The sequence below is a fragment of the Chionomys nivalis genome, chromosome 14, assembly GCF_950005125.1.
Source record: "Chionomys nivalis chromosome 14, mChiNiv1.1, whole genome shotgun sequence".
Taxonomy (NCBI): Eukaryota; Metazoa; Chordata; class Mammalia; order Rodentia; family Cricetidae; genus Chionomys; species Chionomys nivalis.
In genome coordinates, this window is record NC_080099.1 from 7,973,757 (window position 1) to 8,117,935 (window position 144,179).

General features: G+C 45.5%; 2 protein-coding genes across 2 annotated transcripts; one reads left to right on the plus strand and one right to left on the minus strand.

Annotated features, from left to right (window-relative positions):
* Positions 1-6,305: 6,305 nt before the first annotated feature.
* On the plus strand, positions 6,306-28,096 carry Adnp2 (ADNP homeobox 2). Its single transcript, XM_057789181.1, has 4 exons — positions 6,306-6,474; positions 14,671-14,791; positions 19,489-19,578; positions 23,516-28,096. The coding sequence occupies exons 1-4, from the start codon at positions 6,314-6,316 to the stop codon at positions 26,786-26,788; spliced, it is 3,645 nt and encodes a 1,214-aa protein (XP_057645164.1). The 5' UTR covers positions 6,306-6,313; the 3' UTR covers positions 26,789-28,096.
* Positions 28,097-35,725: 7,629 nt separating this feature from the next.
* Positions 35,726-98,901, minus strand: Pard6g (par-6 family cell polarity regulator gamma). Its single transcript, XM_057788709.1, has 3 exons — positions 98,670-98,901; positions 70,044-70,266; positions 35,726-38,433 (listed from the first exon to the last, which is right to left on the minus strand). Exons 1-3 carry the CDS (start codon positions 98,739-98,741, stop codon positions 37,577-37,579), a joined length of 1,152 nt encoding a protein of 383 aa, XP_057644692.1. The 5' UTR covers positions 98,742-98,901; the 3' UTR covers positions 35,726-37,576.
* Between the last annotated feature and the right edge of the window lie 45,278 nt (positions 98,902-144,179).

The following is a 144,179-nucleotide window of genomic DNA, read 5'->3' on the forward strand; positions in this document are numbered from 1 at the left end:
GGAAAACTATAACTATCTGTCTTCAATTTCATCAAAGACCCCAGAAGGATATAATATTACTTAAGTAAACATGAAGTGCATTGTAAGCAATTTCCAAAACCCTAGAATTGACAGAGACATTTTGCTGCCTGGACAGTCACTCAAATTCTTCTGTGATATTGGGGCATCTGTCTTCAGCCTTCAATCACACAGTATCTGGCAGACTTTTCCAAGAAGCAGGAAATTCAAAGACTATTTCAACTATATTGGCAGTTTGTCAATCACTTTCTTCTGTGTCCTTCAGAATGTCTGACAGACTCTTTCATGAAGCAGGAACCTGAAGGACTGCTCTCCTTCTTTAGGCCAGTTCAGCAGTCATTTTTCTGTGGGATCTGTATTATTTTATGCATCACAATATCAAGCAGTCCAGGCAAGAGCACTTTCTTGCCAAAATGGTTAGCGTCATCACGTTGAAGGCAAATTCCATGCCATTGAGTTTCTTCAATGCTTATCAACCTCTCTGAAGTAATTGGTGATGCCTGAGCAGACATGTCTCACTGTTAAGAAAAGTCTAAGTTCTTAAAATCTTTTAAATGTCATAATCTGTAGGTCTTTGAAGTTGAAGTGTTTCAAGATTACCTATTTATCTGAATTATATCTCTGTACATCTAGAAAATCTAACATGACTATAAGTTTGACTATTATAGATGACTATTACTTTGTATTTTAACTACAGTATATTTTTAAATGAGATGCATAAACATAATACCTTAAACAAGATTAGAAATATATATCTACAGTATAATAAAATTGACTTTAAATTTGTATCAATAGACCAAAGTCCATACCAATATACAGTATTCACGTCTATATCATGTCCCCTTATTATTAATTTATTTTATAAATTGACTGTGACCATTAACTATTTATAATCAACCCCCTTTAAATTAAAACAATCACTTATAAACAACCATTTTGGGAATTTAGGCAAAGTTTTCTCCAAACTGCTTCCTATTGTTTGTTGGGCAAAGTGGTTTTTGGGTTCAAAGAGACCTTGCCTGGAAGGTCTTGTTCTACCAAATCACATTATCCTGGAAGGAATTCACAGGTTTTCATCTTCTGTGGAAACAAAAGCAGAACCTCTTTTCCAAAGTAACATATCCTTAGACACATTTTTTTTTTAAAAAAAACAAGGTTTCTCTGTAGCTTTTGTGCCTGTCCCAGAACTAGCTCTTGTAGACCAGGCTGGCCTCGAACTTCCAGAGATCCGCCTGCTTCTGTCTCCTGAGTGGTGAGATTAAAGGCATGCACCACCACCGCCCAGCTTTAGACACAAATTTTGAAGTCAAGATATCTTTAAAATATATATGTTGGTTTAGCAGCCCCCAAATCAAATGTTTTTCAGCAGTTAACACATTAACAGTCAAATATCCAAAGAGAACACAATAATATACATAATCCACACTCTCTATGTATATTCCATCTTTTCATGGCTTATTCTTTTACTCTATTACTTTTTATTTTATTTTATTATCCTTACTTCTTTAATCCATAACTGTCTGTACTTTTTCATATTACTTTTACTATCTCTTTAAAGACTTTGTTTTATTTTTTAAAAACTATTTCTTTCTATAACTGCCTATACCCATTTTCTTTTTATTCTTAAGCCTACACACATTGTTTTTTTTTTTTTTTTAATATACACTGTGACCTGTTCAGAGGTTTATTTCTGTCTGAGTCTGTCTTTATTGTGTATCTGTAATCCTTTTTTGATCACTGTTGTAAACTGTTAAGCAGACACAGCTAGGACCAGAGCAGCTGCTTTAGCTGTTGGTTCCACCCTACTCGGCCTTCCAGCATGGCAGAGGTCCATTTACCACCAGCTCTGGGAGCCATGTTTACCCCAACTCTCAGAAGTCATTGGCCTATGCTGCCACCAAGTATAGAGCACCAACACCTCTCAAGTGCTCTATAACAGATCTCCTGAAAGAGCCAGAGATGTTTGTGCTGTGTCCTGTGCAAACCAGGGAGCTGTCTCTTAAAGAAGCGGTGCCTCTGCTTGTGACCATCAACAGAGCCTATCAGAAAAAAATGTGGCTACCAAGAAGTTGCAATTGACTCCCATTCTTGTGGGTCTAGAAGCCCCCTTTTTGTAGTGATGAGGCGAGCAGGCCTGCTTTTCGTCCTGCCTGGTTCCCGCATGGCTAGCTTTACACCCAAAATAACAACACACAAATTGTATTCGTTTAAACACTGCCTGGCCCATTAGTTCCAGCATCTTACTGGCTAACTCTCACATCTTGATTAACTCATTTCTAATAATCTGTGTAGCACCATGAGGTGATGGCTTACTGGGAAAGATTCAGCATGTCTGACCTGGCGGCTGGCTCTATGGCGTCTGACTCACTTCCCTTCTTCCCAGCATTCTGTTCTGTCTACTCTACCCACCTATGTTCTGACCTATCAGGCCAAGCAGTTTCTTTATTAATTAATCAATGAAAACAACACATAGAAAGAAGACCAACCTACATCACCGTTTTAAAGCTTTCTTAGGTTTTATGTGGATGTATGTTACTGAACGGTGGGTGCCATTATGTAAACAGAGACTGCTTTTTAATTTCCTGGCCACCCAGACTCAAATAATCACACAAGAACTATAATAATTACAACATTGTTTGGCCAATGGCTCAGGCATATTCTTAGGTAGCTCTTACATCTTAAATTAACCCATTTCTATTAATTTATGTATTGCCATGAGTCTGTGGCTTACTGGTAATGTTCCCACTTCTTTCTCCTTTGGCAGCTACATGGCATCTCCCTGACTCCACCTTCTTTCTCCCTGCACCGAGTTTAGTTTTCCTGCCTACCTATATTCTACCCTGCCATAGGCCAAAGCAGCTTCTTTATTAACCAATGGTAATAAGACATTACATAGCATATAGAGGGGACTCCCACATCATCTTCCCATCCCAATTTATTCTCCTGCTTCATGAATCATATTGTCTACCTCCCCTCTGGGGGACTGCCCCGAGCTTATTCTTTTTCTCATTTTCTTTTCTTCCTTTTTCTAAAATTTAAGTAATTTACCAGTATTGTACTTACATCACCTTTTCCTTCCTTTTCCTCCTTCTAACTCTTCCTATGTTCTCCCACTTATGGTCTCTTTTTTGTTAATTATTATTGCTACAGGCATATATATATATATATATTATATAAAATGTATAACTACAACCTGCTGAGGCCATTCACTGTTGCTTGTATGTACATATTTTTAAGGCTGACCATTTGGTGTTAGCTAACTAGTTATGAGGCTCATCCCTGGCAAAGAGAAATGCTTCCTCTTGCAGCAGTCATCACTTAGCAGTAGCTCTTCATTTAGGGCTGGTGCCCTGTGACATTCCCCAGTCCACACTGGCATGTCAATTGGTGCTGTCACTGTGCTGCTGTCTAGGTGGCCATATTGCTGAGATCTCATGAGTGCAGATTTCCTGCCATGTAGAAAATACTATCTTGAAGCAGAATTCCTTGTCCCTCTGTAAGCAAGCCTAGAAGGCATTTTCTTAATTAGACATTGATGTCAGAAGGCCTGGCGCATTGTGGGTAGTGCCATACCTGGCAAAGTGATCCTGAGCAAGTCAGTAAGTGGCACTTTTCATTGCCTCTGCCCTAATTTCTGCCTCCAAGTCCTGCCCTGAACTCCCCCTGTTATGAACTTATAAGTTGTAAGGTAAAATAAACCCTTTCTTCTTCAAGTTGCTTTTGGTCATGGTGCTTTATCATAGCAACAAAGCCTTCACTATGACACACTTCTACATGAGCATACTCAGGAATGTGGTTGCCCCTTCTTTTCTATATGAGTAAGTTCAGCCTCCCCAAATGAAATCCCCATGCTGCCTTTGTTTGGGGAGGACAATGCTTTCATCATAGCGCCTGACCTCTCATTACCTGCTGCAGGTAATGTTTTCCTCTCCTCTCTTAGGTCTAGGCTGTGCTGGTTTCGGCTTTCTACTCAAAAGATGCAAACCATCAGTCTGTTACAAGATTATCCTATCTTAAAGGAAACTACAAATTTGTTCCCATGAAGGAGGTTCTCATCTTTCTGCTGTACTCTAAATATTCAAGGCACATTTACTGAATTAACATTACCCGAGTTGATGGGCAACCCCACCAATTTACCTCAAAACACATCTGGCAGAGGCAATCTCAAGTGATGGTTTATAAACACATGCCCAAACCTTTCAGGAAGCTGAGTCGGGAGAACCATAAGCCAAAACCAGCCTGGGCTGTAAAGTCAGCCCTGAAAGGAGAGCGATGCCCTGCCTATGGTGCTGTGGTGCTGTGGTGAGGGATTTTAGGAGTGCAACAGCCCTCCTCATCACTCCTCCTCAGGAGCTGGAGAATTCTCTCTCTCTCTCTCTTTCTCTCTCTCTCCCTCCCTCCCTCCCTCCCTCTCCCTCCCTCCCTCCCTCCCTCCCTCCCTCCCTTCCATTTTTTTTTTGAGAAAAGTTTGGTCTTGATTTGTAATCTCCTACCTCCTCAGTCTCTTTGGTACTGGGGATTATTGGTCTGCTCGATTATTCCTGATAAGATAAGGATTTGAAGTTGAAATAGTGAGGTTTGTAGTTGAGCTTAACAGGGGGAGAATATGCCAAGAAATGAGAGGTATGGATTTCCAGTATCTTGTACACTACCTGCCACAGGAGATAGGCAGCGAATGAATGCGTACTGAATGATGTAGAAAAACAGGCAGTGGCAGTGAACACTGGCATTCACCATGGAGGAAAGACTGGCATTCACCATGGAGGAAAGCATGGGAACAGAGGCTGGGGAAGACTGAATAGAAGATAATTCCCATGGTGGTTTCAAATCAAGACAGGTCCAAGAAGGTGAGGACTAAAGTCTGTCCTTGAATTCAACAACTGGGAAGTCACCAGTGACCAGAAAGTTTCTGCGGTATGGTGGTCCTGAGGAGGAGATGCCCGAGGTTGAGGAATCAAGAGAAGGCAAAGAGAAGGGTCAGTAACTTATTTTGAGAAATGAGATGAGCATTTGTGAGCATCTCAGTTTGCAGGAGGGTAGGCTGGGAGGCTGTAGCTAACCTTTCATGTCACACAGTTTCCTAAGGGAGATGGATAGCGACATCCTACTTACCTGCTTCTGGAATTTCACAATCAAATTAAGTTATAACTTATGAACAATCAGGAGGCGCCAGCTCTACTTCAGTTATGACTTGTCTTCATGTAGGAAATAAAGCAGATTATGGTTCAGTTCCATCAGTCCAACGTTGGACACACTTAAAATTGATGTGATCACTTACTGAGTGCTTACTATTTCTAGTAACTGGACCAAACTGAACAGAAGGCAGCAGTAGAAAATGGCGCAAGTGAGGCAGGAGGATAAAGGTTTCAGATATGGCAGAGCAAACATGGTGTACTCTACCAGCCTGGGTAGAACCCAGTCTTGTGGTGATGGCGGTTGATGGAAACCCAAGTCTTGGTTTGGGATGAGGACACGAGTTGCTGGACTGAGAAATGTCGGGAACCCATAATGGGAGGGAATAGGAGACAGGCTTGTTAAAAGTACTGCCAAGCATTTTAGAAAGTGTTTCTATTAATCTTCAACAAAACTTTGTAATGAGTCTCCTGCTACATCTACAGTGGACGAGAGGCTTGATTTCTCCATGGATGGAGACTCAGAAACCTTTGAAAACTGTTTCTCCATTTACTACCCAATTTAAAAAATATTTTATTATGCAAATACATTCAATTAACCCTCTTCTTACACAATGTGGTATAGATGTAACTTTAACATGAAAATTCTCCAAAGGTGTGACACAATTTTTCTTAAGAAGAATGATGAGTCAGGAGATCCTCTCCCGTTGGCTCACCAAGATATGTCAATCATATGCACACTGGTCCAAGTTCCTAGAGTTTAAGTCCTATCCCCCAATGGCAAGACAGTATTCTCAGAGCTGGCTTCTGATTGGTTTGTAGGTATGGGCGGGGCCACCCACTTGGCTGCTACTGGCTCCACCCATCATATGCAAAAGAACGCAGAGCTCTGATGAGACCATGTGATTGGTCACGTGTCCAACGGCGGACCCCGCCCTTCAATGACGTCACCACCAACCCAAAGTCTCACGAGAGCTTGCCTAGAGGTGGGGAGCGCTGACGGGCAGCCCCCTGGACCCTCTGGGTCTATGGGAGGGGGCTGCTTAGGCCACACCCCCTCCAGAGCCTCGAGGCCCGCGGGGTCCAGGGGCCTGGAGGGGCCCGTGGAAAGTGCCCAGGGGGTCCCCAGTCACACTCTACCCCCATTGGCTGGCCTCGCCGGCATGCAAATGAGGCAACGTCACTTCCTGAGGCAGCTGAGCGCCATCTTCTCTTTCTGGCGCGCGGGAGGAGGGACGGGCGCGGGGAGGGGGTCCCGCCGCGTAGGCGGAGGACGCGGCGGTGTTGCGACGGCAGCGGGACGCGGCGCTCCCGGCGCCCCGCGGTAGGTACGGCCAGCCCGGCCCGCGCCGTCCCCGGCCCTCCCCGCGGCCCACCCGCCGTCCGCTCCCGGGTCCGCCCCGACGTCCCCACTGCTGTCCGCGGCGCTGTCCCCACCGTGGCCCGCCGCGCCGTCGCTCCCTCAGTGTCTTCGGAACCCCGGACATTTTAGTGCGCGGCTCGGGTCCCCTGCGCGCCTTGCTCGCCGGTCACGTGGGAGTGGGGCCGTTCTGGGGAGGGGGAGGGGCAGGGGACGGGGGACGGGGAGGACGCCGGAGAGGACCGAGCGGGGAGCGGGTACCTGCGGAGTCCCGAGACCGGGGATGGATGGGAGGGGGCGGGGCAGGGACGGGACGCCGGGCGTGGCATGAGTGCCGGGTAGGGAAGGGAGGATGCCGGGCAGGGCGCCCCTCTGCGGCCCTCGGGGATCCAGCTGAAGCCCGAGGATTGGCCTGTCGGCGAGGATGGCGGGATGCAGGGCAAGACCGTGGTCACATCTGAAGCGTCGTCTTTTCTCCCGAAGCAGAGGCGGGCTTAACGCACTGCCGAGGGCAAATCGCTGTCTCTTCATCCATGATACTGCCGCATTCGTGACTTGATACGTAGATGCTGAATGTAAAATTTAACTTTGCATCTGCCATTTTAGAGTGATAGAGGTAGATTTTATTCGCACGATTGCTGCAAAGGTTTGGCCTAAGAATATTTTAAAGAAAAAGAAAGTGCAGGTTGAAAGTGCAGTGTAAAGCAGCGCATACTTTTTGTAAGTATGCTTGAGTTTGAACCAAAACTCGATTTGAGTGTGGTACTTAAATACAGATAACCTACATTGTAGTTTGGGACCGATGGAACCTTTTTGCCTGAAGGGTTTTTATCAGTTAGTTGGTCGCTTGGACCGGTCTTGTCTGATGTGGGAATGGGAGACAGCGTATGTAAAAAGTAGTTATGGAAAGTGCGACGTTCAGCTCGGGTTGGAAGTAATGCGTATGCATATTGACTATGGTGGTGGTGGCCACATACCAATGTTTTGGGTAGGTGGAGGCCCTACTTATACTTAGAAAATAGCCTTGACGCAGTGGTTCTTAGGCATAGATCTGTGCTTAGAAAGGATAGGCAGGAAATGAAGTCATTTCAGGCTATTTTGGGCATCTAGGAAAGAGAGGTCTGGATCATTGACTTTAGGGGATAACAACGGTGCCGTTTTAATTTGAAACCAAGTTTCCAAATGTACTGTTGCTGCGTTGGTGGTTTTCTGTACTCGGAAGGTAAAGCTTAGCTTTTCCACACTGTACCCAGAGCCTTTGGCTGTGCTGGCCTGCTATTTAGAGAAAGGATTGATGAAGGTCAGGTGACTAGAAAGGAGTTTCCCTGTGAGTTGAGCCAGACTTTTTGAGTTACAATGTTTGGAATTTGCTGAAAGGAAGCCCTGTGTCCTAATAGTGGGGGCATTTCACTTAGTTTTTCCGTGTATATTACAGTAAACCAAACGACGAGTAATGGTTTACCAGTGTTGTCATGTTGACAGCTGCTCATGAAGTAAATTCCTTGCAGGGTTTCACAGGTGGAGACAGCTGAAGGCCAGAGAGATGAAGTGATTGGCTAAGTTTACCCAGCTATAAAGTGCTCGGGCTGATTTCCCCCAGGAAAAATCTCCAGAACCTGTGCTGGTGACCATTGCTGTGTTCCCACTCAAGATACATCATTTTGAAAATTGGATTTTATAGGAACTGAGCTGTTTTTTGTCTTAAAAGGATTATCATATGACCATTCAAAAATATATTTTTAAATTGTGTGTGTTCCTGTGTGTTGGCATGTGCACATGAGTGTAGGTGCTTGTAGAGAGTAGAGGAGTGTCAGGTTCCCTGTAGACAGTGGTTGTGAGCCAACCAACATGTGTGCTGGGACCCAAACTTGGGTTTTCTGCAAGAGTAGTACATGCACTTACGCATTTAGCCATCTCTCCAGCCCCCTGAATATTTCTTTCTCACTGCCTAAACATGAGCTGAACGAGGACAACCATAAATATAACTTATGTGGAAGGGGAAGTGAGGCCTGTGCATAAAGAACTACAGACTACTAAGGAATGCAGAGAGTGGGAAAGTCTTCCTCAGAGACAAGCACATTGATTGTCAGTCCTGAAAACATACATAAAGTAACATTAGACAGACCGAGCAAGTTGTATTTAGTAATATATATGCATATACATAGATGTATGTAACAACAGTAAAAAATGCAACAGTTTGGAAAAGCAAGGAGTGGAATATGGGAGGGTTTAGAGAGGGGAAAAGGAAGAGAGAAATAATGTAATTATAATACCAAAAAATTAAAAGAACTATCAAGTGCACATTTTTTTAGAATTATCTTTGAATGGGCATGATACAGCAATAAGAGGAAATGTCATGCAGGAGTTGGATATTTTGAGGTTTGCAGTTTCTGAGTTCCTGTGTACAGGTGGGTCAGGAAAGCTCAGTTGGCTGATGAGCTAGCTACTCTTTCCAGTGGTGAAGAGGATATGCAGATGTGAAAACCGCACCATTTCTCCTTAGATAATCCAGTGGGCATTCTGTATGGGGTCTTGTATTTAAGGATGGGTAAATGTGTGGCTAGAAGTCATCTTTGCCTTCCCAGAGTGATTGTTTACAGTAGCTCAGGGATGTTGGAAGGGCTGCTTGCATGTTGCAAAGCTCCTGTAATTGCCTGTTTCATTTCTTGTTTTCCTAAAGCAGATAGTTGTAACACAGGGAAACTCTTTTCTTTTAAAATAAAGTATTAGTGTGCTTAGTTTTCGGAAACCACAATAACAGTGAAGGAATTGGGCCAGGGGTGCATTTTTAGCGGAGAATGAAAAGTTCTGGTTCAAAATGAAAGGAAAAAGCCCTGACAGCTTTTGGCCCCATTCCCAAGCCGTGAGCAAGTATCCACAGAACCTGTTGAAAACTTGCTGGGTCACCTACAGCATCATTCTGTGATCCTGTGCTGAGAGTCTCCTAGTTTCCAAATGCTGTCACTTCTGAAAGTATCCAGGACCTGGATCCCTGCTTGCCAGACCCGGAAAGAAAGAAGAGCATGTCTGCTGTGGTACTTGACACTGTTCTTTGCAAATTGTGAATTTAGCTTTTTTGTTTGAGATGAGTGGATGGGGCAGAACCCAGCCTTTGGAGAATGAAAAGCCCTAGAAGATAATAGTGAAACTTGAAAGGAAGTAGAAGCTCATTTGAGAGAGCAAGTGAACAAATGACCAAGGTGTTTTTTTTTTTTTTTTGTTCTGCCTTGCTCTGGTTGATGTGGTCAATCTGGCCTTCCTAGTGGTGTTTTGAATTGCATTATTGAAGTTTCTGATAGTGCTTTTGAGAGTGTACTTTTGAAAATGCATTTTATTTAGAAATTTTATTTTTATTTCATGTTTTTTAAATGTCCTGTTTTGCACTGCTAATAGTCCCTAAAGCTCTAAGACAGCCTTTCCTAGGTAAAAGATCTGACAAGAAACTGACTTTGAATTGACTCACTCCAAAAGGTCTTCCTTGTTAATCTCTAACAAGTTCCTTCCTGTTGGTCCTCTGCCCCCTCCCCTAGTTTGATTCCTCTACCTTCAGTTTTTAACTTGGTTGTTAAAGGTTGGGGCATTCTTTCTTCTATGTCACTGGTATTTTTGATGTAATCTGTTTGCCTGTGTTGGACCCCAATCTGTATCCAGGCACAGCCCTTTTTTCTTTAAGATAGAAGCCTCTGTGGTAATTTGCATCTGTATGTGGCTCAGACCCTTCTTAAAAATTGTAATTTTTTAAAAAGCATTTGTGATGTATTATGACCTTCCTTGATGAAGTTCAGTTCCAGGGAAACAGCTAGTAGGTGGTTACAGCACAGAGATGGGAGCTAGTGAAGGCGATGTCCCCTGTTGTCCAGCGGAGCACAGGAGAGACAGCCTTACAAAGGCTGTGAGGAGCCGGGTGGTGGTGGCGCACGCCTTTAATCCCAGTACTCGGGAGGCAGAGGCAGGCGGATCTCTGTGAGTTCGAGGCCAGCCTGGTGTACAAGAGCTAGTTCCAGGACAGGCTCCAAAAGCCACAGAGAAACCCTGTCTCGAAAAAAAAAAAAAAAAAAAGAAAAAAACAAAGGCTGTGAGGATTTGACCCAGAAGCTGCTGTTGAGTTTTGGGAGATGGTACCAAATTGCTTTTAAACAAGTAATTCATCAATCCATTATAATTATCAATTTTAAAAATAAGTTAGTAAAAAGTTGACTGTTTTATATGGCCTTTCTTTAGTTGTGAGGCTAATAATGGAAATATTTACTAATTTGACTATTAACTTTTTAAAGCTTTTATAGTTTATACTATACTATTAAAAATAATCTAAAAATTGTTTGTGTGTGTGTGTGTGTTTTGCTTGCACAGTAGAGGTCAGAGGGCAATTTAGAGAAGTCCATTTTCTCTTTAACGTGTAGTTCCTGGATCTGTCTGGCTCGGCAGCAAGCACCTTTACTCACTGAGCCATTTTGCTGGCCCTAAAAATACTTTCTGAAATGGTTATAGATTTACAGAAGAGTCACAAATACAATACAAAGAAGCGCTCCCCGTCATTTGAGATGGAGTGATCAAACAAGATAATCATCCCCAAACTGTTCTTACAAGCAGGAGCATTCTGTATACTTGTAAGAAAGTCATCCCGACCAAGAAAGCCTATATTTTACTTTTTAATCTCTGACTCTTGAAAATTTGTGAGCCACTCTAGTAATGAATGCCATTCGTAGAACATGATTCGGGTTGGAGTTGTGTTGTTATCTTTAGCCCCCTTCATTCTGGAATAGTTCCTTCGTTCATTCCTTTCATGAAACTAAAATCTTTTTAGCTTCAATAATTTTGTGTTTGTATGTGTAGATTTATACAAGTGTGTGAGCTTGTGTGTGTGTGTGTAAGTTAGATGACAGTTTGCAGGAGTTGGTTCTCTTCTACAGGGATTGAACTCAGGTTGCCTTGTTTGATGGCAGGTACCTCACTGACCCTCATGATTTTATATATAAAGGTCAAATAATTAGCTGCTTTATGTTTGAACAGTACACATCATATTTGAACCAAAAGATAGCAACTGCAGTTTTACTCTGAGGTGCAGTCATTAAATGCAGAAGGTGATGACATTTCTCAGGACTCTCTAAGCAGAATAAAGGAGCATACAAGTGGTTGCTTCGGCCATATTGTGTGTCCTGTGCTATCTTCCCACAAGCCCAGGTTTCAACTTCCTCCCCACTGCAAGCCAGCCATAGACTTCTCTCGTGCTCTTGAGTTTCTGGTGGCAATGGTAGACTTACCTCATGATCGATCCATCTCTCTCCCTCCCACCTTTTCTCCCTGCTTTCTTCCCTCCCTCCCCTTTTTCCCTCCCTTCCTCCCTCCCTTTTAACTTTTATTAATTCCTTGTGGATTTCACGTATATTCTGATCCTACTTACCTCCCTATCTCTACATCCACCCTCTGTCCTTGTAACCCCTTCCCCCAATCAAAACCAAATTTAAAAGAAAAAACAAACACAGAAACAGAACAAAAACAGAAACAAGTGAAGAAGAGAAGTATCATCATCTTGTGGAAGCTGCAGTGTGGTACATTGAGTCATACAATTTACCCTTTAGTCCATCCATGTTATCTTGCAAGTGTTTATTGCCAAGAGTCATCGATGTCATTGGTCTGGCTTGAGGCCTCTGGGGTCCATCTCGGATATCCTGTTGTCCTGTGTCATGGTTGATCTGGAAAGTTTGCGTGTGCAGCTATCACCACAGTCTAATACTAGAACATTTCCAGCTCCCTACAAGCCTGTGTGTTTGCTTAGTGACCTCGACCAGCATCTACTGATATGCCGTCACCTCTGGAGACTTGTCCTTCTGGACGTTTCCTGGAATTGGAGTCAGATGACAGAAGGACTCTTCCGTCCTACATGTTTTCACAGAGAATGATGTTTTTGCATCAATTCCGTTTTATTGTCAAGCAGCAATATTTTCTCTAGACACAGCTCAGTTGCTCCCCTTGGTGGACACAGAATTGTGTCCATGTTCCCCAAAGTAGCTGCTACTCTTACTTTCTTCCTCCAACCCCCCCATCCTGGTCTCTGTCTTCATTTGTTTTTGGAGACAGGACCTCACTATATAGTCCAAAGTTGGCCTTGAACTATGATCTTCCTGATTTAGCGTCCTGAGTGGTAGGATTGTACCTGTGCTGTGATGCCATGCTTATTAACAGACTTACTGGGAAGAGGTGTATGTCCCAGTCTTTAACATGTCTTTAGTTTATATCAGTATGGATTTGACTTTATATTCTGTGGGGCTGCATTCTGTTAAAGACCACCCCAAAAGCACTTTGTAAAGCAGAACCTTTTTTTTCTTTTTCTGAGACAGGGTTTCTTCATGTAGCCCTAGCTGTCCTGGAACTAGCTCTTGTAGACTAGGCTGGCCTCGAACTCACAGAGATCTGCCAGCCTCTACATCCCTAGTGCTGGGATTAAAGGTGTGCACCACCACCGCCTGGCGAGTAGAACATTTGAACAGGTTCACTGGTCTGTGAATTAGAAATGTATATGGAATGGGGAGATGGCTCACCCTCTGCTGTGTTAGGAGATTGAGAACCAGTGGTGCCTTGGTAACTGGGACCAAAACTTTGCAGAGGTGTCTTTACTCAGTGTTGAAGGATATGGACTCCCCATGTGGTCTCTTGGGTTTGCGTGTACAAATGTGACTGATTCCACAAGTATTCTTAAGAGTGAAATGTGCTATTTTTACCGTCTAGTCTTGGATTTCATTTGTATGACATTGTTCCTTCCATACTTTATTGGTTTGGCCAGTTGCTGGGATTAAAGGCATACACCATCACTGCCCAGTTTTTCTTCGTTTTTTGAGGCATAATTTTGTTTAGTTTAAATTACCCTCCAACTTGTGATTCTCCTGCCTCAACTTCCCAAGTTTTGTGGTTACACGCATTCAGAGATGATGTTTGGAAGTTGTCATTGTCTCTTCCACCACCAAAACAAAAACAAACGCTCCTTTAACTATCACCTACCAGTTCTTTCTGGCTGAAGGAACTATTGTTATCTCTAGATAGGTCTATTCTGTCCTATTATGTATAAATGGAATCATAATTATGTATATATTTGGTCCTTTGTGTCTGGCTTCTCAACAGTATGTTTCCAAGGTATTTATTGGTCCTTTTCTTTATGGTCTAAAATATGAGTGTACACAGCTGTCTTATGTTTTTCAAGACTGGGTTTCTCTGTAGCTTTGAAGCCTATCCTGGAACTAGCTCTTGTAGACCAGGCTGGCTTTGAACTCATAGAGATCTGCCTGCCTCTGCCTTCTGAGTGCTGGGGTTAAAGGCGTGCGCCACCACTGTCTGGCTGGAGTGTTCTTTTTTTTTTTTTGGTTTTTCGAGACAGGGTTTCTCTGTAGCTTTGGTGCCTGTCCTGGAACTAGCTCTTGTAGACCAGGCTGGCCTCGAACTCCCAGAGATCCGCCTGCCTCTGCCTCCCGAGTGCTGGGATTAAAGGCGTGCGCCACCACTGCCCGGCTGGAGTGTTCTTGCGTAATTCTTTGAATATCCTTGCCTAACTTTATTTAGATCCTTTGCTCATCTTAGATTGATTTTTTTTTGTTGTTGTTTTTATTTTATGTGTGTGAGTGTTTTGTCCTCATGTATGTCTGAGCACCACATATGTGCAGAATAGACAGGTACCATGTCAGTTCAGAGAACTGAACCTGGGTCTGGGTCCTCTGTAAGAGTAACAGATACTCTTAACCACTGAACCATCTCAGCTCTGTTCTGAGTTTTTCATTCTGGATATATCATAAATGTACTATGAAAAATTCCCTTCATTTTAATGTGATTTTTGCTTTTTTGATGGTGCCCCTGGAGATACTAATTTTGTTGAAGTCTGCCAAACATATTTTTTCTTTTGTTGTGGGTGCTTTTTGGTGCTGTATGTGAGACTGTGTGCCAGATCTGAAGCTATCAAAATATATGCCTAAGTTTCTATAAGAGCTGTAGTTTAGTTCGTGTTTTCGTGCTAGGGTTTTGATGCTGTAAGGAAGAGAACATCTGCCATTCTTTTGCCTGGTGGCTGTGTAGATTCCGCAGCATCACTTGCTGCAATCGGTCTGCTAGTGTTTACTAGCCCTGTGAAAATTGTATTTGTGTAGTTACAGTTCTTTCTGTTTCTTTTTTTTTAAGGAAAATATCAAAAATGTTTCAAATTCCTGTGCAGAATCTTGACAGCATCAGGAAGGTGCGGAAGAGGGTGAAAGGCATCTTGGTGGATATTGGACTTGACAGCTGCAAGGAGCTGCTAAAGGTGAGCGTACACAAGTAACAGTGAGGTCAGCAGTGTCAGAGACGACAGGGCTGGCCTTTGGAGGTGAGATGGGAGGACGGAGAATGGATTTTCTGATGCTTCAGATGCCTGCATGAAAGCATCCTAAGAACTAACCTGTCTTCCTAAGTGAGCTCTGTAAGCTCTTCAAACTGTCCTCATGTTGTGGTCATCTCCAACCGTAAAACTATTTCCGATGCTACTTCATTACTGTGATTTTGTTACTGTTATGAATTGTAAATATGTGGGTGGCTTTAGGTGACCACTGTGAAAGAGTCATTCAGCCCCAAAGGGGTTCGGACCCATGGGTTGAGAACGAACCCCTGGCTTTTATATTTCACTGAGTTTGGAGGATATAGTGACTTAATTTCTCTGATGTTTATTCTCTCTTGTCTGTTCTAGAGACTCCAGTTTTCAGATCTCTTTGGGTTTCTGCATTTCTCTCTTATTAAATCAAGGTTCCCAGGCCAAGTTGGGTATGGTGGCTCATGCCTGTAACCCTAACACTTGGACTTAGGAGGCTGAGGCATGGGGGTTGTTTGAGGTCAGCCCAGGATACCTAGTGAGAGCCAGTCTATAAATACATTTCCCAGGCTTTTCTTCTGCAGCTTCAAATCTGTTCTCGATCCCATATAGTTTATTTTCATGCAGTGTGGTCATGATTAAAATGTGTTTCATTTCTTTCCTCTGTTCACGTTCTTGGTGGTCCTGGTATTTGATATCAGGAACTCCTCACACACGTTAGACAAGCACACTGCCAAAGAGCTACAGCCTCAACCCTGGAAGTTCATGGTTTCATTTTGAAATAAAGATGTTTTAAGAATTCTCTGTAACTCCTTATTTTACTTTTTATTTATTAAAAGTTAAAACGATTAGCTGGGCAGAGGTGGTACACACCTTTAATCCTAGCACTTGAGAGGCAGAGGCAGGTGAATCTCTGAGTTTGAGGCTAGCGTGGTCTACAGAATTCCAGGAAGCCAGGACTATACAGAGAGAGAAGCCCTGTCTTGATAAACGAAAAACAAACAAACAAACAAACAAAACAAAGCTAAACCAAAACAATCCTAAAACAAAAATTAAAAAGATCATAGATATAACTATTTATATCTGCGTCACTTCATGTGATGGAGAGTGAGACTGGAGGAGGCCAGTAAGAGTGCTGGGAACTAAACTGGGTCTTTTGGAAGAGCACCAGTGCTGTTAATCAAGGAGTCATTTCTCCAGCCCTGCTTTCTCTTTTCAAATTTGTTTTAATGAGTGCTGGGAATCGAACTTTGGCCCTTTGTAAGAGCAGCACCTGATCTTAAATGCTGAGCCATCTCTTCTGCCTCTTTTTTTTGAATATTTAATTTTATTATATGTGTGTATTTTGCCTCTATATCTGTGTACCATTTGTGTACATGGTGTCCAAGGAGGCCAGAAGAGTGTGTCGGCTTTGCCGTACTGGAGCTACAGGCAGTTGTAAGCTGCTTTGTGTTGAGAACTGAACCCAGGTCCTCTGGAAGAGCAGCAAATATTCTTAACCACTGAACCATCTCTTGCAGGCCCTCTCCTTCTACCTTTACCTGCAGAGCCATCTCTCTGGCACATACATTTGTGTTACCGATCATTGCTTGCACTCCTGGTTTGGGGTAATATTTTGCTGCTGTTTGGATAGCTGAAAGCTTTTGACTAGATACTGAACATGATGAGTTTTATAGTTGCTGGCTGGATTTTGTGGTCTTTTGTGCTGGTTAGTTTTATGCCTACTTGACACAAGCTAGAGTAATTTGTAAGGAGGGAGCCTCGATTGACGAAATGCCTCCATAAGATCCAGCTATAGGGCATTTTCTTAATTAGTGGTTGATGGGGCAGGCCCAGCCCATTGTGGGTGGTGCCATCCCTGGGCTAGTGGTCCTGGGTTCTATAAAGCAGGCTGAGCAAACCATGAGGCAGGGTATTAGCATTGGCGTAGGTGAAGGCAGTTGTATTAATTACCATTGGTCCAATTCAGCTAATTTCCTTGATTATTGAAGGTAATATTTGATAAGTACTATAAATTGTAAATGTTATAAAATACAGCTAATTGTATAGAAAATGAAATTTAAATGCCACATTGAGGGAGGTTGGCTTACAGTAAATACTCGGTTCAGATTCTTGGTTTTGTGTGTATGGGGCTTGTATACAGGGTTTATTGCCCATGTTGTGCTGGCTCTTCGGTTACCTTTGTCTTGTAATGAAGTATGTACTTTACTAACTGGCGCACATTCAGGATTTGGGAGTGTTGCTTATGACAGGCTCCTGTCATTTTCCTACCCAATAGCAGGCGTTCCTTAGTGACCACAGAGGTCCTTTATCCTTCTCAAGTAGCCAGTAACCTTACAAAGTTCCCCAGTAACCTTTCCAGATGGTGAGTCATGACACTCCTTTTCTTCGGTTTTTCTGAGCCCGACTTTGACCTTCCCATTTGTAGTACATTTCTTTTCTCTGTGTTTTGATGCCAAAAGATTACAGGTGGTTCTGTTGCTGGGTCCAGGGGTTCTGTGATGATGGTCTGTCCTTGAACATGTTTCATTCATGCTCTTCATGGGCCCTTGTTCTGGGTTCCATGGGTTGACCCTGAGGGCAGTAAGTACCTTGAAGTTCTACCTGCTTTTTTAAACACTTTAAAACTTTTATGTAAATGAGCTATGTTGCCAAGGTAGAGTGTCTCTGCACACACTTTAGTGCATGCCAGAGGCAAAGAAAGACTAGGTTTTTACCTTCAATTTAGAGATAAAATGTTGTAGAATATTATTTTAAGATGTGTTACATTTGTTTATGTTCTAAAACATTTGTGTAACGATGTAAAATGTGTTGCTTTCATGTTGCATTTGTTTAATTCTTTGAAGCTGTGATTCTTTGCCTGTCTTGAACACCTGATGGTCTAATAAAGATCTGAACGGCCAGTAGCGAGGCAGGAGAAAGGATTGGCAGGACCAGCAGGCAGAGAGGATAAATAGAAGGAGAAAATGAGGAAGAGGAGCACCAGGGGCCAGCCAGCCTCAAATAGTGAAAGTCAGATATGCAGAAGTAAGAAAAGGAAAAAGCCTAGAGGCTAAAGGTAGATGGGATAATTTAAAGTTAAGAAAAACTGGCAAGAAACAAGCCAAGCTAAGGCCAGGCATTTATAAGTAATAGTAAGCCTCCGTGCATGATTTATTTGGGAGCTGGGTGGTGGGTCCCCGCTCCCCTCAAAAAAACCCAAAAGAGTGAAATGATAACAATAAAAGTGTTATGGGGTGTGTGAACTTTAGGAAGGTGTGAAATGCTCTGGCGCATTTCCTGCAGCACCTGCTGTTGATTCTGTGAAACAGTTTCATTCTGCACTGTTATGCACTCCTCTCGGGCCCTGCTCCTCATCCCTTCCTGGCCATGTTGGCTGCATGTCTTCCTGGTGTGCTCAGGCCAGGCTAACAGGATCTGAGCTTTCTGATTTATGCTCCTCTGTCCTGAAAGAGCTTACCATGGCACTTGTCACCAGTGGAAGACAGTGTTTGCTTGTGAAAAGTTTTCCTTTACGTGTCTTTTTGAACTGTGAAACTGAGCGTGGAATCTTTCTTATCCTGATTGGTCCCCAGAGTCTAACAGTGACTATCTGAGGCTGTAATTAGTGTTGGCGGAAGTTCTGTCTGCTTCTCACTCATTTTTACCTTGTCAGTTGCAAATGGATGCATCCTGCTGTTTCCTTGGTATGCTGGATCTGGAGCCATACTTTGCCTGCCCAGGACTGGCTCTTTGTTCTCTTGTCAGACAGCTTCCACTTAGCTCACCGGCTCCACACAGTAAGAGGAATGCTTCCATTACACCACTTTTGAACCTTCTCAGTGGAGCAAGTACTTTTTTTTTTTTTGGGGTGAAAAATAACTTCCAGTTCAGAGCACCAGCTGCTCTTCTAGAGGACCCAGGTTCGATCCCCAGCATCCATAATGGCTTATAATCATCTGTAACTCTAGTTCCAGGGGATCTGATGTTCTCTTCTGGCCTCTGGGCACCAGGTGTGCATGTGGCACACAGATATGCAGGCACAGCACCTAAAACACACATAAAATTAAAATTCAGGAAAAATAAAGAAAAATGACTTCTGTTTTTGAGAAAGAAAGCATTGGGTGTGCTAAAGGGTATGCCCTGTTCCCAGAGTGCATCTGGAAAGTGCTGCTGGAGAAGGGCTGTGAGCGCAGACCGTGGTCTGTGTGTTTACATAGCTCATGAGCTTACGTGTACAAAATATAGGTAACATTTTCTTTTGAGAGATCTGTTTATGTAGTTATAATGTGGATAATTTAAACCTCTTTTTTGACACTCACTTTAAATGTAAAAATTTGTTAATGACCATACTTCCATTTTTCTTTGCCAATAAAGATTTTTTAGGTTCCAGATTACTTGATTTTAGATTTACTTTTGGTAGGAGGGGATTATACTTAGGGTCTCAGACACGTGAGGCAAATGCTCTACCAGTGAACCTTGCAATCTAACCTTTTAATGTTTTTATTTTTGCAGCAAGTTGTTGTTAAGTTGCCCAGGCTAGCTTCGAACTTTGGGATCCTTCTGCTTCAGCCTCCCGAGTGGCTGATCTGGATTATAGGCGTGCACAGATATTTCTGTAACTCACAAATTGTCACATAATGGGTTTTTTTTTCTTTCTTTTTTCTTTTCTTAAGGATCTTAAAGGCTTTGAACCAGGAGAGAAGTACTTTTATAATACATCATGGAGCGATGTCTCCCTTTGGGAACCTTCTGGAAAGAAAGCGGTATGTAATTTTGTAACTCGTTTTCACTAGGGGCAAGTGAACTAAGGCTGAGGTACACCATGGTTCCTAGGGCTGCTGGTTAATTGGGAGGATCTGTTCATGAGGTGGGAGAGATGCAGAGCTCAGAGGTGTGCATTGCAGCACTGTGGTTTTCCACATGCACAGTGTGGTGTCATAGCTGAGCTTTGTGAATAGAACTGACTGGATAAGAACCCTTGATTTAGTAATTCAGAATAAATGCTGTACCATCAAGTGCCTACACATATAACTAAGGACATTCCAGTTAGTGGGAGACTGCATGTACAATGTGATTATTTGATATTATAATGGAACTGAAAGTACCTGTTATCTAGGTCACAGAGATGTATTGCATTTTTGTGGTAATATTAATCTTACAAGCCTGTGTAGCTGAGTATAGAAAAGTGTACTGCAAAGCCGGGCAGTGGTGATGCATACCTTTAATCCCAGACATGGGAGGAAGAGGCAGGCAGATCTCTGTGAGTGCAAGGCCAGCCTGTCTACAGAGTTCCAGGACAGCCAGGACTGTTAATAGAGAGAAACCCTCCCTTGATGGCTCCTGTGTGAACTGCTGAAGCTCCATGCTGCTGCCCCATAGGGACACTGGTGTGCAGCATCCTGCATCCTGCTTCTGTAGGATTGGATGCAGCTGAAAGGCAGATGATGGCTCACTTCAGTTTCCAGCCTGACCAGGAGCCCCAGCAGCATAGGAATACTTAGAAAATGAACCTCTTTCAGTCAGTAACAACTGCCTTGCAGCCAAGGCATTGGCCAGAGATCTCACTGCAGTTACATTTGATGAAGATGTTGGCTTTTGTTGGAGTCTTCTGGTACACTGTTGACTTAGAAGAGAAACATGGAAATGAAATTGTGATTGATACCCCATTATCTGAACAAGGAATTGCTGGTGTGGATGTGGAACTGGAATTGTAGTCACTGGTGTTACTGCTATTGCTGCAATCTAGTTTGCAGATTATATTTTCTCTGCTTCTGAAGTACCGCTATAGCTCTAGGGATCTTTGAGCTGCGGGGTTCTCGTCATCCAGACTCTGGTTCTGTGTTGGCCATGGGGCTCTTTACATTCTAAGTTCTGAGCACCTGCATGGTTGCTCACAGCTGTCTTTAAATCCAGTTCCAGGGGATTTAATGCACCCTTTTGACCTCTGGGCACCAGATGTATTATACACAGTACACATACATGTACACATGAAATAAATCTAAAAAATTAAGAAATGAATTTTAGTAATAACTTGAGCTAGTAGAGATTTTATGTGTTAGCAGATGCTGTGCTCTAGGAAAAGGAGTATCTACCATGTGTAATAATGGCCTGATGTCCCCATGTTGTCTCCTCCTTACTTTCTGGGGAAACAGGAATTAGGAACAGATGACTTGACAACAGGATGTCATACAATCATGCCGGCCAGTATAGCTTATGCTGCACAGGGTTGAGAGATCAGAGGACAGATGAGGCTTTCTTAGGCTGTGAGAGCCATGCCCATTTGAGAGGTTTCAAAGGACAGACCTCAGTCTGGAGACTTGAGGAGCGTACACATTTGATGTGGCTTGGAGCCTCTCTGGCAGGCCTGAGTTGTGAAGTGCCATCACCAGGGTGATGATGCTTCCCAAGTTCTGATGTCTTGTGTGCTTTTTATCAGCTGTTTTGTCCTGCACATGTAGGATTTATGGATTTACACCTTTCTTTTTATGGTATCTGTACCTGGCATTGCCAGGATGTGGAGCAAATCCCCTTTCCTTCCCTGGGAGCCGTCCATTCAGGATGCTGTCCAGTGGGCTCCTCATTTTGTTCCCCTCTAGGAGCATGAGTGCAGTGGAGCGGTGTTGGCCTTTGCTTGACTTTCCATCGTGCTGGCCTTAGAGTCAGAGACTTTTTTTTTTTTTTTATAAACTGGGTGGCCTATTAGCTCAGGCTTCTTATTAACTCTTACATCCTACATTAACCTCAGAGACATTCTTTAATAAACTTTTAAAATCTATTGTCATTTTAAGAAGCCAGGTTTATTTTTGCATTGATATTTGAACATGTTCCTGTGTCTTGGGCATCTGACCTTTTATTATCGGGTGTTTATAGGGATTGCTTAGCTTTTGACATGTCAACTTTAGAACCGGAAGCTTTAGCAGAGTCTTCAAGGCTTTGAAGAGTCTTACTCCCATGGAGTCTGTTCTGTTGTCTTTTCCTTTTGTTGATCATGCTTATGGGCATTTCAGAAGCTCTGCAGTCCTTAAAGATTTATTCAGTATTGGCTCCCTTTGCTCCTTGCCTGACTGCCGGAAGGTGTACCATTTTGTTGAAACTAAAACTTTTATTCCCTTAGTCAGTATTGCCTTCAGTTCTAAAGTAAGCTGAATTTCAGATATGTTAAATATGAAAAGAATGTTTCTTAGAGACATTAGTTGTTTTTACTATCTACTCCGTGCTCCCCATTCCTACTCCTCCCAGACTCTTCCACTGTGTCTCCTGTGCTGGCTTGTTTTATGTCAGTCAGCTTGACATAAGCTAGAGTTACCTGAAGGGAGAAAATGCCTCCATAAATTCTGGCTGTAAAGCATTTTCTTAATTAGTGATTGATGGGGGAGGGTCCAGCCCATTGTGGGTAGTACCTGTCCTGGGTTCTATAAGAAAGCAGACTGAGCAAGCCATGATGAGCCTAGCATTGCCTAGTGGTCTCTGCATCAGTTTCTGCTCTGACTTCCCTCAGTGACAGACTTGTTACCTGGAAGTGTAAGCTGAAATATACCCTTTCCTCTCCAGCTTGCTTTTGGTTGTGGTGTTTTGATTGTAGTAGTTAAGCCTAACCAGGTTAAACTAAGTAACCTAACTTTGTGTCCTCTCTCTTTTTTTTTTTTTTTTTTTTTTTTTTTTTTGCGGGGAGGTAGTTGGCAGGTTTCATCTGTTTGTTAGGTCATACTGAAGATTGAACTGAGGGCTTTGTGCATGTTTAGCAGCCCTCTATTACTGATCTTTATCTCTAGCGTCTGTCTGTCTCTGTCTCTGTCTCTGTCTCTGTCTCTGTCTCTGTCTCTCTCTCTGTGTCATAGACAGGGTTTTACCAAGTTGCCCAGGCTGGCCTTGCACATTCTATCCTCTTGCTTTTTGAGAAGTTAGAATAACAGACCTGCCTTTCTAGTGCATCCATATAGCCCAGCTCTTAACTGTCCTGGGAATGGGGAAATAAAAGCAATTGAGAAGGTCTAACAAGTTGGAAACGAGGTCAATTTTAGTTGAATTCCAAGTTTTATAATTTGGAGTTAAATAAACCTAAGAGGAATGTGACGGGAAGAAGGAAAATAACTACAGAAAGTTAACTGAGTATGTTTCCATTATGTATCTGTTAAAGGACAGTGTAGAGTATAGGACAAGGTGCTGACGCTTGTTGTTTTAGCTGGCAGCTTAGACATCAGCAAATCAGGAGTTTTTGACTAGATCCAGTATTTGTATAGTCCGTAAGTTAATATTAGTTGATAGTTTTCCAAATGTTTAAGAAAAAAGTACCACCGGGAAGTAGTGGGGCATGCCTTTAGTCCCAGCATTCGAAGGCAGAGACAGGAGGATCTCTGTGAGTTTGAGGCCGCCTGGTCTACATAATGAATTTCAGGACAGCCAGAGTTGTTAAACAGAGAAATCCTGTCTTGATAAACCAGAAGCACAAACACAAACAACCCCCCAAAACAAAAAGCAAAACAAAACAAAGTGCCAAAAAGAATGCTGTTTAGGATATGGGAAAATTATGTAACTGAAGTAAGTACATGTAAATGTAGTTTTGTTGGGGGCACAGCTCTGTCTAGAAACTGCTTTTTACTCATGAGCCTTCTGGTGTTAGCAAAGTGCACAGACGAGGGAGAGCGTGGAAGGGAAACCAGCAACTTGTACTCTGCCTAAGCCTCTCTTCTCTCTTGACAGAGATACCGAACGAAGCCGTACTGCTGTACTCTCTGTAGGTACTCAACAAAGGTGCTCGCTTCCCTAAAAAATCACCTGCATCGTTACCATGAAGATGAGGCTGACCAGGAGCTGATGATCCCCTGCCCCAACTGCCCGTTTTCTTCTCAGCCCAGGGTAGTGGGCAAGCACTTCAGGATGTTTCATGCGCCTGCGCGGAAAGTCCAGAACTACACGGTGAACATTCTGGGTGAAGCGAAGACATTAAGGAGTGATGTGATAAGCTTCACATGTTTAAAATGTAACTTTTCCAACACCTTGTACTACAGTATGAAGAAGCATGTGCTGGTGGCCCATTTTCATTACTTAATTAACTCCTACTTTGGTTTGCGAACCGAGGAAACAGAGCAACCAAAAGCAAGTGACCCTGCTTCTGTGGATAAAATCCTGTCATTTGACAAATACTACTGTAAAAAATGCAACGCTATTGCCAGCAGTCAGGATGCCCTGATGTATCACATTTTGACATCAGATGTACACAGGGACTTGGAGAACAAGCTGCGGTCTGTGATTTCAGAACACATCAAGAGGACTGGGTTTCTGAAGCAAATGCATATTGCTCCAAAACCAGTGACCCACTTGGCCTTACCGCCAAGTAGCAGTGCTTCGAGCATTGCAGCCCCTCCGCCTTGCTTCCACCTTACTTTGCCACCGAACAGTCAAAGTCCTGGCACTGTGCAGCCAGTGACTGTGGCCCCAGGCACTTCTGGAAGCCTTACACACTCCCCACCCACCACTGCCCAGTCTCATGTAGCTCTGGTCTCCAGCCCTTTGCCTGTATGCCAGAATAGCCTCACCCTGAAACCGTCAGCTCCCCCTCCTGTCTTTATCTCTCACAGTGTTCCACTTAATCAGCCTGGGAGTACTTCTGTGCTGCCTGTGAATAAGTCTGTTAGAGCAAGCATCCTTCCCATGAATCAAGCTGTACGCCCTGGAGTTTTACCCCTCACTCAGCCCATGGGGTCTATAAGTAGACCCGTGGGACCCATAAACAGACCTGTTGGACCTGGTGTCTTACCTCTGAGTCCCTCTGTCAACTCAGGGGCTCTGCAGTCTGCTTCTCCAGGGGGGATTTCTGTAGGTCGGGCGGTTCCATCAGGAGTCCTTCCTGCTGGCCAGGTGGCCCCTGTTGGAGTGATCCCTGGGCAGACAGCCACTTCTGGTGTCCTTCCCACTGGCCAAGTGGTCCAGTCATCAGTTCTCCCTGTTGGCCAGACAGCTCCATCTCGAGTTCTCCCTCCTGGCCAGACAGTGCCCTTGAGGGTTCTCCCTGCAGGCCAGGTGGTATCACCCGGGCTGCTTTCATCAAACCAGACTGTCCCCTCAGCTGTTGTCCCTGTGAATCAGGGTGTAAGCTCTGGTGTTCTTCAGCTCAGTCAGCCAGTAACACCAGGAGTCCTTCCTGTGGGCCCACCCGTGAGGCCTGGTGTCCTGCAGCTCAGTCCGTCTGTCAGCACTAACATCTTGCCTGTGAGCCAGCCAGTGAGAGCTGGAACCTCACAAAACACTACTTTCCTCACTTCAGGCTCTATTCTCAGACAGCTCATTCCAACTGGGAAGCAGGTGAATGGAATTCCCACCTACACACTGGCCCCAGTGTCTGTCACTCTGCCTATGTCCTCCGGTGGAGGCCTTGCAACTGTCGCACCACCACCCCAGGTGCCAATGCAGTTCTTGCCCTCAAGCTCGGGCACACAGATGGCTAGCTCCCTGCCCAGCCTGCCCTCCCCACAGGTGCTAGTGAGCCCTGCCCCTAGTGTGTTTGTTCAGGCTACCTCACCTGTAGCAGATGCAAATCAGGCACTCAGACAGGCCAAGCAGTGGAAAACATGCCCGGTTTGCAATGAACTTTTCCCTTCCAATGTCTACCAGGTTCACATGGAAGTGGCTCACAAGCAGAGTGAGTCTCAGCTCTGCCGGGTTTGCAATGAGCTGTTTCCTGCTAATGTCTACCAGGTGCACATGGAAATGGCTCACAATCAGAGTGAGTCCAAGTCTGGTGAGAAACTTGAACCTGAAAAGCTTGCTGCATGTGCCCCGTTTCTGAAGTGGATGAGAGAGAAGACGGTGCGCTGCCTCTCCTGTAAGTGCCTGGTCTCGCAGGAGGAGCTGATGCACCATTTGCTCATGCATGGCTTGGGATGCCTGTTTTGTCCGTGCACTTTCCATGATGTCCGGGGCCTTGTGGAGCACAGCAGGACTAAGCACCTGGGCAAGAAGAGACTGTCTTTGGATTATAGTAACAGAGGTTTCCAGCTGGACCTGGATGCCAATGGGAACTTGCTCTTCCCCCATCTTGATTTTATCACCATACTGCCACGAGAAAAGCTTGGAGAGCGAGAGGTGTACCTGGCTATTCTTGCTGGAATACACTCCAAGTCACTGGTACCTGTGTATGTTAAGGTGAGGCCTCAGCCCGAGGTTTCACCAAAGTTGCCTAGCAAACAGAAGCTGACCTGCCCCTTTTGTTTTGGCACATTTGTGACTGCTGATGCCTATGAGCTCCATCTGAAGGAGAGGCACCATGTCATGCCCACAGTCCATACAATGCTCAGGTCTCCAGCCTTTAAGTGCATCCACTGCTGTGGGGTCTACACTGGAAATATGACCTTAGGAGCCATTGCTGTCCATTTGCTCCGTTGTAGAAGTGCTCCCAAGGACAGCAGCTCAGACCTGCAGGGCCAGCCAGGTTTTATTGAGAGCAGTGAACTGCTGTTGGTTAATGGGGAAGTGATCCCTGACTCCACCTTTGCTGTAAAGAGAAAGCTGCCAGAAGGGCACCTGGGGGCGGAAGACCAGAGGGCTGGGGACAAGCCCCAGCTCACTCTAGACACCGATGAGGTCCCAGGTCCAGAGAGAGGACTGAGTGCTGTGCCTTTGAAGAGACAGAAGAATGAGAGCAGGACAGAGGGGTCAGGGGCCAGTGATGACTCTCTGCAGGTGTTAGCATTGGATCCTAACAAGTATGGAGGCCGCTCCTATGAGGACAAAAAACAGTTTCTTAGAGATTATTTCCACAAGAGGCCATATCCGAGTAGAAAAGAAGTGGAATTATTGTCTTCACTCTTATGGGTGTGGAAAATCGACGTGGCTTCGTTTTTTGGGAAAAGAAGGTATATTTGCATGAAAGCAATAAAAACTCATAAGCCCTCTGTGCTTCTAGGTTTTGATATGTCTGAACTAAAAAATGTCAAACATAGTCTGAACTTCGAGTGTGAATCACAGGCTCTGTAGAAGACTAGGTCTGAAGTTTGGCTGACTTTGGATGCCCCCCCCCCCCCAGCTTTATTCTCAGTGTCTGAGGCTCTTCAAGGGGTTCCAGGTGCTCAGAAAGCCCAAGAAGGAAGCACACCCTTCCGCAGTAGGACTGCTCCCTGCAGTTTTGTTTGCAACTGTTTTAGTTTCTCCCGGTCATGTATATGTAAATTAAATATTTGGTATTCCATGCACGCCTTGTTTTCCCAGGAGTGTCAGTGTCAACAGTAACAGCCTGGAATCTACAAATACTTATTTTTTTCATTTTAGGAAATTTCTGCTTGTTTGAGAATACTTGATTAATAGAAATAAAAGCATTGCCCAGCCTCAATCTACAGACAGCAGCTAACGTCCATGTTGAGAGGAGTGAGTGCTCTGGTGTCTATGGTCCTAAGGACATGCTTTTAAGCATTAACTTCTGCTGATTCTGTGAATGCTGTTTGCTTAAGAGTACAAATTGAACTACAACTTTTTAGGTTTTCCCTGACAGGTATTTTTTTTTAAATACCATAATTCATAAAACAAATGTTTCCATTTATTAAAAATATCCTGAGCCTGAGGTCTGGTGTGTAGTGAATCATCAAGTGTTGCTTTATAAATAAAGTTTCTGTAGGAACAGAAATGCTATACGGTGCAAATTGTCCTTTGCTATGGCAAGTCATTGCTCCATTCAAAGGTATGACGAGTCTTTAGTGCCTTAGGATAACTGAAAACGCTGAGAGTGCAGCCTTCCTAGGGACTGCTGGTTAGCTGGTAGGAAGGAAGGACCACTGACACATGGGATTCCTGCTCTTGCATTTAGACACAACTTGGGGTGGAGTACAGGTTTCAGGCATAAGTGACAGGCAGACCAGGAGTTCTGTCTTCAGTTAGAATAGGTCGGGGTAGGAGTGTTAGAGATGGAGAAACAGGCTTTCCTCTGGCCCATGTGTTCAGATGGATGGGGTGGTGGACTGATGAACCTCCACAGTCCTGTGGATGCCAAATTTTGTTTCTCACATGATATGAAATAATGTAAAGCACGAGAAGTGGTAATGAGGACCAGCCAGCTCTGGTCAGAATCATCCCTCTGATGCCCAGCAAACAGGGATGATGGCCTCTGGGAAGCACTGCAGTGTTGCTATGTAGAGTTTTAAAAATAGAATACTTGCATGTAATTGCTCTATTGTGCATTTCAAGGCAGTTGTCTTTGATTATTTGTGTACTCTGTTGTAAATTCAGAGCTTGTTGAACTTTATTTTTTTTTATTATTTCCAGAGTGTCTATTTTTAATTAAAATTTGTTAAACCACGGAAAATAGAACGGTTTAATTTTTGTAACATTAAACATTACTCTGTCAGGCAGGCAGGGTGGTGCGTTTTTGTGGTCCCAGCTCCTCCAGCAGGGAGCATTTTGTGACTGCTGTGTTGCTGCACTGCGTGTGTCGCCCGGTAACCTTATCCTTTGATGTAGGTGTTACTGTGCAGCTTTGTCTGATAGAGGCACGTAAGGCTCATGTAGCTACCGGGGTCCAGTCTGCTTGGGATGTGAGGTACTTTCCTGGATTTGTGCTAAAACTAGAACATCAAATGGGACAAGTTTGTCATTCTCTTAAACTTGAGTTTACTTGCCCATGCTTGGACATGATGCCATTCAGTCTCTAGGTTCCTGTATAGCTCTTTAAACATCAAGATGTTCTACACATCTTGATGTGAGACATCTTTCTGGGGCTATAAACCATCTGGAGATGGTTCTGGAGTACTTACTGTGTGCCAGGCATTAAATCTGGGTACCCATAATTAGTGAAGAATGAAAGGAAGGCCTGGTTAAGTTAGGTTAGCAAGACAGAAAAGGCTTTGCTGTACATATGACGCCAATCATTAACTCACGCAGTCCCAGCTGAACATTAAAGCGAAAGGTTCCCAGTGAAATGCTGCTAGAAGGTCCCTCCCACGGTTCCCAGTTCAATTCCATTTTATCCTTTTATTACTGGTCTTCCTACTTGCCGTTTTCCTGAGGACATCACTGTTGGCCCATGCTACTGAAGGACCAGTTACATCATGACCCACCTTCAGCCTCAGCTTCTCAGGTACAAGACAGAAGCTCTGGCTTCTGGACTACCTAACTCTCCATACCTGGCCTGATGATGATTATTTTTTGAGATGGTTTCTCTGTATCGTTGGCTGTGTTGGAACTCATTCTGTAGACCAGGCTGGCCTTGAACTCAGAGATCTGCCAGCCTCTGCCTCCTGAGTGCTGGGATTAAAGGAGTGTGCCACCATGCCCGGCTAACTGTCCTGATTATTATTCAGTCTTTAATATTACCTATTTTAACTACAAGCTTAAACATCCCCAATATTAAAGTATCTAGTTTGAAAGTGAAGTTTTATTTTTATTTATTTTTTTTAATTATTTTTTTTTTAAAAAAAAACAAACAAAAAAATCAAGGCCTTATTGAGTAGCCCAGGTTAGCCTTAAACTCATGGAGATCCTGGCCCTGCAACTTGACTGTTGGAATTGTGACTTGTGCCACCTCAACAGCTTATAAAAGAACATTTTTAAAAGAAGGCTTTTTACCCTGAAGGTAATTTTTACTTATTTTTAAAAGCGAAGTTTGTTTAGTTGTTATATGTGCTTTCAAATGACTGGAGTAAATGCATTTGTCATATGACCCATACATGACCGGAACAGATGCCCAGGCCTTTGAAGTGCACTTAGGAAACATTAGGTCAGCCACTGCTGATGTCCTTACTCTTGGATCAAGAGTTGAATAAACGAGACAGTGAAAGTAGATAATGTTGCTACTAAAACTTTGGCACAATTTCAGCTTGGGTGTAAAAAATGGGCAGATGACTTTGAGGTCTGTTGTGTTACAAAGCTGGATGGATGTCTAGGGAGGTTCCTCTGTAAAGTCTTCAATGAGTTCTAGTACAAGATTCTTTCATGTATTTTTTTTAGAGCTGACCAACAATTTAAATAGAGGGTTTTCATGTCTGGTATAGGAGGGTTTTTTTTTCTTTTCTTTTTTTAAAAGATAGTTTCTCTGTGTAACAGCCCTAGCTATCCTGGAACTTGCTCTGTAGACCAGGCTGGCCTCGAACTCAAAGAGATCCACCTGCCTCTGCCTCCCTTGTGCTAGGATTAAAGGTATGCTCCACAGCCACCCAGCGGTACTGGAGTTTTTACTAGATAGTCTAAGGCTCTTGTGGAGAGCATTGTCAGCCCAAGTTGCATATCTTCATTTAAGGTATTCATATCTGCATATACGTAGTACACACAGTGTGTGTGTGTGTGTGTATGTATGTATGTATGTATGTATATATAGTTTATAATTTTAGGTAAATGTAAAATGATTTCTTGAAGCTTTACCAAACAACCTTGGTGCTATTTGCGTCTCCTCCCACCTTCTGTATTGACCTCTCCCCAGTTAAAGCCCCCTCCCCATTTTTCCATTCACATCACTGGTATCTTGCTGTTCTCTCAAGCACCCCCTCCCCCACCACAGTCCCTTTATGTTTTTCTGTTTTCTTCAGCTACTTCATTAATAACTTATATCTGGAGACTTGGGGGTCAGAATTGCAGATAAGAGAGGACACATGGTGTTTGTCTTTTTGGGCTTGGGTCACCTTAATATAATCTTCTCTAGATCTATCCATTTACTGTATTTTTAGAATTTTATTTTTCTTAATGAATAGTATTCCATTTGTATATTATCACATTCTCATTATCTAGTAATCTGTTGAAAAACATTTAGCTTGTTTCCATTTTCTGGCTATTGCCATTCGGGCAGCAATGAACGTAGCAGAGCAAGTATCTGGAGTATGTTGAGTGCTTTGTTCATATGCTGAGAAGAGGTAGAACGGGGGTCAGATGGTTGACTTATGTTTAGGTTTTTGAGGATTCTCCATCCTGATTTGCAGAGAGGCTTCCAGTTTGCTCTTCTACCAACAGTAAATGTGGCTTTCCTTCTCTCTACATCCTTTCCAGCGTTTGTTGGTGGTTTGTTACCTCAGCCACTGACTGGAGTGAGTTGTCAGAGTTGTTGTAGTTTGCATTTCTGCAATGCTAAGGATGGCGTGGTATGAAAGAAAGTCACCAAAGGGCGTGGCACTGTTAGGTGGTATGGGCTTGGAGGAAGGGTGTCACTGTGGAGCTACTGCCCAGTGTATCAGACCACTTCCGGTTGCCTGTGAGTCAAGGTGTGGGAACTCTCAGCTCTTGTCTAGCACCATATCTGCCTGCATGCTACCTTGCTTTCTGTCAGAATAATGGACTAAACTTCTGAACTATAAGCCACCACAGTTAAACGTTTTCCTTTATAAGCATTAGCGTGGTCATGGTGTGTCTTCACAGCAATAGAGGCCTAACACAAGTGGCCAACACATTTTGAGGTATTTGGTAGCCATTTTAATTTCTTCTTAATAAAACTCTATTCAGATTCATAGCCCATTTTTTAAACTGAGTCATTTGTTTTATTGACTTTGTTTTTTGAGTTCTTTGTATATTCTGGATATTAGTCATCTAGCAGAGGTATAGCTGTCAAAATTAATTATTTCCTTTGTTCTACAGAAACGAACTTGGCAGTTGGTGACCTTAATTCCTGGACATAATAGAGTCCTATTCAAAAATCCTTTTCTACACCTTCTGTAGGGTACCACCTGTGTTTTCTTCTAACAGTTTTAGCATTTCAGGTTTAAAATTGAAGTCTTTGATCCACTTGGAGTTAATTTTTGTGCAGGATGCTAGATAGGGATCAAATTACATTTCTTTGCATGTGAACATCCAGCTTCCTCAGTACTATTTGCTGTTGTCTTTTCTCCAGTGTATGTTTGTTACTGCCAAGTATCAATCAGATGGCTATAGTCACATGTACTCATGTTTGGGCCTTCTGTTTTAACCCACTGGTGTATATGTTTGTTTTTGTGCCATTACGATACTGTTTTTAGTGATATATAATATGCCTTCAAGTCTGGAATGGTAGTCACTACAGTATTACTGTTTTTTTTTGTTTGTTTGTTTGCTTAGGATTGCTTTTGCTATTTAGGGTCTTTTTTTCTGGTTCCATAAGTATTTTAGGATTCTTTTCCTATTTCTGTGAAGAATGTTGTGTGTATGTATTTTGACTGGAATTGCATTGGACCTGTAAATCTAACATAGACCATGAAACAAACCTTATCAAGTTCAGAAAGACTGAAATAATTTCATGCATCCTATGACTGTTGTGAAATAAAACTTAAAATTGACAGTAGAACATCTCTAGTAAGTACATAAACTCATGGAGATTAAATAATTCATTACTGAATGATGAATGAGTCAAAGAAGAAATCAAGAAAGAAATAAGAGTATCTCTGGTACTAAATGAAAATGGAAACACAGAACAAAAACCTTTAAGGCATATTCAAAGTAGATCTAATAAGAAAAGTTGTAGCTTAAAGTGCCTAGGTTAAAAGACCAGAAAGAGCACAAATAGCTTAATGTTGCAATTAAAACGGGGTGTGATGCTGCATGTCTCTGATCCCAGCACTGGAGAGGAGAAGCAGGTGAATCTGTTAGAGACCAGCTGTTCTACATAGAGTTTCAGGAGAGCCAGCCAGCCAGAATAGGTAAAAAGAACAAACCAAACTCAAATCAACTACATGGCAAGAAATGTAAGTCAAAGCAGAAATTAATGAAATAGAAGTAAAGAAAAAAATCTGGAATGCAAGAGCTGGTTCTGTGAGAAGATTGACAGACTCTTGGCCCAACTAACCAAATGGAGACAGGATCCAAATGGACTGAATCAGAAACAACAAGGAAACATTACAGCACCTTCAAAGACATTCAGAATATTGTAAGATCATACTTTTTAAAAAGCCTCTACTCCATTACATTGGAAAAGCTAAAGGAAATGAAAGAATTTCTTGATTCAAACTAAGAAAGTTAAGCCAGGAAAAGATCAAACACCTAAGCAGCTATAATAAATGAGGAGATTGAAAGATAATAAAAAAGCTTCTCCCCCTGTCCCCCAAAAGCTCAGGACTAGATGATTTGCAGCAGGATTCTTCTAGACTTTCAGAGATCTCTAGCCAATTCTTAGATCATTAAAAAGAAAGGCAAACACTCACAAACTCACTCTATAAATCCAGGAATACTTTAATATCAAAACCAGATAAAACATAACAAAAGAATAAAAACTACAGACTGATGTCCTCGATGAATACAGATGTGAAAATCTCAATAAAATAATAGTATATGAAAACAGGCATATATCAAGATCATCCACTGTGATCAAGTTGGTTTTATTATTCCCCAAAATGCAGGGATAGTTCAACATACTTAAGTCAATAAATATAATAAATTATATAAATGGATTTCAAGATCAGAATTACATGATTATTTCAATAGGTGAAGAAAAACCTTGGACAAAATCCAACAGTTTTATGATAAAAGACCTAGAAAGAGTAGGACTGGAGGGAATGTATCTCAAAGTAATAAAAGTTATAGAAGTCAAACACAGTCAACATTATCCTAAATAGAGAAAATCTTGAAGCAGTCCCATTCAGGTCAGAAATAAGATGAGCTGTCCACTATTCCCAGTCCTTTTCAAAATAGTGCTCAAGAAACTAGCTTAAGCAATAAGGCAAATGGATACAAATAGGAAAAGAAGTCATATTATTATGAATTGAAGATGTTTTGTTATACATAAGAGATCTTAAAATTTCTACCAGAAAACTAGAAATGATTTCAGCAAAGTGGTAAGATACAAAATCAACTCAGAAAAATTAATAGCCTTTCTGTATACCAACAACAAACACAGATCTTGGGCACTCCCGTTTAAATAACCTTCAAACACAATAAAACATCTTGGATTAAAACTAAAGAGGGGGGAAAGAACTCTACAATGAAAAGTTTAAATTTCTGAAGAGATTGAGAACTACTAAAAATTGGAAGACATCCCATGTTCATGGAAGAGTAGAATTAATATTGTGAAAATGATCATCCTACCAAATAATTTTTTTTCCTTTGAGACAGGGTTTCTCTGTGTAACTTTGGAGCCTGTCCTGGAACTTGCTCTGTATATCAGGCTGGTGTGGAACTCAGAGATACATACCACTGTCTCTGCCTCCCAAGTGTTGGATTTAAAGGTGTGTGCCAGTATCACCCAGCCCACCAAATATATGTTAAAAAAGACACACTACTAGTGATATCTCTTAATGGATAAGGTCAGGTAAGTGGTCAGGATTATAATAATAATCTTCACAAAACAGGTAGGTACCAGTGATAGAATGTCTACCCGTTTTGAAACTGCAGGCATCAGATGAATATTACCAGCAACTCTTCGTTCCTCATCTGTGTAGATGCTCTAGGATTGTTTCTTGTAAAACCAAAAATGCTAAATAACCTCCTTGACTTCATTGGCTGGGAGGTCAGCTCCCAGGCAGCCTCTGTCTATGCCCTGAAGTTGTGACATGGATTCTGTGGTGGTTTGAATGAAAATGGCCCATTACCTTCTATGTTTGAATGCTTAGTCCCCAGTTAGTGGGACTGTTTGGGAAGGGCTTGGAGGTGTGGCCTTGTTGAAGTAGTGTCACTGGGAGTGAGTTTGAGATTTCAGAAGCCTATGGCAGTCTCTCTCTGCTTGCCATCTGGAGATCAGGATATGCTGCTCCAGTGCCATGCCTGCCTGCTTCCTGCCAGTGACCTAAAGCTGTCAGCAAGCTCCCAATTAAATGCTTTTTTTTTTTTTTTTTTTTTTTTTTTTTGGTTTTTCGAGACAGGGTTTCTCTGTGGTTTTGGAGCCTGTCCTGGAACTAGCTCTTGTAGACCAGGCTGGTCTCGAACTCACAGAGATCCGCCTGCCTCTGCCTCCCGAGTGCTGGGATTAAAGGCGTGCGCCACCACCGCCCGGCTTAAATGCTTTCTTTTGCCTAGATTCTGGTGCCTCTTCACGGCAATAGAACAGTACCTTCAGATGCTCAGATCAGGATGTGCCTTGGTTCCCCACCCAAGTACCTGTCCTTCACACTGCACCATGAGAGTGGTTGTGAAACTCAGCAGTTTCAGAGTGTGTCGGACTGTAAGGTCGGCCGTGCAGGGACTCGAGGTTTCTCAGCTCTGAACTGGAGAGGTTGTAGTCTGGGATCACAATGAAGGCAATCACTGAAACCAATGGCGCCATTCCTGCCAGGGCGTATGTGTGCTCCCTTGGGGTTACTGGTGCGTGGGGCCAATGGTGCTTGAGACTTGAATGAACCCTGAGGATGGCATTATAGTTTTAATGTCCGAATGATAATGTTAGTGAAAACTCTACAAACGACATAAGGGAAGCTGTATAACGACTCAAGAAACTTTCCCCAAAAGACTTAAAAGGAATATTCTGAATTACCTATCAGTCTGAGTGTGGGTCCATTTTCCTCTTCTTTAAATAGTAAGAGCAGCACTTAGAAAATGTGCAAGGGTTAAGTGAGAAAAATGATGGCACACGATAGACTCTGAGAAATGCCAGTCAGTCCTTTCTGTGTGGTCAGGCCATCTCGCCACTGGCACCCAAACTCTCTCCCCTTATTCCAAACACAAAGTATATGTGGCGGTTTGAGTGAGCATGACCTCCATAGAATCATATATTCGAATGCGTGGTCTCAGTTGGTGGGAAGGTTTGGGAAGGATTAGGAGGTGTGGCCTCCTAATATCACTAGGAGTGGGCTTTCCAAAGCCTGCACCATTCCCGGTTAGCTCTCTGCCTGTCTTGTGCTTGTGAATCAGGTGTGAGTTCTCAACTGTGCTGCAGTGCCACGCCCGCTCACCTGCCTGCCTGCTCCTTGCCATGATGGCCATGAACTCACGCTCTGAAACGGTAAGCAAGTCCCCAGTTAAATGGTTTTATAATTTACTTTGGTCATATCATCTCTTTATAGCAACAGACAGTAACGGAGAGGTATACCAGTAACACACTTTAACTCAAAAGCAAAAAAGTTTTTATTTTCTGATATATAAAACCAAAAAAATTTAATATATAATGACATAGATTTTTTTTTTTCCAAAGAAGAGATAAAATGTGGGAGTAGAGTTCCGTTTAGATAAACACTCAGGCCTCCACTAAACATGTAGTTCCTCATATACACCAGCTTGCAAAGGTCAGATGGACCCTGTCCTGTTGTTTTTAGTTCCCTTGAATAAACTGGTTGACATCTGCCAAACAACTTAAGCATGGTGAGAAACAACTTTCCATCTTGGTAGCAAACCCAGTGTACTCAACACAAGATATCAAGCAATAGCTTAGCCGAGAACAACTCTTGCAGTAGCTGATCGCCAGTGTTTTGGTTCTGTAATACTTGTGATAACACACATTGCAAACTACTGCAGCAACACACAAGACACTTTTTGCACAGAGACTCAGGGAGCATCTTACCCTTGTGCTCAGAAACAAATGGTGGACGATCCTTGGCACATGACTGAGAAACAGACATGGAGTGAGGAGACAATTCTTCAGCAAAAGCTACTTCTGTCCAAGAAACAGTTCTCCAAGGGAAAAGAATTAAGTTCTTCACTTAAATTCCAGACAAAGCACAACACCGGGATGCAGTTTCCTTCTGCCACTCATGAAGTCAGGGCAGTTCTGCCTCTGACCAGCAGGTGGAGCTCTCAACCTGGAAGGCTGGGAAGACACTTTAAAACCAGTATTTACATGAAAGATTCACTTGGTCAGTTTGTTCTCAGTTAATAAATGCGCCATTCTCTCCCCGACACTGTATCCAGACAGAAAACACAATTTATATAAAATTTAATTGGGTCAGCAATAATAAGCCTCTAAGAAGGTCTAAAAAAGAGTATCTGTGAAAACTACTAAGATTCACGTGATTTGTTCTCATTAAAGAAGCGCGTTCCTGCCCCTGACCACCATTCTAGGAGCGCGCACTGACACGCTCCAAGTCTTCTCTTATAAAAACAGGCAGCTGTGTTAAAAAGCAAAGTTAACACGTACATCCACCCCACCGCTGTGGGGCTTTGGGGGTGTGGTGTTTGTCCCTCATTTCTGCTGAAGACATCTTAAACCTGCGCTGGTTAGTCAACCCAAAGAAAACACTGCTGTAAACATTGGCTTTTACTCCTACGTGGCCTCGTTGGGCCTCGCTGTCCAGCCAGCAGAGTGGCTGGCTTCTTAAACTCCCTGTCAGAGGCGGATGGCAGTGGCAGTCGACCTGAGGCTGGGGCAGATCTGCAGATGTGGCCACTGTAACCGCAGGGGCTCCGGGGTATAGGCCAGTGGGCCTCCTGAGCTGGCTGCGAGGAAAGCCATCCTCAGACAGTTCCCGTTTTCCTGTCACAGCCACGCTGGGTCAGTAGAGCGCTCAAGATCACAAGATCGTTTCACATGAGCTAGTTAAAAACATGAATTTTACTATTTTAAAAAAATCTGTAGAGCTTCATTTTAAAAACCAGAATTTTAAAAAATACTCTCTGTACTTTAGTATCCTGCTTCACTCTGCAAAGGTTCTGGCCACGCACTGAGCCCAGAATATGTGCAGGTGTGTGTATTTTTAAGTTCCATGGAAAAAATCCTATAAAAATAGACAGTTTTCTTGTCCAAAAGCTTAAATAAAGAATAGGACTTAGGAATGATGATGAAAAAAGGAAAAAAAAGTACATAATTATTTTTCTTATTTTAAAATTGACATAAAAATGTAAAGTATTTCCCTCTGGAGTCACTATTCATCTAAGAGCACTACACGCTACTCGGCACTCGCCACCCGTGGTTCCTGCTGCCACACAGTCTGTATGGGACCTCAGCCTGGCCAAGTGGCTCAAGTCCTAGAGAGTGATGGCTGGCCCGTGCTCCTCCACACCTCCTTGAGGGAGGACCAGGCTGTGTCGCGGGTCTGGTTTCAGGGAGCTGAGAAATCTGTGGATACTGCCGTTGCTCTCCCGCCCAGAGCTATGCAGGACCATGTCCCTGTGCAGCCTGTGGGCAAGGCTGGTACCATTGGCCCTCGAGAGGCTGCCCAGAGGGACGGCCTGTGTCTTGGGGATGTGCTGAGGTTCCAGAGCCCCCTCAATGACGATGTCGGCTTCCTCGTCGCTCTCCATTTCCTCAGGGTGGAAATTCTGCACGACATGCGGGGCCGGCAGGCTGTGGTGACTGGTGGTGCTGTCCGTGGACTGGGCAGAGCTACCGGATGTGCGGCTGCTGCGGACCACGTTGTTCCTTTGGTTGGCAGGCTTGACAGTGACAATGAGGTTGTGGCTGTTGGCAATCATCATGTCTGTGACTTGATCCAATGTCTTTCCAGCTACCTCAATCCCATTCACCTCCAAGACTTCGTCATTCACCGCCAGTAGCCCAGTGCTCTCTGCAAGGCCCCCAGGCACCATCCGGGAAATGAAGATAGCCGGGACTTTCTCTAGCCCGTGGGGGGTCACACGCATGCTGGTGCCATCTCGAATGTAGAAGCCCAGCGGCTTTTCGCAGCCATGTCTGTAGAGCCTCACTCGGCGGTGCGTCTCAGGGAGGATGTCCACATCAATGATGGAGGACACTGGGCGGAAGTCATGCGGCATGCTGATGTTGAGGTGTGTCCGCCGGCGCAGGCCTTCATCCCTCAGGGTCACCAGCACCTTTTTCTTCCTCGATAGAGTACCTGTTCCGAAGCTGTAGTGGTCTGCCTCTTCTGAAACAGTCCAGAGAGAGGAAGAAAGTGAGTAGTGTCTCCCATGCGGGCAGAAAAGAGTATGAGTATTGCAGCATCGGGAGCCTGTGTCCACTGTTCTCATGCAGCCCAGGTCTTTCTGCTACCTGCCTTGCAACTGTCTCCCTGAGTCTGAATCCCGGAAGTACTCTCTCTGGGGCTTGATGTGCAGAAACACTGGGTGACGGGGAATTACCTCCCTTCCCAGTGTTTACCTCCAAACTGGCTCCAGGTCATAAAGCTGAAGTACTTAGAGGGTAAGAGGTGGAAAGAAGAGCCCACAATGAAGAGAATTAGCAGAAGAAAGAAGGGTTAAACATCTGGAAGGCTGGCAAAATAAAAAAACAGGTCAATCCACAGCAGGGCCTTGGCTGCAAGAAACTTCTGCAAAGGAGGGTTAAACCACAGCAGGGCCTGGTGGCAGGAAACACCGCAGATATACGGTTGGACTGGGGGGCTTAAAAATACCCACCAAGTCTACAGATGATCCCTGTTGTTTCGCCTTCCAGCGGCTGGGGCAGAGAACACGGTCTGTCTTAGGTCAGCCCCTCTGCTCTCTGTGAGCACCCTGGTGCCAGCAGCACGCAGGCCCTGGCAGAAGGCATTTCCTAGGGAATTGTTCTAGACTGTTTTGGATCAGTGGCTGACGAGGTGTGACAGCACCTTTCACCAGCAGGGTGACAGACCACGGCGAGCTCAAACACGTTTGCATGAATGAACTGGCCTGGGATATGCTGAGGGAGTAGCCTAGTCTAAAGCAGAGTTTTTAAAAGATGAAAGGCAGTAGCCCGGTGTTTGGGAATGCTGAAGAGAACATTTGCTCAGGTTAGAAAAACACAGCACATTTATTTTTCTATTAAGACTTTTCTATTTGACACGCGAGGCCATACGAGAAAGCACATTGGGACTCAGATCAAAGGCCTCTGCAGTCCCCATGGCTCGCCTCCCTGGATACACAAGTGTCCATTTTATACACTGCTCCCGTGGAGTCTGTGCCTCATGGTGGCCTCCTCTGCATGGACTTGGGATCGTGTGGTGCCTGTCTTTGCCAATAAAAACCTGGCTAGGAAACTGTTTCTCTTCCCAACACCCCCGTCTTCAAAGCCTGACCATTTCCCAGACCAATGACCTTACAGCAAGACACTGAGAGGTGGCCTGCTCATGCCCTGTGCCCCAGCAGTCTTTCTAATACTGGCTTTCTCGCTGGTGTGTCTGTAAAAGACAGAAGATTGATGGAACAAAAAGAACAGGGCCACAGGCAGGGAAGACTGGATAAGAGGAAAGAAAAGGAGAACCGAGTAGGAGCAGCCTAGAAGTTAGCAAGACGAACCCAACACCTAGGGGAACTTCTTGTCATTCATCCTGAAAGAAGACTAGTGGGGAAGTCTGGAAACGACATGGAGAGGCAACCTGAATCCAGGAGGGCCAGTGCCAAAGAGGACAACATCTAGGTTACAAAGCCCCACTGCAGCCGAGACCCTTCTCGGGCAGAGATCCTCATCTGGTAGTGTGCTGAAGGCTGTGCGCAAGAGGAAGCACCGGTCTACTTAGGTCAGGCTGGAAGAAAAGCTCCCGCTATAGTCACATAGCAGTTGGTAAGAACGGTGACACCTTCGTGGCTAAGCATCAAGAACTGCCATTACTACCTGTTGAAGGTACTGCCCGAAGCAAGGCTAGCCCTGGAGTAGACAGGTGGGCTCACTGTGAGCCTGCTGCTCCAGGGAGAGCCTCACAGTCACTGAGCCAGAGCTTGGAGCGGGTTTCTGGAAGCCGTCAAGCAATGGTTTGTGGTGTGTGACTCAACTCCTTCCCTCAGCTGAGATCCTCTGCACAGGACACCCCAGAAGCTTATCACTGACACCCCACAAGCACCAGCATCTGTGTTGTGAAGAGCCCTGGACACCACACCGACGCAGCAGCTATGGAAATCCAGGAAGGCGAGACCAGAGACCTGGAGAAGGAGGTGTGAACGTGCTGCACAGTGCGGGGTGAGCGGAGGGCTTTGGGGCAAATTCCCCAGACCTGAAGCCGGTCCTCAGCCCCAAAGCTTCACGGGGCCAGGTATTGCTCTAACACATGGACACGAACTTGTGCTCCAAATTTCTCACCAAGAACCTAATTAAATGGATGCATGCTATCTGTCTCTTCTCCTTGAAGGTGGGACTTTTGCCTCTCCTGTAAAGTGGGGCCTGGGGCACTAAGACATTGGGCCTCTTATGTTGGAGACCCAGAAATTAAAAGCAGTAAGACTCAACAAACCAGGTTCCCTAACTGTTGGCTTCTTAGGTGTTGGCTAGAACCTAGTGTCTGGCCCTTGCGTCTCTGGCCCTGATCCCGTCCGTATTTCTAGCTCCCACGTTCATTTAACTATGAACCAGGCAGCTTCAGTAGCTCTAAAGGTTCTGATAAGGCAGCTGTTCCCTTAGGCCCATCACGCTGACCATCTGAGCGTTCTCACTTTTCGGCATAAGATGCTGCTTCACAGACACAGAGGGAACAAGTAGGAATTTATGGGACTGTGCTCTGCTGCAGTTACCCTACCGCCATTCCCAGGATGGTGATGCCATGTGTGAGATGCATGTGCCGGATGCATACAAAGGGCTGGGACGGCACAGCTCTGAATGTAGCATGCAATGAGGTTAGGTACAGCCAGAGGGGTATCAGGGCAGCAAGCCTGGAGCTGGTGCTCCTGGCATCGGCAGAGTGGGCAGAAGCTGGGTGGAGCCCCATGACAGGGCAGAACGGCGTACTACTGAGGCTGATATCCAGGAGCCCTTGGAAGGGGCCCCCCCAAGTGGAGCAGGTGCCACTAGTGCTTCCTGGCTTCTCCTCACCGACTTCCTCCAGGCTGGTTCTGGAAACAAGTCCCACCGTGGGTGGGGGCTTGTCTGAGACGCTCTCATGCCTGTGGGGGATGTGACGACCCTGCTCACGGGGCAGGACTTGTGCTCTCCCTGTGTAGTGTGCTGTGCTGGCTGACTATGCTCGTACATCAGCTAAGCAGCTCCAGAGTGCTAGCCAGGGTCTAGGACCTATGCAGTGAGGAGGGAGGGCTACGCTCCAGGTTATAGCTCCACGCTACAGTTATATCTGAGAACCATGAGCTGGAATGTCGGAGGCCATGCCTACCCCTGGCAAAAGGCTGTGTGAGGAAAGGGCACGTTGGCTTCGGGACAGGAAGCAAGCGAGTGAAGTGTTCTGGGGACGCAGACAGACTCCTCGGGATGCGAAGCAGTGTGTAGGTGAGTGGCCTTTCTGAACTCTGGGGAAATGGTCCACTCTCCACAGACCTCGCCTGTCTCCCCAGCAGCCGTGTGCGGAGCATCAGCGAAGGAGGGAGGGGAGCTGCAACCACAGTCTGGCATGCAGGGTTTTCAGACAGCAATGGGTTTCTATCTCTTTTTAATATAAACCACCACACATGGACTTTATTTGTAAAAAATCCCAAACTCTTTAAAAATAAAAATGTTCTAGAGAATGCCCCATTCCTCAAATTCCAGCCTTGGTTTCTGAAGTAAATACCTTTAAAAAGAGCGAGACTGTCATAGCTTCTTCACCAAGCAATATGCTAAGCCTTCTATTTTCTACAAGCAAACAATTAAAAGAATTTCAACTTTTTGAGCTGAATATATCTTGTTTTCTCTTCTTTCTTTTTTTTTTTAAAACTTGTTTCAAGATGTCTTCAATAAAAGGACATGAATGGAAAAGGAAGTTTGATTCTGGAAAAACTCTGGTGGATATAGGTCCTCAAGAAGCTTTTAAAGAGAGATTTTCTCACAGAAACTCCTTATACATGTCTTTGGCGTAGTTAAACTCCCTAATGCTGAGGCAAGCCTTTTCTTGGTGAGGAGAAACTTGCCTCTTTCAGGACTCTGGGGCCGTTCTCCTGGACAGCGCCCATTTACTGGACTTCACAAAGGGCAAGAACAGGAAGATCCCCCTCCTCATGTGCTGGTCTCCTCCAGGGAATGCAGTTGTTTGCTTCTGGGTCTGGGGAAGCCTACAGCTTGGCATCGAGCTGGTCCTGCCGAGCTCTCATAAAGACCCCCTTTCATTATCCACTCGTCATGTTGGATGAGGATCAGAATGGGCGTCAAAGTCTACTTCAGACTGCTGTTGTGTATCATGGCCGTAGACAGAAAACCCAAGAGAGGCTGACTCACTGATGCGTCTAACAATGGATGGTGGTGAGGTCCCAGTGCTGGCAATGAGCCACCCACAACCTGCACCGTGAAACCCCGTTGGGCAGCCCTTGGCAGCTTGGCAGCCCCAGGCAGCGTTCTCTGCACGCAGCTGCCGAGAATTACACTGCCTCTTGGCTCCTAAGGAGACTCACCTGACCGCGTCAGCCTCCACTGCCCTGGGACTCCTGGCTACACCAGACAGATACGTCTGGAATCGCCAATCATCCTGGTCTAGGCCCTGGGGCACCTGCATGTTTGCACAGGCTGTTTCTAAGCAGCAGGGAGCTTCAGGTCAGGGCGCAGGCTCTGGAGCCGCTGCACTGGTCTCTCCACGGGTGAAGCAGGACCATCTGCTCCATGACCTCTGCTCCCAGCATCATGAGGTCATGTACTTCTGGGATGTTTTCCAATGCTTCCTTGCTGTGAACAGTTGTATCCCTGGTATTTCCATTCCCAGAAAAAGCAGAGACACAAGAAAACAGCGTCTCATCATCCATTGGGAGCAACAGGCAGGTCAGGAAGGTACGCGGTGATCTCTCCACTCATCCTGGGGACCTTCCCCCTGAACGGTGGATGACATCAGTTCTGCTCTTTGTTTATTCTGCTAAGTCTCCCAGAGGGCGGCAGCCTGAACGTGTGTCTGCATGTCCCCTAGACTGGGAATACAACAATCCACACTGAAGAACAAGCAAGGAAGGGGCTTTGTGTCCCGATATGAACACCGAGCCCAGCTATTTATTTGTTCAAGATGATCCTGCAGGTGGAGCAGAGCTATAGCTACGACACGGCCTGTCATGAGGCGTATCTGGGAGCAGCCTGGTGGCCACACGCTGGCACAGCACACAACTGTCACACTGTCACTTCAGCCACGAGGCACCAAGGAGCAGATGTGGGGACATCTTGGGGAAAGGCGGAAGGGAATGTGCCTCACCTGTCCTGCCGCATGCTCCTGGCCACGCTCCTGGGCCCAGCAGGTGTTCAGAACAGCCCTGCCTTAGAAGGCTATGTATTTTCCCACAACTGTTTTAGATGACATAACTAATTTTATTTATGTTAAAAACTTTTGAGACAGGGTCTCAACTGTGTAGCACTGGCTGGCCTTGAACTCACAGAGATTTATCCATCTCTGCCTCTAAGTGCTAAGGTTAAAGGTGTGTGCCACCAAGCATGCTCACCACACTTTTGTAAGTGATGTACCCACAGGGTCACATGACCTAGTCCCTCACAATCTGGGATAAAGCACTGATCTAGGTTGGCGTTTCTGTGTGAGTGGCTCACACAGTATGACGCTTTTCCATTAATGCTTAGCTTGGGGATACTGTTCAGTAAATATCCCATGCTGAAATACTTTAATGGCTAGATAAGATCCCAGTATATGGGATTTCCTGAATTCTTTAACTCAGCCTGCTGTCAGACATTTAGTTAAATTTCAGCATCATCTGACAGTGATGATGACGCAGGCGGCTTGAACTGTGTACGTCACTGTATGTATCCTGAAGGTGAGTCTTGAAGGTAAGTCCCTATCACAAGCCCCTCTGGGAACAGTAGACAATAAAATATCTTAGCTACTTGAAGTTATGCTGGGTCCTGTATGTCCTGATTCAACCACAGAAACAAATTCAAGAAAACGCCATTAATGCCAGCATCTCTCTGTAATAATGGATCAACCATGGCAAGTGGCCTCAACACGGCAGTGGCCGTAGCTATCCCTGCGCATGAGCAAGAGGCTGCTAGCTGGAAAGGGAATGCTTTTGAAAAACAAGAAAAAAGGAAGGCAGAAGTGAGGAGACATAAAGAACATGCTTCTTGTTCTCTTAAGAATATCAGAATGATGGACCATTTGCAAGACTTGAGTTGCTTGGCCAGCATGCCCACACAAGTGCATCCCCCAGCCTCAACTTGTCTGTGGGCAGCCCGAGACCAGACAGCGTCTCTCCCCACATAACTCAAATGTAGACATATGGGAAACATCTTGAAGAGCCACACCACTGCACACAAAACAAGCTGGAGCAAGATCCTATTTCTAACAACAAAAGACACATCAATATTTTTAAAGCCTGTCAGAGAAGTTGAAAAGCCATGAGTTAAAAAGGAACCCCAGATTCTCTGGCAGTTCTGTCTCCCACAGCTTTGTCTCGAAGGCTCAAGACTTATTCCCTTTCTCTGCTTTCCTTTCAACCTCTAGCCTCTAGGGCACCCCCAAGTGATACCAGTGCAGAAAAGCGCATTACGGAATTCCCTTGTGTGAGCAGCTGGAACACCAGCCGTGGGGAAGGGCTCGTGAGCATATGAGCACATAGACCCTGCAATCTCAGAGCTGCATGCAGCGTCATGCTCAGGCCAAGGGACGTTTGAATCTGTGCTCTCCCGCATGAAGGCAAAGCAGCAGCACAGGCTTATGGATTTCTACTACGTTTACTACGACAGAGAGCCACCTCAGCTCTGCCGGACTCTGCTGTCAAGACTATGACAGACAGCCACCTCAGCTCTGCCAGACTCTGCCTTCAAGACTATGACAGACAGCCACTTCAGCTCTGCCGGACTCTGCTGTCAACTCAGGGCTTCTGGGAAGAATGTCGTATGAGCCCTCTACCGCTGTGGCTGCCTTTTCAGGGCTGTTTCTAGTCAGACAGCAAGGTTCTGAAGGGGCAGCCTGCTGAGTACAGTGTTGTCCACCTGTAATCCGGGCCACTGTGAGGCTGAGACAGAGGATGGAGAATGTGAGGCCAGCACGAGCTACACAGAGGAACCCTGTCTTTAAAATGAAAACAGAACAGCCCAGACCCCCCCAAAAAATGGGGCTCACAGCCAGAGCAGAACAGGAGGTGATGGTGGCTCCCAGTACTTTCTGGTAGAATGCTGGTGACTGAAGGAGCTGGCCTGGCTGACCCTTAGGTGCCTGCTCATCCTGAGAACCGCTCATTTGAAAAGCCTGTCTCTCTAGGAGTCTATCATGCTCATTAGGCCTTGAGCTGCTGGGCTTCCCTGAAGCTGGCTGGTACCCAGCACTTCTTGCAGCTTCTATCTCCCACACACTCTGTGGGAAAGGCCAGTATGGCGAACATCTCTATTCTTTATAGAAAGTTTCCATGATCAAAATCAAGAAGGGACAGAAGAGCATCCATGGGGCTGGTGAAGCACTGAGACCCTTGACCCCTTGACCTGCTGCCTGGGTACTAGCTCCCATTTGCTCTCCATCCATTTGGTTTAGCTTTATTGACTGACTGACTGACTGACTGACTGATTGATTGACTGATTGATTTAGAACCACTTTTAGAGTATACAATTCAGTGATTGCTAGTATGCGGAACCATTGCCACTACCCAGTCACAGGCTGTTTCTATTACCACACAAGAAGCCTGTTCTACTTATGTCCTTGCCTTCCTGCCCTGATAACCTCTTGACCTCTCAGTAGTTTCGGGTTTCACCTGCTTGGGGCATTTTGTATGAACACAACCAGAGAACACAGTTCTTTGTGTCCGGTTTCTTTTGTGCCATGTAGTGTTCCCACTTCCCAGTGCTTCCTTAAGTTTCTACCATTTGTACAAGGTAATCTCCTTTTATGGCTGAATTCTGTTCCCTTTCTGCAGATGCCTGACATTCGTGTATTCATTCAACCAACCCTATTGGTTATTTCTACTGTTGCCTAATGTGAACAGTGCTGCTGCAAACACCTATGCCTATAAGCTTTACAGTTATTAGTAATCGTGGTGTGTGTGTGTGTGTGTGTGTGTGTGTGGTGATGGGGACCAAACCTAGGGTCTTCCTTGCACATTAAACATGTACTCTGCCTCTGAGATGTAGGTTAATGTGTTAAGGACCTGGTCGACTGTTCCCCACAGTGGCTGTAACATTTTCATTCTGGAAATGGAGGGTTTGTGGTTGCTTCCCTATCTTCTTGATAGTATTGGGTTTTGTCCGCTTGCTGACGTCATGGTGGGTGTGGAGTGGTTCTGATTTGCATTTCCTCATGGCCAGGGGTGCTGAACAACCTGTTAGGAGCTTGTGGCAGTTTGTTTGTTCTTCAGACACCTATTCAGATCTTTTGTTCGCTTCCCATTGTTCTTTCTTTTTCATCACTGACCTGAATGTTCTTTATATATCTTAGATACAAGTCCCTTAGAAGGCAGAGGATTTGCATATATTTTCTTCCATTTTCTAAGATGTCTTTTCACTTTCTCAATAGTGTCCGTTGGGATAAACCAGAGGTAAAACCATAGTTTAACATTTTGATGTTCAATTTATATTTCTTTTGCTTGTATTGCATGTGTATGTTGTATGGTTGTGTGTGTGTGCTCTATTAAAGAACTAATCTCCAGTGAACCAGGACTCTTCTTTCTGCTCCCTGCCTGGGGACAAAACATGACGGACCATCTCATGCCCCTGCTACCACAGAGCAACTGCTGCCACCATGCCTTTTCTCAAACCAAATGAGCCCAAATTAAATCCTCCCTTAAACAAGAATCATCTCCAGCTCCAAAGCTATGTCCTCATATGTCACTAGCACCAAACACAGTAACCGTGGCCCCGGTTTATGAAAGCAGATCTGCAAGCATCACTCTTTGCTTCTCCCCACCTGAGAGAACTGGTTCCACTCTGCCAAAGGCCAAGAGAAGGGGCACGATGTAAAAATGAATGGATTGGTTTTAGAGAACAAGTGCTACCATGCAGAGCCACCAGTGCCTCCAGTGCCACACGGACATACGGCACATCAGGAACGGTGCTGCCTCGGGCCACTGAAGAACATCTACCAGGCAGGTAGAAAGACAGAAATCTGTGGAACTTACTGGGAAAGGGAGTAGGTTATGGCTGGCACCGAAACAACCTGTATGGAACAGGCCACAGCCATAGGGAAGGGCAGTTATAACCCAAAGATGTTGACTTGCAGAAAGCAAAAATTGGTGACCATCCCCCAAATAAGTTTCTTCAAACAGTTTTTTCTTGAAAGTTGAGCAGTAAAAAGAAAACCAAATGCCGACAACTCCTTTGTGGCTGACATCTACTGGCTGACGGGAAACGGAGGATGGCGGCTGCAGTGTGCCTGCAGGACCAAGCCTCTCTGGTTCTCACGTGGGCTGAGGCAATGGCAAATAGACTAGATAAAGTAACAAAACAGGAAAGGTCCAGCTATCCTACCGCTTATCGAAAGTCCGGCCCTAACCTTTTCCATGACAGGCTTCAGAGCTGGGCTCTACCCTTGCAGCTCACTTAGCCTTTAGTGATTCCGCAGAGCCCATGGCTGGCTGGGCTTCAGCATATGGACTGGAGGCGCACACGGGAGCTAAGAGCACACATGTACTTGTAACTGCTCTTCCACATTTTGTCTTCATGACTCTCTTGAGTGTAGAGCTCACTCTGTACTGCTTCAGGGATGTACAACTGCCTCGCTCCTCAGTCTTTGGGTGGGCACTGGGTGCCCTAAAAATATTTGTCACAGTGGCTGTAGAGAACATCCACCATCACCCAGTCCATCCGTGCCTCTGGGTGACTTCATGAAAGCATGATTGCTGCATGCTAACCAATCTGGGCTGTGGGTCTCCCACACCTGTTCAGTGTGGAGCGTCTCTCAACCCACCAATCCCAATGGGGCATCAGCCATAGCATCATGGGCATGAATACCCTGATGTCATCTGGCCAAAGATCCTTTGGAAGGGAAGACGCTCACTCAGTGGCTCTACACTGAGGATCTGCGGTTGGAAACAACCCACAGTGTGGAAGAGGAAAGAGACCCAGGGTCAATGGGATGGACAGACGGCACTTCACAGACAGGGAATACCAATAAGAGAGGCAGGCCCAAGAGGGTAGCACAGCCACTAAAGGACAGGGGTCAGGAACCAGAAGCTACCTTCTCTGTTCAGAGCACAAGAATACTGTCTGTCATTCAGGCTTTCCCTGAAGGAGATGCTTGGTGTTTTGTTTAAACTGAGAACACAATTGTACTTGGCCATCGTAACTCTCAAGTGAGCAACAACCTATAATGTATCCTTCCTATTCTTTTTAAAACCAAAATTGAAAAGCTCCAGATATCCAGGTAAGCAAGCACCAGACCGTGACTCTTGTCCCACCTGGTCTTGGCCTCCGTGGGGAGCGCAGGGACAGCTAACATGGCCAAAAGTAAGAGCATAGGGATATCTGTAGGGTTGGAAAGAGTACCTCTTAGGCGGGTTCCCCAAGGGGCTTCTCCCACTGTCTACCCAGGCTCCTGTTCTCACACAAGCAAAGAATGAGTACTGAAGGAGGTGGGGCCTCACCAGGGGACCTCACCCAGCTGTGCTTGGCCCACATGAGGACAGACCATGGGTCATAAGCAAAACGTATTCACTTACATAACCCCTCACTAGTCCTGGGGCACACCCATACAAACATGTGTAGGCACACACAGGATAAGCAGCTGTTCATAGGGAAAAGTGAATTTTGTTTGTTCAGTTTGACTGGACCGTTATGATTTGTCTAAAAAAAAAAAAACAAAAAAAATCAACCAATGGCAAATGAGTGAGTCCTGTCATTCTCGGAGACAGGGCCCCTCTGCTCCGTGGTAATTTGGTTTGGGTTTGCAAACCTGGTGGTGCCTTTTACCGACTCACGTGACGCTGATCATGTGCTCATGTGTCACTGCTACTGAGAGGAGCCCCCCCAACTCCTGGCTGCTCTTGCTCAGTGCTTGCTTCCTCTGCTATACAGGATTGGCTGAAGGACAACAACATGGGTTCCTCTGAAGAAAGGAAAAATTCCCCACCGCGTTCTGTCCTTCGAAATACTGAAATTCCGCAAGGAAGGCGTGAGAGGTGTGTCTGGGGGAGCTGCAGCTGCAGTCGTCCCTCCCCTCCGCCCCCCCCCCCCTCCGCCCATCCTGACGGTTGTCCTAGCGGGCAGTTTGTTAAGATGTCTCCTATAGCCCCGGGCCATTGCCTGTTGAGTCAGCACCTGGCCTGTGGTCCTTACAGGGTTGGGAGGGTGGAGCCTCCCAGAGAGAGGCAGACCTGTCCTTCAGGGCAATGCAAACCTCTGAGTGTCTTCCCACGTGATTGACACATCGGGATTGACACATCGGGAGAACACTGCGGTTGGTCAGCAGGACTGGGAGTGGAGACAGTGTCAACGCCCAACAGGTGAGGAGAGGATGAAGGCAGACTGGGCGTGGGAAGGAAGTAGCTTGGGGTCCACTTCAGCATCCTCAAATGTTCCTGCTCCTGTGCTTGTCGCCCCTCACCCCTTCAGGGCTGGGCCAGAGGGCCATTGCTCACTATCCCCAGGAAGGAGGAGAGTGGGTAGTAGAAAAGCTACCTGAGAAGCAGCATCTATGAAGTTAGTGCAAAGATGTATGTCAGGGGTCAGAGGATGAGGAGAAACGGCAAGGATGAGGGAGAGCTGGTCACAAAGCACCATGGGAACTTGTTCTTTCTAAATCCTTCAGGAGGGCCAGGTGCAGAGCACAGCCAGGCTCAGGTGGTTCGCAACACCCTTAAAGGAAGGGCCTGAGGCAGCTATGACCAGTAGGGGCACTACTGGCACCCACCTGGAGAGGCCAGGAGTACAGATAGGCTGCTAAAATGCACAAACAAAAAAGGTTTTTAAAAAATCTTTGCTAGTTAATGCTTGATAGCAAAGAGCCATCTAGTTAGCATACCACAGAGAGGGAGAGCCGTGGCTCACACCCACACCTCCAGCCGAGGTTCTTCAAATGCCTGAGACCTTATAGGTTTAGTCTGTGTAACAGGAAATAGCTGAGCATTAGCTTAGCAGGTAGGAAGGGAAGGCAGACAGCGCAGAGGCTCAATCCTCAGCCAGGATTCTGCCGGGGACACTGTTCACACAGGGCTCCACGTGCTCCAGTGGCCAAACTCCTCCTGTGTTCCCTCCTGCCGGAAGGCCTGAAGGCCCTGCGAGGGGCCTGCTTGAGCACCCCTGTTTTCACAGCTGGGGAAAGTACACGGGCGGCATCCCTATGAGGTCCATCTGTCGCGCAGGCTGGAAGGGCTGCCCACAGACCTGCATTTCTGCTGGGCCCACTTCATGCTGCCTCATAGCCCCTCCCTGCAGCTCCCTGTTAGGTACAAAACCAAGGTTGCAATAACCGGGCTCCAAGGCCTGAGAGGGCTGAGCACGTGTCCCTGGCTGTCGGCTGTTCCCAGGCCCCTCACTGCACAGAACCACCTGCCTTTGCCCCATGTCCCTATCTGTGATAAGCACTTAACTTGCCTGTTGGTTCTCAGGGCCCCCTTCCTTGTTCACCGACAATAGTCTCAATCCATACGTACAGGGAGTAGCAGGTACCCGAATCCTGGAATCATATTTGGAAGTGGGTGACTCTTATAAGCAAATTTTTTTTTTTTTTTTTTTTTTTAAAGTTTTTGCTAGTTAATGCCCGAGGAGCCAACCTTCCCATGTTCTGACACGGGCTGAACACCAAAGTCACTGCTGATAAGAGCTGAAGATGTACACTAAAAGTCTCTTCATGTCTTAGGGGAAGGTTACACGAAACAGCTTTCTCTGCTACATAGGATGCTAATTCAATACTTTTGATTTTCTAGAGGTCATAGGAGCTGAGAAGAGCCCCTCACCTCAGTTCCCAGGAAGCACATTCACAGGGCCTCTAGACTTCTGACTGACTGGAAACAGACAACCTAGTCTTTGAACCAATGTTTCTGCAGGCCTTTTTAGTGGATACTTCTGTTTTATTTTTCAGTTCTGGGCACAGGGCTCCCATCTGACCGAAGCTGCAGATGCTTTAAAAAGCTGTGAGCAGCAGCCCAGCTGGTCAGAAACCATTCCCTCATTCCCTCAGCCTTCCCCCTCAAGCCCACTGCCCACAGGGAAGGAGCTGGCTCGGGTCTCACACTGGGCCTGTTGGCAGGCAGACTGTTCTCCACCACAGTATACCTGAACCGCGAACCTGCTTCTGAAGGAAAATTAAAGGGGGAAGGAGGGGCTCAGCAGAGTGAGAGATGGTGAAGCCCAAGAGTCAGGGTTGCAAATAGGTGAGCATGGGGCAGGGAACAGCACACGTGGGGCGGGCAGGCAGAGCAGGAGCTGTGTCTGTCTTCCCAGCTGCTCTGAAATGGAACATCAGTGTCTGGAGCCAGACAGTGCCCACTGGCAGGGGAGGGAGGGAACAGTGCACACAAATCCCAGCTCAGTGGAACCCGCAGCCAGCCGCAGCCTCCCCCAGGGCCAAGCAGGCTGGGAGTTGCTTTGTCTTTTGTCAGGGTCGCTGCAGGGGAGAGGCTGTCATTGCTCCTGCAGAGGCATTCCTTTGGCTGCAGCGCTCACTGCCTTCCAGACCACAATCGTCTAAATTCAGCAAAACCAGTCACAAGGACCCCTCTGTTTCAAAGTGGCGGTAACGGTTTTATAAAACTTTAATTAGTAAAGAAGGGAAAATAAAGTAAGTGACACCTGCAAGGACAGCTGAAAAGTCTTCCAGTTAGCTAGTAAACGTGGACACCCAAAGAGCAGGCACATAGGGCCAAGTGTGCACGTGTGGGTGTCGCTGAAGCAAGGACTTCAGTGTCCACGTGTGGGTACTGCTGAAGCCAGGACTTCAGTGTGCACGTGTGGATGCTGCTGAAGCCAGGACTTCAGTGTCCATGCGTGGTTGCAGGGCAGCACTTAAAAGTTTCTAATTTGTGTTTCTTGTGACTTTCTTTATAAATATATTAGTGGTTAAGTGATGTCATTTTCCTCGGCTTTTCCTGTTCTCTTAACAAAATGATGTCAGTCTACCTGAGGGAATTCCTCCTGACATGGAGGAGGGATGCTAGGCCTCTAGCGAGAGATGGGCATTCCCAGAACCCATGAGGTCAGAAACAGCATGAGAGCATCTCTCCTTACTCTTCTAGCCTTAGCAAGCGAGCAAGAAAAGGAAAGAAAGCGGACCCAGGTGAGCAGTACAACTCTCTCCGGGAATGGGACTGCTGGGTTACACTGGGACCAGTTATCACCAAGCTCACCTGAGCGCACAAGGCCACGCGATCACCAAGCTCACCTGAGCGCACAAGGCCACACGAACATTTGTCATGAATGCCTACAATCACAACAGCTGAAAGGTGTGCACAGACCAACTGCCTGCCGACTGAAAAGGGTGAACAAAGCAGACAGTGCTGCACACGCACAACGATGGCATTCCATCACAAGAAATGAGGAGACACAGGCCGGGCAGTGGTGGCGCACGCCTTTAATCCCAGCCCTCGGGAGGTAGAGGCAGGCGGATCTCTGTGAGTTCGAGACCAGCCTGGTCTACAGAGCTAGTTCCAGGACAGGCTCCAAAGCTACAGAGAAACCCTGTCTCGAAAAAAACCAAAAAAAAAAAAAAAAAAAAAAAAAAAAGAAATGAGGAGACACCATGGCGCTCTAACATGGATATGCTAAGTGAAGGACTTAGCATGGACTGTTGGGTTTTGTTTATGCAAATTGTCTACAATGGGAAACCTATAGTCTGACGGTAGATTGGTGGTTTTCAGGGCATGCAAAGTATTAGGGTGACTGCTAATGGGACAGTCCTTTTGGGGGGAAGGTGATGAAAATGTTTTAAAGGTTACCATGGCAGTGGCTGTACGGCTTTGAGGAGGCACTGACAACCGACAAGGGGGTGCTCTGGACAGGCTGGTGACATGGTGTATAGGAACTGTCCTCACAGCTCCTGCTGCGATGTCAGGGAGCCCAAGCTTTGCTTTCAGTTCACGCTCCTTCCTTTAAACACTAACAATGTAAACCACTCTTCTACCTGGAGCATAGTGCACACACGCCCCTTATCCTAGAACAGCCTGCCCCCCAGCTCTAAGCAGGTCCTGCCTGTTATCTCCCAAGATAAGGGAGTAGCGCCAATGGCTTGAGGGCTGGCCTGACTCCCACCCACAGGGTCTGGCTGCAGCCACGGTGAGTCTGTGAGTTCTAGCCAAACTGACAATGGCTGTACCTTCCTGCCCAGGGTTCTTTATTCTGTCAACTCTCAATCGCTTCTATTTTGGTTACAATGCCTTTTAGCAATTTGAGACTGCTGGGCCCAGCTGTACACAGTGAGGCACAGTTACGAGGGTTAACCCCAGGCCCTTGCCTGCCTGTTCAGTCAGAGCACGTGACGAAGAGAAACAGAAGTGGCTGCTAACCTTTGTCATTTCGATGACAAGGCGTGCACAGAGCTTGCTTCTCTGCTGCTCTCAGGAATCTGTTAACACTGTTTCATTACCAGCGCCAATCACACCCTCGTCAGACAACGGTCAATATAATCATCTCCTTTTTGTACAAGACAAATTAGGTACACTAAGGCAACATAGGAAGAGTTGGAATTCAAATATACATTCAACATGGAAGAGATCATTTCTTCACTAACTCTGAACCAACATTTTAGTGAAGTCCTGCCTGCCACCTTGGAAATCTCTCAAGGGGGGAAGATGAGTCATGGGGCCCCAAGGGTGATGTTCACTCACCCTGCTGCCTACAAGATCCCCCACCACAGGGTCCTGCACATGGCTCCCTCTCTCCCACGTCGGAGATGACTGTGAGACCACGACACTGCCGCAGAGGCTCTTAGCCCCCAGTCAGTGTTATGTGTAGATCTAACCAGGTGACGGAGCACAGAGGGGCTCAGGCTAATGGGGTGAATTCTGACAGCTAGAAAGCTAAACCCAGATGTCTGCTAGGCACGATTCCTCAGCCCGTTGCTCAGGCTGTCGGTCTGGAAGTGGAAGCCAGACAGACAGCAAGAACAGGCCAGATTAGCCTTGTACACAGGCATCTGTGTGCAAAGTTCACACCCGCCTTCAGCTTCCTGCTCCAAGTGTGAGGTTCACACACGCGTGCATTCTTTCTAGCACACTATTAGAAGGGTTGAGTTTGTAGCTCACCAGGGCACTGCAGTGCTTAGGTTCACGGGGGGGGGGGGGGGATGTTCAGCTAAACGCTGAATGTTGCACGCTCACTAGTGAGAACTGGGGGAGGCTGTGCGAGGTGAACCCATGAGCTCCAGGTGTGGCCTTGCTCTTAAAAGATTCACTCTCAACAGCCAACTGGATCCTCAGAAAATAACATCCCAGGGTACAGAGACAAGCATGTGCACACATCCTCACATGTCCTCACAATTTGCATGTGCACACAAACCTTTACATACGTGTGTAAATAGGCGCATATATATTCTTGCAGTAAACATGTATGAACCCACACCCTTGCATACTTGGTGCATGCATGCAAACTAACTCTTGTTACGACTCTTAGCCTGTCACCAGGCAAGTGCTGAGAGGGTCCTGGCTAGCTCTAGCTTCTATTCCTCCTATTATTTAAAAAGTAACACACAACAGGGAGGAGTGGTGGCTCATGACTGTAAGCCCAGCACTCAGAAAGTGGAGGCAGGAGGATTGCTAAGTGGAGGCCAGCCTGCACTGCACAGTGAGACCCTGTCTCAGAACAACAGAAGTAACACATAAAAACGTACTCTTGATCCTGAGCCTCCTCAGCCAGCGTCTTTGCCTTTCCTGGTTGTGCTGGTTGCTTTTGTGACAGTGTGGTTATTTTGGGTCTAAACTAGCTGGGCAGCCGGGAACAAACAAGCGCCAGCTACCCCAACACTGAGTGAATCCTCCCAGACCTGAAGCTAGCAACCCAGGAAACTGAGGCACAAGGCAGCTGAACTGACCTGTTCAGGGCTTTGTGGCTATTGAGTCCTGAATCGGGACTTGCAGTTCATCACCAGGCTTCATGCCTGCTGGGACCTTTGTGGTTCTGAGGGTGTGAGTCTCGGAAACTCAAGCCTTAGTGCTGCTCCAGACAGTGTGCTTAACTAAAAACACACAGCAGCGAGGTTCCTCCCAGTCTCCAGTGCAATCTCACTCAGTGTCCTATTAGATGACAGGACTCTGTGGCACCGTGGAGGGCAAGACACAGACTCTTGTGCCCCGGCCCTGCTGCTTGGCACCCAAGGGTCCTTACCGAGTACTCAGATCTGCATATTGCACCCATGTGGGTGTCTGGGGAACAGGGATTTGGAATCCAGAGTTTGTGCTTCTTCCAACCAGAGCTCCCCGCTTCATCTTCCTTTGTAACTCATAACTGAGATGTTAGCAGAAGCAGTTTTCTCAGAGACAGGTAACTCCTCATGCCAGCCTGCCCCACCCCAAATTCCTGTCCTGGGCTTTGAGCTACATCAGCCCAGCTTCGAATTTGCCTTTTCCATGCATGGGCACCACCAGAGAGACCCTCAGCCTCTTCTGACTCTACTTTGCCCAACTATGGTTACTCCACACTGTTCTTTGAATGTTCCCCAATTAGGAAAAAACAAAACAAAACAAAAAACAAAACAAAACATGGGTGTCTCATTTCTTGTAGAGATCCAAGTCAGAGGCAGGCAGGGCCTTGTCTGCTGGGCAAAACACAGCAGGTAATAGCCCCAGGAGGGTCAAAGTGGAATATACCCTTGCAATCAGGATAGGTAGGTTCATCATGGCCCCTTCAACTTCAGGTGAGAACAGGAAATGCACAAGAAATAACGCCCTGGCTAGGACATGGCTGCTGGGGACCACCTGGCCCTGGCCTGCTCAGTGGGCTGCCTGACCTCACTCTCCCAGGCTGTGGGCAGAAGACCGTCTCCAGGCCATCCACATTGTCTCCACCCCAGGGTTGGCCCCACAGCTCGGCTGTGATTCAGTCTGTATTTATGAGATACTGCAGTGGTTACCACAGAGCACAACCATAATCGAAAAAACTGAAAATAACCATTGGCAGAAAAGCCCATATTTAAGGCAAACCTCTTTCGGTAATTCCCAGGGCTTTGTGAAGTCACCAGTCCAGACAGATTACAGAAGTCCCACAAAGGAATGAGGAGTGCCACCAAGGTCTCAGAGGACAGACTACCAGGCCCCGCCCATCCTCAGCTGTGGGCCTGGATCTCCTCTGATAAGGTGACAGAAAGACAAACAGCAGACTATCCAGGCCCTGACACACAGGGGACACCAGCAGATGTCCAGGCCCTGCCACACGGGGACACCAGCAGACTGTCCATGGTTCTTTATGAAACCAGAAGGATGTGCTGGAGGAGAGAATGCCCCTTTTCTTTCTCTCCTTCAAGAGAGTTGCTCACTTTGAAGGCCTTCAAATTAGTCCCCCAATGCCACATCAGAAGCTCACTATGGGGGAATTCAGGCCACTCCTGGCTCTACAGCTTTCAAGGTGGAACTTGTAACTCCTCCCTGCTGGCTCACAGACACCCCTATCCCGTGAGAGATAAGTATGTCTTCTCGAGGGCCCTTCACCCCCAGGCTCCTCTCTCATAACTCATAGACCAGACCTCTCCTAGGATAGAGACAGTAAAGGAAACCTCAGTGGCCGAAAACTCAGAAATCCTGCTGACAAAAGCATCTGGAACTCGCTCGATTGTGATATCATATAGTTAGAGTGCATGATTTGTCTACCAACTTCACTTGTTTAAGTCATACAGTTCTGCGGCTTTCGGCAATCCAGAGCTGCACAGTTACCACCGCAGTGTAATTACAGAGTGTTTTCATCACCCCCAAAAGAAACCCAGAACTAAGGGCACCCCTCCCTGTCCTCAGCTAGCCACCCCAGGCTGGGATTTTTTCTGGTTGATGGGCTGTCTCGGTGTTTGTTTACTCAAGTAAGAGCCAGTGTGGATGCGGACCCAGGCTCCTCCTCCTGTTATCAGGGTAGTGTACCTTGGGTGTCCCACTATCTGAGTAAGCTGTCTTCCTGCTGTTCAAGGACGTCTTTGGTATAAGGTGACAATTCATATCCAAATGTACAAATCCATGGGGAGAAGGGTCTTAAGAGGCAGTCTCCAGGGATGGGCGGAGTTCTGTGTCTGTCTCTTGTGCAGACTGTCACCAAAGGGCGTTGTACAACCCATGGACAATCGATCCAGTAAAATTCTAGCCACCAGGCCTCATTTGCACGGGTCTAGTGCCCTACAGTTTCTAAGTCCAGCACGGAGAGGATGTGGAGGGAATGGAGACCTTGGAGGCAGGCTCAGCACCACCCTGACTCATCACTTGATGCTGTGTGGCTCTGGGAAGCCTCGTGCCTTCCCTGGGACTCAGTTCTGTCCTTTGTGAAAGGAACAATTCCACCTCTTAGGAAGACTGTAAGTAGGGAAACTGTACTCAGGAGAACGAAGGTGGGCGCTGGCATTGTGAGGAGAGTGTTGGCAGCCTGCAGGGAAGGGCTCATGCCACCTCTGAGGCAAGGAGCCCTTGGTACTCTCCTAGGCCCTGGCTGTACAACAAAACTCATCCATGTATGAAAGGAAGAGTTCATTACCACCCCCTACTCCCTTGTGCCTAAAACAAGGGTCAGCGAGTGCATCCCATGTCCATGAAGTAGAACTTCTGAAACACCTAAGGGCCTCCCATGTGTCCTGAGGATTTTACCCCTCCTGTCTTATGCTGCAAAATACCCACACAGTGTGGGGGGGTGAGAAGTGGGCGTGAAGCATTGCCTGTATAGACACCAACAAAGCAGAGTAAAGCACGTGCGGTTTTAACATGTGACATGCCTTGCTGCAGGAAAGGTCTGGGATAGTTTATTCCAAGGGTTTCTTCTGCAAACCCAAAGGATCCACATGGAAGCTGCTGGTCACATGACTGGCTGGGGCCTGTCAAAGGAAAGAGTGACCTCATGGAGGAGGTGGGAATCAGCGCAGGCCAAGCCTCCTTCTACGCCACTGGCCTGGATGACAGAACAGCTCTCTCGCCCAGTGCCAGTGCTGCGCACACCTCTGCAGCACGGGACTAAGGACTAATGGTGTGGGAGGTCCTTCTGCCTATGGGTTGCTTTTATTGGTTAATGAATAAAGAAACTGGTTGGCCTGATAGGGTGGAACAGAGTTAGGAGGGGAGAACTAAACTGAATGCTGGGAGGAAGAAGGCAGAGACAGAGAGACACCATGGAGCCACTGCTGGAGATAGATGTGCTAAAACTTTGCTGGTAGGCAATGACCTCATGGTGATACACAGATTAATAGAGATGGGTTAAATTAAGATGTAAGAGTTAGCCAATAAGAAGCTAGAACTAATGGGCCAAGCGGTGATTTAATTAATACAGTTTCTGTGTGATTATTTTGGTTCTGGGTGGCCTGGGTGAACAAGCAGCTCCCTCCTCCAACAGACTAAGACCCCTGTCCATGCCATGCCTCTTTTCTTGCGTTGGCATAGCTATGGCATAGGTATGGTGGCCTGGCCGAGCACCATAGACCTGAGCTTCCTTTCCAGGGTGGTGCTTCTGTCTGTTTTCCCTCCCTTCGAGTTTCACTGACAGGAAACCCTTGTCCAGTCAAGAAGAGATGAGAACAAACCTCTACTTCAAACACCCAATTCCATTCTACGGTTCATGGACAGCAGCCTCCACGAGTTCGTGAGGTAATGGGAACGTGACTTCTGCCACAGCGTGAGAATGCCGGGAGCTCAGGCACAAGAGTCGTAGTGGTTCTTTGGTCTGGGCTCAAGTAATATGCTTAAAGAAGCATTTAGACTTTGGTCTAGGAGAAAGCCAAGTCTACAAACGCCAGTATACAGCTAAACACATCTGCACAGCCTCACTAGGTCTCGGCTTCCTCCTGGAAACAAGAAAGCTGGCTTGGATAACCCTCAACCTCTTGGAAATCTCAGAGTTTTATGATTCTGACTAGCAAGAGGCTCAGTGCTATGCAAAGTCTTAAGCAAGCATAGGTGTGCATAGGAACAGACACTAGACATGAAGGGTCGAAGAGCCGCTTGCTGTGGAAGCTCACACCAGGAAGACTCGCTTCAAGTTTAGGTTTGTTTTCCAGCCTGTACGTCCCAGCCGTCTAAGCCTTGAGTCTGAATGCTGTCATCTGTGTCTAAATGCGCGCCAGTGGTTATCCTGAACACCAGAAACATGCGCCTTCACATCTTTTTATGCAAAGTAAGTGTAACCACACGAATGTTTCCATTTGATCCTGAAGGGATCATTAACAATCCTGACAGCTGCGGATTTGGCTCAGCGGTGGGTGGAGCACTCCCTTGCATGCACAAGTGGAGTTCAATCTCTAGGCCTGGGGAAAAAAATCCTGGCAGATGTAGAGGTCACAACACTTGATGCCTTTTACAGAGGGGCCACGTAACACCAGGGGATCCTCTATCCATTCCCACAACTGAGGGTAGTGTCTGAGCCCGCCTTCCCCACCCAGGTCACCTGGTAGGGCCCCAGCTCAGCTACCTGAACCCGCAAGCCTGTACACAGGAGCCAGCCTGAACACTTGACCTGTGGGCTGGCTGCGGTCTTCCCACACTCCATCTGGGAGGGAGGAGAATGACGTCGAGGGATAGGTTCTATAGATCATTCTGGAGCAGGAATGACAGGGCTGTCAGCTCCGGGCCCTGCTCCTAGCAAACTGAGTGTGGAAAACTGGACTCTCCAGCACTCATTTCCTAACAGAGAGGATGTTTTTCCGGTTCAGAAAGGCCCAGGGAGATGATGGGTACACTGTGTGTCCTATGTACTCACTAACATGAGCTGGGAAGCGCCCTCCTGTACACTGTGTACACTGTGAACCCTGGTCAAGTCACAGAGGTGTGGGCTCCGCAGTTCCTATGCCTTTCCCACAGTGTCTGGGCACAGGAGCTGGGGATGAGATACAGTGGGTAAGATGGTCACAGTCAGTGGGCAAGGGCCCGGGGTCTTTGAGTGACATTTTGGCATGAGACAATTATTTCTCAAGTGATTTGCGTTTTGGAAAAATGCAACTCCTTGCCTTTGATCTAGAAGATCGGACAAGGCCGCAGACAATTATAAAAGGGCTCCACTGACTCTTTATAGGGATCTGCACCTTGAGGTAGCAAAGACTAAAGCATTCTGAAGTGGGTGGTGGTAGGCTCACCTAACAATGTGCACAAGCTGAATGCCACTGAAACACGTATCTAAACATGGCTAAGATGATAAATTTAAAATACATATTTTATAAAAGGCAAATCAATATGTGCTAGTATTATCACTATCCTTCATAATTTCATAAAGCCTACTAACTTAGACCCCCACAGCCAGCTCCACGTGGCTGAAATGTGTCTGGACACAGCCAGGGTAGGCACACCCCAGATCACGGCTGCACAAAACAACACTGGAGTAAACAGTCCTGAGTTTCCCCTCTGCATGTGTCTGTTAGCGGCAATAGCACGGCTGGAGGGTGAGCAGGGCGCACAGGTGGTGACCCCTGTGCCGAGCCATTTTCCCACAGGGGAGGTGCGACATTCAGAGATAAGGGCAAAACAGGAAGAGAAAAGTGCCGTGCAAGAGGAAATCCAACTCTCCCTTACGTTTCTGGAAAAAAAGAGTTCATAGTGGAAAATTTTATATCTCTGGACTCTAAACCAGACTCTGGGCTGCGAACCAGACGCAAACCATGTCTACAGTGAACTTGTGAACATAATGCACAGAAATAAGGGTTCCTATGCTTTCAGGTGACAGTTTAGAGTTCCCAATGTGCTGAGCCAGGGAGAAGTGGGGCCATAGGCTATGTCCCAAGGTTCCTGGGGCTGAGAGCTGGGGTGAACCCAGACTACATAAAGCCACACATGGGGAATGAGGTCTGAGGGCTCCTGAAGTCAGAATTCATACACAGGAGGATGCGCTGGAGTGACATGGATGGGGGAGAAACTGAGAGGAGGACTGGGAGACCCTGTGGAGACTCAGAATGGCACTGTAATGGGATGTGCTCAGTGACTTCTCTTGGGGGAGGCCACCAAGGCCGTGATACTACTACAGGGTATCAGCTGTGAGACAGCAGGACACAGAAGTGACAGTGAGACCAGTCCAGCTTAGCTGGGGCCAGAACTATCCTGGGGAATAGAGGAGCGAAGCCAGGCAGAGCGTGGGAGTTGTCCACACGCTGGAAGACAGGCTGGTCTCTAGCAAGAAAAGTGGGGAAAGGCAAGCGGATACCTGGGTGCTTCAAGCCCCGCATCGGAATGGGGAAAGGTACCGCTCAGGTGGTTAAAGCAGGGATCTGGAAACCGTGATCTGAGGCAGCGTTGCCCTGCTACCCATGGCTTCCTATGGTCTCCGTCTTCTCTATTGAGTCCTGAAAGGACAGACTGCAGGATGAGCTGTGCATGGGCCTGGCTGTGCCTCCCAGGACTTGCAGCTCCATGGCTATCACCTGACGGAGGTTATCTTTGACTTCATTAGCCCTTTGAGTACAGTGGGATTCAATATGGGGAGAGAGTCCAGTACCTACCCAATTCTCCCCAGCAGTTTTGGCACTGGATTCAGAATTACATTCAACTTGGTATATAAACGGCTCCTGATTTGGCAGCCCAACAGTCAGACACAGGAGTTTTTCCCCAGGGGCTCCTAACCCATGTACCAGCTCCTCAGTGAGCGCCTACTGTTTGGAGGCCTTAGTGAGCGCCTACTGTTTGGAGGCACTCATGGAGACCGCAGCTCCCAGCATTCCTACCATGTCTTCCCAAGTCCACACTTCTGCTGCCACCTCGGAGCTGACATTCACCGTATTCCCCTCCTTGACATCCTACACGACTTTGTGCCTGTCCCAGCTGTCTCTGTTCTCATTCCACAGTCCAGTCTCCAGTGACACCAGCACTGCCTCCTCACACAGCCTTCTGAGCTGGTCCGATGCTGTAGCCTTCTTTCCCATCCCTCCTACCCAGCATGCCCTGCTCATCCCGAGGACAAAGTGCACTCCTGGGGCAGCAGGACACTTAAGGGCAGAAGCCTCGACCTTGTATCCCTAGGAGGCAGCAGAGTTCCAAGCACACAGCAGGCGCCTAATAAGAGAGGAAGCCCTGTAGCCGAGTATCTACCTGGACCACTCCTCCAAGTTCTGGGTATTAGTGGGAGTGCATGACAAGCCGTCAGTGCTGCTGGAGGTGGGTAACCACAAGGGGAAGAAGGGCCAGCTCTGTGTGGTGATAATAACGGCCTATACACTGGGATTCTTGTGGACGGCTCTAGATTTTGTGGGATAAAGTTCAAGCTGGCTGGCCTAGCAGCCATCCAGGCCAAAGGGGACAAAACAAAACTTTGATTTCTGAGCAATCATGTTTCCAAAACCTCTGTGCTGAAACGAATGACCCCAGGCAACACCTGTGGTCAGTGACCCAGCTGGAACCGAGAAATTTCAGTTGCCCTGCTGAGGGTGGAAGGAGGCATGCTGGATCTTCACTTGTTCCAGCTAACAGGAGACGTTTCTGCCAAACCTCACCAGCTGGAGTTCATGCCCTGACCTGGATGTGAGTGGGGTTCATGGCAGGTCTACCCTGTGGTTAGCTCTGGAGACCCACCGCAAACCTCTGGACAGCACAGTCTGCATGCCTTGTCGGGAGGTCCCCCACCAGCTTCCAGGCCTGCTCCCGCCTCTGCTGGCCTCTCATGAGGTCAAGCACCCACTCTGCAAGTGGTCCCCGGAGATGCACGACAATATTCCTCATTTTCTCCCCCACAATTACCGAAATCACACCACTCAGTTTTCATCTAACGCACGGCCCCCACCAGCAGAGTCGGGTGCCGAGAGAGCCAATGCCATACTTGATCAGCTCACCGCAGTACCCAGGAGAGGCCACCAAGCTTTGGGGGAAATGGACAAACATTCCAGTTTGCACATCTAGACAGTTCCACCATCAGACAAGACCCCTTTGGGAGTGTTCCAGTCCCTGAGCAGTATCCGCTTGGTGCAGGCGGGGTACGGGCTTACCCAGCAGTCACTGTTGCTGGCTGAAGAATTCCTCACCTCTAAAACAGCCAGTAGCACACACGACAAGACCCTTACTTACTCTTAAATTATCTAGTACATTATTTTTAGTCAACAAATATTTATTTCGAAGACATCTTGTCTGAAAACCAATCACTCTGGCTCCAGGTTATCAAAGTCTAAGTTTATATATAAACCTATGTACTATCACCCAGTGAGTGACTCTCACTGGATGTCACAGAGAAGAAACAAGATGACAGTTTTGAGCCTTCTAAAACATTGGTCAAAGTGACAGCAACTTAATTACCCCATCATGTGAACTGCTCCCATGAGATGTATCCACACTGCCAGGTGACATGTGACAAAACGTCAGCCTCTAGACAAAGGTGAGGTCGACAGGAACATCAGTGAACAGCAGCTGCCAGCGGAGGCGGGACCCGAGGGTTGGGAGAGGCCCACCATGTGTGTATTCCAGTCGTTCTGGCAGGCGGGCTGGCCTTTGTCACTGTGTCCAAGAAGAGAAATTTAAAGGCTACAAGTGTCCACAGGACATGGCCATGTTCAAAGATGCTTCGGATATTACACTGAGATCCTACCGAGGGTAGGAACACTGGCCTTGTACACCTTTGCTCAAAACCTACCATCTAATCTGACAAGAAACTGACTGCTCAGTAAGACTGCTCAGCACAGCTTAGAAGCTGGGAACTCAGCTACAGAGGTACTGGTGGCGCTTATGTTCAGCATGACAGGGTGATGCTCATCCACACAGAGCTGCAGAAGGACAGAAGGACATTGCCAGATCAAGACAGTCTCCATGGCCTGACCACACTGGCCTATGTATGTGATACTGTAACTAAGGTCTGGAACAGTTTTGCCAAATGCTAAATGTTGTCTTGGGGCAGGGGATTATTTCCTTGTCGCCTGAATTTCTTTACACAAATATGTCACAAACAGTGAAGTCTTAAAAAACAGTTCATAAAGCATTTCTCAATCAGGTCTATTTATAACACATGACACTTAGAAAGCAAGAACCCAAATTACAAACACTAGGCTCACTGTGGAAAAGCAGCTATAACAAGAAGGGGAAAAGCGTCAGCTCATTGGGTGCGAAACCTCAGCATCTGCACATCAGGTCCCTGCTGGGGGCCGCAAGGGACTATGCTAATCACAGACGAGCTGGATGAGAGGGACACAGGCAGACAGCGAGCCGAGGCTTAGGGGTGGCTGTGAGTGGGTTCCCAGGCAGCGACGTTCCTCCGGGTGGTAGGTACCTCTGGCGTGTGGCTTTCTACCAGCTGCCTCAGCACATTCTCCCCACGCCTACTCTGAGACAGGGCAGCAGGCCTGTTGTTTTCTCCATGTTCCCACGCCGTTGTAGTCAGAGGCCCCTTTGGCCTTTTTAAAAAGCAAAATAAAACAAAACAAAAACAAATAGAAAGATAGAGAGAGGAAATTTCCCAAACACGAGAACTTCTGGGAATCCGTGGCAGGCCCGAAGCTCTTATGTCTCCACCAGAGAGGTGCGAGCTAGCTCCATGCCCGTCCCTGCAAACCAGGGACATAATGATAGAGTAGGGTCGATGCAGCAAGGTTAGTACCTAGCACTCGTATCTAGTACCTTAGAGCAGTACTAGGCAGCTTCGGAGGAAAGAGTAACTTGGGGAGTTCCGACCGCCCACTGATGTTTCCTGCTAAGTAACCCTCCTACCAAGAGCCAACACACAGGAATCCAAGAAAAACAGTGAGCCGAGTTCTTGAGCCTGACACTTTAAAACTCTGTCAGGGTCTGTAACCAAAGTCACAACTGTTCTACTTACTTTGAAGAACAATTACTTACTATTTTTCCATGGCAACTTAATTAAATGAAATACAAGCAAAATGCAACCTCACACAATTTCTGAGAAGTCTAAGCATTTGCAAATGTGTTTTGCTTCTTCTAAAAACTCCAAAAGACCAGAATAGCTAAGAGTCACACTCGCAGGTGCAACATGTATGTTATGTTTATTTTAGGAACCCTCACCCCACCACTGCCCTAGCCCACCTTGCCCTGGGCAGGACCTGGAGGTAGACAAGATCATGGGAAAGGTAGGCAAGTAGAAAAATGAGTCACTGAGATTCACTAGGGCTGCAGCGGGGGCATGCAAACTCATGCATCCCGAGCCCTTTGTTCTGCGCCTGCTGTAGTCTTTACTCACATGCAAGAGCAGACTGGAAGCTGTTGTTCACCAAAGAGAAAGGCCCAGGATTTTTAAGAGTTGCCCTGGAAAGATGATTGGCAGAAGCCAACAAATGTAAAGGAAAGGAGTTTGACAGAAGCTGGTAGGACTGACACCAAAGGCCTGCCATCCACCCTTCCCAAACCTCCATGGACAGACAGGCTATGCAGCAGCCTTCACGGAAACATCCCCTGACCAGGACCCAGAAGGACAAGAGGCAGGTTGTCCCTGGCTGTTTGTCTGGGCCCCAAATGAAGCATTTTCTATAAGCAGGGACCTCAGACTTGTATGTACCATAAGCCCTGCCAGAAGAATGCTTGAGAATACTTGATCAGAATAATATCAAATATTCTACCTGGACGAGGCTCACACTTGGGACCCATTCCTAGCAGGACCAGCAGGACCCAGACCACAGCATAGTACAGCTGATACTGGGGTATGACATATACCTGAAGCATGGTCATACCCAGGCACAGCTCGGATCTGGGCATGGGCCACAGCTGGGTTCAGCAGACATTGGGGTATGGCTCATATCTGGGCCTGGCTCACACACGAGGGTTAGAAGAAACACCCAGGAAGTTTCTGACTATCAGGGAAAGAGAGGATTTTAAAAAACTTTCGAACAAATGTGTTAATTAAAAACTCAAAATATTCAGGACAGAATGGACCACGTTTATAGACTAGAGTTTCTGATGTCTCCATGATTCTATCCCTTGAGTGGGGGAGAACTCAAAGTAGTTATACATAGTAAGGATGGCTGAATTCTGGAAGTAAAGGCTGGAGAAAAACCTGAGATCGTGCTAAAGACCGTATCTCAGACCAGAAGAGCACTGTGACCGCTGTCAGCAGCTAACCCTGGTACCCAGCTCTGCTGTGATCCAGTGCATGAAACTGACTTATTAAAGTACACAATTTCATATTCACAGAGCTCTCTAGTCCTGAAACACTTCTGTCACCTGTGATGTGCGTGTGGTTACGTAGCTATCAGCAGGTGCCTGTGCACGTTTATGCTCAGGTCAGAGGCTGGCCACTGCACATCTCTCCTTGGTCACTCTCTACCTTTATTTTCTGAGAAAAAGTCTCTCGCTGAACTCAAAGTGCATCAGCTCAGTTAGGCTGGCTGCCCTTCAGAGACCCACCTTGCGCTAGCTGTGGTTTGTTTTGTTTCTGTTTTCTTCAAATTGTCATATGGGAGTCATCTGGGAAGAGGAAGCCTCAGTGAGAGCAGCCCATGCCAGACTAGCCTGTAGACAAACCTGTGGTGCATTTTCTTAACTAATGGTTGATGTGGAGTGTTTCACTGTCCTTCTCAGCCAGGACCACTTCTCCACTCTGTGGGCATGTTCTCCAGTGACCAGAAAACCACTGTTAGTATTGATCTGGGGTTACAAGTAAATACTAGAAGCAGGTAAGTTTTCAACTACAGATCCCTTGACTAACGAGCTAACGACAGGCAGTCCTGGGTGCTGGCTTCGCTCCCTCAGCACACTGTGTGACCGTCACTGCCAGAAGTAGTGCTTAGTTCTCTCCTGTGGCAGGGAAACATCCGCTTGCACAGATCCGTCCACTCAGGCATCTGCTCTCTGGCAGGTGGACTCCTGGGCTTTGTTAGTTCTTAGGCTTCTGTGCCTGGGACAGCGTGCAAGTCTCTGTGTGCACATGGACCCACACGCTTGGGTTCTGCTGGGAATTTTAGCTCACCTGTCACTGTCCTTTGTGGCTTGAGGAAAGAAATTATTGTAAGAGGCAGATTAAATGGTTTAAGCATAGTTGAGGATTTATATCAGTATGTATGAAGAATGCTTACTTTTCATTGGTAATTAGAGTTTCTTCTTGAAAAATCTGTGTCAGTCAGAGCTGGGAAGTTGGTTCCCATTTAAAAGCATGTACTGCCTTTGTAGAGGATTTGATTCCCAGCCCCCACATCAGGCTGCTCACAACCACGTGTAACTCCAACTCCAGGGGACCTGACACTTTCTTCAGGCCTCCATGGCACTGCACTCCTATGAACCAACCACAAGTGTGTGTGCACGCGTGCGCACCACACACACACACACACACACACACACACTTAAAAAAGTCAGTGTCAATACGGGAAGCTACCTGGGACTCAGAGGATTCACTGGCCTTTCCAGACCAGTGCCATGGAAGACAGTAGACTATGACTCTTGACATCTGGTGGCCTCAGGACTCCAACCACAGGGACACTGGATTTTCATGGCTATGAACCAGGAAGTCTACCCTGCAGACAAAGGTGTCCAGCTGTGTGCAGATGCACAGATGCCTGGACTCTTGCCCAAGCACAGTTACTCCAGTCAGAACCCCATGAGGGTGAAGAGAAGGTTCTGAGCTATCCAGAGGTATGAAGAGGGGCCAGGATGGTGCACACGGGCCCAGCCAAGAGTTCGTAGATATGAGAAGCCAACACAAATCCAGGAATTTTCCCAGCTCAGAAAGGACAGAGGGGGTCATGAGAAGGATCTGAGTTTATATACTCTGAAAAGCCTGCCACCAGCTACTCAGGGCAGAGGAAGAATAATAAGAAGAAAAAGCACACAATACTGAAAGGGTGCCATGCCTCAGCCTACACGTGGAAGGAGGGAAAGCCACCTGAACTGTGGGGAGGCTGATTCAGTCCCCCCTGCAGCATGCAGGCCTGAGCTGGCAGTCCTACTCCAGGTTTAGCAGCTCCAGACTGAGGGGTACACTTCACCCAAGCCAGCCTCTGCTGGGACTTCACTGGCCTCGCCCCACAGCCAGGAAGGATAAAAACATTAGCTTCCTTCATGATGGGTAACAAGGTCTGTGTGTGTGTATGCCAACTCCACAGAGCCTTTACCCCTTTACCTGCCCCTTGGGACTGAGGCCATGATCTGGGGTCACGGTGGCACAGCCAAGAACCAGCCCAGGGACCTTGTGGTCTGGTGGGGAGGAATCACGAACCACTCTAAGAACCTGTAACAGGTAACAGCCAGAGAAAAGAAGAGGACAGGCAGGCAGAGGAAAACGTGAGCTAATTAGAGCAGCCTGGGCTGGCTGCTGAGAAGGCAGAGCGTCCAGAGCAGGGTGATGGGCTGAGTTCCAGGACAGGGTAGTGGGATGCAGATGTACTTCAGGACCAGCTGTGGCTACCACAGACGACAGAGAAGGGACAAGAGGGATGCTGCAGGCTACAAGGAGCTGCAGGGACCATGAGAGTCCTGATTCCCGATCATCAGTAACACGCAGGTTCTACTGTAACACAGATGCCAATATGTTCTTTGTGCTAGAGAACTGGACTAAAGTAAGGGCAGGGGTCTCCTGCCGTCCCCCATTAGCACAAGGAAGAGTAAAAATCTCAATATTTATGGGCCACCCTCGGTTGGCATGCCACGTATTCTTAGGGACAAGTGGTGTCACCGCCACTCCTGTTCTGCAAACAACGACACTACGGTGCCTGACACAGAAGCCTGGCTAAGAATTATGAGGCCCACAGCCAGCCAGCTTCACGCCGTGGCTTTTCCGTTTCGTCACTCAGCACGCTACAGCTCTGGTTCTTTCCACGAGCTCAGAAAGGGTGGTGGAGCCCACAAGAAGGATTTGAGCTCACGCCTTTGGAAATGCCAGGCTGCTACCCAGGGAAGAGGAAGAAGGAACCGTAAATGATACCCAAAGGATGCTGGGAAAAGACACCTAAGGTGCCGCTCTTAGCAGCAGACATGGTTTGCGGCTGCACTACACAGCTCCTCAGTCTGGGGCACGCTGGATACAGAGGTCCACTCCAGGAAAGAAAGGTGCCCTTCTCCCAGTCAGTGCTTGCAATGTTCAAAGTAGGTCTGCCCCAGGAAGAAGGGTAATAACTAATAAACTGATTATAAAAATGTCCTTTTTCTACTTCTAAGCTTCCTCTGCAGTGGGCTCTTTCCTTTAACATCATATTCTTAAGCGACAAGGCTCTGCCAAGCCCAGATGTGAGAAAACGAACCCTGCAATGCACTCTGGGAGGCAAGCAGGGTGAGTGCACAGCTGCTACGCCCATCACCACCCTGCTCATGTCAGTAACTTATTTCAGCGCACAGTAGCGTCGGTTACATCAGCACTAGGGTTTTAGAGGTTAGAGGCAACCGAAGTTACAATTTAAAGCTAATATTTCCCCTAGTCTTACAGAGACATGAAAATACCTCAGTATGGTCCTCAAGTTTAATTCCTAAGATTCTGACAAATGCCTTTGTTACTGAATTCACTTGCTCCTAGTTAAAATGCTAAAATATCAGCATTATTTATTCTTCATAGAAGACTGAAATAATTTGTATTATTTTTCTTACATCTATAAAAGGCAGAGGTCAATATTATTTAAGGTGGAAAAGGAAGTTTAGCTGCTTTTAAGACCTTCAAACAAATTAGTATCGATCTAAAAAGTAATCTTGAAGCCTGCTGACTAGAGGCCAGAAATGGAATGTTAGCATCCTACACTAGTGGAGTGAGTTAACGCTCTATTTCCTTCCTAAGCGACTGCAGGGTGAGCAGGGCGCTGCAGCCTCCTCATACCTCGCTTCTGGATGAAGACCCTAAGCAAGGGGTTCGCACTTGAGACCGCCTTGCAGAAGTTGTCGTCATTGTTGATGGGCAGCAGGTCCCCGTGCACGTCAGCATAGCCGATGGTCACGTCCGTGTGAGGGATGTGGTGCGTGTGCACGACCAGCTGGTAGAAATCTTCAAACTTCCCGGGCTTGTGGCGGTCCAAGGAGAACCTTCGGAATTCGGCCCCAAACTACAAGGCAAGAGAGGTGGTAAGTGAATCGCAGGAAGAGTCCCGAGAAGAAGGCTCTGTGTCACGGAACAATGTGGTCACTAGCTCCCCTGGAGGCCATGAAGAGCCCCGTGCTATGGTCTTGTGACTGAGCAAGTCAAATTCTGTTTAAAATATAGAGAGTATATTTTTAATTTCGGTTTGAAGTAGCAGGTTTTCAGATAGTCTACTTTTAAAGGCTTTGATTTCAATTAGTCCTCTCCATGTTCCTCCCCCTCTCTGTCTAACCCTTTCCGCTCACAGAATCGACTTTCAAATTACCCATGCTCTACCACCGTCTTTCCTTCAAGTCTCCCCACCCACAATGGCCTCTTATTAGTTTCCCGGTTTCTACGGTAACTCCAAGTAAACACAACGCATTGGAGATCCGAAGGTAGGATCCACACACAAGGGACCACATGACAATGCTACGCAAACGGGGAAAGGCATCTACAGAGACTCTCAGGAGCTGCCACGCCTGCCCGGTAAAACGTGGTTGCTTGTGCAATGGTGGCACTACCGTTAGGGCTAACCAACCGCTTTCTGATTAGACTGAATGCCCACACCACGGGAGGGAATCCACGCTGGGCACTTACACCTGGTGAAAACCTATGGCAGGGAAAACAAAGGCCATATGGGGAACTGAACACTGCTGCTTAGCCAAACCGACAATGCCCTGAACTGCCCGCTAAATGCTGATGTTTATACCCACAAATACTACCGCAAGCCTTCACCAGAGAAGGCTCCTCCTAGTGAACAGTGACTGTAAGAAGGCGCTGAGGATAAGTGACCTGTGAGTGAGTTTACACCGCCCTCTAAAGCTCAGAGAGCATTGTGGGAGGGGACAGAAGGGACGAAAGAGCTGGAAGGCAGACAGAGGGGCTGTGACACGTGGTTTCTGGGCAAGACACAGCCATGCAGTCATGAACTCATAGTGGATCTGGACAGGAATGGGCCCTCTAACAGTCAGTCAAAGATGAAGGAGGAGCTTAAGGGGGCCTTACCCCTTGCTGATTAACTCTTTGCTACTGATAGATTCAGGGAGAGGGTAGTCATAGCCTTCAGTATACCCAATGGTGACACCACCAGGCTTCAGTAGACAGCTCTAATCCAATGGTCACACTGATGGTCCTGTTTTAAAATAAACGGGTCCCAAGACAAACCTGAAAGTTATCAGTCTCGGAACGGGGCTGTCAGGGAGGAAGGGGAGGCTCAAAAGGGATGGGAGAGAGAAGAGAGGTGTGAGTGAAGGAATAATCTGAATGCATTATATACATGTATGAAATCGTAGAAACAACAAAAACTATTTTTAAAAGTTAAAAAGGAAGGAAGAAAGAATGGGAAGAAGAAAGAACCGGCGTCCTTTCAAAAGAGCATCAACCCTCCACCTCTGGACAATCACTAGAGGAGCCAGACGCAAAAAGACCAGGGCCAACTTCTTCTCTGCAGACCCTGGCCCTGACCTAGTTGCCCACTGAGCCGCACACAGAACTTATGCCCACAGCATACGGGTCACCTCTTGAAGGATACAAGGAAATCACTATATGAGTCAGTCTGGCTTGAGGGTCTTGGCTCAGAATCGTCTTCAGTATAATCAAGAGGTAAATGAATGGGTTGTACTGTACACAGAGATGAAATGTTCGGTGTTACACATGAATAGCCACCAAATTATCTGGGCATCAAACTGGGCAAATCATCTCAAGACACTGAGGTTTGTGTCAAAAATCTACAATGCCCTCAGATTTGGGAATGTAGACAATTGTGTTTTTTGATAAGTTCTCAGAAGTAACTAATGCTAGTGTCTGGGGCTCACATACAGAGAACCAGTGGCCTAAGGGAATCGACTTCCAGAGCTCTGTGTGAAGACTGACCTGTTTGGGAAGCACTTGCTGTCCCCACGTCTTGCAGGCCACCCAAAGCAAAGCCAATCTCTTACCTACCTACGCTGCCCAGGATATCCAACAAAGGAACAATTTAGAATGCTGGCTTGGGAAAAGCTACATTCAGTGACTAGTCAGAAGTCTACTGTCTCCTCCTCCACACACAGTAAGAGGAGAAGTATGGCCCTCCCACACACTCAGAAGGGGAAGGAGGATGGCCCCAGACTTACTGTTTGGCTAGTCAAATTTATGAACGGCTGATGTCCTAGAAAGAGCAGAGGAAAGGGCTCTGTTCTATCCCCACCATTGTCAGAGGTACAGATTAAACATCCCCAGGCTCCCGTTACTCAGACAAACATGTCATCTCTTCTCAACACTTTACAACGGGTACCCCAGCAATAGGAGGCCTGGGTACAGCATGCTGGTCTTCACCCATGGGGGTGGAAAAGCTGTAAGATACAGTTTGAAAGAGATAAAGCCTACAACCCATGTTCTGTATGGTTTTTCCCTGATTTAGTTACCCAATCAAATCACAGCATATTTATTTGGGCAGTCGTCACGTTTCCCATCTGTGCGGCTACCTTCTGGTAAGTCTATGAGCACGCCCCTTTCTTCCCAATGAAGACATCAGGGACTGTAGCGATGAGTAATACAGCCCAGGAGCGGCTCTCTCACGTCCAGTCCTTGCCTGGGTGTCCTCAGCAGGATGCATGACTGTACACTCACCTGAGGAACGCCCTTCTCTGTGCTCAGCACTCCTCACCGCAGAGTCAGCACCCACAGTATGTGTGGACAGAGATCACACACTAAATTCCCAAGTTCCCTGACAGTGTTTCCAGCCCACTTCCACTTGGCAAGGAATCTACAGGCAGCTCACAGTGTTTTTCATGATTTTTAAACAATATTCCTAAAATGCGTACCTTCCTACAGTAATTTGGAAAGACGAAAGAATACAGACTTTTCTTGAGGTGAAAAAAGCCTGGTTTGTATCTGACCGTGTGACTGGCTTGTATCTGACCATGTGACTGGTTTGTATCTGACTGTGTGGCTGGTTTGCCACGTAATCAGATAGACTGTTATGTGTGTTTAATGAGGTCCAGCATTCTGACAGACATGTGAAAAGGTGATGTAATAAATCCATTTTATCTAAAAATTAATAATCTTTATTTTCCACTCAACATCAGATTTTAAAAAAAGGCCTCCATGCTGTGGGATAATGCTTTAGTACACTGTAAAGATCTGTCACTTGTATTGGTTTAATAAAATGTTGATTGGCCAGTAGCCAGGCAGAAAGTATATGTGGGGCAACCAGTTGAGAAGAATTCTGGAAAGAGGAAGACAGAAAGTCAGTTACCAGCCAGATGCAGAGGAAGCAGGATGAAAATGCTGCACTGAGTAAGGTACCAAGCCACGTGACTAAACATAGACGAGAATAATGGGCTAATTTAAGTTGTAAGAGATAGTTAATAATAAGCCTGAGCTAACAAGCCAAATAGTTTGTAATTAAGATAAGCCTCTGTGTGTGATTTTTTTTTGGGACTGAACAGCTGTGGGACCAGGCAGGACAAAAACTTCCATCTACACCTCTAAAAGAAGGAATTAGTAGGTGCATCTCAATGTCATGGAATTCTTGGTAAAGCCAAGAACTTTTCTACCTTCCAGAAATTGAGAGGATGCATGACTCTGTTGATCAGATGATAAGTCTTGCACATCAAGTGTCTTCTTCCTATCTGCTTTCATTAAACCCAGAAATGGTTCATATTGAATTCCCAGCAAATAAGTTATCTGAATGATGCTGGTAGTTGGTTGATTTGCTCTTGGCAGGTGACCCAGGGAGAGCCCTCATCTGCTCACCTGCTCACCTACGAGTCTTGGCGTCGACAACTATGGCAGTAAAGTACAGACAAAAAGACGCTTTCCATGGCCACTGAGCAATAATACCTTTCACTAAATGCAGGGTAAACACTGTAATACCTCAATCTAGAATTAGCCATTTTGGTTTTTTATTTAAAACTTTTCATTCTTTTGTAATTGTTCTTCAGACGGGGTCTTGCTATGTGGTCCACTATAGACTCAATTCTTGATTTTCCTGCCTCAGCCTGGCGAGGCAGAGTACGGCACCATGACTGCTTCATTTAGTCATTTATACAATCGCGGGTGATAATTACAGTGCATCTAAAATATGCCTATATCCCCCCCCCCCACAATGGTTTATGTGAGGCGTGTGCGTCTGTGTGCACGTGTGTGTTGCCTAAGCTGGTCTTGAACTCATGGACTTAAAATTTTCCCACCTCAGCCTCCTGAGTGATGGAATAACAAGTGTGACCCAGTGTTCCTATCTTGGAGCTCTTCCCACTTTGCAAACTAAAAATGCCATTGAACACCAATTTAGAAGTAATTTTCACAAAGATTTATAGCCATATGAAAATATTTCAACTTTAACTTAACTTCTTATTGCATAGAAGCACAACAGATAATCAAGCATAAATTAGTAGGAGAGAATAATAGAAGAAAAAAATCTCATCAGATAGTAATAGATAAAAGAAATCAAAGAGACAAGGAAGTATGTAAATTTTCTGATCATTAAAAAAGATTGTTTATTCTATTTTAAAATGTCTACTGGAGATATCAAACCGCCCCATTCAGATTTAACTGACTGGATTGAGAAGTTCAGCTGGGCGTGGTGATAAGCACACAGGCAGGCACACACTTACACTCCTCCCAAAGCAGCCTTGCTGGGCCTGGCTAGGTCAGCAGGCAAGTTAGTTTACAGCATATCAAAGCTCCCCCTTCCCACCAGCACTCAACTTAGGCAGCGCCCCCCCCCTCCCCGAGGAATTAATCTTAGAAGTGGGAAGATGTGTACTGGGGAAGGTCGCTGTCCAGAGCAGACTCAGCAAAGAAAGGACAAGTAGGCGGAGTCGTCTCCCAGAGCCGCAGGTTATCTGTGTCTTGAGTCATCAACACCTGATTGCTGGGGCCTCTTCCACGTGTGCAAACCCACGCTCACTGTGACACAAACTGCTGCCTTCTGGAGAGGGCTAGGGAGTCTGTTTATTGTTGAGGAAGCTGGCAAAGAGCAAGGGTCAAGGACTCTTTAAGGGAAGAATACTCATTGCTGGGAACTTCACAGGTGTGTGGCTCCTTAGCCTGTACAACTTTCGGCAAAATAAAACTGTCCTTCCGTTATTTCGACAGTACTAACACACTTTGTAGATGATCTCAAGTTTTTATTTCTATGACAGGATAGCAAACACCAAGGGAAGGGAACAGCTTTACCTTTTATAATAAATTTTTGCTTTTGTGTTTTTGAGACTGTGTAATTGTCCTGGCTGTCCTGGAACTAGCTCTTGTAGACCAGGCTGGCCTTGAACTCACAGAGATCTGCCTGCCTCTGCCTCAAGTGCTGAGATCAAAGACGTGTGCCACCACCACCCAACCTTTTAAAGCTCAAAAAGAAATTAATCTCAATATAAAATTCTTAGATCAGTAAGAAAAAGTACATTATCCTCAGCTGGGCATGGTGGCTCATGCTTCTGATCCTAGTACACAGGAGACTGAGGCAGGAGGATCACCACAAGTTCCAGGACACTCTGTGCTATACAATAAGACCCTGTCTTAAAAAAAAAGGGTATTTACCTAAAAGTGAAATTCACTTTGATTCCCTTTAACATATAGATAATAAGAACAACAGATTTATGATCATATAGTTAGAAAAAAGATCTATATTAGTTGAGATGATATATGTATATTACACATACATAATATATCATCTCAACCAATAATCATCTGTCTTTTATGTCTCCCATCTTATCTCTCCTCCCTTCCCCCATTTCTTAAAATGGAGAGATTCCAGTTCCATGAGAGATTCTGTCTCAAGTTGATAAGCCAGTGAGTGATACAGAAAGACGGTCTCCGGCCCCAGCCTCCAGATGTGTGCTCCCCTCAGCCATGAGTACAGACTAACATACCACACATATACAGAGAGAAAAAATTACAAGAGAGATTCAAACACACATAGAAATTAATGAAAATATATCATACCAAAATACATAGACTCTAGCTAAAGCTACAAACACAGGGAAATTTATGGGTATAAAATCCTAAAAGGAAACTGATTAACTAGAAACTAAGAAAAGTACAAACCTAATCTAAACAAGCAGAAAGGACTGGAGATTAGAAAAAAAAATAGGGAAAGAAACAAAGCAAAAGGCTGAGTCTTTGAAAAGACTAACAAAATCAGCACATCTTTAGGTAAAGAGAAAAAGAAACAAATTTAAATCTTTCAAACCAGGAATGAAAGGGAGGCTACTGCTGCTGATGGTTAGGAAGGAGGGATTGAGTATCCCCATAGCAATGGGCACTGTGATGAGGAGCCTGGATCCCTGAAAGCGCTATCTGATTCTGGGACATGGCTCAGGAAACATGGAGATGAGCCTGGCCATTTCATAAGAGCAGAAAGCCAGGAAGCAAAACAAACCCCACAAACATGGAGCATGCTGAAGGAGACAGGAACCAACCGGGAAGTGTGCCAGTGGCCAAAGCTGGAACAATCTGAGCAACAAAATAAAATAGCACAAAATAAACATCCACGAGTCCACACAGATACAAACAAACGCCAGAATAAATAACTGGGCAGACATAGCTTCCATGTAGAAGAATACTAAATAATTTATCTGGATGCATCACCCTCCGGGAAGGGCAGCACAAGTCTCCACCTTTTAGAGACAGGCTATGCGTAAGGACTGTGCTCCCAGAGTACAGTGTGAAAGGGAGAAGAGGGACTTCACAGTGGGGGGGTCTGGACATACTTCTCTGCTTGGGGATCATCGACAAGGGCAAGTCACTGTGGCCAGAGTGGATGCTTGGCATGACAGATGGAAGTGGTACTTTGCCACTGTGGTTTTCTCTTTCAGAGTCACGATCCCAGTCTACTGATGAAAAGCACAACACACAACAAATGGCCACCAAAGGACTGTCTGTAAAACACTGACCAGCAGTCTTCAAACATAAAATGGTCACCACAGACAAGGGCAATCAAAAGGACTGCAAGGAGACGCCACGACTAAGTGGGATGGGCTTTCCTGGGTGAGGTCTTGGAACACTAGGTTAGAAAGAACACTCGGGAAAAGCCAGATCTGAATAAAATATAGGGCTCAGTTAATTATGATTTTTCAGCACTGGCTTGTTCATTACAAAAATGTACCATGGTAATAACATTTGATGTCCCGAATTGAGAAAACAAGCAAGGTGCATATGAGAATCTTCTGTATTCTCACTGCAATTTTTCTGTAAAATTAAAAATGCCCTAAAATGATTTAAAACATTTTATATTATTCTACAAGTTACAGGTCTCCTTGTGGTATTTTCCTCTCTATGTTGTTTTGGTTAATCCTCTCATGTTCTTCACACCCATGTCCCCTCCCCGACTAGTACCCTTCCGTTCCGAGTGCCCTTCTCATTTTCATGCTATATGTGTTCTGTTACTCCCCCTACATCCCTCCTTATACCTCACCCCCCCCCATCTTGTTCCAGGCTTCCTTTTCTAAGGCTGGAACTTACGGATGGAACTAAAATATTATATTAAGTAACTCTGGCTCAGAAGGAAAAAATCCCACATCTTTTCTCTCACTTCCAGATCTTAGCTTCTCATTTTTATATGTGTACAATTATGTGGGTGTGAATGTAGCACAGTTCATCAATCTAAAATAAAATTTTAAGAAAAGATTATATGCGAATCCCATGAGGGACCATATGCTGACTACTGGATACCCTATGGTATAGACAGATTCCAAGGACGATACAAACTATAAGGACTTATTTAAAAAGAAAAACTCTAAGGAACTTATAACTAAGGTATTGAACTAATTCCAAAAATGGCCATTGAGATGATTCCAGGTCCAGGATGCCTTCACTCATGAATTCTACCAAACATTCACAAAATTTATAGCAACCTTTCACAAACTCTACAAAACTGTTCGAGGGAACACATCTCACCTTTCCCCATAAGGCCAATTTTGCCCTAATACCAATACCAAAAAAGGCATAGAATAAAGCTACAGATCAAAATCCAACAAGACAGGGACAAAAATCCATTAAAAATGCCAGCAATCTATAATCATTAACATATAAAAGAAACTCCAAAACCAGAGCCAGCAAAGTGAACTACAGACATTCACATTTGAAACTAATTTGTTGTAATAAACAACATTAAAGGCCAAAAGCGACACAATCATCACAACATGAAGAATGAGTAAAATCAGACTCAAAACTAGGACAACCCAGATAACATTGTGCTCAATGGCTTAAGACAGATTAGTTTGCCCTGGATCAGGAAGAAATCAAGAATGTTCACTTTCACATCTGAGAACTGGCAAGTCAGCTGAGAAGAAGGATGCTCTAACACTTTCATTCATGGGCAGAATTTATCTAAAATTCCCTAGAGCTGATGAATGTGTTAGGTACAGTTTAAGGACACAGTATCACTATACAAAACAAAATTCATTTTTACACCACAGCAATACACAATCAGCCTGGAAATAAAGTTAAAAAAATTTACAAATAAAATATTGAAGGGATACAATGTTTAGAAATAAAGTAAACAAAAGATGGGGGGGGGGACTACAGAATATTATTGAAAAATTAAAGACGACACAAACGGATGAAAGCATTCCACACTCACAGGTCACAGAACTCGATGTCCTTAAATGCTCTGGTCTACAGATTCAAAGCAGCTCCTATCAAAATCACTGCCTGTGGGATGGTAACTGCCAAGTTGGTCCTAAAAGTATTTGGAAAGGTGAAAGACACAAAATATCCAAAAAGAATCAATCTTGAAAAGAAGAGCTGGAGGACTCACACTCCCTAATTGCAAAACTCTTACTGTGGTATCGATACACTGTGACAAAGAATCGTGTGGATTGTACTGGATTGAGAAGTACCTAAAGTACTCTTCTGGGTGTTCTGGGTGCATCCAGAGACACATAACTAGGGGCGGGAGGGGGAGGGGGAAGAGCTGCCTCGTGTAAGTGGTACTATCCTATGAGCTGGGGCTCAGACACAGAACAGGCATGTGCTCTCTCTGGTCTCTGGCCACCATGATGTGAACTGCCCTGCCCTGCCATGTTCTCTGTACCCATGATGGACTGAAGAGGTGAAGAAGTAAATTCTCCCCTCCTTTAGCTGTTCATACATGTGTTTTGTCTCAGCGGCCCAAAGTCCGACTAGTACATATATGATCAAGGCAAATCCATGATATAACTCACCTGACCTGTGACCAATGGATTTCTGTTAGGAACGTCGAGAAACCTATGCAAGGAGAAATAATCTTTCCAACAGTGTTGGAACAACTGAATGTCCACGTGAGAACACTGGAGCTGGCCTCCTAGATTACACCGCACACAAAAATTGATTCAGACTGGATTGTCAATTGGATCACACGATAACTAAGTATTTTAAAAACTCTTAGAATACATAGGATTGAATTTTTATTACTTGGGCTAGGCAATTATTACTTAGATATGACACCCATGACATAAACAACAAAAGGAAAAATAGATCAAGTGGATTTCATTAAAATTGAAAATGTCTGTGTGTCAGAAGATACTATCAAGAAAGTGGAAAGGTTATCTATAGAATGGGAAAAATATGTGCGAATTAGACACCTGGTTAGGAAACTGTATCAAGATTATATAAAGAACTTTAAAATCTCAACAGCAGGCTCCAGGCGTGTTGGCACATGCACACGGTGGGGCAGTGCATGGCAGATAGACCTCTGTGACTTTGAAGCCAGCCTGGTCTACATAGAGAGCTCCAGGCAAGGGCTACAATAAGACCCTATCTCAAACAAAACAAGACAACATAACAACAGAAAGACGATTCACCCTAGCAAAAGATGGTCAACAAACTGGAATAGGAGTTTCTTCAAAGAAGATCTACAGATGGCCAATTACCACATGACCAGATGGTGCTCAGCATTGCTAGTCACCAGGGAAATGTGGATCAAAAGCACGGGGCATCTATCTCAAACCCAAGAGTCCTCTGGAGTGCATGCTACTGTCCTATCGTCAACACCCTCTTAATGGCCTGCACTTACTGACACTTTATTAATAAGCTCCAATCTTGAAAAAGAGTATAATGAGTCACACCTACAGGTTACATGGGTGTCCTCCAAACGTCTACATGAACTTGCAAGGAGGTGGAGTCTGGTGAGAGATCCTTCACTGGAGGCATCCCCTCAGGAGAGACTGTAGGACTCCAGATGTTTATTTTGCCTTTCTGGCTCATGAGGTAAGTGGTTCACTCTGCCATCTGCTCCTTCTGTTATCTGCTGCCTCAATACAAGCTCAGAACATGATCTGGATCAGAACTTCCAGAATAACCCTTTCTCTTTATAAGTGGTTTGCCTCAGATAGCTTATGGTGGTAATGGAATCTAACTAATAAGTTATCATTTCAAAACCATTTCGATGACTACAGTACTAAAAGGGTAAAGCATACTAGTATGGACGTGGGGGAATATGAAGCCTCGCGCATTTTTGCTAGTATTTCAATGGTCGGCAGTTTGGCAGTTCCGTAAAGGGTTAAACAGAGCTGCCCCTTGAATGACCATTTCCTCCTAGGTCTATACTCAAAGAGACGAGTACATATGCCCGTGCAAAAAGTTGTAAATAAATGTTTACAACAGCACTGCTTTGAAAATGAAAACAACACAAGAGTCCATGAAGCGACTGACAGGGCATACAGCGTAGAATATATGCTCTGGAGGGTCCTGAAAATATTATCCTAAATATGGAAAAAAAGACACGAAAGGTCACTTATTGTATATTCTGCTTACATATTATAACCAGAATAGGCAAATCAGTAGGGACAGAAAGTGTAGTATGGAAATGATTCTACGGGCTGAAGGGAAGAAAGAACCAAGAGTGGTGTTAGTAGGTACGGTCACAGGGGTTCTGTCTGGATGAAGTCAATGTTCTAAAATTAGATAGTGGTAATGACTGTACAACTCTGAGACTATTAAAAACCACTGAATTTTTACAATTTATAGGTGTGAACTTCATATTAATTACAGTGTCTACAGCTGTTATTTAAAAGAGCTCACCTTAAAGATTATGTTTGTAAGACAGCTTATTGGAAAGGCTCATAGGCGGCTGTGATTAGAAACGCGGAACTCTGCAGGGAGGCACTGGACGGGTGCTACTCAAGGAGGCTCTGGTTCCGTCCAGGAAACGGGAAGCCCCATAAAACTGGGGTGTCAGTGCACAATTAGGAGAATACGTACAGTTAGGAGATCAGGGAAGGACAGGCCCTGTGACTTCTGGGCCTTTGGAAGGAGGTATGGCTGTGAGGCCTGGGCCAGCAGAGCTGGCAAGGCCAGCTTTTCCAGTCTGAATGGGTCCTAGGGTGTTGAATAGAAAGGAGGTCGGAGGACAGGTGCTGGGAACAGGGTGGAACTTGCCTTCCCCTCACACTGTCTCCACCCTGACCCCGAACTGCACAACCTCCTCTGCTCTTCTCTACTTAGACTAACGCGCAGAAATGGGGTTCCTGGGGTCACAGGGCTCTGGTCGTTCACAACTATTTTCACTACTTAACATATATCCCGGGGGTAAGTCAGCATCATCGCCATGTACATATAGGTGTCTTAGGGTAAGCAGGGTTGGATCCAAGTCTGCTCAGCTGTCTTTACGGCCTGAATTAAACTGTAAGTTGCTTACTTCTCAGAAGGCTACCTTGCAAGCCCTTCCACCTATGGCTCAGAGGAGAGACTGGGCCCAAGGCCACAAAGTGATTGATTCCAGGCTGACTGGAAATGGGATCCTTAATTCTTGACTCTTATTTTTGTTCTTTCTCAAGCATAAACTGTGGTCACTGGTAGCCAACAGCCCACACATTTCTCTTATTACAGAAAACACAGGTTTAGAAAGCAATCTAAAAATAGCCCCTTAAGGTTCAGGAGTTGAAGACTTGGCTGCCAATTGGTGGGACTGGGATATAACCAATCACGGCGCCTGATTAAGGGAAACAGACCGTCAGGAGCATCCTCTGTAGGTTTATCTGTCCTGCTGTCCCCTCTTTCTGTGGCTCTGCTTCCTAGCTGCCACAAAGTGAGCAACTCTGCCCTGTTCCATCCTTCTGCCGAAACACTCTGCCCTACCACAGGTTCAGGGCTAGCCAAGCATGGACTGAATCCTCTCAAACCAGGAGCCAAAACACACGGCTTCTTTTTGAAAAAAAAAAAAAAAAAGTTTTTTTCAAGTATTTTAACACCGTGATATAAAGCGGCTAAGACAGACTTCATATCAAATTCATGTGGATACTATTTTCACTGAAAAACATCTTGCTGAGGGGGCTGGAGAGATGGCTCAGAGCCTAAGAGCATGTACTGTTCTTCCAGAGGACCTTAGTTCATCTGGCAGCCTGTAGCCATCTGTAACTCCAGGGGGACCCAATGCCGCTGGCCTCTGCAGGCACCTGTATGGACATGCACACGTTTAAAAAGAATAATAATAATAATAAACAAACAAACAAAAAACAAAAGAGCAAAAAAAAACAAAAACACTTCTTACTGAATCAAGTGCACCTTTGGCTGGATAGCATTCTTGGTGATTTGCATGCCTGTTTTGGCACCAATGGTAAACTGGCCGGCTACCGCCCTCAAGCTGAGCCCTGACTGTGCCTTCCTTGCCGTGTTCAGAGGAGTGAGAACTGGCAACAGCGCTGTCCTCACATACTGCTGTCCTCGATAGATGGAGGCGGCTTGGATCTGAACCATTGGGTCCTGAAGAATCCCAGGAGGAAGAATTTCTACCAAGTCTGCCATTTGCTTGTCCTGTTCTGAACAGTTGTTCAGGGATAGGACGCATACACAGCCCCTCTGCACTCTGGCTACCACGGGGAGATGTTTCCACTCCTTTAGAGAGGCACACAACGAAAACTCAAGCAGTGGAAGGACTCTTGCTTGGTCCCCCGCTCTCTGCCGGAATCTGGATTGTCTAGGAGGTCACCTCCCTTTTCAAGTTGGTTTTCACAAAAAGGCAGAATAAAAGTAAAAAAGGCACAAATTTCTGACTGGCTTTCTGTCATCTTTTGTCATTCATTTACTCAAAATATTTGGCGTCTGAAAAATGTTCTTTCCCTTTCTATACTCGTTAAGTCCCTGCTTGTCTCTGAGTTGGCCGGAGAAGTGGACCACACGTGTGACAAGCACAGGAATTTTGGGCAAACCAGTTTTATTCAGGATACCTCCTGAAGGACATTCTAATGTCTGCTTCACCCAAGCATGTCCTGGAAGTCATGTGAGTCATATGTGTCTGAGCCTAGGCTGTCCCTGCTGGCTCTCAAGGGTCCCACAGAGATATATAACCTGATGGAGATATCACCAGCCATACGGAAATGCCCAGCGGGTATGCCCAAAATGTCTCTCCCAGGTGTGTCTAACAAGCACGCTTCTTTAAAATGAAGATCACAAAGTTTGTGGTTTGCGTTTCTTTATGGTTTAAGTAGGGAGACAATCATATAATTCTAAACCCAAAAGGGATTCAGGACTCCCTGCCTGTATGTCTTCTTCCCCAAACAACCAATAATTTCAGCTTCAATGTGGTTGTCAAAAGATTTTACGCAAGGAAGGATAAACGCGTGGACTTTATGTCCTCCCTTTCTTCTCCCTCCCTTCGACAGGGTCTTGCCACGCAGCCCTGGCTGATCTTGAATTTGTGATCTTCTTGCCCCCACCTCTGGAATCCTGGCCTTAAGGCAGGTGCTATCTCACCAAGACGTCTTTTCTAAACACTAGTAGCAAACTACCTGCCCACAAGGTTCTACTCCACACTCCTCTCACTCCAGTGCTCTATGGTGAAAATGCTTCTTTGCCTGGTGTTCCCACAGGACAGGGCATCATCTCTGCCACACTGACTGGTGAAGGCTTGGTAAAGTCCAGGTATCAGTGAACAGTCTATACCAGCCAGAACTGGTTCAGAAACCAGTTCACCTCCCAAACCCATGCAGGCACAAATGTTAAAAAGGTAATCTCCATTAGAAAGTAGCACGAGTTCCCCAACTCTCCAGCGACGAGAAGCACAGAGCAGATGCACATTAGTTTAGTGAATCAAGTCTGCTAACGAGCTTGAAGCCAGAGTCTATAAGCCTGGAAGCTGCCGTTGGCCCAGGAGGTCATACAGCAAGATGGGAAGAGAAGGTTGTGAAACAGGCCCACGTTTCTCACAGGCAGTGGGTTCCGCTAGCCCTGCCGGGTGCACATATATTCCCAAATCCTCTACCCTTCTGAAGCCACATGCCAGCCAAAATGCTGGAAAAAAAGGAGGCAACATTTCAAAGGATAACTGAAAATTCAAGAATGGGAAACAGAGCCAAGTGCCTACAGCTGTGCCTCTGAGCCGCCTGGAGGGACCGGGTTCTTACCTGAAAAAAAATCCTTTGTTTCCAAAAATTACCCAAGAAGGAAACAGAGTGAATCACTGTGGCATTCTCATGTGCTTTTGGCTAACCTGAGTGGTGGCCCCAGGTTACCACTGGGCTGCATCATACGCATGCTGCAGGCAGGACTCTCCTGGGAACCCTGAGGCTTCCTTCCACCACAGCCCCAACTTCCTGACCAGACAGGAGGCAGAGAGCACCTGAGGATGCTTCATCAGAGGGCAGAGCGAGAACCACCCAGCCATCGGGGCTGAGGGAGGGCCAGGGCCCTGTCACAGGATGTCCTTCGGTGGACACACCTTTCTTTATTTGAACTCCTTCAAACTTTAAGCAGGAGCTTATTCACTGGACCAGTTTCTTTTTGTGTTATGCTTCAGGGTCCTAAAGGAAAAATATGGTCTCCATTTTAACCACTATGGGACTTAGTAGACAGTAGCAGCCAAAAACATTTACCGACTGAGCAAACAAGGAAGGTTGCATGGCATAGCCCTACTTTCATTCACCCAGTGAATACTCTCAGGGTACCTTTGTGCCCAGATGCCATCCCACACACTTAGAACATGAAAGGACCCAGAGAGGAAATGACAGCCCTCAGGAAACCCTACAGAAGGTGGGCAGCATGAAGAAAAAAATAGCCAACTCTGTGTGAGTCAGGAGCCAGTAAGGATCATGGGAAAAATAGAAGTGGGGGAACTCTACAATCTTGGAGGCCACAAGTGATGGCCATAGTGTCCTTCAGCCCCCTAAAGCTGCTTCTGCTAGGGATAGCTCAGGTTTCTAGTCCTTCAGAGCTGCTTCTCTAGGAAGGAATCCATACTCCCCAACCCGTGGCCTTTTCTTCAGCCCTGCTTTTCCAGTAGCCTCGTCTTTGGCCTCCGCAGACTGTACCTGTGAACCATGGCTCCATCTATGTCTCCTACCTGGGACAGGGTGTTGCTCACAATGTCCAGATTGCCCAACATATCTGAAGTACTACCTGCTTGTAGACGCCCTCTCTGGGTCCCTGTAGCCTGAAGTGCTGCTTTCTCCACCCGCCCTCCCACCTCAGACCTCTGAGGGTCCTAGGTAGGTCCTCTCTGACTGAAATCATTCTCCTTGTATCTGTTCCCAGCATGGGCAGGAGGGACATCAACTTAGCTGGAATGGACCTGTATCCCCAACAAAGCACCAGAGGAACTAGAGAGCAGATGTGGGGTAGTCAAGGAGGGCAGTACAGCAGGCAAGTGTTGGGATGTGTATCTGTGACACAGGCCTGGCAGCATTCAGTACCCAGAACCTAAACTCTATCTAGATCCAACCTCCTAGATCCAAGGACTTCAAGCAGCCCACAGAGGACCTCCCAGAGGACCAGGACCTCTCAGAGGCACAGAGTAATTGAGAGAGGAGAGAGGGGAGAGGGCCTGGAGGGGCCACTAGACCCCGGGGTAAGCACCAGGCCTCAGGGAGACATTTGCCATCAGACTCCATCCGACCTAGAGGGTCCATGTGGTTCTCACTCTGATCCCAGCCAAGGCCAGAGGAGAGGCCTAACTCACTATCGTGAACCATAAGGTTTACTGTGAATGAAAAGCTCCCCCATCCTTCTAAACAAGAAAAACCCTATAAACTAAACAACACTGGGAGCTGTTCCTGTCCCAACCGTACAAGGCCTGGCCCTGCAAGGACCCACCCTGTAAGGCTGAGCTGGGCAAGGCCCTCCCTGCTCTACAACCCTCTTTCCTTCAGGCCAATCTTGGCGAGACCCACCCTTGTAGGCCCCGCCTGGCACAGGTACTCTCCTATAGGCTCTGCAAACAAGGACAATCTCATGTAACCAGGAGCATCTCAAAATCCTCACAAATAACTCACCAAAATATTTACAGCAATGAAAAATGGAACCAGTAGATGAGCCAACTTACAAGAGACCAAAGCAGCCATATCCACAGACAGAAATGCCAGATGAAACCAAATGCAAGGGATATTTTTAAAGGGTTTAAGAATTCAGGGACGTCGTTACAATATGTGAGAAAAAGAGAACTCGGTGCTGAATGGACCCTGAGACTCTGATTAGGTAAAAGGTAATTTGGACACAAAACAACGAAGGATCAAAGCCTGACCTAAGTGGCCTAAGTATCTCTGAGAGAAATCCAGCAGACCAGGGCAGCTGGCCTGCTGGTCCCAGGCATGGTTTTAGGATGCACTGACCTCTGCTCCTGGGGGCAATGCTGAGCAAGCAGCATCAGCACCCATACCCATGGGAACAATGCAGCTGTGGAAGAGTCAAAACTAAGGCACGTTTTCCTTTTCCATCCTTTATTTCTGAGACAGGATGTCACGTATCCCAGGCTGGCCTTGGATTTGCTATGTAGCCAATGATGACTTTGAGTATTTAATCCTCCTGCCTCCGCTTCCCAATGCTGGGACTGTAGGCCTGGTCCGGGTGGTGCTGAGAGTCAAACCCAAATTGTGCATGCCAGCTACACCCCTGGCTCTTGGCTGATCTTTCAAGCCTGACAACCAGGGCCGTCAATAGCCAGCCACAGTTAGAGTCCATGCCCCAGTGTTTGTTCATTCAAGGAAATTTCATATAATGCCTACTACGCCTGGCCCTGGGCTGGGGCGAGTCTATGGTGCCGAGCATACCTGCCTTCATGTGGCTGAAGGTTTGCTGACCTGCAGGATGTCAATCAGCAATCACACGTGCACCTCATAATTACACACCGAGAAGCGCCGGGGAAGTGACTGGAAGCCCAGGCCTTCATTTAAACTGGGTGTGTAAAGCAAGTAAATCATCAGGTAAGGAGACCAGGGAACGGGCAGTGCGAGCCAGACACAGAAGACCCTGCCCTGTGCTAGGTGCTGTAGGGAAAGGACAGGAAGACAGCATCAGCACAAGCCAAGGCCCCTCCGGAGGTCTCTGATGTTCCCACTGTTTATGGAGATGGGTCCCAGCATCACAACAACCTCACTCCAGAGGACGGAGTCAGGCAGAGCCAGCGATGGCTCAGAGACTTGCCTTGGACTGGCAGAGACATGGATGGAACAGGATTTGTTAAGGAGAAAGAACCCAGATCATATATCCCAACTGAAGAGGGATGTGATGAGACAGACGGATGGGTGGATGGAGAGACAGACAGACGGCAGACACTAGGGAGATAATAGATGATGTTCTGGAAGACATACTGGGACGTACCTTAAAATTGGGCCATATGTCTGTGAGTCAGGCAGGGTGGTGCTTGGTCCTTTCCTGTATCCTGCCCTCCCTCTGCCATCCAGGGCGATGATGGCACAACTGTCACACCTGCATTACTGCCTGGACCAGCACCACAGGGTCCTCGAGACTGCCCAGGGTGACTTCGGGGCCAAGAACCCTCACTGGCTTGGACTCCATCTGGGAGGTCATGCACCTCTGAGGGAAGGGCCTATACCCTGGTTCACACAGGTACTCTCCACTGGGGCTAATGCAGGCAGGACTGGGACCAGAGGCCAGAGACAAGCAAGCATGACAGAGACGACAAAGTCACTGCCAGGCAGTCTCTGTGTACTCCTCAATCCTCAGAGCAAGCCTACTCAGAGAGGTATTGCTGCCCCATTTTACAGGCCAGGAGAGCAAGAGCTACAGCAGTGGCTCCCAACCTGTGGGTCACAGGGGTCGCATATCAGATATTTACATTATGATTCATAACAGTAGCAGAATCACAGTTATGAAATAGCAACAAAGTAATTTTATGGTTGGGGGCCATTACAACATGAAGAACGGTACTATAGGGTCCCAGCATTAGGAAGGCTGAGAATCACTCATCTAGAGGGATTCGCTGACCTGCTCAGTCACAAGGCTAGTAATGAAGGAGCTGAGACCAAATTACAGGAGGGGTTGAGATAATTCTAATGGGATAGCCAGAGCCAAGGAAGAGTAGAGGAGGGAGGTCTGAAGCAATAGACGGGCATGGGCAAGAGGGGCTTGCGAGAAGTAGGTTGCTTAGGGCCTGGGCAAACACAGCCTCTAGGTAGGTGGAGTGTGAATATCTCCACCTCTACGGGACTTTCCTGACCTGTAAACCCACGGTGAGAACCCTGGCTATGGGGGAAACAGTCTGACCTGTGTTTGAGAAATGTGGAAGAGTCAGGCAGTTTGCAGGCTGGGAGCTGCACAAGCGATGCGGGCTGGCCCTGGTGACTCATGACACAGGTTCAGACAATAGAGTCAAGTTGGAAAGTACCAGACTCAAGAACACAGCAGCTCCCGGCTCTCTATCCTGTACTGGCTTCCTAACCCTGGGAAGTCTCCTGCATGACTCCCTGCTAAGCAGGAATGGAGCGCTGCTCTTGAGGGGCTCAGTGAGAATCTGAGAAGACTCGTTCTGTGCTCACAGTGTGGGAGGAGAGCAAGGCTCCTGGAGCGGTGTAAACTCTGTAGGCCTGAGAAGGTGTACAGCATCTCAAGGCTCTCATGGGCTGTCACTCAGCCTGCCTCATGAGCCAACCTGCAGACTTCGGCAGCATTTAGGACAGAGCATTTGGGGATGCTCTTCATCAGCTTAGCTGGGCACTGCTCTTCATCAACTTAGCTGCATCGCCCACCTTCTGAGGGGGAGTCTGGCTTATTAGGCCCATTCCTTCCACGGCTCTAAAGTGGTTATTCTTCAGGGCTATCTTTCAAAAACAAACAACTTTTTTTTTTTGTTTTGTTTTTGGATAATACCATGAGAGACCAGAGTTTGAAGCTTTGGGTAGGTGCTGGCCTTTCCACCTAGCTATGTCATTCAATGGGCCTCTGCTAAGTCAGGGTCTGGAGGGCCCTGTAATAGTCCCAATAATACTGCTGCAGAGAGCCTGCCGTGGTACCGCTGAAGGAAATGGGTGAGCTCCAAGTCTGTGCTCCTGCATCCGCCAGGCACACTGCACACAGGGCTGAAGCGCCCATGCTGTGCTGCTAACAGGCAGGATCAAAGGTTCAGGCTGCTGAGGAGAGGGGACCTCACAGGATACAGGAGGCCATTTAGGAAGCAGCCCAGCCCTGAACACATGTCCGGGAGGCAGCAGGGAGGGAGGTGGGTGGATACTGACCTCAACAGGCAGGTGTTGTGTGTTTCCCAGGAAGTGGAATCATGGACCATGGAACTGGATGGTTCAGGATGATGTTGCAACTCAAATTCTGGACTTGAACACACATGGCTTAATGGTTTTGTCATGAGTTCATGTCCTTGCTGAGCCTAGGGGTCCTCATTGCCACAGTGGAAAAAGAGTAGTCTGTAAGGTGTTTTAAGTACCACCAGAACCCTGCATGCCAAGTGCCCAGAATGAGGCCTTGCACAGATGGTACCCAAGGCTATAACCACCAGACTCATTCAAGCTGGAGTAGCTGACACCATACCTAGACTTTGCACATGTATGTGTCTATGTGACAGCTTCTCCCACAGACTTGACTGTGTGCCTTGAGCAGATTGAGATATCCACTAAGCACTGGGCATTAATCTTGGACCAGACTGTTACTTCTGCCTTGGCTGAGAAAGACACCTCTAAGTCCTTTGCAGCTCCATCTCTCCCATGACCAACAGGGTACAACCCTAGGGAACAGTGGTAGGTCAGGCAACTGCCCGCTAAGACTCAGTAGAGTTACCTTCCAGCAAATATTCCCATCTCCAACAAAAGAAGGACATGTGTATCATTTTTAGATCAAACTAAGCATATGAGGTGATTCCATACAGGATCCAACACTCAGTATCAACCTCAGGGAGAAACCATGTGGTCTCCCTCCTTTCTCGTCTCTGTCAGTAATGGTGCCTACCAGCCTATGGTGTCATGAGCAGGTGGACCTCCTCTTCCTTGCAAGGGACCGACCATGCTGCAGGCAGATAGGTTTATTTCTCCCATAGCAACACCCTGCTATTTCAAAGCACTGAGTGAGGTCACACTGGCCATCTGGGGGTGGGGACAGCTAGCGGCTTAGGCCCTTGAGCCATGGAGAACAGGATATTAATATTACTTTCATTTCTGAATTCCTCTACAACAGCTGACCACCTAAAAACAATAGCACACGTGGCCCTCAAATTTCTCTTTCAGAATAGCCTTTCAGAGGGTCTTTCTATAGCATCACATATTCCCCTCAAAAAGCCACCTGAGGGGAGGTTTCTGGGCCTGGGCACCTCTGTCTCATCTATTTTGTCTGAGAAGCAGAGGAAGAGAGGGAGAGCTGAGATTATGGAATGTCAAATCTAGTTTTGACAAGCATAGTAATAGGAGAAATTGAAACAAAACAAATATGTATTTACTCAGCAGCCAGGACTCTGAGAGGAGCAGAGGCATCCCATGGTGCGCTGATGTACTCCCAAGACATGGGACCTCATCACCCTCAAGGGAGTATGGATGATGTGCAGGAGACCTAGGCTCACCCCTGTAGTTAGGGTGGAGTACAGGGTATTGGCTCTACAGGTCCCATGGTCTAGCAAGCACGAGGCTGCCACAGTGTCTTCATCCCACACAAGCTACTTCCTTTTTCAAAGGGCATTGGTCCAATCAATCTTACCTATACACAAGGAATCAATACCTCAGAGATGACCTATGACCTGTTGTATGTGGCCCAGGCTAATTCTCATTCATCCCATGCCATATTCAGCCATAGCACCCAGTCAGCCACAGGGATCTCTGAATGACCCTACGGCTGTAAACTAATGGGAAGCCAAGACATCCAGGGGCAGAAGTAACCATTCAGCCACAATGAGGCTTAACAGGAGCCTCTTGGCTCACATATCAGCAGCGGGCATCCAAAACTCTGTAAAAAATACAAACTTTTCTTGATTTATTTTGACTAGTCAACAAACACCTAGTGAGATGTAGTTCAGTTCCCCGGAACTTCAGAACTGTGGCGTGTCAGACAAACACCTGAAAAGTGTAAAATCAGTGTGGCACACACAGCACCACCGTTTTATACATCTGGGGTGGTGGGGGGCAGGGGGCTAGCCCTAACCCATGTCACACTGCGTGGTATGGTCGTGGTTTGTTGGAAGGTCAGGGTGGCAGACAAGCCACAAACTGGATGCAGGTGGTCCACACGGGAGGACCTGCACCCAGGGTGAGATGCTGTGTAGTGGGTACTTTCAAACGCTATAGATTACATAAAGCAAGCGTTTCCCCTCAGCCTAGGACATCACGATATCCCACCCTACCAGTAGCACAGATGCTGACTTTGGGGTGTGGGAGGGACCCAACATAACTTTCAGAGACAAAGGCCTCATAAAAAAAATCAGAAGGAAGTAGCCACAAGTGACTGCTAGCACACCCACTGCAGGAAGAAGCAAGGCTCCTCTCATCCCCAAGGGGTGGGCCTGGCATACTGGGTGGATCTGTTATGGGCAAGTGCATCAGGCTGAATTGGAGACCCAGTTCTACACAAATGGAAACCTGAAGGTATCAACAGCAAGAAAAGCAAAATGGATTTTTAATTTCCCAAGTTTCTCTGCTTTGCTTAGTATCTCTTCTGTCCATCATACCAGTACTATCTTCCCATGGGGGGAGGCAGAGGAGGGGCTGCTTCTAGCAGAAGGCTCGATGTGAATCATGCATTTGCCACCTCCAGAAAGTGGATGGGCCATTTCTGAAGCCATAGCTGTAAGGAAAACCCCTTTACTTCACATCTGAATCAGTAAGCATTGATTGGATGTGTATAATACGCAGAACTTCACAAGATACTGCTGAATTACAACAAAGCTGGAATATGCCAGTCACTTTCTGGGCTGGTCTTCTAAAATGCTCACTTTGATCTGCGTGTGACGGGAGGGGGAAAGAACTCCAGAGAAGAAGACTAGAGGCCAGCATCCCAAGAGCTCCGAACTCAGGAGCTGGTGCAGAGAGCCTCCACGGATGTGAAGAACAGATGAGGGCATTCCCGGAGGCCAGGCATGGCGACAAGACAGCTGGGCTGCTGACCCTGGCTTCACATAAATGTGAGGTTGGGGACTGGTGACACCCTAAATAATAGGATGAAGGACGCCCGCTCCCCACATGCCACCTCACCCAAATCTGCCCTTAGCCGCTAATCATGGACATGGTGTCTGCTCTCTTGCCTTTGTATCCCAGCATGGTCTCCATACCTGATGCACAGCAGCTGCCCGGTAAAGGAGCAAACCCCCTCCCAATCGAATGGATTGGGTGGCGGCAGGATCAGCATTTTATAGCTAGCTACTGTGTAGAGGTTTCCCTTGAGGACATGAACCTTCTTCCACAGCGCAAGGAAAAGAAAACATCTTAAGATCAAAAGGCTCCTATTCCCAGCTGCTTCCATGAACTCTAGACCTGGAGACCAGGGGCCTCTGGTCCCATGTGGGAAATTAGAACACTGTGCCAGTACCCTGAGAGCTGTGCTAAATGGGGACCCTGGAATGTGGTGTCTGCCTTCTGGTCTGGATTTCATGACTTTACAATCCCTAAGAAGAGCCATGAGCCTTCCCCACTAGTGGTCATAAACTGTTACGGCATTGATTGGGTTTCAGAGCCTCTGTTAGACCCTAGGCAGGGCAAAGAAGCTCTCAGGGGTTCAAGGTCCCCTTGGGCATAGAGAGAGTGATAGGAGAACGCCCCATTTTATGCATCATGATGGGGACTAATGAATTATTTCTTGCAACTTCAATGTACTTGGAACCATGCTGCACATATTTCACATGTGTTGGATATGTTAGATAAATGTTAAATGCCTCTGAATGGGCCCTTTGCACAGAGAGCAGTACCTCATGTGTGCCATGGTTTTTATCCCCAGTGTGTCCAGTATGGCCTTAGAGCAGGGCTTAGAAGTATGCTGGGAAGAAGTTGGGGGGCTACAAAGGAATATAACACTGTCACCCTGGGTCCCAGATTTATGGCCCAAAAGAAGTAGGGAGCCAGTAAGCATGTGCCTTTGTCATATAAACATTCAGCTGGACACATCTGTCTGTGTATTCTGCTGTTATCACTTCATGCTCCCTTAATGTTGCCCATGAGGTACCAGGAGACCCTTTTAAGTAAGGATGCACCTCCCCTATTCCAATCTAGACACACTTCATGGATGCTAGAGCTTCCAAGACACTGGAAGGTTCCATCTCCCAATTTCTGACACCCTTCCCTTCTCTAAACTCGGAAGAACCCCAGCCGGGTACCTGGACTGCCTCAGGTCCCGGGCAATGACATCACTCCTTAGGAAGATAAAGTAGCCCCCGGCCACGCACCCAGAAGAGGTGGGGAACCTGGGCACAGTGACACCATCCATGCTCCTCAAACTAACATCCCACTTGGGTCCCTGTCAAGAGCCTCTTCTGAATGCAACTTCTCAATCCAAGCCCCAGAACCTGTTGAAACACATACGTGCAAATACAACAAACCAGAATCTCAAAAGGGTGTAGCTGACATACAGGTGAGTCAAACCGTGTCCAGGCAGTTCTCAACTGGCCCACAGGAGGCAAGTCCTCAGCCATCCAACACGGAGGCCTGGCCCAGGTTCCATCCCACCTGCTGTCTCATGCCAGATGGAAGGGTGGGTCCCTGCAGGGCCATGGCAGCCAACACGCTCAGCCATAGATAAGATCTTGGGGATCAGAGGAGACATGCTGACAGAAAACACTGTGTGCCCAGCTGTCCACAGCAGAACTTAGCCAGCCAGTACATGACCATCCAGGCCATCAGGGTGCTACTCACACACACGCCCTCTCAGGGGCCCAGGTTAATGTCTGAGCTAGGCTTATACTAGGGAAAGGACACCAGCTCCACTCAGAACTTCAGGATCAGTCTCATCTGCGCTGGTGCGACCCTCTATGGACAAGCAGCTCCCAAAAGTCAACACTTTTTTTTTCCCAAAGAAAGTGGGAAGAGGATACAGGATAAAATTGGTTGGCTAAAGCAAGATGGACAGAGAACACACTAGTGGATGTGAGTTTCCAGCTCACTGATATCTCAAGAAATATACAAATTAAAACAATAGGGCACTTACACACCTCACTTACACAATCAAGAAGGGAGGAGAGAGTGCGCAGAGCTTCAAGGAGGGAGGAAGAAAAGGAAAGGGGGAGAATGAATTGATGTCAAACAGCATATAGAAAACAGCTGAACATTTACTTTTAAAAAGTTATTGCCTGTGCATGACACGTATGTGTGAGAGTGCGTGTGGTGTGCGTGCCATGGTGTGTGTGTGGGGGTCAGAGAACAACTCTGTGGAGTCGGTCCTCTGTTTCTGCCTTTACGTGGATTCTGAGGATTGAACTCGGGAGGTCAGGCTTGCTCGGCAATCTCATCTGCCTAAACATTTACTAATTATGTATTCAAAGCTGTAAAAATAAACTCATCTTTTTCTCAAGTAGTTCTGACTACGCAGAGTTCTGTGCTAATTTAATACATTCAACAACTTTCATTTGCCTGATATTATATATTCTATATAAGCTTTATAGAAATACTTCAATATGGTTCATAGCACAGTTCAGTTTGGGAAAAACAGGAAGATGCTCAGACAAGATATGGGTTAAATTAATTATAGTTTAGACATGAGATGTAATAATACTATGTAGTCATTTTTTTAAAAAAGTCTTCTAAAAACAATAACGACATGAAGAAACATTTATAGCATACTGGAAGTAGACTGCATAACATGTCCTTGTGATCCTGACTCTAGAAGCCATAACATGATGTGTGCACGCACGTGCCATCAGAAGGCCGGGAGATAACGTTTAAGGGAAGTTCGTTTGCGGAGAGAATTGTCAGCGGCATTCATCCCTCTCCCAGCGTCAACTCTCTTTAGGGAGGCACGCACAAGACGGAAACCTTCAGTCCCAAGCAAAATACAGAGCGGGCATCGTGACTGAGGCCTTAAAACGAGTAGAGAAGGGTCAGAGCGAGCCTAGTTTGGTGTGGGAGGGAACCTTTAGAATGGCTCTGCAGAAGGGAAACCACAGACTCTTACTTAGGGGCACAGGATAAACCGGGTGTGAACTGACACTGTACAGTGTAGAAAAGAGCCTGGAAGAATAAGGCGTTTAATTCTGGAGTTGAGACGCTGCTGGGGTGCGAGGGCCTGTTAGTCCTTTCAGGCTTTTCAAGTGGATGATACCAAGGAGACAAGGGCTTTACTGAGGACATGATGATGAAAACTGTATCCTCTAGCCCCCCCCCCCCCCCGACGGCAGTGGCCTCCTTGCTATCCTTCACAGCAGCCTAGGCCTTCACCCTTCCTTCTTCGATCTGAAACACCTTTTCCTACGCATCTTCAGCCTCTCCCTTCTGGCTGCAGTCTCCTGAGAGGAGAGGTAAAAGTGGAGAGAGAAGGGCAGGCAGAAGCAGGAAGCCGGAAGCGCACAGGCTCGGGAGAGTAAGAGATGAGGTGCTAGAATAAAAGTTTTAGAGACGCGTAAGGGGACAGAAAATAGGGGACAACAACCAGGCCCGTAACCTGTGCCCTCTGCATACAGGGCTGGTCAGCCCAGGAACCGGCTAGCTGAGGCAGATGGCAGAGGATGTGTGGCAATTTTCAGGCCAGGCATCTGACAGCGCTACAACGCCTTGACCTATGGTGCTGGATGCTTACGACTGTGGGTAGTGCTGTGGTTTCCAACATGCCCCTCACGGTCCCTGCTTCGTTTCATCTCGGAAGTGGCGCGGATATAACACCCATGCTCCAGAGGAAATGACTGAGACAGGGAAACTAAATGACTTGCCCCAAACCCCCAAAAGGTAGAGAGGTGGCAAAACTTGGGTGCACTCAGCTCCTCGGGGGCCTGCCATTTCACCAAACAGAACCATGGCACCGTAGTTACTACATTCGAGTTGAGTGAAGTCCGAGGTGACATGAGGTCGTGCCTCCAGCATGGTGACAAAAGTCCTTCTCTGCAGACAGATGCCACAGTATCATATCAACTACAAAGTGGGAGAAGCGTGGGGAAGTATGGAAGGAAGAGCCATATGGAACATTCTGGACAAGCAATGAGTATATGGAGTTGTGGGGTGGGGAGTGTGCAACACCATCCCAGGGCTGTCTAGAGCAGCATGGGCCCTCCAAACTCTCCCAAGTTCAAACAAGCTGCAGCTTTTCCCTTTATTCCTCTCAGGGCAACGTCTGAGCTCGAAGCCACGGGGGCATGGAGCGGCATTTCTCTACTACGCAGAGCTGGAGGAGGTGGCTGGGCTAACATTCCAGGAAATAAAGGCAGGTGGCCTCTCCTCCCCTAACAGCCTGCATGGACCACAGCCCAGAACTGCAGGATAAGGCCTGGTAGGGCATTTCCTCCAGATCTGTCCCACGGCCTCCTTTGGAGTTGGACAGTGTGCTGTGCCATGCACAGCTGCTGAGGGCAGCAGCACCAGAACCGAGTACTTAGCACTAATCAGTTCACACTCACTGGTCAGGAAGAATCCTGTCATGGGTGGATCTGAACCTTCACTGTGCTGGCGGGCACACAAGTGCACATGCCCGTATGCACACACAAGTGAGCCCACAAAACCCTGGCAAGATCCCTTCTACTTACACAAGAGGTCAACATCACAGTAGGCTCGGCAAAGCGACCTTAGGTTTCGGTATTCTCCCGCTGGCATCCGCTTGTGAATGTACGATCATCTCAAAAAAGTTTAAGGAAATGAAGTGGCTGCCATATTGCAGTGCTGAAGAAATGGGCAATCATTTCAACCTCCCACTGAACTGAGGACCCTAACTTCCCAGCTCTATGAATTTGGGAGTTTGGGAACATTCCTGGGCAATAGAAGGGATGGGGTGTGGGGCAAGGGTCATGGAACTAGCATTTGGAAACAGGGTAGAGTCTCGTTATAATAAGTAAGAGTCCCCAAATGAGGAGACCCTGCAATTCATTACAATAGGTCTGCGATGATGCCTGATACCCTGCTGTTGTTGAGGGACTGCCCCTTCCCCGCGCCTCTACTGGTACCCTGACAACCTCACACTAAAGGACTCCTTGGGACTGATCAGTAGTCTAATGTGGCACCACCTCCCTGGAGACCAGGCGAATGGACCACAGGCCGTAGGCCCATAGGAAGCATTGGCTGAAAACTCACCCTTGGTGACCTGGACCATTTCAGCAGCTCCGCCTTCTTCACACAGAGAACCACAGCAACTAGGCTACTTATCTCCGAGAGTCAATAAAAGGCTCAAGGGACTTCTCTCACCCGACCCGGAGCAACAGCAGCTCCTTCTCCATCCCGCAGGGTCCACGCTGCAGACCCTCCCAGACTCAGGCGTCTGCAGTGAAGGAGCCGCCCCCGCAGAGGGGAGAAGCGCCAGATCCTATCAGCCAATTATCCAGACACAGGGCAACCCGCAAGTTCGGGCACGCTCTGCCTAGGCACAAGCAGCGGGAGGGGCCGGGCGCACCCAGGGGGTCTGAGTCTGTGCTGGGGTCGCGCCCCAGAGGATTGCAGTCTGGTCTGGGGGTTCGCCCTGATGGGAATTTCTGAGTCTCGGTACTCTAGGGAACTGGGGGAATCTAAGCCGGGGGAGCGTCTGGTAAAGATATCTGGTTAGGAAGAGTGCTCAGGGCTTGGTCGAGGAAGATTGGACCTGGGCCAGGTGTATGATCAAGGGGTCTCGGCCTGGGGGTAGAGGGCGCCTGGGGCTCCGGGTCTGGTACCCAGCGCTAAACTGGGGGCTGGGCCAGGGCCCTGATTTGGGAGCCGATCGCAAGTCTGCTCCTCACAGCCCAACAGGCGGTGCAGTCAGGGCCCCCTTCCTGATTCTGGCCCCCAAAGACCCTTCCACGACCCGAAACCCAGCAGCCCCAGCTCCTAGATCGCCCCGGAAACACAGCCCTCCCCTCCAACGTGTGGCGCGCCGGGGTCATCTCTAGTTCGTGGAACAAAAGAGCAGCTCTCGTGGAGCGGGTTCAGAGCCTGCACTGACTGTCCCATGGCCCTCGGCCGCCGGGCTTTGTGTTCGCACAGGGAGCAGGGAGGACCGCCGGGGTCCCGGAGCACATCCCACGGACCCTGCGCAGAGGCATGCAGCGCCCAAGCTCCAAAGTTGTCGACGCCGGTCGCCTCCCACACCGCTCCAGTTTCCCTCCGCGGGGTGCCCCATTCATTTGCCAGGGGAACGGGTGCAGACTGCCACGGTGGGCCTCGGGCACTTTACCTTGCTCTTGACTTCCACTGCGCTGCAGTCGTAGAAGCGTAGGGTCTGAGACTTGTGAAAACTCCGGTTCATGATTTCGGTCCCACTCAGCCTCGCCTTCGCCCTCGCCCCTCAGGGGCCACAGAGAGAGTCTCGGCGGAGACGCCCCCGGCCGTCTGCCCGGGCCCGGCGCCGGGCCCGCGCTCGCTAGGGCGCCCTGCTGCACCGTGTGAGGCGGGCCGGAGCTGGGCTGGCCGCGCGCCTCGGGGACTCCAGGGGCCGCGCGCGGGAGGAGCTATGGGACGCCTCCCCCCCCGAGTCCCGCCCCTAGCGCCCCGCCTCCGGAGCCCCGCCCCCAGCGCCCCGCCTCCGAAGCCCCCCAGGGCCCCGCCTCCTATCAGGACCCTCCCACGCCACGCCCCCACCTGGTGCCCTTCCAAAGGAAGCTCTCGGCCATCCACTGGGCTCGCGGTTTTGCCTTCCCCACAGCGGTCGGCCCCGGAAAGGGATTTTTGGTTGATTCCTTATAAGCACGCCAATGAGAAGCACCCCGGGCCTGATCCGATTGGGCTCCACCTGCCTGCCTTAGTGGCCAGGTTTGTGGGTGGTCCCGCCCTTGAGTGGTGAACTCTTCATACACAGTCCAGCACAGGCAGGACGAGAAACGGCAGGATAGTAAACCAGTCCCAAATTGTGGTGGAGTTGACGTTAAATCTGCTATGTGGTACTGACGACGAGAACTAAAACTGTTTCTGAGGCGCAGCGAGGGTTTTTCTATGGCAGTTGGTAGGAAATAGGATAGGTTCGGATGGAGACTTACACCGTGGAAGACTTCTTCAGAGAGAGCACTGGGAAAGAGGGGAGAAGAAGCCCAAGACGCAACCTGTTCCCTAAAGAGATTGTAAAGAAGTTAGGACGAGACACACAGACTTTAAAAACTACCTTCTCTGTGAGCTCGAGGTTAGCCTGGTCTACAAGAGCTAGTTCCAGGACAGGCTCCAAAGCTACAGCAAAACCCTGACTAGAAAAATAAACAACAAACAAACAAACAAACAAACAAACAAAAATACCTTAAAATGTCTCACGAATTTTTGTAATTTGCAAGTTAAAGAATTAAAACTTTATTATAAAATCACTGCACGGAAGTGGAAAATACAAGTGGAATTACCCACGGAGGGGCCACTTAACAATCACCTCTACTAACCTTTGGGTATATGTTATTTCTGTTTACTTTTTGTGTTAACTGAATATTTTATTGTAATTATTGTAATGTACTTTATAGAATTGTGACTGCTTTGCAACATGTTTGTGTCACTACCTGGGCTACAATGGATGTTTTCATCAGTTGTTTTTAGAAAATGTTCTTAAAGATGCTTATGAGAATAAAGATATAGCTTATAATGGTTCTATTTTATTGGCTATGTTTGCATTTTGTACATGTTAATATTACAAGTGCTGAATTCCAGGTTTCACTTATTTTTGAGGCTCTAAAAATATTGACTCCTAAAATGGAATTTTTAGGTCATAGAATACATGTATCTTTAAAGTTTTAAATAACAAATTGCCAAACTGTATTCCTCAAAATGTAAGTTTTATTTAATTTTGCTGTGTATTTATTGTTATAGGCCTGTGGTCACAGTGGTTTAGGGTTAAAATTTTCCCTTGGAACAAACTTCAGATTGTTCAGAGGGGCAGATACATAGAACCCTGGAGAGACACATGTGAGGCAAGACAGCAAAGCACCAGGAGATGCACACGGGGCATCGTGGACACCGGGAGGTGCACACTGGACACCAGGAGATGCACATGGACACCGGGAGATGCACACTAAACACCAGGGGATGCACACTGGACACCGGGAGATGCACACTGGAAAATAAGAGGGACAATGTGCTGGCTCCTCTCTTTCTTCTACTTTCCCAACCTGCCCCCTCTCAGAGTCCTTTCTTTCCCCTCCTATTGTTCCCTCTTTATCTCCTTTACAGACCTTCTCATAATCTCAGCCAGCTTCAAAGTTACTACGTAACTGAAGATGACCTCAAACTTCTCATCCTCCTGCCTCCTCCTCCCCAATGCTGGGATCACATACATGTGTGTGTACTTCCACACCATTTCATGCAGAGCTAGGTATGGGACCCAGGAGTTCATGATAGCTTTATTTGAAGGAAAGATGCCTATCAATGCAGTCCTTCGGGCTTGTGGAAAGTCACAGTTCTGCTGCCTACTATTCCCTCCGGGTGGACTGTCCTGAGGGTGGGAGAGACTCAGGAGCACCATGAGGACTGAGTGCCCTGCCCTGATGGCTACTCCTGCTTGTCAGCTTGACTCCATCCGGAATCAATTAAAACACAAGCCTCCAGGCACTCCTGTGAGGGGGGATATTACAAATGGTGAACTCATTACTACATCTTAAATCCCCTAATTTCTGAGGCTTTTTTAAAAAAATATTGATTCTTGTTCAGATTACGTGAAACAGAAAGACCCGCCCTAACTGTGGACGCAGCTTCTGGTGGAAGCTCGGCTAAAGGACAAGGAAAAAACAAACTGCTCTTTGCCAGCTTGCTCTCACTCTCGTGGGCATGCCCATCTGTCCTGTTGCTGTGCATGCTTTGCCAATTCTAGAGCCAGTTTCTTTGGGCTTCCAACATAGACTGAAGACCAGCATCTCTCTAAGGATCCTCAGGCCTTCAAAAGAAAGTAGAGATACAGACCTAATCTTCCTCAAGGCAAGGCTTCAAAGAATCCATCTTAACTGGTAACCCTAACTGAGTGTGATGGCCATGCCTTGTAGTCCCAGCTACCCAGGGCCAATCTAGGAGGATTGAGAGTTCAAAGCCACTCTGAGCAATCTAGTGAGATTGTCTCAAAAACAACCAACAACTTATCCACTCCCAGTAAATGAATATAGATCCTAATATAGCCACTAGGTCAGTGGTTCTCAACCTGTGGGTCATGACCCTTAGGGGGCTTGAACCATCCTTTCTCAGTGTCACCTGGGGACATCAGAAAACACAGATATTTGCATTATGATTCATAACAGTAGCAAAATTGCAGTTATGATGTAGCAACTAAAATAATGTTGTGGTTGGGGTTTACCACAACATGAAGAACTGTATTAAAGGGTCACAGCACTAAGAAGGTTGAGAACCCTTGCTTTAGGTTGTCAGTCCTTGAAAGGGAAAAAAAGCACAGATCTTCAAAATCTCGGATTTCTAGGTAAGTGGCAGCTGAGAGCCTTTTATCAGAAAGAAAGGAGATTGGCACTGGTGTCCTTGACTGCTTTTTCAGCTCTTAAAATAACAAAACACCCCTAAAGGAGATGTTTCTAGGATGCTAAAGAAAAAGCAGTATTGAGATTTACTAGATTATCCGGGCGGTGGAGCTCACGCTGCTGTCTGCACTGAAGACATCTGTACCAGCTAGAGCAGCCCGGACAAGAGATAAGTAAGCCCCTCACACCCCCGGAGCAGCCCACCGGAGAGCTCAGGGGTGGCAATGCCTGGTGGTTCTTAAGCAAATCACCTTGCCCTCCCCTCCCCTACCCCATGGGAAACTTGGCAGCGTCTAGAAGCATCCACTCTGAGGAAGGCCGGGTGTGCTACTGAGTGCTGAGGCCAGTGAGGCTAAGAGGGGCAGCTCCTACTATAAAACGGGGATACAACCCAGCCGAACGTCCGCTGTGCCAAGGGCTACCGTTTCCCACCTTCGTCTCCTCACCGCTCATTCTTCATCTTTACCGCTGGTCCCTGTAGGAACCTTAGTGTGCAGAACTCTGCACATTTTGAAGTGTGGAGACCTGTGTTGTTCTCGTTTCTTGTCCCTGAGTCTGGTGATGAAGACTGGGAGAAGTTAGCCTGCTGTGAAACCAATCAAAATAAATATCAAGCCCTGCTCTGCGCTGGGCTCCCCAGCACTTCAAAGAAAAGCAAACGATGCAAGTCCCGTCTGGGTACAAAAGATGAAACGCTGAAAATCTCATCATGGAACCTCTCCTTTCAAAGGGTACTTTGGTGTAAAAGCTCGCAAGAAAATGTGTTGAAATAATAAAATTCTAAATGCGAAGCATCCCCCTAGTGGGTCAAAGTCCGTTTCCTCTTAAGGCAGAGGACCCGGAGCGAGTGTTCCATTTAGACTCCTGCTGTGGCTCATCAGGCACCAGTGTGTGTAGGAGGGACTCTGGGGGTCACAGTTCAGAGGATACTGGACATCCTGCGTGCTCTGAGGACAAGGCCTGAGATCAGTTAGAACCCTGGGGGTGGCGGATGGCACCCGGGTGAATGCCAAGTATGCCCTGCCCACAGTTTTGCCCAGAGCCCATTTCAGTGTTATTGCAGGGAGAATGTCAAACGGGAGTGGCCTGGACCAGAGGGTGCTGCCGAGCATCATCCGGTCACTGTCCATCCTCTGGCTGTTCTCTGAGCTCATCTCCTGCCTCAAGTGTTTCCTGTCCCCCACCCTAGTCTTGATTGTCTATCTTCCTCTTTGTCTGTTGTATTTCTGTGTCTATTTCTTTTTACTTCATAGATTAAAGTTTTCAAAGAGATAATCCCTTACTTCTTTCTTTTTTAAAAAGAAAGCACCAGGGACGGCGTTTTGGAGACCTGCCCCCCCCCCCACCGCCTTTGCTTTATCTCCAGTGTTTTCCTGGCATCTCTAATGTCCCATCACAACTTCTGTCTCTCTGTATTCATTTCCTATGTCTGCTGTGCTTCAATAGACTGACATCCTCAGGATGGCCCAATGGACCGGCCAATAACTAAACAGGTTCTGGTCCTGTAGAACAGCAGGCTCGGGATTCTCTGGTACCATGAATAGTCCTCAGTGAAGTGCAGGTGACAAAGGGGATCTAGGACTTGGGGGGTCCTTCCTGATGGAGGGTGTTCTGTGCAAGTGGGTACCATCTGATCTCACCACCTAACAGGTAATGTGACCTAGGCACCAGAGTAAGTGGTTGATTTCCAGTGGAGATTCATTTTTTTTTCCAGCCACTAACAAGTTCTAACGGAGGTTGTATAATGTTAAGGCCAAAGAAGATGTAGCAGGGTCGCCCCCAAAGAAGTGGTTCAGCACACACCTACAGATTCTAGCTTTGAAGGCCCTCAACAGAAGGAGGCGGCGGAGAGAAGCAGTGGAGACCCACACTGAGGAGATTTCTCTCCAGCTCCTGCCGCAGGCCCCGGGGTGAGAAGACAGCCTTCGAAGCCACTAGAGAACGCATCTAGGTGCACACCCCAGATCTCTGATCTTTCCCCCAAACGTGAAGGTTGTGTAGGGTGGCTGTATTTTAAGCATTATTATTGGTTAATAGCCACAGCTCTAGGGTCTATTGTCATCAACAACCAACAAAGGGAGGTGCTTTTTTTGTTCAGGTTGTTGAGATATGATTTCCCAGGAAAATGTTCTCTAAGGTATGGTTTTTAATGCTCAGAAGGCATTCCATGATGCTTGAATCGTGTACTGCTGCATGCCAGGCAGGGTGTATGTTCCTCGGGTAATATAAAAGGTAGCTATTAGAGTGGAAATAAGCAAGAGTCATGGTGAGGCTTGCTCTCGCTTTGATCCTCATCTAAAGGTGCACAAGTGCCCAGATTTTGCTCTCTACCTGCTCCCCGAGGATGTCTCTGCCTTTTTGGCGAAGATGATCTGGCCTGTGTGCGTGATCTACAGCAAGGACCCAGTAGCAGCTCCTCCTGCAGACAGCACTCTCAGTCACAAAAGAATAAATTCCGCACATTCCAGAGCCATGTGGAAATTGTTGTTCACATCTGTTCACATGCTCCAAAGTGGCTCTGCTGGAAGCCCCTGAACCACTGAGTGCCCCCACCTCAGGCTGGAGCTTACTTACTGGTCCACAGGAGGCTGTGAGCGTGAGTCAAAAGGGAAAGGCAGGGAGGGTCAGTCTGCTTGCTGCGGCTCTGCCCTAAATTCTGAAGCAAGTGTTTAAAACGCAAACAAAAGTACCTAGGGCATGAAATGAAGTTCTCATGCCAAGGACCACACTAGTCCTGGGTCAGAATCTCAAGTGTGTGTGTGTGTGTGTGTGTGTGTGTGTAGGGAGGGGTGGTGGTTCATGAAGCCTTATTCTGCTGAGTTGGCATATCCCACTGAGTGTGGTACCCTGGCAGAGAGATGTGGCCCGCTCAGTGGTGGAGCTTCTGTTTAGTATTACAGTTATCCCCGTGCACTCCTGCCAGGTACCTGGGAGGTTTGAACTCCTTGCAGGCTTTATAGGAGGAAAAGATGGGGTGCTTGCTTCCTTGTCTACTTCAACACAGCTTTGGGGTGGGTCAGCTTTTGGCACTCTCCATGACAATGTTTCATTTGTCAGGTTTTGCCATGGTCCTGTCTGCTGGTTACACAAACACCATGGAATCCTCCATGCCCTCTGGCTGTGGGCTGAATAATAACCCTGTAGCCAGGCATGCAGAGTTCATTCGTTCTAGCACCAACATGTCAGCTCTTCACTTTCAGATTGGGTGAAATCTCTTGGATGTTACCAAATCACTTGGCTGTATGTCTAATATCCCTCACCCAGAAGATATGAACAAGAAAATTCATGAAGCCATTTCTGCTTCTCGGTGTAGCCCCAGATGAGTAGACCAGGCAGGGTTTGAACTCAGGGATCCATCTTCCTGCTTCTGCCTCCCTAACCCCAACCTTAACCCTGAGTGCCGAGATTGAAGATGTGTGCCGGCAGGTCTGGCATTCTGTAGCCATTCTTAATCCGAGGGAAGAGAATTAATAACTAGCTTTCAATCCAGTCCTCTAGCCAGGAGGCTCTTCTGTCCTCAGTGTACATGCATCAGAATCTATGTACACAGAATCCATTTGCTTATCTGCCATGCCACTGGGCAGTGCTGGGGATATCAGTCTAGCATGAAGTAAAACAGACATAGGGAATAGACATAATATGACAGGCATTGTGACAGGGGACAAGGAAAGGCAAGAGAAGCACAGCAAAGCCAACAGGACAATGAGGAGTTGGTCTTAAAGATCCCACTGTGAACCCTGATGTCCAGTCCCGGGACAAATTGAGAAACTCTCCACACCCCAACACATTTTCCTGATATGATTTCTGTCTCTTGGTTCCCTTTCCAATCTCCACATTTTGCATCCTCTTCTGGTGTCTTTCAATTATTTAACTGCAGAGAGTAAATGCAAAATCAAGGGTTAAGAAAGGCCCAGAAACTCAGTCTCCTGTCTTTTCTGCTTATACATATGTAACAGATCCTACGTTATCTTCTTAGGTAGTCTTTCTGGACACTCATCAGCTGAGGCTGTTAATAGGGGATGACCTCAATATTCTGCCCGTGTTGCTGTTTCCCAATAGGTCGTTAATGTCAGCCACCTTGGACCCTCTCCACGCGGAGGCTGGCCTCTCACCTGCCCCATCTAGACACAAGTTCCCCCAGCACACATTAGACCCATGCTCCTCTGTGGTCTGCAGAACCCAGCGCTGTCGGTTCCCTGGGAAGCTGCCTCCTTCTTCTCAGTGCTACTGGTACCTTTCCCTACTGCTACTCTGAAAGGCTCTGCTGATTCAAGCAGCCTCTGGGAGCTCTTGTTTCCACCCCCCGCCCAATCTGCTCTCCTTCCTACATGTTCAAGCAGCTTTTTTCCAGGCTCTCAACCTTATTTCCACTCTACAGAGAATAAGGTTTCCTTCAGCCAAGACATGGAGGAACCCAGACCACTGCTCCCTAACGTGACTTGCACAGATTCTACCTAAAATTTTAAGTACCTGAGTTTAGAAATGATTTTTTAAAATGAAAATTCTTGTTTTTAATTTTAATTTTTCTTTATTTGTAGAAGGAGCTGCGGGCTGCTTCATGCCACTCAGCTCCCGGCCACTGGCTAGATTTACCCAAAATAATTACACAGAGACTGTATTCTTTTAAACACTGCCTGGCCCATTAGTTCTAGCCTCTTATTGGCTAACTCTCACATCTTGATTAACTCATTTCTATTAATGTGTGTAGCACCATGAGGTGGTGGCTTACTGGAAAGGATCTTAACCTGCATCCATCTTGGAGAGGAGAGCTATAGCGTCTGTCTGACTCAGCTTTCTTTCTCCCAGAATTCTGTTATGTCCCCCTACCTATGTTCTGACCTATCAGGCCAAGCAGTTTTCTTTATTAATTAACCAATGAAACAACAGATAGATAGAAGACCCACCTACATCATTTATTTTTTGAAAATTTCATTCAAGTATACAATGTGTCTCAGTCATATCCACTTCTTACTGCCCAACTCCCTGAGGACCCAATATCCCATCTCCTCCCAACTTCAGGTCTTATTTATTAATTTTTAGTGACAAGTATATGAAAGGCTAAATTCTACTCATAAACTTTTTATGCTATAATTAATGTTGCCCACTATTGAAAAATAAAAAGTACTGTAAACAAAAAGAGACATTAGAGACCACTCATCCTTTAGAAACTTGGAGCCAACAGAATCATTGTTCTGATGTGTCTGGTGTGTCTTCAACACACACACATGCATGCACACATGCAAAACAACCCACTGAGTCTATTTATTGCTGCTCACACATGCATGTGTTCTGGGCTGAGCACAAGGGATCGGGCAACCAATGTGGAAGCTCATCCCTGGAAAAAAAATATTTCTCCCACTTTCAGTCACCATTGACCACCTGTAGTTCTTCATCAAGGTGTAAGACTTTGTTGGATTGACCCCATCCACATTAGTTTGTCAACCAATATTGAGATTATATTTATTTTATTCAGGCAAACTATTGCCGAGAGTTCCTATGATTCTTTTTCCTTGGCATGCCTGGGTACAGTACAATCTTTCTACCTCCACCTCTGTGATGTTCCCTGAGCTTTAGTGTAGAAATTGCATTACAGATGTATCAGTTGGTGATGACATGGACACTTGCTATCTATATTTTGACCAGTTGTGAATCTCTGTAATAGACTATATCTATTGCAAAAGAATGTTCATGTCTGCCTGCATGCTACCATGTCCTTCCGTGATGATAATGGATTAAACCTCTGAAACTGTAAGCCACCCAATTAAATGTTTTTCTTTATGAGAGTTGTTGTGGTTGTGGTGTTCTTCACAATAATAGAAATCCTAAAACAGAAGTTGGTACGAGGGACTACGGTACTGCTGTTATAGGGCTGACTATACTTTTGTTTGGAGGAATTTGAAATTTGGTACTTTGGGTTAGGGAAACAGCGGAATGCTTTAAGCAACCACTTAATGGCCACACTAGTAGAAACATGGAAGACAGTGGTGCTGAGAATTGTTGTAATAAGAGCTGCGGGGCTACGTTCCTGGCACCCGGCCGCCCACACAGCTAGCTTTATCCGAAATAATTACACGAAAACTGTATTCTTTTGAACACTGCCTGGCCCATTAGTTCCAGCCTCTTATTGGCTAGCTCTTACATATTGATCTAACCCATTTTTAATATTCTGTGTAGCACCACAAGCTGGCTTACCAGGAAAGATCTTAACCTGCGTCTGTCTGGAGTGGGAGAATATTGGCAACTCACTGACTCGGCTTCTTTCTCCCAGCATTCTGTTCTGTCTATTTCGCCTACCTAATTTTCTGTCCTATTAAAGGGCTAAGGCACTTTCTTTATTTAACCAATGAAATTAACTCCTCCATCAGAGAATGATTTGAACTGTGGGGGTATGGCTCAAGAGGCTTCAGAGGAGAAGAATTTCAGTATGTTACCTAGAGATCTTTTTGTGATATTTTGGTGAAGAAAATGGCTGCCTTTTACCCTTGTCTGAAGAGTCTGCCTGAGGCTAAAGTGAAGAGATTTGGATTAATTCTGTTAGTAGAGGAAATCTTAGAACTGTCTAGTATAGACTGTCATGTGGTTATTAGTGTTAACTCTAATGAAGATTTATAATAGAAGGGAGAAAGTTGAGAACCATTGACCTAGAGCCAAGGAAGGCAACTGGAGAACACAGAGCCTCCCAGTCCTTCACTTAGCCTTGTGTTGTGAGTTCATTTAAACTCCTTCCATCTCTGACCATCTGTACATCTTGCTTTTAGTTCCCAAATACTTCAGCTTACTCTTCAAAAACAGATACATTATTTAAAGGATCTAAGAAACTGCTTTTAGTAAGTCTAGTAAGGTCAGTTGTTCAACAGTCAAAGCTGAAACACTCAAGACACAGCAAATCAAAGTAAACGCGACAGACATGCACTTCAGAAGAGCATCTGACATTATGTCACCAATATGCCCCGGAGTAATTACAGCTAGACCTTCTGCTCTTGAGAGCTGCATATGTGTGCAATGGGCCAAAACCACTCACTTCTATTTCTGAATTCTCAAATGCTAGAGATTTGCAACTGTGCTCCTGAGTCACATATCACAAATTGTTAAACAAAATTCCCTCCATAGGCAAATACTATCTTCTTTGCTTTGTTCTCTCTGGCAACACTTCTGTATGAGTCAGGGTCCTCTACAGAAACAGAACTGATAGAACATATCCCAGATAAATATATGTATGTAAATGTGTGTGTATGTGTGTGTGTGCATGTATGTGTGTGTGCATGTGTGTGTGCGTGTGTGCATGTGTATGTGTGTGTGTATGGGATTATCAGAGTGACTCACAGGTTGTAGTCCAGCTAGTTCAACAATGGCTGTCTACCAATGAACAGCCCAAGAATCCAGTAGTTGTTCAGCTGATGAGGCTGGGTATCTCAGCTGGTCTTCTGTAGACAACAGATTCCTGAAGAAGTTGGCCCTGATGCCAGTGAAAGAATGAACTTGCTAGTGAGAGCGAGGGCAGCCAGGCAAAGACAAAGAGAGCCAGCTTCCTCCTCCCATGCCCTTTACATAGGCTGCCACCAGAAGGTGTGACCCAGAACAAAGGTGGATCTTCCCAGTTTGAAAGATCTGGATTAAACGTGGATCTTCCCAACTCAAAAGATTTAATTATGAAAAAAAAAATCTCACAGGTGTACCCAGCCACTCAGGTTTTAGCTAATTCCAGGTGAAGTCAAGTTGACAGGAAGACCGGCATTGCGTTCCAAAGCTTTAACTATACGCTAAAACATTTGTCCTCAAACCTGGAGAGGAAGAAATCAAGAAGTAGCCTTCTGGGAACTGAGGGTATTACTATACCCGGGACTTACTTAACATTGCATATGTTTTATTTTGTTCTAAGTTTTATCATTCAAATATTTTACCAGTTTAATTAAAGTACTCAAACACAAAAATATTAATTTGGATATACACTCAAAAAGCATGAACAGTAAGTTCTCTACACAAGGGTAAGGCCAAGAACGGCAATGTTGAGTTAACATGCATGAGGAATTTTTTCTTTTTTAAAGTTTTTACTTATTTTTATTTCGTGTGCTTTGATGTTTTGCCTCTGTGTGTGAGTGTGGGGGGGGCGTTGGATCCTCTGGAACTGGAGTTGCAAACAATTGTGAGCTGCTATGTGGGTGCTCGGTATTGAACCCAGGATCTCTGGAAAAGCAGTCAGTGCTCTTACCTGCTGAGCCAACTCTCCAGCCCAGGAACTTCTTGTTTGAGACTTTTCAAAAATGTTCTTCATTCATTAACTTGGATGAGAAGACTCAATGATGCAGCAACTTCCTGGTTATCTTGTTCTTACAAACTTCCTGCCTCTTCTTCAGTGATCTTTAAGGGCTGTGCTGTAGATGTATCAATGGGGCCTGGGCATCACACGGCTGCTTATTCTCCACATTTTGACTAGCTGTGTCTTTATCAAATGGTCCATTTGTTGCGAAAAGAAGTCCCTTTGATAACGGGTGAGAGTTTCACTTCTTTGTGGGTATAAGGATAAGATTTAGAATGTAATTAGGAGTTAGGCTGATTTAAGAAACTAGCATTAGTAGATTCTCCTTTGAGATCAATGACATCACTAACTACTTCCTAGGTTTCCGTGATATCTGAACATGGGTTTCAATCTGGACAGAACTAATTTCAACTAGATTGAAGATTTTCATATAATAAGAACCTGAGAGTGACAGCACACACCTGCAATCCCAGCGTTCATGAGACTGAGGCAGGAGTACAGTGAACTCAAGCCTAGCCTGAGATCAGAATCCAGATTCTGTCTCAAATATATAAACAGAACAGAAAAAAATCAAAACAAATTAATTTGCATTTCTCCAAAGAACCCCAGAGACTATCAGGCTAAGAAAGCATTTTGACTTCTACAGAGCTACTCGTGTGACTGTAGCTATGATTGAAATGAACACACAGGCCTACTAAAACCTTAGCTGACAACAGAGCACTATAAAGGGCACCTCGATTAATATAAACTGTGCTTAATTAGTAGAAATTAGTTTATAACCTCGAGAGATAGGAGGAGCAAAAACATTGGCTGTTAGAACAAAACAAACAGGTGTGACTGGTTGTGTCTCTGGCACTGCTGTAGTCTGACCATCCTCCAATTCTGCTGCCCAAGCTAGATTAGATTCCTTAAAAACAATATCGTTCATGAGAGTTTTATAATTTATTTATAATGTTGTGAGAGTACCATTTATTGATTTCCATAAGTCTGAAGTAGACATCACCAGCTTACACCCATCACTCTTGCCTTCTGAATGGGTCTCTAGCTAGCTCATTTGTCTAAAACTTTCAGGACTGTCTGGGCTAAATTTACCTCGAGTTAAAACTGTACATGCAAACTCTAAAATCAAATTCGAGACTGGCGAGATGGCTCAGCAGGGGAAAGTGCTTGCTGCTTGAGCCTGAGGACCTGAGCTCAGTTCCTAGAACTCATGGAAAGATGGAAGGAGAGAAATGACTCTCCAAAGATTTCTTCTGCTTTTCGCACACATTTTCACGGCATATGCCTTCTCACATTAACACACACACATCATATACACACTCACATACACACACACACTAAAAACCACATATACCCACACACAATAATAATATTAAAAAATAAACTAGTCTCTAAGCCACCACGGTGTGCCCATAGACCAACTGGTATACTTTCTTGTAATTGTTACAACTACAGCATTGTTCTGTATAGCTGAAACCAAGTTCAGGCAGTAAGCAGACTAAGAACCACCCATAGTAAAACATGGAGACTCAATTCTTTTTTCTTTATGATCCCACTGAAATTAGGAACAAGGCAAGGTTGTCCACTCTATCCATATCTATTCGATATCTTAGCTAGAGGAGATCAAGAGGATACAAATTAGAAATTTGTATTTGCTATGATGTTATAGTTTATATAAGTGACCCCAAAAACTCTACCAGGGAACTCCTACTGCTGATAAACACCTTCATTAATGTACCAGGATACAATATTAACTAAAAAAAAAAAAAAGTAGCCCTTTTTTACACAGATGATAAATGGGCTGAGAAAGAAATCAAAGAAACATCTCCCTTCACAATAGCCACAAATAATATAAAATATCTTGGGGTATCTCTAACTAAACAAATGAAAAGACCTATATGACAAGAATTTTAAATCTTTAAAGAAAGAAATTGAAGAAGACACCAGAAAATGGAAAGATTTACCATGCTCTTAGGTAGGTAGAATTAACATAGTAAAAATGGCAATCTTACCAAAAGAAATCTAGAGATTCAATACAATGTCCATCAAAATCCTAGCAAAATTCTTCACAGACTTCAAAAGAATAATACTCAATTTCATATGAAAAAACAAAGAAATCCAGGATAGCCAAAACAATTCTACATAATAAAGGAATTTCTGGAGGCATCAAAATCCCTGACTTTAAACTCTACTATAGAGCTACAGTAATGAAAACAGCTTGGCATTGGCATAAAAACAGACAGGAGGGCCAATGGAATTGAATCAAAGACCCAAATATGAACCCACACACCTACGAACACCTGATTTTTGACAAAAAAGCTAATAATATAAAATGGAAAAAAGAAAGCATATTCAACAAATGTGCTGGAATAACTGGATATCAACATGTAGAAGAATGCAAATAGATTCATCTCTATCGTCATACACAAAACTCAAGTCCAAATGGATCAAATACCTCAACATAAAACCAACCACACTGAACCTCATAGAAGAGAAAGTGGGAAGTACACTTGAATGCATTGGCACAGGAGATCACTTCCTAAATACAACTGCAGCTCAATTCTTAATGGGGGATATGGGGCCTGAACCAGCCATCTTCTGGAACCAGATAAGGCTTCCAGTGCTAGGATTGGGACACCAACCCAGCCACAAAACCTTTGACCTACAATTTGTCCTTCCTGCAAGGTGTGCTGGGGTACAGGTGGTGCAGAATTTGTGGGAGTGGCCTCAAATGATTGGTCTAACTTGAGACCCATGGCATGAGAATAAGCCCATGCCTGAAACTGTCAGGCAGGGCCGGGAACCAGAGGCTGGAGAGCCCAAAGACCTAGGATAGAACCAAACACAACTGGCAAGAAGAAGAGAAAACAGTCAACGAAATAGTAGGAATTCAATGTTAGTCTGGCCCAGTTCCCATGTCAGCATTATGGGTAAGCTGGTTATAAAGCTGACTTTCTACAAATCTCCATCGCCACACTGTTATGAAACCGCCCAAGACTGGACCTTGGCAGGCCAAGGGGACACGCGGTGGGTGAGAGACAGACGTATGGTGCAGACAGAGTTTACATGGAGCGTTATATTAAAGGAGGGGAAGGGAGTAGGGGAAAGGAAGGGAGAGAGGAAGGGAGCTCAGAGCGGCCCCTTGGGGGGGGGGGGGGAGATAGAGAGGCAGAGAGGTGTAGAGAGAAAAAGAGGAAGTAGGTGGAGTTCTGCCTTTTAAAGGGACAGGATCTGGTGAGGCCCTTTGTCAGGTTCCCGGGGTGTGGGGCCAGATGTGCCTGGATGCTAACACAGGTCTCTGTAGTGCTCTTTGCCATGATCCCAGTGAGGAGGCGATGATTCTATACTTGAGTAAATAATGTTTTGACCTGTTTTTTAGATGGTGCAGATACACGACGTGCACCAGCCTGCCTGGTCATTAGAGCACGGAACAGGTAATAAGACGCGAAGATGTAAAGATAACCTCACACGAACCGTTTATCTCCTGATGCTCATGCTTTTGTGTTGGCTCCTCCTAAAATGAGAAGTTGGTCCCTGGACCCTTCAACCTAGAGTATACAGTAGAAATGAATAGTCCTTACAAAGCCCGGTAGCCTCGGCGGTCTTGATCACGTGACCCTTGTATTTCCCCCCCCCTACAGTGAGCCTAGCTAAACTGCTTGAGAGACATGGAGAGAAGTAAGACGGAGAGGCTGTGGAGAGATATGCCTTGAGACTTCATGTGGTAACACTGGCACAGCCAACCCAGCCTCTCCCGTCTGAGCCTGGTCGTCTCTTAAGTCTCCAAAGCACCGAGCCTCCAGGGAAACTCCCTGGATTTTCCTACTACAGCTACCTAGGTACTTCAGCACCCTGACAGGCGGCAGACAAGCAGGAAAAGAGGCCATCATCAAGCGGGACGGCATACTTCCGGCTTCTTAATTTCACCCAAAACAAAGTCTCGGACTTCACTTCTCTCCAGGTGGCCCCCTTCCAGCTGACCTGCCTGGACCATCCTAAGCAGGTTCTGGATATGAGCTGGGACTCAATCTGCCCACTCTTCTGCGTCTAAACTGAGCAATCCAAAAGGAGGGAGAATTTATTCCAGGCCATTAAATCCACTAAAAAATCCAGCATTCCGGGGGGAAATGGATTTAAAGTTCCAAATCTCCTCCCCACTTGCGGAGAGTCTGTCTGTTTCGTTGTGTGTGTGTGTGTGTGTGTGTGTGTATGCGTGTGCGCTTTCTGTGCTTCTGAGAAAACTTGTTCTCTTGCTGTGACTGCAGTTTTTCTCCTGTCTTCTCGCTCTTTAATCAGCAGAGAAAACTAACCCAACCCAAGAGGACCCCTAGGTAGTGGCACTCTTAGGGGCGTGCCTTCTAGGATTTCCTCCGAGGATCACTGGCCCGTTAAGATCAGTATACACCAAATCAAGCAGTGAAAGGGCAGGGAGAAAGTCGTCATTGATTGACCAGGGCTTCTCCTTTAATCTAAAATTGGAAAATTCTCCTTGCCAAGATGAGTGTGGCGGAACTCCCTGGCTGGCAATTTTGTTTCACCCTTTTCTCTGATAGGGAGGATCCCTTTGGAAGATTTTAGCTGTATTGCTTTGTATCACAGACCAAGAGATTTTTTTTCCCTCTCCAGATAGTTTTGGCCAAATTGCCATGCTGGCAACCATCCCTTGAAATGAAGTCGAAGACCTCTTATCTGACTCCAGGGAGACTCCACGAACTTTGCTCCTGATTCAAATCTTCATCTTTATCCTGCTAATTATAGTCTTCTTTAACTAGCAGCGGGAGTCTGTCAGTATCTTATCGTCCCTCTGTCTGTGTTTATCTCCCTTCAGTAAAACAGAACGGGGCCATTAGCAAAGCAGTTAAAAATACACAAGAGGTATTTAAGCAGATTAAGTTTTTTGGTAGTGCCAATGCCAGTGCTACTCCTACTAGAGGCTGGTGAATAGACATTAACTACCTCCCCCTACTGGCCTGAATTTGGCACGACTCGAAAAGAACGCTGGGCAACGCCGCCTTGTGGGACCTAAGGGGCTGATCCAGAGAAAATCATCTGAAGGAGGGCCTCTGTGGTGTCCTCTGCTGGATTTCACAACAAGGAAGATTCTTCTGGGGAAAAAAACCCGAGCACGTGTCTTTATTGCCTGTGGCAGAAGTGGGCAACTTTCTTTAGCGATACGTGGACAGATAGCATGAGCTTGGAAGCAGTTGGGAGCATTAGTTTCTCTTTGTTCCTGTATTCTGCTTTCCCTCCCTCCTGTAACCTCTTGTGACCCCGTGAGAAACTGGGCACGGAAGCAGGGAGGTTCATGGTTAGAGAAGTTTCTCCCCGTTTTGTTTCTCCGTGGACATCACACACCTTCCCTATTTCCCTTGGCCAGCTGGGAACTTTCAGAACCGGCCTGGGGGCCATTGCCTTATTTTTGGTTAATTATATGTTATTGTTTTAGATGCACCTGGCCCCCTCCCCCAGTTCCCATCCTGCACGAGGCAGAGATAACTTTGATATATATCACCCCTCAAGAGGACGTTAAGCAGTTCTACAACCTCCTGGAAAAAAAAGAAAACTCTCAGATGACAGAATCTTCTCAGGTTGGTTTGCTCGTTTATGGATGTAGTTAGGAGAGAACCGATGTGTTTTCAGGAGTTGAGGTGTCAGGAATCTCTAGAGTACATGGAAAAACAACAGGGACCAGGACCACAGGCATGGGCACGTTGAAATTGTTCCCACTCTGGGACCTGGTCCCAGGGGCTATGTAGGGGGTCATGGCAATTGCCCCATCACAGGTCAGAGCTGCTTCTATGAACTTAGGGCTGAGAGATCGAGGAAGGACAGGTGACCCTCTGTTGTTGTCTACCATTTTACAGATGGGGACAGAGGCCTCCAAGATTCCTCCAAGCTCTCTCCTGGCTTGCCTACTGGGCAGCTGAAGCAAGTTGAACTGCCAAGTGGTTAGGAAGAAAGCCTCCCTTCTTTTCTTCTATACAATCCAACTACCCTCCAGGGTACGGGTTTGTGACCCCAGGGGGTCAAACCACCCTTTCACAGAGGTCATCTAAACCGTCAGAAAACACAGATATTTACACTATGATTCATACCAGTAGCAAAATTACAGTTATGAAGTAGCAACAAAAATAATTTTATGGTTGGGGTCACCACAACATGAGCAACTGTAATAAAGGGTCGCAGATCAGGAAGGTTGAGAATGGCTGGTCTAGAGGATGATGAAAATGGCCCTTGGAAGAAACTTTCAACTATAATGCCATCTTCAAATTATACTTCTTTTGTTGGAAGGAAGTCCTCCAAAATCCCCCCTGTACAACTTTTCTGTTACCTGTGAGATTGTCTGGAGCTTGCCAAAGAGTGCAGGATGGACCCCCAGACATTAACTGTCGTATTCTCCAACCCAGGAAAGAAGGACATGAAAGGGGACAAAGACTCTCACCCAGGAAAATCTTGAGAGTAAATGAAAAGCCTCCAGGATCCTATCCTGACTTCTGGAGACCCAAGGTTCAAAGATAAAGCATATATTTGCTCCCCTTTCCTTTTAAGAAGATCTCAGAAGGAGAAAACAGAGTCATAAATGTCCATACCTCCTTTTCCCTAGCAGAACTGAGTAACATTGGAAGAGAAACTGGGAAGTTACACTGAGGATCTAGACCAGTGGTTCTCAATCTTCCTTATGCTGCTACCCTTCAATACAGTTCCTCATGTTGGGGTGACCTCCAACCATAAATTTATTTTTGATGCTACTTTGTAACTCTAATTTTGCTATTCTTATGAATCATAATGTAAATATCTGGTTTTCCATTGCTCTTAGGCAACCACTGTGAAAGAGTAGTTTGACTCCAAAGGGGTCAAGACCCACAGGTTGAGAACAGCTGATCTTGATCAACATGTTCAATCATTTGAACTACTAGCTAGCCACTCACATGAATTAACTTGGAGAGAAGTAATTCTATTATCAGAACAAAAATCCCTTTAACAAAGAGGAGAGTACTGAATCACACTATCTGAGGGTAAATGACTTCCTCACTTCTCAGAGAGCAAAGACTTCTCCATGAGGATGAGGCTAAACCCTCCCAAAATTCCTCTGGGACCCAAACAATGAAAATGAGAATGGAAGAAAGAGAATTTCTTTTCCTGACATTATAGTCTCAGCAAGCCTAAGGCAAAACTCTTTACATACTCCCAGTTATCCCATGTACTCCAGAAAGAGAAAGAGGAGCTCATACTTTTCCTCAAATGAATGCAAGAGGCCATGAGGTGATACACCGGCCTAGGATCAGGACCACAGGGGCAGGTACTTCTGAAAGACAAACTCCTAACCCTGTCAGAGCCAGACATCCTCAAAGCTGACCCATACAAAACATTGGATGGTTCTGTCCTTGCTGAATTGTTCCTTTTATAACCCGGACCAGGAAAAAGAAATGAAAAAGGACAAGTATAATGAATAATTAATGGCCACAGAGGGCCAACCTGATAAGGGTTTTTCTCCAAGGAATATGGCCTAGGTTTTGGAGCTGATTGCTCTGTGGATAGGAATTTCTTCCATTCACATAATTTCAACCGGGATTGCCCTCAGAAAACAGCACCTCCTTTGGGACCCTGTATATGTTCAAGCAAAACCATTAGAAGAATTGATTACTCCAGAACCAATCAGGTCGCAGGTCATCATCCTCTCCACAATGATAAGTCCTGGACCTCCTATATTGGCCCCCGTTATTCCCATCAATCTAGAGCATCCCTGGGCAATTTTGACTGTAGAGGGTTGCCTTGATTAGGGTTTGTATTGCTGTGAAGAGACACCATGATTACAGGCACTCTTATAAAGAAAAACATTTAATTGGTGGCTGATTTACAATTTCAGAGGTTTAGTTCATTATCATGGCATGAAGCAAGGCAGCACGAGGAGAACATGGTGTTGGAGAAGTATCTGAGAGTTCTATACCTTGATTTGCAGGCAACAGAAAGTAAGCTGTTCTATAGTGGGTGTAGCTTGAGCATAGGAGACCTCAAGGCCCACCCCCACAGTAACACACTTCCTCCAAGGTCCAACAAGACCACATCTCCTAATAGTGCTGCTCCCTATTGGCCAAACATTCAAACACATGAGTCTATGGGGGCCGTACATATTTAAGCCACCACAAGGACTATAAGGTGACGTTTATGATTGATTTGAGGACATGGTTCCTGGCATTGTCTACTCCCCCTGATCTCAGATCCCCCAAAAACTTAGCCATTCAGGGATTTTGGGCAGGCCTTAAAATGTTACTTTACTCACTTTTAAAATGTCACTTGCTTGTTCCTGGGAGAACTTCCACTATTATTATTTTTAAATAGTTCCCAGGCCCCTCTGTTGAGAAAAGACCTCTTATCAAAGCTCAAAGTCAAAATGCTTCTCCCTTTGGGGAGCACTATTGCTTTCTCTAATAAATAACAATGTCAAGGCCTCAATATGGACACATGGCAACATAATAGGGAGGCCTAAACCAGCTATTCCTGTGGTCATACATCTTAAAGAACCCATTCATTCCCCACATCAAAAACAATACCCCCTTTGGGCTAAGTCAGTCAGGGACTAATTCCCCATAATTCAAGGACTGAAGAAAACAAGAATTATTGATTGGCTGTTCTAGTCCATACAACAGTTTCATTCTGGGTGTTGGCAATGGTCCCAACAAATGGAGGTTAGTCTAAGACCTCAGTCTGATTAATAGCATGTTGATCCCACTCCATCCAGTAATCCCCAATCTGTATACTCTCCCCACTCAAATTCCTGCAATACTATCTTAAAGATGCTTCTTTTGTATTCTGTTCCACCCAAACACACGCTTGCTTTTTAGGACCCCTCCTGTAGTAGAGTAGACAAGACACCTGGACTGTCCTCCCACCATGGTTTAGAAACATTCCCATTTATTTGAAAGAGCTCTTCCTCAATATTTGATGGCATGGACTCTCACCCAGTGATCATCTCTATTCAATATGAAGGTGGACCTCTGTGGACCAACAGAAGAAATTATTTCCCAAGGAGGCACAAAATTCCTCCTTAGTTTCTTGGCTGGCAGGGACTGCAGGGTGTCTTAGTAAAAAATCCAAATATGCAAAACCTAAGCTATCTACTTGGGCCTTGTCTTGTCAAATTAACCAGAGCTTTAGGGCTGGAAGAGTCCCCTTCATCTTGACCTTCTGGTTCCCCAAACCCTTCAATGGATGAGGGCATGTCTGGGAGTTCCGGGTTGTTGTATAATTGGGTCTCTGATTAGACAGTTTGCTACACCTATGTGTCAAGTGTTTAAGGAGCTTCAGGCTTAGGAACTCACCAAGGCTAAGAAGACTCGAGTCCAAACAAGTCTTTCCAAAGCTTAAAAGGTGGTGAGCCTCCTGCCTTGGGCCTGCCCACCCCGTCTAAGTTCCACATGTATGTATATAACTGAAAAATAGGGCATTGAGTAATGACACAATCCACAGGCGTCTTCTTACAGCCTGTAGGACACCTAAGGAAGGAATTAGGCTAGGTAGAGAAGAGATGGCTTGGATGTTGCTGCTTCTGGGCTGCGATCCCCGAGGCTCAAAAGTTTATGCTTGGGCGCCCTCTCATGGTTCACACATTCCATGGCATAGAGGACAGACATCCTAAATTCAAAGGAAAATCTGTGGTTGACTGACGGCAGGACCTGAATCCAGTTATCCATCAGAGGAAGGGAAGGAAGGTTCCCCACCCTTCTGGAGAGGTCTTCATGAAAAGCCCACATCCCATTCTGATCTCTCAGATCGGCCTTGAGAAAACCCAGATCTGGTTCTTTGTATGGATGGAGATTCTCTGCGAAAGAAGACATCCGATATGCGGGATATGTAAGAGTCACCAACTCTGATGTTTCCGCCTCAGGACCAATATCTGAAAACCCCAGTGCCTGGCTAGCAGAGCTGATGGCTCCCACGTAAGTCCTGGAACTGTCCCAAGAAACAAGAGCCAGTGTCTTTATGATCCCTTCTATCCCCACTCCAAACCTGGTCCTCCACACACATGTGGCCATAGGGAAGGAAAGGACCACCTACTGCAGCTTGGACTTCACAAAGCACTTCCAAGACATCCCGAGGCTCCCATATGTAGTAGTTTTGCTCACTCAGATGCCTGGGACCTACTGTCCTGGACACCAGAGGGAATGACTCCGTAACAAAGGAAAGAAACGGTAGCTAACTTTGAAGCCAAGAGGGCTTCCCTGGAGTGCACAGAGTGCCTCATCCCCTAAGGAATCTTTGCTGCCTCTCAAGAGACCCAAACGTTCTTTAGAGGAAATGGCCTTTGCCTCTAAGAACAGATAGAACTGATCCCCTGAGGATGGTAGCTAAGGACTAATGACCAATTGTCATTACCAAAGGCCCTACAATGGAAAGACTTAAACTTCCCCTATCAGATGTATTGCTTGGATGAAGAGAACATCCTCACCCTGGCAAAAGGGTGTCCACAGGGAAGAGTTTAAAAGAAACTGTCCAACCAGTGTTGCAGGAATGTAGTAGAAAATCACCCCCTTTAAACAGATTTTTTTTTTGTTTTTTTTTTGTTTTTGTTTTTGTTTTTCAAGACAGGGTTTCTCTGTAGCTTTGGTGCCCGCCTGCCTCTGCCTCCCGGGGAATTAGTGCCAGTCAAGGCACCAGATCCCAGCAAAAGCCTTGCCTATCCAGAAGATGAGACATGTTGTCAGGGCACACACAGATGTGAACCCCTTCCACCTTGCCTGAAAGTTAGAGTGTTTGAGTTTATTTTGCTCTCTCAAAGCTGTTACCAACAGGTGTGGTTACAAATAACAGACCCTGGCCAGGGGGGTTAGTAAGTATTTTGAGAGTTGAAGTAGATCTACTCCACCTGGACCAAAGGGCAGAGCATTCTAGTCTATTCCTTGTGTCAGCTAACGAAGTCTGTTGCCTCCCCCTCCCGCTTTGGAGTGAAGTATATAGTGTGTGGAAAATGAATGAAGGGAATTCAGTATTCACTGAATGTTCCTCCTGATACTGACTTGTGTTTCTCTCTCTTATTTCTCCTATGTCTCTGCTCCTTTTTCCTAATAACTCTAATCCTCACGCTCCTACCCTGGAATGTATGAGTCAAAGCTGTCAGAGCTGGTTTTCGACAGCGTGTGGTTTCACCACGTGTGTCAACCCGTGTCCTGCTACCTGATGCTCAGAGGTTACAGCAGCCTTCTGACAAACCAATTTTTTCTAGTGGATGTCCAAACTTAACCTAAAGAAACCACAGACTGTGAGTCCCAACAATTGTGGCCCATCCTCACCATAGAAGGGACCTACCTTGGGGAATTGGCCTATAGATTATAGGACTCAGAATGGATAACTGTGGAGGGAATATACTCACTAGAAAAGGTGTCTCCATCTATCATGGGAGATAAGGTTGGCTTCTTATTCTAAAAGCGAGGGAGGGGCTCAATATCCTGCCTAATGGAAACTCGAGATTAAATGAATGGTTAGGGCCCACAGAGGGTGTCTTCCAAGGATAAGCCTCTATATAACCCGGAAAGGAGCAGGTATTCAGGCTCAACATGGTATGCTCAGCATCCTAATTCAAATAGGATCTGAACTGGCCCACCTTCCTAAAAGCTGAAGCAAGATTTTCACCACCATGATGCATCTAATTTCTGGAAAATGGCCTTACATAACTGCAACAAGACATCCTTATGTCCTGATGACCAATGTTCTATGACTGGGTATGGCAATCACCAAACTCACAGGGTGTCGTAGTTAGGGTTCTATTGCTGTGAAGAGACACCATGACCACGGCAACTCTTATAAAGAAAACAATTAATTAAGGGAGTGGCTCACAGTTTCAGAGGTCCAGCCCATAATTTTCATGGCAGGGAGTGTGGCAGCATGCAGGCAGACATGGTGCTGGCTACAACTTGATCAGAAGGCAACAGGGAGTCAATTAAGACTCTGGGAAGTACTGTGAGCACAGAAAACCTCAAAACCCGCCCTCGGAGTGACACACTTCCTCCAACAAGGCCACACCCACTCCAACAAAGAATACCTCCTGAGAGTGGCAACTCCCTATGAGATTATGGGGGCCAGTTACATTCAGATTACCACGCAGGGTTAGGAAAAATTATTCAGTGTACCTATATTGTGTCCATGGGACATTGCTGGCTGATCATACAGAACATAAACCCAGACTGTCAATTAGAAATGATATGTGTCTCTGCCCTAAAACAAATGGAGCTCAGATTTTACACAGACCTTGGTGTCCCACCAAGAATTATGTTTGACATGTGGGAAGCGGCATATATTATTATATATATGCTGTCTAATGATACTGTTGCTCTCACTGACTTGTCATGGGAGGTTTCTCAACATTCCCTCTCCTCTGAAAGACTCTGGTGCACAGTTCAAGCAGTTAGTGAATTACACTTCACCCTATTAAACAGGACGTACATCAACCATATTGTTGAAGAACTTTCCTTATTAGCCTTATCTCTTTATGTTCCTGTAAGGTTGTGACCGAAGAGATCCATCAGACCAGCTGATGAGCGACTCTTCCAGCCCGTGGCAAACCAATGGCACGACTTGTAGTGGACAGTGGTGGCAAAGATATTAAACCTCACTGATTCTTGTAACAAACATGAAAAGGGTTCTTTGGGTGGTTTTATTGCTTGTTCTCTTCCTCTAATAAAGGAAAAACTGCTCCAACTGTTTCTTTTCCTCATACTGTGTTTTAGTAGTAGTAACAGATTACAACAGTAGTTATAAGCTCACTCTCTCTGTGTTACAGGTGCTATCTCACCGGTGTGGTATACACCAAGGGGACACAATGTCAGATGGCTGTCCTTCACTCTGGAGCTCTGTCATCTACCAAGTTCGACCTTGGCTTCTTATGTAACCGTCCTCTGAGGCACTATGACTGCTGTCTGTCTCCATGCTGCTCATCTTGTCAGCAGGAAACATTCAGAGACACTGCTGTGACAGTCCCTAAATAGCACTTAAAGTGACCTGGGTGTGGTGTGTGTGGGAAAATGGAGGAGTCAGATAACACTTGAAGTTGTTGGGGTAGAAATAAGAAGCCATAAATAAACCACATAATGGCATGGCATTTCTAAAATTTCTAAGTGTTGTTCCAATCTCTCCTGTCACTCAAATCTATACACCTATGTGTGTATGTGTGTGTGTGTGTGTGTATAAATCTTTACTTGGACATCTAACATATATGTGAAAATAAATGTGTGTAAAATCACATCCCTAATGTTACTGACCTTGAATTTACTTTTTTGTTTTCTTTCTCATTGTAGTAATTGGAAACTTCACCTTGTAATTACTTGAGTTGACACCCCCATGCTGTACTCATTCTTCTTAAACTGTTATCCTTCACCTAGCCATCTGCAAACCTTGTTGACTTTATCAAACAATTTCCAACTTTATTAACTTGATTCTAGGCGCCTTAACTCTCATTTTTATAATTACCCCTCCTCACTTTCCATCCTCTCAGTGGTGAATGGGAATCCTTTAGAATATGTTAGGTAACATCCATAGTTTCCCCTAAGATTCTGAAGTCTTCTGAACTCAACTCAGTTAATCCAAAATCTGTCCTCTTTAACTCAGTCCCCACATAAACTCACATGTGACGTGTCCCTGACTTCACCTGCTGCTTTGCTGACCTTCATCCTTTTTATCTGTCACGTGGCCCCTTCTTTTCCTTATCCATCTCTGCTCTAGCTATTGGTTTTTAATTCTGCTGTTGGTGAGGCCTGGAAGACTCTTTTCCTGATGTAACATTCCATGTTCCATCCAGCCTTAGATTCTCTAAGAAAAGAGAAACCCCCTGTGGCCATCATATAGAAGACAGCCACCCACTGTTCTGTTGGAAGCTGTGAACCCCCAGATCCTGAATTTCTTGTAAACGACTTGTTATGCTTGCAGCTGCTCTGAGCACGAGACCCTCAGGAGTTCCTGATGGCAGGGGAGTGGTTTCTGGTGGGTTTGGCTGGGGCGTGGCTATCAGTTAAGGATCCCTATATAAGCTGCCCCTATATAAGCTGCCCCTGGACACAATAAAGGGGGCATTTGTGTTTCAAGCATGACCCGTGTCTCTGTTTGTGTGTCTTTTTTTTTTTTTTTTTTTTTTTTTTGGTTTTTTCGAGACAGGGTTTCTCTGTGGTTTTGGAGCCTGTCCTGGAACTAGCTCTTGTAGACCAGGCTGGTCTCGAACTCACAAAGATCCGCCTGCCTCTGCCTCCCGAGTGCTGGGATTAAAGGCGTGCGCCACCACCGCCCGGCTTGTTTGTGTGTCTTTGTGTGTTTAAATCTCCAGGCCCTTGCCCAGCTCGCGAATGGTCCTGTAGTGCAGGTGCCTCAATACATGAGTAGTACTGTACTGTCACGCAGTACAGTGAGGTTGTTTAACTTTTCTGATCTTCAGGCAAATTTTATTTATTAAAATACAAGTGAAATGCCACTATACTACACTCAAAAGAATGCAAAGAAAGCATAATATCTTGCTTAGTTTGTTTTCTACTGCAGTGATGAAATAGCATGACCAAAAGTAACTTGGGGAGGAGAGGGTTTATTTCATCTTACAGCTTTTTAGTTCATCATCCAGGGAAGATAGGGTAGGAACTCAGGCAGGGCAGGAACCTGGAGACAGGAACGGATGCAGAGGCCATGGGGGAACACTGCCTTGCTTCTTATAGCTTGCTCAGCCTGCCATCTTATTCCACCCAGGACCATCTGCACAGCGGTGGCGCCACTCTGTGAGTGAGCTGATCCTTCCTGTATCAACCAATCAGTCAGGAAAATGTACCACAGGCTTGCTCACAGAGCAGTCTGGTGGGTATTTTCTCAACTGAGCTTTCCTCTTTCCCAAATGACTCCAGCTTGTGTTGAGTTGGCGTAAAATTAGCCAGCACAGTACCAGCTGGCAGTGAAAGAGGAGACAATAGCTCAAGTCATATAATTATATTTGAATCTTGCTCCAGATGTGGCATAAATGATACGCAGAACAGCCAATCTTAAAACCAGTGAATGGAGTCAGTAAACGCAATCATGAAACTTGCTTTGTTCAGAAAGACTCAGGCTGAACTTTTAAGACACAAAGCACTAAATTTTATGTGTGGCGAGTCCCTGCTGGCTTTAAGCATCACAGAGCAAAGCAAGCCCAGAGTTAGGAAAAGCTTACTGTGTCCTGTTTGTGAACCACTTTTACATTGGGCTTTTTGCCAAAGCCATGAATTTGACTTAAAAATGGTTTCATTATTAAACCCATTACTTTGGAGCTTTGGCAAAATCAGGGAGTTTCTGTGGTATCTGACTATCTAGGTCACCGTTGGAAAAGTGAGTTGTAGATAGGAAGCAGATCATCCCAGGAATACGCATCCTGTTTATGTACTTGCTTTTAGTTACACATGGGTCAGAGAGGAAGAAGGTCATTTGGACTCTCAAAGTCCAAACCAATGACCTTTTTCCTCTGTGCAACGCTATGAACCCAATCCCATGGGACATTCGGAAGGAGGTCTTCTGTGGTCTCTGTCTCCAACAAACAGAAAGATTACCATTTTGCTTTGACAGTGGGGTTATAGTTGTGTTTATTTTTTCCCTTATTAAAATTTCCATGAAGGATATGAATTATTTTGCAATATGAAGAAACAAAAGTTATTTTTGAAAATGAGAAATCATGAAATCATTTGGCCTTCCTTCAAAAAAAATATTAACCAGGAAATGCATCCACCAGTACCTATAACTGGATTGCTATTGTAATGGTGTGGTTTAAGAGTCCCTGAACATATTAAGGAATGAAAACTTATTTAGATCCTTAGTTGCAACATAGACACTCCTTTTTACAAACAGACCTCTCGCTGGCTTCACACTCAACAAGAGTCAGAACGCTAGCAGCTGTTCTCACAGACAGAGTCTGTGTTCTGAGGAGATTGCTTGATGTAAGCTGAAAATCCTACCACCCTTGTGCTGCACACTCCTTCCTCAAATATTCCTATTGTCTGTTGAAGTCTATGACCTCAGTTTCCAAGCTTCCTCCCCCAAAGGCAAGATCTTGAGAGTTTGGGCCACATAAAGGGAGAAGTGTTTCAGGCGAGTTAATAATACCCATTAAAAACTTCTGCCTACAATGACTTTTTCTATAGGTTTCATGTCTCTTTTATCATTATTTGCCAAAATAATGAAGAATTTTCTTTATAATGCTAAAGGGAATGTCAGCAAGGCTATTTATCACGTCAAGTCAGTGAACTAATTTTAGCAACGGAAATAAAATTTAAGCAGGAAAAATAGTGGACTACTTTTATAACCAAAAAAATAAGTAGCAAGTGATAGTGCCCAGGCCTAGCACATGCAAGGCTCTGGGTTCCACACAGGAACCTGAAGAAAAGAAGAATAATGGGTAAAATGGGGGAGAAACACAGGATCCAAAGGACAGACACCTTCTGTATAACAGAAAAATACTTTAATTGAATTTTGGCAGCAATATAAAAATCATAGAGGTAGAGAAGACTTTGTTTACTACACAGTAATCTAGATACTCAACTCAAAGACCAGAAACAAGCGTTCAAACCAAAATAACCTGACAGCTATTTGAGAATTTTCTTTCTTCTCTAACAAAGTAAACAGTAAGAAATTATTTTTACTCTGTGGGAGGCAAGTCATCAGGAGAATGTGATGACCACCAATATAAGGGCATCATCCCATGTAGAAGAGCATCCAATCTCTTGGCTTTGTTATGATTAATGTTCTAACTATGCCACCATGGTCCAGCTAGACCATTCCTTGGATATAGGCCCTCGAGATTCTAATTCAGCATACTGTACAGACACTATTGCTGTGGGATAACCCTTCTGTATGCTGTGAATATATATTGCTCTCATTGGTTGCTAATAAAAGCCGCTTTGGCCTATAACAAGGCAGCATATAACTAGGTGGGAAAACCAAACTGAATACAGGGAGAAAGAAGGATGGATTCTAGAGAGACGGGAACAGTAGCCCAAGAAACAAGATGCCAGAAGACCGGCAAAATACTTAGATTAAAGAAATGGGTTAATTTGTATATAAGATCTAGATAGTAAGAATCCTGAAGTATAGGCCAAACATTCTGTAATTAATATTAGCCTCTGAGTGATTATTAAGAAGCAGATGCATGAGTGGGTGGGACAGAGAAACCTCCATTTACACACTTCCATATTCATGTTTGTCGATGTACTATACACACCTGCTAAGCTAGGGACTTAGCTTAGATGTTCATTAACAGATGCAGGACTAAAGAAGATGTGATATCTATCTACCCATCCAATACATGCATGACAATATCTATCTATCCATCTGTCTGCCTATCCAACACACGCATGACATCTATCTACCCATCTGTCCACCTATCCAACATACGCATAACAACATCTATTCACCCATCTGTCCATCTATCCAACACATGCATGTCAACATCTATCTACCCTGAGATTGTTAGCTGTCATTTGTTATTATGCTTACATAGCTGTACTTATGATGGTAGAGGTAAAGGCAAAATATTCTCATAAAAATTGTCATTAGAGGGGCTGGAGAGATGGCTCAGAGGTTAAGAGCATTGCCTGTTCTTCCAAAGGTCCTGAGTTCAATCCCCAGCAACCACATGGTGGCTCACAACCATCTGTAATGAGGTCTGGTGCCCTCTTCTGGCCTGCAGGCATACACACAGACAGAATATTGTATACATAATAAATAAATAAATATTTAAAAAAATTGTCATTAGAGAATTTCACCAGTAATAAATAAAATTTCATATCAAAGTCTATTTTACATGACTTTTTACCATGTGTTTACCCCCGCCCACTTCATTATAGGCCAGGCTTCTGTGCTCACGACTCAGAACCACTTCTTCCTGGGCAGCTTCATGGCTCTGATACTTTATAGACTGTCTGTGGCATGGTTGTTCTGTTACTTTATATGTATTTTTAGATTTGTTATGAGTATGATTGTTTTGACTGCATGTATGTATGTATACCATGTGTGTTTCTGGTCCCCACAATCTTCAGTAGAGGACATAAAATTCCCAGGAACTGGAGTTATGGATGGTCATTAGCCACGATGTGGGTGCTGGGAGCAAATTCAGTAATATGTGCTCATAACCATTGAGCCATCTCACAGCCTCCAACATGGTTGTTCCCACTAACAGTAGGAAGTACTGATGGCAACAGTCAAATTTCTCCCCAATACTCTTTACGGGTTCTTTGATGTTGTTCATATTCTATCTTAACAGAGATGCCCTGTGGTTGCTCGCACTACTACTGAATGATTAGCACTATGACTTTGTCTCACTAGTTACAGAGCTGATAGATGTATTGGCAATTTAATTTTTTTTAAACTGAGAATCTCATAATGCATTTAATGTCTTTTGGTCAAATACACCTCATCTCTTCCTGCCAATATTTCCCCTACCACTTTACCCTCTCAACTCCACGTGTTCTGGGGGCTCAGACAGGGAAGCAATCCCTGAGAAAGAGATGACGATGAAAACCCAGTACAGATTGACTCTGCCAACCTGGATCAGACTACGGGGAGTCTAATGCCAGGCAGGCAGTTCATAGCTCCATCTGGGAAAAGGCTTCCAGGCAATGATCAGTCTAATTCCTGCTGTGCAATAAAGCTTCAGGTGTGACTACATAGAGACTACAAAGTACATGTGACCACGGGAGGGTGTTCTACAGCTAAAAGGCCTAGAATCTACTGTGGTCTCTGAGACAGCATAGAGGTCAGCTGGTCATAAAGAACATGTGACATCTCCTTTAAAGACAGGTAATGGCCTAGGGAGGGAAGAGTCTGGGATAATCGTTCTGGGGAATCAGGGTGAGGTTTGTCCCATCAGATAGCAAAAAAGGTCACCAGGTCGTTAACAACCTCCACTCTCAGCTTTCTGGGTAGAATGCCGGTATTGATTTTATCTCCATTGAAGAGACACCTCTGCGTGTGATTAACATTCCTGGTTCTCTGAGCGCTTCTCTGTGAGTACAAGGCCCTGGTGCCCTCTACAGTGTTCTCCCCTGCCTCCCCCTCTATTTTAACATGTGAAGCCCATTTAGTGATGCTCATGTATGCACGGTTGTTGCACCACCTCTTGGAGCATGGGAAGCCTCTCGGGGTCAACATCCTAGAAGAAAATGGACTTTCCCTCTCCCAACAGCTGTCAGTCACTAACAGTTCCCCAGATAGGGGTGGGACTTCATGAACTCTTCCCGCATCCACGCTGGGGTTTTCGCTGCCCTGATCTTGTGGGCTATTGTGAGTTCTTGTGTTCGTACACCCTGTTTTACCTGGCAGAGACTCTTGTGCTGCAGACACCCACTACTTCTGCACTGACATTCTTACCCTCACCTTCTCTGCAATGACCCAGGGTTTGGTTCCCAGGACCCACATGGTGGCTAACAGTTGCTGTGACTGCAGGGAGTCTGACATTCCTGGAACCGGAGCTCCCGCGTGCACATGGTACACATAAACTCATGCAGGCAAATATACATACATATAAAAAACACCAAGAAAGACAGCAGAGAGATGGGTTGTGTTTGGTTGGACGGCATGATCCAAAAAATCCTATCCTGGTCTCTCCAAACTCCATTCACTCAGACAAATCTCCAAACAAAGAGAAGGCACCAAAAAGTCCGCTCTGTACTCTTGGCAGCTATGTAGCTGAGTTGTCTCTGCCCAAGTTCCCACCTAAGCAATCAACTTTTGACCATCCTTGGGTTCAAACCCAGCTTGGGGCAGATATATATATAATCAACCCCCACCCACAACCTTTAAAATCTCCCTGCTTTAGTTCAGGTGTGTGGCTTCTCTGGCCTTGATCTCTGGGACTGAAGAACCTGCCTGGGAATAGCTTTGCTCAAATAAGCTTGTTATTGTGCTTTCTCAGTTCTGCTTGATCTGCCCTACTGTGTCGGAGGAGAAACCTATTATGGGGATGAGGCAGAGAAATCTATTAGGTTGCTTAAACAAAGTCTTAGAACAATGGTTTTCTCAAAGTGGAGAATGGCATTGTTTTGGGAATTTTTCAATAACTGAATCTTGACAAAGTTGTCTTATCGTCACAGATGCTTAAAAAATAAACTCAAAGAGCTTCTGATACTTCATACCGTGAAAAAATAATTTTGAGTTTTTTCACTGAAGGGATTCATCATTAAACACAAATAACTTAAATCAAGTGATACATCAACCTGTGACTGTATAACACTAAAATAACAGATCAACTTAAATGAAAATCTAATAGCAAGAATGATTCTGTCAGTGTAAATGGTATCACTTCATAAATGGGTCCTTAAAAGGTGGTTCTGCCAATGCATAGCTAATGAATGAAGCTGTGAAGATGAAGTCTACAATGCAAGGGAGAATTGAGAGTTTCTGAGGTACCAGAACCATGGGACATCTTGCAATGGAGTTTCAGGCTTGGGGTGCACCAGATCTAGAGAGACATGCATATGCTACAGGCAGTATCCTGGAGGGGTGAGGCTACCCACGTCCTTTGTACAGATGACATCACCGGGCGCTCCTGAGGCTGGACGTGGAGCTGCAGGATTTGTGTTAGCTCTGCTACATTTCCATCTTGCTTTGGTCAGATATTTCCTTGCTATGTGCCTATTTTTGAGTGAGAATGTTTAATTTGTGCTATTGCTATATTGGAAATATGTAATTTCTTTTATATGCTATGTTAGATCACTATTCAGAAATTGCTCAAATTTCAGAAGAGGCATACTTAGACCTTTGAACATAATTGGGATTGTTAAAGACCATGGAGACTTTTGGAGTCAGGCAGTATGCATTGTTAGGTGACCATGAGTTTAGAGGGTCTAGGGATGGAAGATTTTAGTTTAAAACCTTCAAGTGTGATCCATGCATGTCAGGTTGACAAAGGGTGGGCTTGTGATGGTTAATCTCAATTGGAAACAAATCTCTGGGTATGCCTTTGAGGGATTTTCTAGATTAAGCTAATTGAAGTAGAGACTTAATCTTAATTACGGGTAATGCCATTCTATGGGATGGGATCCCAGACTACAGGAAGACTTCCATTTGACTGTGGACTCAATTTGACCAGCTGCCTAATGCTTATGATGCCATCCATGCCTTCCTAAAAATGATGGGTTATATTCCTATAACTAGAGGCCAAAATTAAACCACTCTTTTAAAAACATTGCCCATTCTGAGAGATATTTTTTATTATAGCAACAATGAAAGTAAGTGATACAACCTATGTTAAAGATTCTATGAGACTTATCAATTAATTTGAACTTTGTGACTGTGGACAATTGGAATGTTCTAGACCTAGAGTCAAATTTGTCTTGAGCTGTCTTGGTTGCCTTAATAGACATTCATTGTCACCGCTATGCCTGGCTTGGCATCTTTCCATCTAAAGAGAAAACCTTTGGTATGCATTCTTATTATACTATGAGTTTGCAGAATGTTGGCAAATATTACTAATTTATTTCAGTGTGGAATTAGAAATTTTAGGCAATAGAACTGAAAGTAATAAGTAGTTTTCTTTTCCTGAAATTTAGGAACATTCAAGCAAAGTAACGAAAAAATTAACTTACAAAACTGGAGAGATGGCTTAGAGATTAAGAACACTTGTTTTTCTTGCAGAAGACACAATTTTGGAAGCATGTGGTGTCTCACAACTAAAACTCCAGTACTAGGGGATCCAGTGCCCTCTTCTGGCCTCCACAGGCACCAGGCACACATGTGGCATATATGTGGACATGCAGACAAAGCACTCAAACACATAAAGACTTTGATAAGCATAGGATACTGATAAATAAATTCTAGATCCAAACTATTTTATACCAAAATAAATTTGAATTCTGTGATGAAAACCAAAATGTTATGCACCCTTTCCTCTGAACTATTCTTTTTTACCTTTCCTCCACCCAAAAATCACCAAACCAAACTAAGAATAAATGAAAACATTTAGCTTTCTCTGGTATTCTATTGTATTAAAATTCCAAATCACAAAATTCTATATAAAAGGAAAAGATTATTATGGACTGTTTGAAAGTAAAACACAGAGGCAAAAGTGACCCCATGATATCCAAACTCCCTAGAAAATAACCGGACTTAAACCTTTATGGCATTTCTTGAGTTATAGCAGGACTTTCTAGGACTTGGAGATTTGCCAAAGAATTTCAATCATCCTTATAACACACAAAACAGGATTTTCTGATTTTTATTAAAAACTTTCATTTGTAAAGTACTTTCTCTTTCTCTCTTCTTAATAATTCTGAAAATTATGGATAACAGACTTCCTATTTTGATTTTCGTGCCCTTGAATGTGTTCTTACAGCTCAAAGGTATAGACATGTATATTTTCTCCTTTCTCTTGACTGGGTACATTATGATTTAATGTAACTATTATGCATGTGTTCTTTTTATGTAATATGTGTCATTTTGTCTGTTAGACAATGTATGTCTATAACTAATACTTAAGATCATCAAATGAAGCCCACTGTAGCTAAAGTTCAGGGCTGTAAGAGACAGTTGTCAAACTGGCTTGGTCATTAAAAAAAAAAAAAAAGACACATGTCTACCTAAGTCAGTAGTTCTCAACCTTTCTATTCTGTGACCCTCGTGTTGTGATGACTAACCATAAACTTATTTTTGTTGTTATTGTAATTTTTCTACTGTTATGAATTGTAATGTAAATCTGTTTTCTGATGGTCTTAGGTGATCCCTGTGAAAAGGTCATTTGACCTCAAAGAGATCAAGACCCACAGATTGGGAACTAGAGACATAAGCTATTCTATTACCTTTGGACACCGAAGCAGAGATAAGTCATTATGCTAAGCTTCTAACTACCTAGGACTACAGCAGCAGTGAACTCTCCTGAGACAGCAACCATCCTCATATGATGACAATTATCCATGGAGTGAGGTTGCAGCAGTCATCGTGGGGAGGCCTTGTGAGATTCGCCCTCATTCACTCTGCATGTCAACTGGTTTTGACATTGTGTAGGTTTTATTTAGGCAATAACAATGTCAGAGTTGCATAGGAACAGCTTCTCTGTCATATGCGTATAGCAGACACTATACTTCCAGATATGGAAGCAGACATCCTGCCTTCTTGGCTCTTACAATACTTCTCCTCTCCCCTGTCTGCCGTGATGTTTCTGAGCTTTAGATGCTGAGGTTGTACTGTAGATGTATCAACATGGTCTGCTGTTCTGGGAATTTTAGCAGATGTAGATTTCTGTAGTGGTCTCTGCTGCAAAAAAAAGTTGCTTTGGCGACAAGATGAGGAGCGAGAAAGATTATTTCTTAATAGCCCACATTTCCCGATTAAATGAGCATTCACAATATCATTGCATCTTGTGTGTAACAAACTTGTCCTGGAGAGACCCAACACACACACACACACACACACACACACACACACACACACACACACACATCCACTCATCCCAGAAGGGAATCCTCAACAGACTAGAGTAACCACTGGACCAGTGTCCAACTTGGTGAGCGGATGAGTTTTTACTGGCGTTACTAACAGGAGTAAGGGGGAGGAGTTGCTCACAAGGAATAGGGGTGACTCAGAAGCAGCTGCATCACCAGCAAGCACACCTCAACATGGGTGACGACTTTTGGAAACTGTAACCCTGGAGAACTCTATGAAGCTTTGCCTAGGGATGGCTGGGCAGAATTTCCAGCTCCAGCAATGGTTTGCTCCTTTTTTTTTTTTTTAAAAAAAAATAATCAATTTTTATTTTATTTTTCCATTCAAAAATTTACATTTCCTCCCCTCCTCCCATTCCCCTCTCACCCGTAGGTCCCTGCAACCACTTATGAAATAATCATTCAGAGGCCTAATATTAATTATAATTGTTTGGATGATGGCTCAGGCTTATTACTGGCCAGCTCTACATATAAAGTAACCCATTTCTAATAATCTGTGTATCTCCATGTGACCCGTGGCTTACTGATAATGCTTTGGCATCTTACTCCTCTGGCGACCACTCGTGTCTCCCTGACTCCACCTTCTTTCTCCCTGTATCTCTATTTGGATTTCCCACCTAGCTATATTCTTCTCTGCCATACCAAAGCAGCTTCTTTATTAATCAATGGTAATAAAACATAGTCACAGCATACAGAGGGGTTATCTCACGGCATTGTAGGTTGGTTATAATTGACTTAACAGCTAATATCCAGATTGACAAGTATATCAAACACATTTACTGATGTAACAATGGTGGTTTCTGCGGGGGTCTATGACTGCTTCAGCTGTAGTTTTTTTTTTTTTTTTGTTTTTTTTGTTTTTTTTTTTTTTAGTTCTCAGCATCAGATGTGAATTTCCCACTCTGGAGCAGGACTTATATCCAATCAGAAAGTTGGTTTAGTCATAACCATTTGCACCATTATTGTCGTATCTGGCACTTCCATTATGAAACATGCAGGGCCCATAGCTGAGTTGGTATTTGGGCTTAATCCTCCCCAGCATCCTCAGCAGTCACTTCTGGCACTACAGGAGCTAGCTCACAGAGTGGGGAGTCCTAGCTTTATTTCCCTAAGTCCAATATATACAACATCTTCAGCAATCCGGTCTGGGAAGAGGGCATTGTCATTTAGTTCTGGAAGGCAACCAACAACGGTGGCAATAGCCTGTATATTTAGGGCTGTCTACGGCACGTTTGAGCCCTGGCACCGCGAGTTTCCTCAACATCCTTAAGCCCAAGCCTTTTGGAAACATTTGTTTCTCCTGTAAGATATCCTCCTTACTGTTTGTGGACAGGTTTTTTTTTTTTTTTCTCTATAAATCTGAAAAACACCTAAAAGCTAGCATTGTGCTGTTTATGTGCAGTGTAACTTTTTTTTCTTCAGACGATTGGAAAAACAATAATGCCAACTCCTGAACCAACATCCCATTTTCACTTAGCTCTCTTCCTCCCCATTCTCTGGTTCTTCCTATGGTTTCAAGTTCGTGGGAACTACGTGTCTTAGTTAGGGTTTTATTGCTGTGAAGAGACACCATGACCGTGATAATTTTTATAAAAGAAAACATTTAATTGGGGCTGGCTTATAGATCAGAGATTTAGTCTATTATCACCATGGCAGGAGGCATGGCAGCATGCAGACAGTCATGGTGCTGGAGAGGAGCTGAGAGTCTACATCTGGATCCACAGGCAGCAGGACGAGACAGTGATACACTGGCCAAGTTTGAGCATTGGACACCTGAAAACCCACTCTCCAGTGACACTCTTCTTCCAACAAGGCCACACCGCCAATCTTTCTTCCTGTGAATCTATGGGGGCCATTTCACTCAGCCCACCAAACCAGGAAGGGCTTCTCAGCAGGGACCTAACTTGTATCCCTTTTTACCTTTTGGCGCATCCAGCTCCTCTACTTGATCTTCTCATTTTTCCATTTCACTTGCTATTCAGAGATCAACATGGAGGATGTTGCTGCATTGCCCTTCCTTGTAATGTTCCCTTACACAGACAAGCTCTTGCTTGGCCTCCAGCTCTGCCTCAGATAAATTTCTTGCTCCACATAGCAGTGGCCAGGAAATTTCTGCCACTGTTTGCCCACTATTTCAGCTTCTGTATGCTACTCTCAAAGACCACAAACTTTTCTCTAGACTTTGAACTGTTTCTAGGGCATCTCTGTACTCACACGGTGAGCCCCACCACCATGAAGAGGATAGGAAATATTAACAAACCACAATATTGATTAAATATAATTTGAAGGGACATAATAATAAGGCTACTAAGAAATATTGTTATATACAAGTAAGAAAGTAAGCTTGGAAGCTATGCCTTGATATTACTCAAGAATGACTTTAATATAGGTACCACAATAACTGATAATATAGAAAGGAAAGGAATATATTTATAGTTCTGATTTAGTTAGAATCTAAGTTTGCTGAAGTTTTCCTTTTGCAGCTTGCTCAGTTGGGCCATTTTCTCATTAAATGCTCCTTCCTCTTATCAGAAGAAGCAGATGTTTGTCACAGTGCCTTGAAGATATGGCCTTGTCGCCAGCTGCTTTAGAGAGCAAGTCTTATTTGTTTTAAGATAGCTGGGGCTGCTTTTCTCTGCCTCTTAATTGCAGAAAAATGTAACTCAAAGATAACTAAGAGCTGCAGGTTTTCTCTGCTTCTGTGAACTCACTTAATTGCTCAGAAGATGTTCGTTGGGGCAGGAACTTAAAGCCCATTTATAGATAAAAGTACATGTAAGTTTACAATCTTATAGCCCACTCTGTACAAACTGTGGGAAAGTTTGAGTCAAGCCTGTTAAACACTATCTAGGGTCCTGGTTATCATAATAAAGAGTGTCTCCTCCACTTTCTGTGTGCCTAGATAAATTCTCTGCTGGGTTGGGTCTTTTTCCTATTACAGTCACCACCCCATAACACATCGATGGAGATGGCCATCCTGGGATGCCCCCTCCCCTCGAAGCCTGCTGACCCAGCCTTACTTGTGTGTTTCACTACTCACTGCAAGTATAGCAACCAGTCACGCTAAAATACGTTATATGGGAAAAGATGGCTGCGCTGGAATTTCCGCTGTGGATGCTCCATTCCTAGGCTTCTCAGCTTCATTTGCAAGATTTGGTACCCATAGCTAGCTATCTTCCCACTTCATCTTTGGTTCTGTTGGGTACCTGTTCTGGCAACAAATTTTGTGTGACAGACTTTTCCTAGGGAGATACAGCACGCATGCCTGCTCACCCTAGAAAAAGCGCAAAGCAGACCAAAGTGATCACTGCACCATGTGTCCAATTCGGTGAACTGATGCGTTTTTAATGGGGTTACTAACAGGGGTATAAGACAGCACCATGACGTGAAGACAGCACCATGGGGTGAAGACAACACCATGGGGAGTAAGACAGCACCATGGGGTGAAGACAGCACCATGGGGTGAAGACAGCACCATAGGGTGTAAGACAGAATCATGGGGTATAAGACAGATCATGGGGTGTAAGGCAGTTGTCACTGAATACACAGAATGTGGTGCAGGTCAGTGTGAGGTATTGCAAAACACTGTTTCCAGAGGAGCCTCTGTTATGCAGAACGTCAGGATTATGGGACATTGAATTGGTGCAGTGATCTTAGGTCCTCCCAAGCTGACTTCTTTTATGCTGTAGTTGCCTCTGCAGGCCTGGATGTACTTACTTTTCAAAATGGTCTGCTTAGTAATGCAAGTAGCCAGCTTGTAAATAGTATGGCGGATTGAACCCCTCACTGAGCTAAGCAGCCTGTATAATTAACCCTTTAAAAACTTGAGTGACATAGGAGGCTTACCCTTTCCTGGATGGAGGCAGAAGAGGAGGGCATTGGGGGATGGGAGAGGGGTATTGGGGAGAAGGATGGGGCAGGGGAGGCTGTGACCAAATGTAAAATAAATCAATGAATAAAAAGAGAAGGAAGTTAACACTTTCCACTAAAATAAAATTTGACACCCACGCTGGAGCTGCAGAGCTGGTGGCAACCTGTGCTGCCCACATTTAGCGAAGGCCCATTTACAGAACAAAATGCACTGCCTCCGTTGGGGGTTAGGGTAAATGGCAAATCTTTTACCATCTATTTAGATTTGCCATGAACTTGAAATTGTTCTAAAAGAATAAAATATATTTTTACATTAAAAAACTTGAGCCATAGATTTTATGATCATTATAAAGTTGGAGCACATACTGGTTTTTACTAGAAAATGCATACACCTGTCGTCACTGATCTATGTTTCTTTACCCTCTTTGAGAGGATTAGGAATTAGACATATTTTGGATTTCATTGTGAAATTGTGTAGATGTTTTCCTAAGTACATCTGTGGATCCTGTAACCCCATTCATTATCTTCTGTATCGTGCCCACTCGGTGCATAAGAATTTACAGATCCCAGCACAGTGAGGTAGATAGAGATGAATGCAGCATATGTCCTCGCCTTGTAAAAGGTGGACTGGTTGGGACCTGTGTCAGCTAATACCAAGGGGTAAGAAGAATGAACTGACATCCTACTTGGCTTCCATGGCCTTAGTAGAACCATTGGTGCTGAGGTTGTGGTTTTCTTGGGAGGAAGAAGAGGGGTTGTTTGCTGGAACATTATGGAAATTGGTACTAAAGGTGTGTGTGTGTGTGTGTGTGTGTAATAAACATGCATGCGTAGTAAGCTTATGGAGGAGGTAACAATTCGAATACTGGTTGTTTTCATCCTTGAGTAATATCTTATTGGGGGGCGTGTGGTGTCATATCTGTAATCCCATCATCAGGGACATTAAGGTAGGAGAACTGAGTTTGAGGCCAGCCTGGGCTATTGAGGTCATAGTCAGAGTGATGGAGGTGGGTCTTGTATTAATCTGTTGCTTTCATTGGTTAATTAATAAAGAAACTGCCTAGGCCCATTTGATAGGCCAACCCTTAGGTGGGTGGAGTAAACAGAACAGAATGCTGGGAGAAAGAAGCTGAGTCAGGGAGTCGCCATGATTCTCCCACTCCAGACAGACGCAGGTTAAGATCTTTCCTGGTAAGCCAGCTCGTGGTGCTACACAGAATATTAGAAATGGGTTAGATCAAAATGTAAGAGCTAGCCAATAAGAGACTGGAGCTAATGGGCCAAGCAGTGTTTAAAAGAATACAGTTTCCGTGTAATTATTTTGGGACATAAAGCTAGCCATGCGGGTGGCTGGGTGCCGGGGACGCAGCCCTGCCACTCATATTACAACAGTCAGAGTAAACTCAAGTGACACTCTGCCTTAAAAGAAAAATCTCATTACTCCTCTCTTGGGTTTGTTCACCTATTTTATTTTTATCTGCTGGATCCAAAGTCACTTGTCACAGCAATGTAATGAACTGTGAATGACAGATCTTTAGACGACTTGAATTCCACCTCCATGTTCAGATGGCCTTCTATGGGTAAAGAAGGACAGGTTGTCTCTACATTTATCTGGAAGCAAGCTTTTCTGTGTGGTAGAATTGTGTATCTAGACATGCTAACCAGACTAGAATGTGGGAAGTAGAAGTTCAAGTGGGAATTCAGGACACCAGGCCAAGCAGACTGTGGGGAAAAATTGTCCAGCCTTCACTGTGGGAGATGACCAGACTTGGGATGTTACTAGGGCAGTCACTGACATCTCGGTGCCTGGGTCCAGATTTTCCCATGGGAATATCTGTACGTGATGTCTCCCACAGGTCTGATCGAGCAGCCAGTGCTGGTCAACGGAAAGTATCTGAATAATTTGGATGTGGAATACATTCACACTCCTTCCAGTCCTCTTTTATGCTCCTCTTCTGATACTTGACTCCTTTTATTTCCATCTGCTTCAGGAAGCCAGAAGGACAGAATTTATCCAATACAAATAGAACCAACAAAGCCTAAAGAATTTGATGAAACCTTGCAGTATTTCAAAGGCTCTTCAGAAATGGAAGACATTACAGTTAATCAAGATATCACAGAACCATAAACCAGGATGGTTCTGGTCCCAGAAGCAGTTGCTTTTCATTTTATTTTTCTAACTACCAACAGGTTATTTGTCAAGGTTCTAGTTAAGGTCTAACATTCATAGTTTCTACGTCATTTTGTTATTGTCGTTGCTAGTGATGGCACATATCTAGAGAATCTTTAGAAGATAGTATAATTTAATTAAGAAAAAGTTTAGCTGCAAATTTATTGCCAAAAGTGTTTATATTTTGAAGATAACTGAAAAATAAAAACTTCATCCACATCAAAGCTACTGTAGTACTTATATCTTGCTATTCATCTGTTTGTATTGCTCCTTAAGGGCCAATAATCAACAAAAAAGAAAACTACACTTAGAATAATGATTAGAATTACTCTTAGGTAATATAATCTCACCAAGCCCCCCCCCCCCCCCGCTATGAACTGGAAAGATTCAAGAAATGTCAACCAAAGTCAGATTTGCTGCAATACATTAAAAATTAAAGATACTGGGCAGTGGTGGCACATACCTCTAATGGAGTCAGAGGCAGGCAGATATCTGTGACTTCAAGTCCAGTCTGGTCTACAAAGTGAATTCCAGAACAGTCAGGCCTGTTTGTTACACAGTTGTTACACAGAAGTATTGCAGCAACCTCCACCCTCAAAAGATAAGTGATGAAGTCTAAGCCATCATTTGAATGAGTCAGTTAATCACTAACTTTGTAGGACTATCATACCTGCTTATAATGTAGTTCATAATGTTATATACTGAAACACAACACAACTTTCACCATCCTTTTATTTGTAATGATTTTTCCCCAATAAGTTACTTCAACCAACTTCAGGAAGATGTAGTCTAAAAGTCCTTCCTGTTTCTTGGCTTAGAGCTTCATTGTGTCCCCAGAACACAATGATAAGGTATGTGTGTATGTGTAGGTATTTGTTTATTGATTTATTTATTGTCTTAGAGAGTCCAAGAGCTTAGAACTTCCTCTTCTGTGTGGATTTGCTCATTGTGGACCAAGTAATCAAAACTTTATTCATTCTTAACAATCCTGTAGTGAAATGTGAGTATTCTTCTTTCTGAATGTCTTAGCCTAAATTTCCATCAAATTCGATTGTGAGACAAGAGATTCTATCCTGAAATCAGGGGTGATGTTTGCTGGAATCAATTGAGGAAACAGACAAAGTTAGCACAGAAGTACTGTGCTGAGTTAGCCGTCATTATGAATGGCTAGAGCTCTATCCACAGGATCCAGGAAATGTAAGAAATACATCTGAGGTTTTCTATTAGGAAAAGAGTTAGGGAAACATTTTATTTATCGTCATCTGTCCTTCAGAGTTCAGAAGTCATCTTATGAGAGAGCAACAGTTTTGTACCTCTGGGTTATTCATGCCTAAGTTCAGGAACCTATGATTGTTCTGTGGGACACAAAGAAGGTCTAGGCCAAGAAACAGGATAACTTGATGCATTAAAATCCCCATCTAAAGTATGCCAGTGACAATTGATAAATACACGTGGGACTTGATCTCTAAAGGCTTATATTGGCTAGATAGGGAATCTATTTATCTGCCTGCCTGCCTGTCTGTCTCCATATTTGAATATCAATCTTTCTCTTTAGACTCAATATTCTGACAAAAATTCAGGATAAGCTTTCTTGGTCTCAAGAAGGTTACTTATACTGAGATTTTAAAGTTGAGGCTTGGTTACTCTGTTTATGTGATAAATGAAGAAATTACTATGCAGTCACTGTGACCCTAGTCACTAGGACTTGTTTGTTTATAAGGCTTAAAATGAATGAGTGTCACAAACCTTGGGTAAATCTAAGAAGGGTTAGTGCCTTTCTTCAGGGGGAAGTGTGTTGATGTGGTCATAACTGACATCCTTTAAAAATCCAGTAATGGCTGTCTTATGGAGCACAGAGTAGACAGTGGAAGATAGTTCTGTGTATCACCGAAACACCATACGATGTACCACCCATGATCGACTCTACCCTTAATCACTAATTAAGAAAATGCCTGGCAGCCAGATCTCAGGGAGGTATTTTCTCAATTGTTCTCTCCTTTCAGATAACTCTAGTTTGTCAAGTTGACATAAGACTAGCCAGCACAAGTTGCAAATGTAAGACATTCTCAGAAATAAACCCAAGTGTTATACAGAAAAATCAAATTACATTTGTGGATGTTAACTCAGAAATATTACAGGGAATTGCATCATCTGCTTCTCCTGCAAAAATGTCATAAACAACAACAACAAAAATGTTAAAAGTCAGTGCTAATTTTCTCATAATGCTGTTTCCTCCACAGTCAAGTCTCTTTGAACTTTGGCTGGTTTATTAAAAAGCATGAATTAATGGGAATTATATTGCTGCTCTTTCTATGCAGGTAACCAGGCAATTTTTCTACCCCATAAATGACCTGTAAGTTACTCAATATTAAATAAGAGGATTTAAGACATGAGAATTCCACATACCAATTATATACAAATTGCTTTCAAGATTACCAGCTCAAGATCAAGATGCCAGGAAACCTCCATTCTGGTTTTTCATAACCACCTGACTATGGGTCACTAGGAGTCTGGAATGATACTCCCTTATTCTTTTAAAGAAAGAATTTATTTGAGGAGCTGGGAAGAAGGACCAACACAAACAGACTATGTATTATAATGCTATAATGAAGTCTATTACTTTGTATTCTAATAAAAATACAGAACAGGAAGTAAAAATGACATTTTATCATTTGTAATGTTTAACACCAAATCTAAGAAATATCTAACCCATAATAGGTGTCTCTTTTATACATATTATGTGTAGATAGTTTTGGACATAAGTATAATAAACATATGGCTAGTAGATGATTAGACAGAAACATGGAAATTTGATTAAGTAACGAGATTAAAATATTCAAACTGAATGAGAAAAAAGACAGCCTATCTCTTGTTGCACAAATAGGAACAATGGGTCATTCTGAGTCCTGAGTGTGGCATGGTCTCTGTCATTTCGATTTACTCTTTCCTTTCCAGATGGCCAACAACCTTGTGGACCAGTAGAAGTGATGTAATTGAATCTGGCATCAGTTATATGACAATTAAGATAATTGGTCCTTTTCTTTCTTATGGATGATCTCTTGGGCAATTTTGGAAAAATAGAAATATTGAATAATTTCATACTTGGAATAACTTCTATTTCTGAATTTTAAAATAGGAATTCCATGTTTTATTTTAAGGTTGTTGTACTCCATGGACATGAAAATGTAGTCTAAGCTTTAGTGAAGCTACTATGTACTTTCTATAGTTTTGTGCAGTACTCTATCACCAGTACAACTTAAACAAATATTCATTTCATCCAAAGTTTTTCGGTGTACGATAGAAAAATATTAGTTCCACTTTTGAATGAAAGCACATGCTGACTGATACAATGTATGAGTCATATGTATTAGGTACACTGCACAATCATAGACTCTGTGATGGAAAATTCAGATGATAATACAATAACAACCTTTCTATGGATTTTCTTTCTTTTTTTTTTTTTTTTGATTTTCGAGACAGGGTTTCTCTGTAGCTTTTTGGTTCCTGTCCTGGAACTAGCTCTTGTAGTTCAGGCTGGCCTCAAACTCACAGAGATCCGCCTGCCTCTGCCTCCCGAGTGCTGGGATTAAAGGCGTGCGCCTGGCCTTTCTAAAGATTTTTATCACCATGACAACTCTTAAGAAGTTATAAGACCATAAGTTAATATTTCTATTATACATGATTTAATAGAAAGACGTTATCTTCTCATGATTATGTTATTTTCATTGAAAATCAATAGGATATAAAATGTGCTTCTTCCATTCTCTCAGCAGTAAAACATGCTCAGGCCACCTTTATTTTAACTTATTGCACTGCTATGTAGAGTAAATGTTGACTGGGAACCAGCATTCCTGAAGGGAAGAGGCACTCCTTAGGACATTTGTCCACAGTTCTGCCCGTCATCCTATTCCATATGGATGAAGAATAGGCAAGGCTGGAAAGAGAGACACTACTCAGGACATCTGTGCAGGCTGCCTGCCACCTGTGATTCTTACTCCATGAGCATGAAGAACAGGCAAGGCTTGGCTTTCAATACGTTTACACTCTTGTACATGACCTGTCTCATATTTGGTTTATTTTCCCCTTGCAATGACTATAGCTCATCTATTAGCTTGACAGATTGATATCAAATAAAAAACCTCCATAACTCCCTGAAATGGATTGTTCATTTGTATCACAACATAAACCAGGATTGTTTTGTTTTCCAATAGAGAATATAAGCAGAGGCTAAACCAAATATTCCATTTTTTATGTGCATATGGCTTTCAAGGAAAACTTAGAATGTTTGCAAATGGCAGATCAACATTGCTGTCCCTCAATGACCTATTAGAAAAAATAGTCACTTAAAAGCTGCCCTCCATTTTTAGGGTGGCAATGTACATTGTATGTTACAGGAGCCTTAGAGAAGGAAGAGTAAAGCTAAAGTTTAGGTGAAAGATGAGAAGAGTCCTTTGCAATTCAGAAAGCACAACACAACTTTTCTTTAGGGTGGCTTTCAGACTTCCAAGTAAGGGACAGACACTGAGTCTCAAGTGTGATA

Bases quoted from the DNA above. Each gene is read 5' to 3' on its own strand.
- Adnp2 (XM_057789181.1), top strand. From the start codon at position 6,314: ATGCAAATGAGGCAACGTCACTTCCTGAGGCAGCTGAGCGCCATCTTC. The intron at 6,475-14,670 runs GTAGGTACGGCC...TTTTTTTTTAAG, and splicing joins GGCGCTCCCGGCGCCCCGCG to GAAAATATCAAAAATGTTTC. The intron at 19,579-23,515 runs GTATGTAATTTT...CTCTCTTGACAG, and splicing joins AACCTTCTGGAAAGAAAGCG to AGATACCGAACGAAGCCGTA.
- Pard6g (XM_057788709.1), bottom strand. From the start codon at position 98,741: ATGAACCGGAGTTTTCACAAGTCTCAGACCCTACGCTTCTACGACTGC. The intron at 70,267-98,669 runs GTAAAGTGCCCG...CTTGCCTTGTAG, and splicing joins CAGTGGAAGTCAAGAGCAAG to TTTGGGGCCGAATTCCGAAG. The intron at 38,434-70,043 runs GTATGAGGAGGC...GGACTGTTTCAG, and splicing joins GGTCTTCATCCAGAAGCGAG to AAGAGGCAGACCACTACAGC.